Below are 127,801 nucleotides of genomic sequence, written 5' to 3'. Positions count from 1 at the left end.
AATTAACACAATGAAGACAATAGAAATAAACACAATGAAGACAATAGAAGTTAACACAATGAAGACAATAGAAATTAACACAATGAAGACAATAGAAATTAACACAATGAAGACAATAGAAATTAACACAATGAAGACAATAGAAATTAACAAAATGAAGACAATAGAAATTAACACAATGAAGACAATAGAAATTAACACAATGAAGACAATAGAAATTAACACAATGAAGACAATAGAAATTAACACAATGAAGACAATAGAAATTAACACAATGAAGACAATAGAAATTAACACAATGAAGACAATAGAAATTAACACAATGAAGACAATAGAAATTAACACAATGAAGACAATAGAAATTAACACAATGAAGACAATAGAAATTAACACAATGAAGACAATAGAAATTAACACAATGAAGACAATAGAAATTAACACAATGAAGACAATAGAAATTAACACAATGAAGACAATAGAAATTAACACATGAAGACAATAGATATTAACACAATGAAGACAATAGAAATTAACACAATGAAGACAATAGAAATTAACACAATGAAGACAATAGAAATTAACACAATGAAGACAATAGAAATTAACACAATGAAGACAATAGAAATTAACACAATGAAGACAATAGAAATTAACACAATGAAGACAATAGAAATTTAACACAATGAAGACAATAGAAATTAACACAATAAAAGACAATAGAAATTAACACAATGAAGACAATAGAAATTAACACAATGAAGACAATAGAAATTAACACAATGAAGACAATAGAAATTAACACAATGAAGACAATAGAAATTAACACAATGAAGACAATAGAAATTAACACAATGAAGACAATAGAAATTAACACAATGAAGACAATAGAAATTAACACAATGGAAACAATAGAAATTAACACAATGAAGACAATAGAAATTAACACAATGAAGACAATAGAAATTAACACAATGAAGACAATAGAAATTAACACAATGAAGACAATAGAAATTAACACAATGAAGACAATAGAAATTAACACAATGAAGACAATAGAAATTAACACAATGAAGACAATAGAAATTAACACAATGAAGACAATAGAAATTAACACAATGAAGACAATAGAAATTAACACAATGAAGACAATAGAAATTAACACAATGAAGACAATAGAAATTAACACAATGAAGACAATAGAAATTAACACAATGAAGACAATAGAAATTAACACAATGAAGACAATAGAAATTAACACAATGAAGACAATAGAAATTAACACAATGAAGACAATAGAAATTAACACAATGAAGACAATAGAAATTAACACAATGAAGACAATAGAAATTAACACAATGAAGACAATAGAAATTAACACAATGAAGACAATAGAAATTAACACAATGAAGACAATAGAAATTAACTCAATGAAGACAATAGAAATTAAAACTATGAAGACAATAGACATTCACACAATGAAGAGAATGGAAACTAACTCAATGAAGACAATAGACATTAACTGAAAAAAAGACAATAGAAATTAACACAATGAAGACATAGAAATTAACAAAATGAAGACAATAGAATTAACAAAATGAAAACAATAGAAATTAACACAATGAAGACAATGGAAACTAACTCAATGAAGACAATAGACATTAACTGAAAAGAAGACAATAGAAATTAACACAATGAAGACAATAGAAATTAACACAATGAAGACAATAGAAATTAACACAATGAAGACAATAGAAATTAACACAATGAAGACAATAGAAATTAACACAATGAAGACAATAGAAATTAACACAATGAAGACAATGAAAATTAACACAATGAAGACAATAGAAATTAACACAATGAAGACAATAGAAATTAACACAATGAAGACAATAGAAATTAACACAATGGAGACAATAGAAATTAACACAATGAAGACAATAGAAATTAACACAATGAAGACAATAGAAATTAACACAATGAAGACAATAGAAATTAACACAATGAAGACAATAGAAATTAACACAATGAAGACAATAGAAATTAACACAATGAAGACAATAGAAATTAACACAATAAAGACAATAGAAATTAACAAAATGAAGACAATAGAAATTAACACAATGAAGACAATAGAAATTAACACAATGAAGACAATAGAAATTAACACAATGAAGACAATAGAAATTAACACAATGAAGACAATAGAAATTAACACAATGAAGACAATAGAAATTAACACAATGAAGACAATAGAAATTAACACAATGAAGACAATAGAAATTAACACAATGAAGACAATAGAAATTAACACAATGAAGACAATAGAAATTAACACAATGAAGACAATAGAAATTAACACAATGAAGACAATAGAAATTAACACAATAAAGACAATAGAAATTAACACAATGAAGACAATAGAAATTAACAAAATGAAGACAATAGAAATTAACACAATGAAGACAATAGAAATTAACACAATGAAGACAATAGAAATTAACACAATGAAGACAATAGAAATTAACACAATGAAGACAATAGAAATTAACACAATGAAGACAATAGAAATTAACACAATGAAGACAATAGAAATTAACACAATGAAGACAATAGAAATTAACACAATGAAGACAATAGAAATTAACACAATGAAGACAATAGAAATTAACACAATGAAGACAATAGAAATTAACACAATGAAGACAATAGAAATTAACACAATGAAGACAATAGATATTAACACAATGAAGACAATAGAAATTAACAAATGAGACAATAGAAATTAACACAATAAGACAATAGAAATTAACACAATGAAGACAATAGAAATTAACACAATGAAGACAATAGAAATTAACACAATGAAGACAATAGAAATTAACACAAATGAAGACAATAGAAATTAACACAATGAGACAATAGAAATTAACACAATGAAGACAATAGAAATTAACACAATGAAAGACAATAGAAATTAACACAATGAAGACAATAGAAATTAACACAATGAAGACAATAGAAATTAACACAATGAAGACAATAGAAATTAACACAATGAAGACAATAGAAATTAACACAATGAAGACAATAGAAATTAACACAATGAAGACAATAGAAATTAACACAATGAAGACAATAGAAATTAACACAATGAAGACAATAGAAATTAACACAATGAAGACAATAGAAATTAACACAATGAAGACAATAGAAATTAACACAATGAAGACAATAGAAATAAACACAATGAAGACAATAGAAATTAACACAATGAAGACAATAGAAATTAACACAATGAAGACAATAGAAATTAACACAATGAAGACAATAGAAATTAACACAATGAAGACAATAGAAATTAACACAATGAAGACAATAGAAATTAACACAATGAAGACAATAGAAATTAACAAAATGAAGACAATAGAAATTAACACAATGAAGACAATAGAAATTAACACAATGAAGACAATAGAAATTAACACAATGAAGACAATAGAAATTAACACAATGAAGACAATAGAAATTAACAAAATGAAGACAATAGAAATTAACACAATGAAGACAATAGAAATTAACACAATGAAGACAATAGAAATTAACACAATGAAGACAATAGAAATTAACACAATGAAGACAATAGAAATTAACACAATGAAGACAATAGAAATTAACACAATGAAGACAATAGAAATTAACACAATGAAGACAATAGAAATTAACACAAATGAAGACAATAGAAATTAACACAATGAAGACAATAGAAATTAACACAATGAAGACAATAGAAATTAACACAATGAAGACAATAGAAATTAACACAATGAAGACAATAGAAATTAACAAAATGGAGACAATAGAAATTAACACAATGAAGACAATAGAAATTAACACAATGAAGACAATAGAAATTAACACAATAAAAGACAATAGAAATTAACAAAATGAAGACAATAGAAATTAACACAATGAAGACAATAGAAATTAACACAATGAAGACAATAGAAATTAACACAATGAAGACAATAGAAATTAACACAATGAAGACAATAGAAATTAACACAATGAAGACAATAGAAATTAACACAATGAAGACAATAGAAATAAACACAATGAAGACAATAGAAATTAACACAATGAAGACAATAGAAATTAACACAATGAAGACAATAGAAATTAACACAATGAAGACAATAGAAATTAACACAATGAAGACAATAGAAATTAACACAATGAAGACAATAGAAATTAACACAATGAAGACAATAGAAATTAACACAATGAAGACAATAAATTACACAATGAAGACAATAGAAATTAACACAATGAAGACAATAGAAATTAACACAATGAAGACAATAGAAATTAACACAATGAAGACAATAGAAATTAACACAATGAAGACAATAGAAATTAACACAATGAAGACAATAGAAATTAACACAATAAAGACAATAGAAATTAACACAATGAAGACAATAAAAATTAACACAATGAAGACAATAGAAATTAACACAATGAAGACAATAGAAATTAACAAAATGAAGACAATAGAAATTAACACAATGAAGACAATAGAAATTAACACAATGAAGACAATAGAAATTAACACAATGAAGACAATAGAAATTAACACAATGAAGACAATAGAAATTAACACAATGAAGACAATAGAAATTAACACAATAAAAGACAATAGAAATTAACACAATGAAGACAATAGAAATTAACACAATGAAGACAATAGAAATTAACACAATGAAGACAATAGAAATTAACACAATGAAGACAATAGAAATTAACACAATGAAGACAATAGAAATTAACACAATGAAGACAATAGAAATTAACACAATGAAGACAATAGAAATTAACACAATGAAGACAATAGAAATTAACACAATGAAGACAATAGAAATTAACAGAATGAAGACAATAGAAATTAACACAATGAAGACAATAGAAATTAACACAATGAAGACAATAGAAATTAACACAATAAAAGACAATAGAAATTAACACAATGAAGACAATAGAAATTAACACAATGAAGACAATAGAAATTAACAAAATGAAGACAATAGAAATTAACAAATGAAGACAATAGAAATTAACACAATGAAGACAATAGAAATTAACACAATAAGACAATAGAAATTAACACAAATGAAGACAATAGAAATTAACACAATGAAGACAATAGAAATTAACAAAATGAAGACAATAGAAATTAACACAATGAAGACAATAGAAATTAACACAATGAAGACAATAGAAATTAACACAATGAAGACAATAGAAATTAACACAATGAAGACAATAGAAATTAACACAATGAAGACAATAGAAATTAACACAATGAAGACAATAGAAATTAACACAATGAAGACAATAGAAATTAACACAATGAAGACAATAGAAATTAACACAATGAAGACAATAGAAATTAACACAATGAAGACAATAGAAATTAACACAATGAAGACAATAGAATTAACAATGAAGACAATAGAAATTAACAAAATGAAGACAATAGAAATTAACACAATGAAGACAATAGAAATTAACACAATGAAGACAATAGAATTAACACAATGAAGACAATAGAAATTAACAAATGAAGACAATAGAAATTAACACAATGAAGACAATAGAAATTAACACACATGAAGACAATAGAAATTAACACAATGAAGACAATAGAAATTAACACAATGAAGACAATAGAAATTAACACAATGAAGACAATAGAAATTAACACAATGAAGACAATAGAAATTAACACAATGAAGACAATAGAAATTAACACAATGAAGACAATAGAAATTAACACAATGAAGATAATAGAAATTAACACAATGAAGACAATAGAAATTAACTGAATGAAGACAATAGACATTAACACAATGAAGAAAATAGAAATTAACACTATGAAGACAATAGAAATTAACACAATAAAAGACAATAGAAATTAACAAAATGAAGACAATAGAAATTAACTCAATGAAGACAATAGAAATTAACAAAATGAAGACAATAGAAATTAACACAATAAAGACAATAGAAATTAACAAAATGAAGACAATAGAAATTAACACAATGAAGACAATAGAAATTAACACAATGAAGACAATAGAAATTAACACAATGAAGACAATTAGAAATTAACACAATGAAGACAATAGAATAAACAAATGAAGACAATAGAAATTAACACAATGAAGACAATAGAATTAACATGAAGAAATAAAAATGAAGACAATGAAGACAATAGAATTAACACAATGAAGACAATAGAAATTAACACAATGAAGACAATAGAAATTAACACAATGAAGACAATAGAAATTAACACAATGAAGACAATAGAAATTAACACAATGAAGACAATAGAAATTAACACAATGAAGACAATAGAAATTAACACAATGAAGACAATAGACATTAACTGAATGAAGACAATAGAAATTAACACAATGAAGACAATAGAAATTAACACAATGAGACAATAGAAATTAACACAATGAAGACAATAGAAATTAAACACAATGAAGACAATAGAAATTAACACAATGAAGACAATAGAAATTAACACAATGAAGACAATAGAAATTAACACAATGAAGACAATAGAAATTAACACAATGAAGACAATAGAAATTAACACAATGAAGACAATAGAAATTAACACAATGAAGACAATAGAAATTAACACAATGAAGACAATAGAAATTAACACAATGAAGACAATAGAAATTAACACAATGAAGACAATAGAAATTAACACAATGAAGACAATAGAAATTTACACAATGAAGACAATAGAAATTAACAAATGAAGACAATAGAAATTAACACAATGAAGACAATAGAAATTAACACAATGAAGACAATAGAAATTAACACAATGAAGACAATAGAAATTAACACAATGAAGACAATAGAAATTAACACAATGAAGACAATAGAAATTAACACAATGAAGACAATAGAAATTAACACAATGAAGACAATAGAAATTAACACAATGAAGACAATAGAAATTAACACAATGAAGACAATAGAAATTAACACAATGAAGACAATAGAAATTAACACAATGAAGACAATAGAAATTAACACAATAAGACAATAGAAATTAACACAATGAAGACAATAGAAATTAACACAATGAAGACAATAGAAATTAACACAATGAAGACAATAGAAATTAACACAATGAAGACAATAGAAATTAACACAATGAAGACAATAGAAATTAACACAATGAAGACAATAGAAATTAACACAATGAAGACAATAGAAATTAACACAATGAAGACAATAGAAATTAACACAATGAAGACAATAGAAATTAACACAATGAAGACAATAGAAATTAACACAATGAAGACAATAGAAATTAACACAATGAAGACAATAGAAATTAACACAATGAAGACAATAGAAATTAACACACAATGAAGACAATAGAAATTAACACAATGAAGACAATAGAAATTAACACAATGAAGACAATAGAAATTAACACAATGAAGACAATAGAAATTAACACAATGAAGACAATAGAAATTAACACAATGAAGACAATAGAAATTAACACAATGAAGACAATAGAAATTAACACAATGAAGACAATAGAAATTAACACAATGAAGACAATAGAAATTAACACAATGAAGACAATAGAAATTAACACAATGAAGACAATAGAAATTAACACAATGAAGACAATAGAAATTAACACAATGAAGACAATAGAAATTAACACAATGAAGACAATAGAAATTAACACAATGAAGACAATAGAAATTAACACAATGAAGACAATAGAAATTAACACAATGAAGACAATAGAAATTAACACAATGAAGACAATAGAAATTAACACAATGAAGACAATAGAAATTAACACAATGAAGACAATAGACATTAACACAATGAAGACAATAGAAATTAACACAATGAAGACAATAGAAATTAACACAATGAAGACAATAGAAATTAACACAATGAAGACAATAGAAATTAACACAATGAAGACAATAGAAATTAACACAATGAAGACAATAGAATTAACACAATGAAGACAATAGAAACTAACAAAATGAAGACAATAGAAATTAACTAAATGAAGACAATAGAAATTAACACAATGAAGACAATAGAAATTAACACAATGAAGACAATAGAAATTAACACAATGAAGACAATAGAAATTAACACAATGAAGACAATAGAAATTAACACAATGAAGACAATAGAAATTAACACAATGAAGACAATAGAAATTAACACAATGAAGACAATAGAAATTAACACAATGAAGACAATAGAAATTAACACAATGAAGACAATAGAAATTAACACAATGAAGACAATAGAAATTAACACAATGAAGACAATAGAAATTAACACAATGAAGACAATAGAAATTAACACAATGAAGACAATAGAAATTAACACAATGAAGACAATAGAAATTAACACAAATGAAGACAATAGAAATTAACACAATGAAGACAATAGAAATTAACACAATGAAGACAATAGAAATTAACACAATGAAGACAATAGAAATTAACACAATGAAGACAATAGAAATTAACACAATGAAGACAATAGAAATTAAACAAATGAAGACAATAGAAATTAACACAAAGAAAAATAGAAATTAACACAATGAAGACAATAGAAATTAACACAATGAAGACAATAGAAATTAACACAATGAAGACAATAGAAATTAACACAATGAAGACAATAGAAATTAACACAATGAAGACAATAGAAATTAACACAATGAAGACAATAGAAATTAACAAAATGAAGACAATAGAAATTAACACAATGAAGACAATAGAAATTAACACAATGAAGACAATAGAAATTAACACAATGAAGACAATAGAAATTAACACAATGAAGACAATAGAATTAACAAAATGAAGACAATAGAAATTAACACAATGAAGACAATAGAATTAACACAATGAAGACACAATAGAAATTAACACAATGAAGGCAATAGAAATTAACAAATGAGACAATAGAAATTAACACAATGAAGACAATAGAAATTAACACAATGAAGACAATAGAAATTAACACAATGAAGACAATAGAAATTAACACAATGAAGACAATAGAAATTAACACAATGAAGACAATAGAAATTAAAACAATGAAGACAATAGAAATTAAATGAATGAAGACAATAGACATTAACTGAATGAAGACAATAGAAATTAACTCAATGAAGACAATAGAAATTAACACAATGAAGACAATAGAAATTAACACAATGAAGAAAATAGAAATTAACACAATGAAGACAATAGACATTAACTGAATGAAGACAATAGAAATTAACACAATGAAGACAATAGAAATTAACACAATGAAGACAATAGAAATTAACACAATGAAGACAATAGAAATTAACACAATGAAGACAATAGAAATTAACACAATGAAGACAATAGAAATTAACACAATGAAGACAATAGAAATTAAACACAATGAAGACAATAGAAATTAACACAATGAAGACAATAGAAATTAACACAATGAAGACAATAGAAATTAACACAATGAAGACAATAGAAAACAAAATGAAGACAATAGAAATTAACACTGAATGAAGACAATAGAAATTAACACAATGAAGACAATAGAAATTAACACAATGAAGACAATAGAAATTAACACAATGAAGACAATAGAAATTAACACAATGAAGACAATAGAAATTAACACAATGAAGACAATAGAAATTAACACAATGAAGACAATAGAAATTAACACAATGAAGACAATAGAAATTAACACAATGAAGACAATAGAAATTAACACAATGAAGACAATAGAAATTAACACTAATGAAGACAATAGAAATTAACACAATGAAGACAATAGAAATTAAAACACAATGAAGACAATAGAAATTAACACAATGAAGACAATAGAAATTAACACAATGAAGACAATAGAAATTAACACAATGAAGACAATAGAAATTAACACAATGGAGACAATAGAAATTAACACAATGAAGACAATAGAAATTAACACAATGGAGACAATAGAAATTAACACAATGAAGACAATAGAAATTAACACAATGAAGACAATAGAAATTAACACAATGAAGACAATAGAAATTAACTCAATGAAGACAATAGAAATTAACACAATGAAGACAATAGAAATTAACACAATGAAGACAATAGAAATTAACACAATGAAGACAATAGAAATTAACACAATGAAGACAATAGAAATTAAACAATGAAGACAATAGAATTAACACACAATGAAGACAATAGAAATTAACACAATGAAGACAATAGAAATTAACACAATGAAGACAATAGAAATTAACACAATGAAGACAATAGACATTAACACAATGAAGACAATAGAAATTAACACAATGAAGACAATAGAAATTAACACAATGAAGACAATAGAAATTAACACAATGAAGACAATAGAAATTAACACAATGAAGACAATAGAAATTAACACAATGAAGACAATAGAAATTAACACAATGAAGACAATAGAAATTAACACAATGAAAGACAATAGAAATTAACACAATGAAGACAATAGAAATTAACAAAATGAAGACAATAGAAATTAACACAATGAAGACAATAGAAATTAACTTAATGAAGACAATAGAAATTAACACAATGAAGACAATAGAAATTAACACAAATGAAGACAATAGAAAATAACACAATGAAGACAATAGAAATTAACACAATGAAGACAATAGAAGATTAACACAATGAAGACAATAGAAATTAACGAAATGGAGACAATAGAAATTAACACAATGAAGACAATAGAAATTAACACAATGAAGACAATAGAAATTAACACAATGAAGACAATAGAAATTAACACAATGAAGACAATAGAAATTAACACTGAATGAAGACAATAGAAATTAACACAATGAAGACAATAGAAATTAACACAATGAAGACAATAGAAATTAACACAAATGAAGACAATAGACATTAACACAATGAAGACAATAGAAATTAACAAAATGAAGACAATAGAAATTAACACAATGAAGACAATAGAAATTAACACAATGAAGACAATAGAAATTAACACAATGAAGACAATAGAAATTAACACAATGAAGACAATAGAATTAACACAATGAAGACAATAGAAATAAACACAATGAAGACAATGGAAATTAACTCAATGAAGACAATAGAAATTAACACAAATGAAGACAATAGAAATTAACACAATGAAGACAATAGAAATTAACAAAATGAAGACAATAGAAATTAACACAATGAAGACAATAGAAATTAACAAAATGAAGACAATAGAAATTAACACAATGAAGACAATAGAAATTAACACAATGAAGACAATAGAAATTAACACAATGAAGACAATAGAAATTAACACAATGAAGACAATAGAAATTAACACAATGAAGACAATAGAAATTAACACAATGAAGACAATAGAAATTAACACAATGAAGACAATAGAAATTAACACAATGAAGACAATAGAAATTAACACAAATTAAGAAATGGAAGACAATAGAAATTAACACAATGAAGACAATAGAAATTAACACAATGAAGACAATAGAAATTAACACAATGAAGACAATAGAAATTAACACAATGAAGACAATAGACATTAACACAATGAAGACAATAGAAATTAACACAATGAAGACAATAGAAATTAACACAATGAAGACAATAGAAATTAACACAATGAAGACAATAGAAATTAACACAATGAAGACAATAGAAATTAACAAAATGAAGACAATAGAAATTAAACACAATGAAGACAATAGAAATTAACACAATGAAGACAATAGAAATTAACACAATGAAGACAATAGAAATTAACACAATGAAGACAATAGAAATTAACACAATGAAGACAATAGAAATTAACACAATGAAGACAATAGTAATTAACTCAATGAAGACAATAGAAATTAACACAATGAAGACAATAGAAATTAACACATGAAGACAATAGATATTAACACAAAAGAGACAATAGAAATTAACACAACGAAGACAATAGATATTAACACAATGAAGACAATAGAAATTAACACAATGAAGACAATGGAAATTTACTCAATGAAGACAATAGAAATTAACACAATGAAGACAATAGAAATTATTAACACAAATGAAGACAATAGAAATTAACACAATGAAGACAATAGACATAAACTGAATGAAGATAATAGACATTAACACAATGAAGACAATAGACATAAACTGAATGAAGACAATAGACATTAACTGAATGAAGACAATAGAAATTAACACAAGGAAGACAATAGAAATTAACAATATCAAGACAATAGAAATTAACACAATGAAGACAATAGAAATTAACAAAATGAAGACAATAGAAATTAACACAATGAAGAGACAATAGAAATTAACACAATGAAGACAATAGAAATTAACACAATGAAGACAATAGAAATTAACACAATGAAGACAATAGAAATTAACACAATGAAGACAATAGAAATTAACACAATGAAGACAATAGAAATTAACACAATGAAGACAATAGAAATTTAACACAATGAAGACAATAGAAATTAACACAATGAAAGACAATAGAAATTAACACAATGAAGACAATAGAAATTAACACAATGAAGACAATAGAAATTAACACAATGAAGACATATTAGAAATTAACACAATGAAGACAATAGAAATTAACACAATGAAGACAATAGAAATTAACACAATGAAGACAATAGAAATTAACACAATGAAGACAATAGAAATTAACACAATGAAGACAATAGAAATTAACACAATGAAGACAATAGAAATTAACACAATGAAGACAATAGAAATTAACACAATGAAGACAATAGAATTAACACAATGAAGACAATAGAAATTAACACAATGAAGACAATAGAAATTAACACAATGAAGACAATAGAAATTAACACAATGAAGACAATAGAATTAACACAATGAAGACAATAGAAATTAACACAATGAAGACAATAGAAATTAACACAATGAAGACAATAGAAATTAACACAATGAAGACAATAGAAATTAACACAATGAAGACAATAGACATTAACACAATGAAGACAATAGAAATTAACACAATGAAGACAATAGAAATTTAACTGCAATGAAGACAATAGAAATTAACACAATATGAAGACAATAGAAATTAACACAATGAAGAACAATAGAAATTAACACAATGAAGACAATAGAAATTAACACAATGAAGACAATAGAAATTAACACAATGAAGACAATAGAAATTAACACAATGAAGACAATAGAAATTAACACAATGAAGACAATAGAAATTAACACAATGAAGACATAGAAATTAACACAATGAAGACAATAGAAATTAACACAATGAAGACAATAGAAATTAACACAATGAAGACAATAGAAATTAACAAAAATGAGATAACAATAGAAATTAACACAATGAAGACAATAGAATTAACACAATGAAGACAATAGAAATTAACACAATGAAGACAATAGAAATTAAACACAATGAAGACAATAGAAATTAACACAATGAAGACAATAGAAATTAACACAATGAAGACAATAGAAATTAACACAATGAAGACAATAGAAATTAACACAATGAAGACAATAGATATTAACACAATGAAGACAATAGAAATTAACACAATGAAGACAATGAAAAGACAATAGAAATTAACACAATGAAGACAATAGAAATTAACACAATGAAGACAATAGAAATTAACACAATGAAGACAATAGAAATTAACACAATGAAGACAATAGAAATTAACACAATGAAGACAATAGAAATTAACACAATGAAGACAATAGAAATTAACACAATGAAGACAATAGAAAAAAAGAACAATGAAGACAATAGAAATTAACACAATGAAGACAATAGAAATTAACACAATGAAGACAATAGAAAATTAACACAATGAATGAAGACAATAGAAATTAAACACAATGAAGACAATAGAAATTAACACAATGAAGACAATAGAAATTAACACAATGAAGACAATAGAAATTAACACAATGAAGACAATAGAAATTAACACAATGAAGACAATAGAAATTAACACAATGAAGACAATAGAAATTAACAAAATGAAGACAATAGAAATTAACACAATGAAGACAATAGAAATTAACACAATGAAGACAATAGAAATTAACACAATGAAGACAATAGAAATTAACACAATGAAGACAATAGAAGAACACAATGAAGACAATAGAAATTAACACAATGAAGACAATAGAAATTAACACAATGAAGACAATAGAAATTAACAAAATGGAGACAATAGAAATTAACACAATGGAGACAATAGAAATTAACACAATGAAGACAATAGAAATTAACACAATGAAGACAATAGAAATTAACACAATGAAGACAATAGAAATTAACACAATGAAGACAATAGAAATTAACACAATGAAGACAATAGAAATTAACACAATGAAGACAATATAAATTAACACATGAAGACAATAGAAATTAACACAATGAAGACAATAGAATTAACACAATGAAGACAATAGAAATTAACACAATGAAGACAATAGAAATTAACACAATGAAGACAATAGAAATTAACACAATGAAGACAATAGAAATTAACACAATGAAGACAATAGAAATTAACACAATGAAGACAATAGAAATTAACACAATGAAGACAATAGAAATTAACACAATGAAAGACAATAGAAATTAACACAATGAAGACAATAGAAATTAACACAATGAAAGACAATAGAAACTAACACAATGAAGACAATAGAAATTAACACAATGAAGACAATAGACATTAACACAATGAAGACAATAGAAATTAACACAATGAAAGACAATAGAAATTAACACAATGAAGACAATAGAAATTAACACAATGAAGACAATAGAAATTAACACAATGAAGACAATAGAAATTAACACAATGAAGACAATAGAAATTAACACAATGAAGACAATAGAAATTAACACAATGAAGACAATAGACATTAAACACAATGAAGACAAAAGAAATTAACACAATGAAGACAATAGACATTAACACAATGGAGACAATAGACATTAACTCAATGAAGACAATAGAAATTAACACAATGAAGACAATAGAATTAACACTGAATGAAGACAATAGACAATTAACACACAATGAAGACAATAGAAATTAACACAATGCCAGACAATAGAAATTAACACATGAAGACAATAGAAATTAACACAATGAAGACAATAGAATTAACACAAATGAAGACAATAGAAATAAACAAAATGAGACAATAGAAATTAACACAATGCAGACAATAGAAATTAACACAATGAAGACAATAGAAATTAACACAATGGAAAGACAATAGAAATTAACAAAATGAGACAATAGAAATTAACACAATGAAGACAATAGAAATTAACACAATGAAGACAATAGAAATTAACACAATGAAGACAATAGAAATTAACACAATGGAGACAATAGAAATTAACACAATGAAGACAATAGAAATTAACACAATGAAGACAATAGAAATTAACACAATGAAGACAATAGAAATTAACACAATGAAGACAATAGAAATTAACACAATGAAGACAATAGAAATTAACACAATGAAGACAATAGAAATTAACACAATGAAGACAATAGACATTAACACAATGAAGACAATAGAAATTAACACAATGAAGACAATAGAAATTAACACAATGAAGACAATAGAAATTAACACAATGAAGACAATAGAAATTAACACAATGAAGACAATAGAAATTAACACAATGAAGACAATAGAAATTAACACAATGAAGACAATAGAAATTAACACAATGAAGACAATAGAAATTAACACAATGAAGACAATAGAAATTAACACAATGAAGACAATAGAAATTAACACAATGAAGACAATAGACATTAACTGAATGAAGAAAATAGAAATTAACACTATGAAGAAAATAGAAATTAACACAATAAAAGACAATAGAAATTAACAAAATGGAGACAATAGAAATTAACACAATGAAGACAATAGAAATTAACACAATGAAGACAATAGAAATTAACACAATGAAGACAATAGAAATTAACACAATGAAGACAATAGAAATTAACACAATGAAGACAATAGAAATTAACACAATGAAGACAATAGAAATTAACACAATGAAGACAATATAAATTAACACAATGAAGACAATAGAAATTAACACAATGAAGACAATAGAAATTAACACAATGAAGACAATAGAAATTAACACTATGAAGACAATAGAATTTAACACAATGAAGACAATAGAAATTAACAAAATGAAGACAATAGAAATTAACACAATGAAGACAATAGAAATTAACACAATGAAGACAATAGAAATTAACACAATGAAGACAATAGAAATTAACACAATGAAGACAATAGAAATTAACAAAATGGAGACAATAGAAATTAACACAAATGAAGACAATAGAAATTAACACAATGAAGACAATAGAAATTAACACAATGAAGACAATAGAAATTAACACAATGAAGACAATAGAAATTAACACAATGAAGACAATAGAAATTAACAACAATGAAGACAATAGAAATTAACACAATGAAGACAATAGAAATTAACACAATGAAGACAATAGAAATTAACACAATGAAGACAATAGAAATTAACACAATGAAGACAATAAAATTAACACAATGAAGACAATAGAAATAAACACAATGAAGACAATAGAAATTAACACAATGAAGACAATAGAAATTAACACACAATGAAGACAATAGAAATTCTTATAGGTCCAAAAATAGTTTTTGCCCATTTAGGTTAATTGTAAATTCTTTGGCTTTAGGGTAATAATGTTTTTGCCCTTAAAATTTAAGGTTGGCCCCTTTTGGTTAAATAAATCTTTTGTCCTTTAGGTCAATAATTCTTTTGGCCGACTTAAGGTCAATAATTACTTTTTTAGCCCTTAGGTAAATAAATCTTTTGCCATTATAGGTAAATATATTCTTTGGGGGGCACCATTATAGGTAAATCTTTCTTTTGGATCCCTTTAAGGTCAGAAAAACTTTTCTGAAACCTTAAGGTAAATATATCATTTGACCCTTAAGGTCATATTAAAATAACATTTTTTGCCCTTATGGTAAATAATTACGTTTTGACCTTAAGAGTCAATAAATATTTTGACCTTAAGTAAATTATTTCTTTTTGCCCCTTAAGTGTAATTAATTCCCTTGATGCCTTAAGAGTACAATAAAATCATTTTTGCCCTTAACGGTAATAAATATTTTGCCCTTTAAGGCAAATATATCATTTTTAACTTAATAGGGTCTCAAAACTTATTTTTTTTTCATGCAATGACCTACAAGGAAATTATATTTCTTTTGCCCTTTAGGTCTCTAAATACAAATTTGGTTGCCCGTGGATTTTGGTAAATAAATATTTTGCCCTTAAAGTCAAAAAAACACGGTATTGGTACATATTTTATACTTTTGAAGATAAATACAAATTTTACCCAATTCCCCTACAAAAATAATGATAAATATCTACAAGATTCTGAATTATTGAAATAATTGAAACTTATTATCCATCGCTGATACTGTTTATTAAAATGAAACTACCTGATCTCCAATATGACTCCCCTTCCCCTTAATGAAATGAATACTATTTCTGAACAACAAACACATTGGCATGATTCCATTCCTCAGTAAGTGGTTATATCAATACATTAAGGACATACACAATAATGGACAAAAAAAAACTATTTTTTGCCCATTAAGGTCCATCTAAAGATTTGAACGTTAAGGTCAAAATGATTTATGCCATTATGTAATGATTTGTTTACAACAAACTTAAGGTTTAAAAAAATATGGACATAATGTCAAATAAACGCTTTTACCATTATGCTTTGACCTAGATCTCGATTTTTTAAACCTTAAGGGCAAATCTTTTGTTACCTCTTAAGGGCTAAATAGGTTTTTGCCCTTTATGTACAGTTTCAACGTTTTAAGCCCTTAAGGTCAAATAAGATTTAACCTTAAGGTAAAATGATTTGACCTTAACGGCAAATCTTTTTACCTTTAAGGTCAAAGATTTGACCTTAAGTTTTATATGTATTTTATGACAAAACGGCGTTCCATATGGCCTACATTGTAGTTCCTCTCGACGAAATCCTTCCCATGCTACCGTTGGGGTGTCTTCACCGACGTTCGAGCATTTCGGCAAAAAAAAAATAGCGGGACCTACGGATTGAGCTTGATCACGGATTGATGCATCATTCAATCAATCAAAAGAGCTTAATATATCAATAAACAACAAACAACTACAAAGATTAAGATTTACCAGGTATATTAATGAACAACAAAAAACTTTGTGATTTGTGATCAATTGTGTTTTTATCATTTTTTTTCACTTTTTCTTTCATGTTTAAACCACAGCTACATGTACATGACATTTACAAAAGTTTTTCTATTAGGAAATACTAAATCACAACATCATCAAATATTTGCTTAAGATAGGTGATTAAAATAATGCATTATTTGAATTTCAAAAATCATTGAAACAATAGCGACATTTATACACAATATTTTGATTCAGAGACAGTCATATAAATTCCATTTACTGAAATAAATTAAGCCATTAAATTTGTTGGCTACAGATACAGGTATACAGATGTACATTGTTCCTAGTGTAGGAAGCTAAAGTTTGTTGTTAAGTTTTATTTTTTCAGCAAGTATATTATATGTTGACATCTGCATTTATGTATACACACTTATAGCTGCTAATAAATTATCCAGATTTAACATGCATTACAAATGAAATTCTCTTCCTCCTCATTATACTCTACACACACAGTGTGGAACCACACATCACAATCATCACACATGATCTGGATCTAGTACAGTACAGTTCTTACGAAGACTTGCTAAAGTCCGACGCATTACATGAAGCTTTTCTGATGTTACCGACTAGCGTTCTTGTGTATTTAGAATAAATCTGAGTTTTATACGTAACGAAATAATGTACATTTTATTTGGCAAAAGTATCTGGCCATGATTTATTAGTCAAAAGTCGTCACGGCAACCCATGTTATTTTCTAAAAAGGAAACCAAAATATATCCGGAAATCGTAATATTTCTAATGTTATATTTTTCGGATAAATAGTCTTAAATGTTAAGTGGATGAGAAGATACGGCTCTGTTAACTTATGATTTTTTTGTCTTTGAAGAGATGATGAAAATTCAACACTGCACACTTAAGGTTCATGTAAAGGCTTAAAACAGTGAAATTTTGCAAGCCTTAAACTCATTACTGTGCTGCAATTGAACAGAACTATATTCATTAATTGTTGGTATATACCCTGGCTAATTGTAAGTCTTACTGTTGATATGTAATTTGTGAAGCTGCTTGTAAAATTCAGTAAAATATGAGAAAAATGTATATTTCTGGAGAAGACATAGAACTCGTGTGAATTGCATTGATGGAACCAAATAATCATGCCATCGTGTTCAGTTGTGAATATGCCAGGTACTCTAACAGTTTGTTTGGCAAAATCGGACCAGCAAATAGCGCAGGAGCCTATTGTAGTAAATGCAAATGGCTGCTATAAATGGCGGATCACAAATATCGCATATAAGAAGCCATCTCAATTGATAAAAATGTTCTTATAGACACCATAAGGTACTCTGAACATGACAAGAAGACTCTTCACGAAAAAAATAGTTCAACCGATCTGTTTAGGGCGAAAAATGCAAATTTCCGGAAAGAGCCTCAAAGTCCACATTTTAACTATTTTTTTCGTAAATAGTCTTCTTGTCATGTTCAGAGTACCTTGTAGTGTATATAAGAACACTTGTATCAGTTAAAATGTCTTCTTATATGCTATATTTGTGATCCGCCATTTAAAGCAGCCATTTGCATTTACAACAATAGGCTCCTGCGCTATTCGCTGGTCCGATTTTGCCAAACAAACTGTTGGAGTACCTGGCATAGTCACTACTAAACACGATAGCATGCTTATTTGGTGCCATCAATGCAATTTACACGAGTTCTATGTCTTCTCCAGAAATATACATTTTACTCTTATTTTACTGAAATTTACAAGCAGCTTCACAAATTACATATCAACAATAAGACTGACAGTTAGCCAGGGTACATACCAACAATTAATGAAGCAAGTTTTGTTCAATTGCAGCACAGTAATGAGTTATATGCTTGCAAAATATCACTGGTTAAAGCCTTTACATGAACCTTAATTAGTATACTAAATTCAATATTTAAATGAAAAACCAATTTCTTTATTCCTTTGTTTGAGTCCTTCATTCACAGCATCTATGAGTGGCCTTGGCACTTTGATTTCAAATTTGTTGTTGCTAGTCTATATATTGCTATTGGTATATATTTACTCAAACATCTTTAATTCCTTCCTGTTCTGGAACATCTTATCACTGGAATACAGTGTATGTATAAATATAAAAGTAGGCTCGGCACTACACTAAGTCGGCGATCAGCTGTCCCAGAGAATTGTTTGTTTTAACTGGCATTTATCATTTATAATTGGATAAAGGCATATATATGATAGTTTAATTCCATTAAATGAGAATGCAGGTGTTGATAATAATACAATTATCTAAAAAAGACTCATTATATATAATAAGTAATAATGATGGTATGACACATAATGATGGTAAAGAAAAGAGTGATTATGTGGGGTCATTTGTGTTTGACAATAAAGACGATGATGCCACATGAAAGAATGCACGCATGAGACAATGCGTGTAAGTTATGTATGGAAGTGTATGTAGCGTTCTCTATATAACTGTTTCATAAGAATATAAGCAATATATATTTCCTATATTTCCAAAAATTCCAGGTCCGTTTAAGTTAGCTGGAGAAATAAGTAACTATAGCATTACCTCTTACTACAGGAAGAGGAAAGCAATAGGTTAGGTGAGGCACACACGTCAGCCAATACTGTAACGGATTAGTAGAGCGTTTCAATGGGACTTTGAAACAAATGTTGCGCCGAATGTGGGCTGAGCGTCCGCGTGACTGGGATCGCTACATCAACTCGTTGCTCTTTGCATACAGGGAGGTGCCGCAGGAGAGCTTGGGGTTCTCTCCGTTCGAGCTTCTTTATGGGCGCACCGTTCGGGGCCCCATGATGATATTGCGTGAGTTGTGGACGAAAGAAGTGCCAGACCCGGAAACTAAAACAACGTATCAATATGTTTTGGATCTTAAAGAGAAGCTCGAGGAGACTTGTGAACTTGCTCATAAGCAGTTGAAGTCGGCACAGATAAGGCAGAAGAAATACTTCAATCGGAAAGCTAAGGACAGAAACTTATTGATCGGAGAGAAGGTGTTGGTATTATTACCCACAAAGAGCAACAAGCTCCAGATGCAATGGCGGGGACCAAATCCGATAGTCGAGAGAGTTGGGGCGATGGACTACAAAGTAAGCATCGATGGTAAGCCAAAGACGCTGCACGCAAATCTTCTCAGGCAGTATGTGGAGAGAAAAGCAGGCAAAGAACAGAATACTGCATGTGCCATGGGAGTGTTGTCAGTGATTGGTTGTACACGAGGACGATGTGGACGATGATGATGGTGTTGTGACTGACCATTTGTTTACCACTCCACAGGCAGTTAAATCGGAGTTCATTGGAGATGTGTTAGTGTCGGAGAAACTCAGCTCAACGATGAAGAAGGAGGTAACTCATCTTTTACAAGATTACACTGATGTATTTACAGATGTGCCTGGACGAACACACTTGGTGGAGCATAGCATTAAGACAACATCCACAGATCCAGTGAGAGTAAAGTCACGTTCCATCCCGTTCAACATGAAGGCAACAATCAAAGAAGAGGTGGATAAGATGATGTCCATGGGAGTGATTGAGCCATCAGATTCACCTTATTCCGACCCTGTAGTTATTGTACGCAAAAAAGATGGAACTAATAGGTTCTGTATTGACTACAGACAACTGAACCGGATTACTATCTTCGACGCTGAGCCAATGCCTGATGCTGAAGACATTTTTTCGAGGTTGGCCGGACATAAATTCTTTTCAAGATTAGATATGAGTAAAGGTTACTGGCAAGTGCCGATGTCAGATGACTCCAAACAGAAGACCGCATTCTCAACGCCTGTTGGGTTATATCAATTTGTTGTTATGCCGTTCGGGTTAGTAAACTCTCCAGCAACGTTTTGTCGGATGGTCAGGAAACTCTTAAATGGGATGAGTAACATCGAGAGCTTTGTGGATGATTTACTTATCTACACTAAGAAATGGACAGAACACCTGGAGGTCGTCAACGAGCTTTTTGCAAGATTGTGGAAGGCTGGGCTCACGGCAAGGCCAACGAAATATGCGTTAGGATACGATAGTTTAGAATGTCTGGGCCATATCGTGGGACAACAGCGGCTGCTGCCGAATCCTGATAAAGTTGGAAGCGGATAGACCCGTAACCAAAAAGCAAGTTAGATCCTTCTTGGGATTAGCGGGGTTTTACAGGAAGTTTATCCCAAACTTTGCCGTCACAGCTGTTCCACTGACAGATTTAACCAAGAAGGGAATGCCCAATCACATTATCTGGGAAGATCCACAGGAGCGTGCATTTGAGACACTGAAGAAGATGTTAGCTACTAGCCCGATTTTGAAACTGCCAGATTTAGAAGAAGAGTTCATTCTTCAGACAGATGCTTCGGACTATGGAATAGGTGCCATTCTGCTACAGAAGGAAGAAGATCATCTGCTTCCTGTCGCGTATGCGAGTAGGAAATTGAAAGATAGTGAGAGGGCGTACGCGGTAGTGGAGAAGGAATGTTTGGCAGTCGTGTGGGCAGTCCAAAAGTTCCAGAAGTATCTGTATGGACGAGAATTTGTCTTAGAGACAGACCACCAACCTCTTGTGTATTTGAATAAGATGAAGGGTGTCAATTCAAGATTGATGCGTTGGGCTCTCCAACTTCAGCCCTATCGGATTAAGATCCGTGCTATACGAGGGCGGGACAACGTCGGAGCTGATTTTCTAAGCAGGATGTAAACACCTATGGCAATATACATGTCTGTGACTGTTTGTGTTGTGAATAAACTTGGTTTCCAGAGTTTATTCTTCTGGAAGGGGCGTGTTGTCACGTGCCATTGTATAATTATATGTATCTTAGTTTGTAATTTGGATTTCGCGCCATTTAAGTTTGTCTAAAGAGTCACAAGGTAAGTCACGCATGCGCACAGGTGTGAGTTGAAAGCAGAGGACACAGGTAACGGTAGCGAACGATAGCAGGGTTGGAACTCAGAGCGCGAAATACAGCTTGCGGTAAGTAAATACATTCATATGTCCTTGTCATAGTATTAATTATAATGAGGTTTCATAAGTATAGGTATTTGCTATAGTTTATAAGTTATGGTTATGTAAGTTATGGTTTAATTCACCCGGCGTGTGTGCTTGCGTACGCGGCAATGTGTGTGCACGGGTCATGTGTATATGCGTTGGGATGAGGCCGGGTGTGTTTTGTAAAGCATTGTTAGGTTGTTAAGTCAGCATACGTGATATTATTTACCGTAAAGGCTTAGAAATGAGATGATTATCTTAGTATTTGTAATATAGCTAAATAGTATGCCTTTTGAGATAGTGAATATTTAGATAAATAGCACAGATTTGTATAGAGCAAACATATAAATTGTTTATTGGTGTTATATCGTACCATACGTATATTATAGCTTTCCACCCATGGAGAACTACAGAACTATCCAGAAACTGATGGATACACATGCCATTAAGCCATATCGTCGCTAGCCAGTGTGACCTCTACATTTACCAGAAGGTCTGTGTGGCCTCTACGATTACTGGCGGGTCTGTGTGACCTCCACATTTACCAGAAGGTCTGTGTGGTCTCTACGACTACTAGCGGGTCTATGTGACCTCTACATGCACCAGTGACGGGTCTGTGTAACCTTCACCTAGTCTACGTGACTTTTACATCGGTCTGTGTGACCTCTTCCTCGACTAGCAAGTCTATTTGTTGTGACCTTCATCTTGGTCTGTGTGACCTTTACCTTTACTGGAAGGTCTGGTCTGTGTGACCGTCATCGTGGCCTTTGTGACCTCCACCTCAGCCGGCGGGTCTGGGTGACCTTCACCTTGGTTTGTGCGACATTGACAGCGGCAAATTGGCAATACTGGGCAGTGGTAGTGAACATTATTTCGGAACTGTGTATTGGACCAATGGAAAGCAGCCATATAATAAACATTTTTTTATCGTTGTAAATAAGCATTTGTACATAATATATTATGATAAGGTTATGATAAGGTTAGATGGTGAGAGCCTGTTGTATGATTGTTTATACAGCTAGCAACTCACATTAAGTTTGTACTATGGGCAGCCAAATGAGACTTAAATACTATATAAATTTTACATACCAATCATAATATTCAAATTGATTTCGAATTGTCTTTCTGTTTATATATGATTATCTTTTTTTCTTGCCTTTTTGCTACTTTAATATCATTATTTTTTACGTGAGGTAACTCTTAATAAATTAATTATGGAAAAACACTTGCAATTATAGAAAAAATAATTGTAACTTCACAAATCAAATATATGTCTATTTTGTGAGATTAGTTGACTGTTTTATAATACACATATGGACTTTATAGCCTGTATCTGTTGTGGCGATAGGACCAATATCACTAAATAGACATACTATCAAGTATGTTTAGAATAATAATTTTCGGTTATTTTATTAAAAAAGAAAATTAAATGTTAATTTATAGAGTTACAATAAATACGATATAGAATTATGTCGTTCCTCATCAAGGATTTACCTCCCCTTTTCTTCGTGAACTTCACCATGTATATATATGTGTTATATACTTGATTGTTTGTACCACCAATATCAGGAGAAGACTAAGATAGACTTTTTTCTTTTAAATAACGTTTTGCTTACGAGAACTCTGGTTAATTATGATATATACTATCAATTGCTTACAGACAGATACACAAATAAACTTGATACATGTAAATGAAAGTTACCCCAAATCGTTCCAAACAGGATACAAATATAAAACAGTTTCTTTCATCACAAATCTGAATCGTAACAAAAATGTGTTTGTTTTTAATCATTGTTTTCACGAAATGTTTATTTTAGTGTTATAATGACACACGTTCCGTTCACAAAGTCACGTGTCCAAATTGATATACACTGTAACTAATACCAAATACCTTTGGTTCTGTTTACGTTTCGTTTGGATAATAAACTTGTATTATCTTTTTATGTTATAGATTTATTTAAGTTCTTTCTATATTTTGTTTTCCAGAATAACTTCAAATCATATACTTATTGAATTTACTTCTGCTGCCATAGTACTATATATTATTGCTAAAGTAAATTGAGAGAACTGCTGGAAGGCGTCGCCGGAGACCACGTGACAATGTCGATTACTCCACCGAAATGTACAACGTTGTCACAGCTGACGACCCTGACAAACTCGCACATCTCCTAGACGAGGGTGCCGACGTAGATCATGTGTTTTTTCATGGCATGATATTCATAAGCTCCAAACCTGTAATCACGGTATGCTGCGAGAAGGGAAGTGACGCATGCGCACGTGTCCTGACAGAGCAAGGCGCTGAGGTAAAGCGTCCCGATAAGTGGGGTCTTACTCCGCTCATGTACTGTATGACTCTTCAGTATCATAACATAGCCCAACTCCTCATACAGCGAGACCCTAGCGTCGTCATGTGTCGGGACCGCAAGGGCAGAACATCGCTACATTTTGCCACTGAAACCGGAAACGTGACACCTGTGAAACTTTTGATAGCTTCCGGTGCGGATGTTGATGCCCAGGAAGGATTTGGCAATCACTCCACTTATGATGGTATGTTCATCAGATTTCCAAAATGCAAGAGATCTGCTTGATTGTTTGTTAAAGGCGTCAGCAGATATCAACCGAACGTCTTTCCGTGGGAACAAGACAGCATTACAGGTACATGTAATGTAAACGAGTTGTAGGGTCGCACAGTATCACGTCATGAGATTTGTGTTGAGGTGTTGAGGACAAATAATGTACACGAGGGTGAAATATTCCATGTTTGATATTGTTACTAATCGAGCAAAATAGGGTAACCGACAAAAAGGCAGACATATTATCACTACTTCTCTGTAAGTACTGAAGGGATCAACCTTCACACGTAGCTTCCTGATGTTGTTTAATTGTCTCCATTGTATGCGGAATACACAATGCAGTATGCTCTGGGGGATACTAATGATTCAAAATATCAGACTTTGAATATTGATGGAAAATGAAGTTTTCGTTAGTTTGTAAATTTAGCATGCTGTTTCATAACAATACATACCAGAGACAATAAATAAAGTAACTTAATTATAGTTTGCAGCAGCGGGAAAGCGTCCAATCCACGTTGAATGTCTTCTAAACGCGGGTGCTGACCTTAACACCGTGGACGCATATGGGAGAACCCCACTTACTAACCTGATAAGGTACAACGCGAAAATAGGGGAACAGGCGGACTCAGAAACAATGTCTATCAATACAGATTCTGATGTTGGCCGGGGCAGAACAAAACCTTGACCTCACCGAAAGTACAAATCCAGTGTGTTCATGGCATCACAATGCGCATGTCCATTCCTAGTACAATACTTCCTAGAAAAAAGATGTTACTCCGGGCACACTAGGATAAGGTTTAACTAACGCAGGTATATTAAATTTAAGGATATATGCAACAAATGATATTTGTACTCGATCTGATTTAATTTTTATCCAATTAGTTGTCTTGTGGACACTTGAAAGGTCATGTCACTAACTGCTGCAACTATTTCCTATGTTCACAGACAATCTTCAAGACCGATTTTGTCTTAACGTATTTTTACTTCATTCCGCTAGGCTTCGCGTCAAAAATACAACCATTTATATATGGCGCAGCCTAGCGGGTAGAATTAGATATTATAAGACCAAGTAATCCAGTCTAACGATATATATATAAATTTGATTCTGTTTAGTAGTTTTGATGTCTCGTCAAAATACTTATGATATATCATATATTGCTACATACCGTCTCGCAAAGATTCGGTTACTTATGATTTACAGATTACTACATGTAATACAAATTAGCAGCATTATCCTAGCATTTGGGTAACCCCTTTATGACGGCACTCAGCCATCATAATTTTATGAGATGCCATGCCAACATAATTTTGAGTGCCGTCATAATTTTGACTGCCATCATAATTTTGAGTGCCGTCATAATTTTGACTGCCATCATAATTTTGAGTGCCGTCATAATTTTGAGTGCCATCATAATTTTGACTACCATCATAATTATAACGGTACTCCCCGGTGCCATCATAATTATAACGGCACTCCTAGGTTTAAAAAGCACGCGGCACTCCTAGGTTTAAAAAGCACTGCTGGGTATCAGATGACACGTCAGAATCAGGGACATTATTTCCTACAAAGAAAGGCGTGACTCTCAGTCCCCAACAATGGAAAAAACTACAGGTTTGGCACTGTAAAGACGTTGATGAAGCCATAGAGAAATACCTTAGGGGTGAAGACGTTGACTAAATGATACATCTGGGGCGTAATAATTATGTGTCATTGAAGACTGGATATGCTCGAGTTAACATCCGACGTTGGTTCATGCCCAGCTTTGACGACAATTCAAGAATTCAACCCACTAAATCGGGCGTGGCGTTAAATTTCGAACAATGGAGAAGATTGAAAGACTGTATGTTAATAATGCCTGAATACATCGGAGACACTCTTGACAATGTTGAGTTTTGTGTAACGAGAGATGACCATCAAAACCAAGAAGGAATGTTAAGGTGTTTTGAATGCAATCCAAATCAGGTTCTGAACTAGTGATTTTATGAAGAAAACTTTTATCACCGAGTGGGACTAACATTAATAATACCATAATAAAATACCGAGGTTTTTTCTTACTAATGGAGTTACTTGTCAAATTACTACACGTACAAAGACTGGCATTACATGTGTGTATATATTGTAGTCACTAGTAAATATTTTATAATGCCTATGTAGAAATACAGTTTGAATTTCATTGTTGTGATATTGACAAGGAACGAATTAAAGATACTGAACTTAATTGTGTCTTTGTTCTTTGTAACTTTTAATAGAGATACTTACAATAAACGGTATACGTGTTGAAAGGGGAGCAACCATTATTCATAGAACATTCCATATATTGCGTCTATTGTATTCTCTCAAGTTCTGATCTCAAAATAATAATCAATCGTTGTAATACGAAACAATCGTGAACTGTTAGCATGCAAATTAAATATTCAAAAACTATGAAGAATAATGGTTACCCCCCTACCAATACGTACATCGCTTATTGTAAGTATCCTTATCAACGAGGCAATTTACCTTTTTTTTCATTTGGTTCCTTTTGTCAAGAAGAATACATAAAACGTTTTCTTTTGTAAGAAATAAAAAGAACACATGATTCATATATCCATTCACGTCTCAAAAAAACACAGTGTCTAACAGTAATTCCGTGTGACTCGTGAAATTCTACAGAGAGTGCAACGGATCGTGTCAAGTCACGTGGTATAGGCGATACTACTCTGACCATAGAGTACTGATAGGACAAATCCATTTCTTTCGCCTCTCAATGGCCCAACATTTTGTGTAATTATAGTCATTTTTTTTGCTATAAAACCGGTCATTTTTTTCATATTTTTACACAGAAAGTATAGAAGACTAACTGAATTGTGATGAAATATTTCGCTTTGTAATTGAGGTCTACGGACGGCGAAATAAGGTAAAGTATTTTTTTCATTCATATAACAAAATAAAGGAACTTTTACGAAAGAAAAAAATCCAGACAGAATTGAATATCATTTTTTCATCTTTATTTATCTAATTACTATTGTTTTCCCCCATTGGATTAACACCTGGATAACCTGTATAAGTTTTCATTAAAAAAAACACACTATTTCACCAAATGAGTAATAAATACTTTTTCTTTATGAACAAAGCAGATATTACATAACTTATATTATTTTACCTTCATGTGTACTGTAGCACTGATTATCCATATGCACTAATCCAAAGGGAAAAAAACACTACGAAACACTACATATCCTCCAGTGAATAGACATCCATTAGTTCTTCAATAGTCAATTGGAGATCTCTTCTGTGATCTCCAATTTCCTGTTCATGGAAGTGGATCTTGTCCATTAGAAGTTGCTTATAATTCGTCCAGACAATGCTGAAAAAGACAAAAAAAAAAGCATTGATAAAAAAAGATATTACGACAAAAAGATGATGAAAGGAAAATCAGGAATTGAATGAAAAATAACATTCATAACTTACTTTTCCGTCCAATGGACTGTGGTATCACACTGCTGCTGCCTTCTGCACACCATTCCAGCTGGAAAGAACATGTCACTGAAAAAAATAAAAATAGCATGTGAAAAAAAAAAAATGTTACTAAAAGGAAAATATCATTATGATAATAAACAGATGATTTTAAAAGATATGAATAAGTTTATAAATACTTACACTGTAGCTTCATTTTGGCGCTCCTCCTCAGTGTCGTCGTCGTAATTTTTTCATCCTCGTCATCAGATATACTGCAATAAAGAGTACATTGAATGAAATACAAATTGATATTTTACAAAGTATGATCATAATCAGAAGATACCATGTGGAAACGGAACTCAATTACATAACGAAAATGACATTGAAATACCACATAGGGACAAATATACTTACTCGGAGTAATCCGTATCGTTTTATATATAAAAAAGCACTCGTTTCCTCATCATCAGATACCATTCTGAAGTAAATACAAATGGATGAATATAAGTAATACGGAAACAACAGCTGGACATTGCACAAATTATATAAAAAAAATCTTGTTCTCCATAGTATTTTACAAATTTTCTTTATAGTATGTAAATGTTTGCGTGACCTGTGACATGCTTATCATATGTATACATATACTCTGTTATTAATTTAAATGTATTGAGTGTATACATGTAGACTTAATGTATATTATCCTCCTCCGTAACACCGTTATTGGTCCTTTTTCTGAAGTGAAATTAAAGTAAGTATAATAAACTTCAAAAATATAACAGAATATAAAAATAAAGTCAGTAGGAATACCATACCACGTATACTTACACATAGTCTACATAAGCCTGTGCCATTTTGTGCGAGAATTGAAATATGATACGAGATATATTCGTCAGTGTAGAATTTTTGGGGGAACCTCGAGCTTTATACCTTCTAAACAAAAAGCAATGCAATTGAATTATTTCTAGCGTTGGGTAGGGGTGGGGGACGCTACTTAAAAAAAAGACAAACACAAAGCCCATACAATTATTACTAGCATGGGTAGGGAACCCCACTTAAAAATTTCCTACTACAATGTTAAAACCAGAATAAGACGATAGTTGAACCGTAAGGTTAATATTGATAAGTGAGGTAATGGATGAAAAATCTGTAACACACGAAACCTTTCAAAATCTTGACGTCGCTTTCTCATAGATTTGCATCTTTAGTCCGTTTACGTTACATGTTTCAAGTCCTCTAACGTTACAATAAAATTGACAACGTGAAACTATAATTGGTTAAAATACAATTTCGCAAATTGATAGCGGAAATCCTTCGTGTTTATAAAAAGTTGACTGATTTTCCTTCCATGCATTTGTCAACTTATCCTATCTCAATTTAAAGACGTATTTATGTCAAGTAATATAATACAACAATCTGTACTCATTTGACTGTACTGTCGTTGTAAATATCATGATTTTAGGCAGTACTGTCAAAACTCATTTTGAGCTTATGTGTGTGTGTGTGTAAAATCAAAACCTTCACTTTGTAAGTATTTAAAAATGAGTTGAATAACACATTAAAAGCTGCTCTTGATTTAAGAAAATTATTTTTTTGTGTCATGATTAGACTGTAAGAGATCATCTTTTCCCTTTATAAAAAAATCATCATTACATCAATACAATCAGTTTTCTGAGATTTTGACAATATATCATATATTTATCAGTAAGATCATGTTACAGAGCTGTCCAAACTCGCGGGTGCCTCTCCGTCGTTATATTACACACCAAGCGCAAATTAGCCTAATCGGTACACTGATCTTTATGTATACCTGAGAACGAATCCCACTTAAAAAGGCCCCACTGCAATAACGGCCCCAGTCAAAACGGGGCCGTTACAAAAAAAAAATGTTTTAAAAGGGAACATATGTTTATTTCAACTGTATATTCAGCGCTGATTTTGTTTATTTTATTTTTGAAGAATTTATGTATTATCTTGTACATTATAATGATAGAAAAATACGCTAAGTGAGAATGAATCAATTTTATTTTCCATAGCCTCGGTAAAAAAAAACAACTTTAATACAAATAGCTTTTGCTGGATATACTTTCGAATTAACTTCATACAAACATCTTATTATTGCATACATCTCGGTTATCTGCATAAGGTGTGAATATACATGTATATAGAAAGGAGAAGAAATCAGAGAATATTGCATTTTGCAATAACGATAGTGAGGGTGAATTTTATTTCCTTAAAAATACAAAGTGTATGAAGATTTCATATTAGAAAAACCATATTTTGTCCGATATCCGAACATGTTTAAGTTGGTTCAATTACTTAATGCACCAAAAAAAAAAGAATAAAATAATCTTTGTGACTATATTCCATTAGCCCTAGAAAAGAACATTACTGTTATTAAGATTAAGACCAAGTTTTGTGATCTCTTTCTCTACTACAGTACATTTCAATTTTATCAAGAATGTGTGTTTTTATCAAAGTTGTGTGAGTGTGTGTGTGAAAGCGTATATTGTCGCTGTAAACCCAAAGAAAATAGATAATCAAAACCCATAACAAGTTATGATTGACAGGTGTCACCACAAGATGAAATAGCCGTGGTCAGTGTATATAGGTAATTATATGGTAATTATATAGTGCATACTGTGTAGTAATTCCTATTACGCAACGGATAGACGAAAGGATTAAGAATATATACATACAAGTATATAGTTATTTATTAAGTTATCAAACACCATAAAAATAAAGATACAATCCATCAGAAGAAAACAATGATATAGATCACAATTATATTAGCGATGTTCAATCAATAGGTTTTTACGGGATTTATAAAAAGATGCATATCAAAAGTTATGGTACATATACATGTAGTTTACAGGCCTTTTGTTTCGATAGCAACAAAATGAAAGATTAAGAAAAGTTCAGAAAAGCTTAAAAAGTTGAGATGTTTGGCAGGAAATTTAATTTCTATGGAATCATGAATCACTCTCCATCTCTTTTGTAATATAAATTGTATATTTTACATATGTTGTACATAATTTGCATTTACGGACCGTATACATACAGTCATGTGTGTGCGAAAAATGACCATTAGATACGCTAAATTGTAAAGGCCTTGATATCCCACAAAATTACGGTAAACTGTACGGGAAAGAACATGCAAATTAAATCATGAATATCAGTAAAACAATACATGTCTATATATATATATATATATATAGGATACAATTCAATTCTGCCTCATACATTCTGGTAGGCTCATCTAAATAACATGCCGTTCTCTTCGAAATTTCATTGCATGTCATCATAATTCACATAATTAAAACTTATTTTAACGTCTTTCATAACTAAGAACAATACATTTGCTCAAATTCACTAAATTTTTGACACATCTACATATGATTTCTAATAGTTTAACAAATGTTTCACATACTAACATTTGGACGTTTTCTATCTAATTGATGAGAAAGATAATTTATTTCTTGTAATTTCTTAGATACTGAAATGTGAGCTACATGTTCGTTTTGTACGTAAGATAATGTTACAAGCAAAACTTACCACATACTTTACAGTGAACATTTAGAAGACCACTGTATATAATCAACACACTGAACATGTTGAAAAATATTGCAGTAATTAAAGATTTGAATATATTTATTACTTTAACTGCATTCTCAATATTTTTTCGTTTGTCAAAATATCAAAAACTCCTACTAAACAAGTACAAGTAATTTCCGAGTTAAATGCTAGAACTTCCCTTTCCAACAATATCTTCGTCTCAAGTATACATGAATCGATGAGAAATCAATACTAAAAGTATTTTGAGGACATTTCAAATTGATTTCTTACTTGAATATTAGATCTATCAAACGCTGCTTGAGATCGTGAAAGTAAAAAAATCATCATTTGCAACATTACTTACTTGTATATGTAGGTATAAATTATTAACCTAACCAACCATCTTTAATAAGATAGTGAACAAACACGTTCATTCATTTAAATTTACTTTTAATTAATCTCAATGTGTTCCGTCAGAAGTTTTGTCTTATATCTGCCTATATAAAAGTGAGACCGTTTCGACTGGGGGCCGTTATTGCAGTGGGGCCGTTCTGACTGGGGCCGTTTTTACAGTGAGGAGTACGGTTAAATATAATTACGTATACACTGACCACGGCTATTTCATCTTGTGGTGACACCTGTCAATCATAACTTGTTATGGGTTCAGATTCTCTATTTTCTTTGGGTTTACAGCGACAATATACGCTTTCACACACACGCACACAACTTTGATAAAATCACACATTCTTGATAAAATTGAAATGTACTGTAGTAGAGAAAGAGATCACAAAACTTGGTCTTAATCTTAATAACAGTAATGTTCTTTTCTAGGGCTAATGGAGTGTAGTTACAAAGATTATTTTATTCTTTTTTTGGTGAATTAAGTAATTGAACCAACTTAAACATGTTGGGATATCGGACAAAATATGGTTTTTCTAATATGAAATCTTCATACACTTTGCATTTTTAAGGAAATAAAATTCACCCTCACTATCGTTATTGCAAAATGCAATATTCTCTGATTTCTTCTCCTTTCTATATACATGTATATTCACACCTTATGCAGATAACCGAGATGTATGCAATAATAAGATGTTTGTATGAAGTTAATTCGAAAGTATATACAGCAAAAGCTATCTGTATTAAAGTTGTTTTTTTTTACCGAGGCTATGGAAAATAAAATTAAAGCTTTCGAATGAAATATGATTGTGTTCGAACATTTTTTTGTCTATGACCCACAGTCCGTTCTAAGTCTCCGTGATAAACACGTATATTTCATTGACTATGTTAAAAGACTAAATGAACAAATCGCTAGAACTGTGACCAATTTCACGGCTATTTTCGTCTAATTTGATCATAATAATAAAATATCAGAAACAAAAGTATCCATAATTTAACATTTATTCTGTCAAAGAAACGTTTTAAAGAGGTGTATAAATTACAATGTAGTGCTGTTAGAATAAACAGTTTCCAATTTGACAAAAATACGTTGTACAAAAGAAAGAACAAATCACAGCAAGAAAAACTATCAAATATATTAAACAATTTCAATGTAACAAGCTTGTAGAATATCTAGGCATCAATTCTACAGGTATATAATGAAATGATAAGTTACAAATTAGTGCCGTGTTTCGTATTTTTCTATCATTATAATGTACAAGATAATACATAAATTCTTCAAAAATAAAATAAACAAAATTAGCGCTGAATATACAGTTGAAATAAACATATGTTCCCTTTTAAAACATTTTTGTAACGGGGCCGTTTTGACTGGGCCGTTATTGCAGTGGGGCCGTTTTAAGTGGGATTCGTTCTCAGGTATACATAAAGATCAGTGTACCGATTAGGCTAATTTGCGCTTGGTGTGTAATATAACGACGGAGAGGCACCCGCGAGTTTGGACAGCTCTGTAACATGATCTTGCTGATAAATATATGATATATTGTCAAAATCTCAGAAAACTGATTGTATTGATGTAATGATGATTTTTTTTATAAAGGGAAAATATGATCTCTTACAGTCTAATCATGACACAAAAAAATAATTTTCTTAAATCAAGAGCAGCTTTTAATGTGTTATTCAACTCATTTTTAAATACTTACAAAGTGAAGGTTTTGATTTTACACACACACACACATAAGCTCAAAATGAGTTTTGACAGTACTGCCTAAAATCATGATATTTACAACGACAGTACAGTCAAATGAGTACAGATTGTTGTATTATAACTTTAAATACGTCTTTAAAATGAGATAGGATAAGTTGACAATGCATGGAAGGAAAATCAGTCAACTTAATAAACACGAAGGATTTCGCTATCAATTTGCAATTGTATTTTAACCTATAGTTTCACCGTTGTCAATTTTATTGTAACGTTAGAGGACAACATGTAACGTAAACGGACAAGATGAATCTTGAGAAAGCGAGTCTTTTGAGGTTTCGTGTTACAGATGTTTCATCCATTACCTCACTTATCAATATTAACCTTACGGTTCAACTATCGTCTTATTCTGGTTTTAACATTGTAGTAGGAAATTTTTAAGTGGGGTTCCCTACCCATGCTAGTAATAATTGTATGGGCTTTGTGTTGTCTTTTTTTTAAGTAGCGTCCCCCACCCCTACCCAACGCTAGAAATAATTGCATTGCTTTTGTTTAGAAGGTATAAAGCTCGAGGTTCCCCCAAAAATTCTACACTGACGAATATATCTCGTATCATATTCTTCAATTCTCGCACAAAATGGCACAGGCTTATGTAGACTATGTGTAAGTATACGTGGTATGGTATTCCTACTGACTTTATTTTTATATTCTGTTATATTTTTGAAGTTTATTATACTTACTTTAATTTCACTTCAGAAAAAGGACCAATAACGGTGTTACGGAGGAGGATAATATACATTAAGTCTACATGTATACACTCAATACATTTAAATTAATAACAGAGTATATGTATACATATGATAAGCATGTCACAGGTCACGCAACATTTACATACTATAAAGAAATTTGTAAATACTATGGAGAACAAGATTTTTTTTATATAATTTGTGCAATGTCCAGCTGTTGTTTCCGTATACTTATATTCATCCATTTGTATTTACTTCAGAATGGTATCTGATGATGAGGAAACGAGTGCTTTTTTATATATAAACGATACGGATTACTCCGAGTAAGTATATTTGTCCCTATGTGGTATTTCAATGTCATTTTCGTTATGTAATGAGTTCCGTTTCCACATGGTATCTTCTGATTATGATCATACTTTGTAAAATATCAATTGTATTTCTTCAATGTACTCTTTATTGCAGTATATCTGATGACGAGGATGAAAATTACGACGACGACACTGAGGAGGAGCGCCAAAATGAAGCTACAGTGTAAGTATTTATAAACTTATTCATATCTTTTAAAATCATCTGTTTATTATCATAATGATATTTTCCTTTTAGTAACATTTTTTTTTCACATGCTATTTTTATTTTTTTCAGTGACATGTTCTTTCCAGCTGGAATGGTGGCAGAAGGCCAGCAGTGTGATACCACAGTCCATTGGACGGAAAAGTAAGTTATGAATGTTATTTTTCATTCAATTCCTGATTTTCCTTTCATCATCTTTTTGTCGTAATATCTTTTTTTATCAATGCTTTTTTTTTGTCTTTTTCAGCATTGTCTGGACGAATTATAAGCAACTTCTAATGGACAAGATCCACTTCCATGAACAGGAAATTGGAGATCACAGAAGAGATCTCCAATTGACTATTGAAGAACTAATGGATGTCTATTCACTGGAGGATATGTAGTGTTTCGTAGTGTTTTTTCCCTTTGGATTAGTGCATATGGATAATCAGTGCTACAGTACACATGAAGGTAAAATAATATAAGTTATGTAATATCTGCTTTGTTCATAAAGAAAAGTATTTATTACTCATTTGGTGAAATAGTGTTTTTTTAATGAAAACTTATACAGGTTATCCAGGTGTTAATCCAATGGGGGAAAACAATAGTAATTAGATAAATAAAGATGAAAAAATGATATTCAATTCTGTCTGGATTTTTTTTCTTTCGTAAAAGTTCCTTTATTTTGTTATATGAATGAAAAAAATACTTTACCTTATTTCGCCGTCCGTAGACCTCAATTACAAAGCGAAATATTTCATCACAATTCAGTTAGTCTTCTATACTTTCTGTGTAAAAATATGAAAAAAATGACCGGTTTTATAGCAAAAAAAATGACTATAATTACACAAAATGTTGGGCCATTGAGAGGCGAAAGAAATGGATTTGTCCTATCAGTACTCTATGGTCAGAGTAGTATCGCCTATACCACGTGACTTGACACGATCCGTTGCACTCTCTGTAGAATTTCACGAGTCACACGGAATTACTGTTAGACACTGTGTTTTTTTGAGACGTGAATGGATATATGAATCATGTGTTCTTTTTATTTCTTACAAAAGAAAACGTTTTATGTATTCTTCTTGACAAAAGGAACCAAATGAAAAAAAGGTAAATTGCCTCGTTGATAAGGATACTTACAATAAGCGATGTACGTATTGGTAGGGGGGTAACCATTATTCTTCATAGTTTTTGAATATTTAATTTGCATGCTAACAGTTCACGATTGTTTCGTATTACAACGATTGATTATTATTTTGAGATCAGAACTTGAGAGAATACAATAGACGCAATATATGGAATGTTCTATGAATAATGGTTGCTCCCCTTTCAACACGTATACCGTTTATTGTAAGTATCTCTATTAAAAGTTACAAAGAACAAAGACACAATTAAGTTCAGTATCTTTAATTCGTTCCTTGTCAATATCACAACAATGAAATTCAAACTGTATTTCTACATAGGCATTATAAAATATTTACTAGTGACTACAATATATACACACATGTAATGCCAGTCTTTGTACGTGTAGTAATTTGACAAGTAACTCCATTAGTAAGAAAAAACCTCGGTATTTTATTATGGTATTATTAATGTTAGTCCCACTCGGTGATAAAAGTTTTCTTCATAAAATCACTAGTTCAGAACCTGATTTGGATTGCATTCAAAACACCTTAACATTCCTTCTTGGTTTTGATGGTCATCTCTCGTTACACAAAACTCAACATTGTCAAGAGTGTCTCCGATGTATTCAGGCATTATTAACATACAGTCTTTCAATCTTCTCCATTGTTCGAAATTTAACGCCACGCCCGATTTAGTGGGTTGAATTCTTGAATTGTCGTCAAAGCTGGGCATGAACCAACGTCGGATGTTAACTCGAGCATATCCAGTCTTCAATGACACATAATTATTACGCCCCAGATGTATCATTTAGTCAACGTCTTCACCCCTAAGGTATTTCTCTATGGCTTCATCAACGTCTTTACAGTGCCAAACCTGTAGTTTTTTCCATTGTTGGGGACTGAGAGTCACGCCTTTCTTTGTAGGAAATAATGTCCCTGATTCTGACGTGTCATCTGATACCCAGCAGTGCTTTTTAAACCTAGGAGTGCCGTTATAATTATGATGGCACCGGGGAGTACCGTTATAATTATGATGGTAGTCAAAATTATGATGGCACTCAAAATTATGACGGCACTCAAAATTATGATGGCAGTCAAAATTATGACGGCACTCAAAATTATGATGGCAGTCAAAATTATGACGGCACTCAAAATTATGATGGCACTCAAAATTATGATGGCAGTGCCGTCATAAAGGGGTACATGCTGCTAATTTGTATTACATGTTGTAATCAGTAAATCATAAGTAACGAATCTTTGCGAGACGGTATGTAGCAATATATGATATATCATAAGTATTTTGACGAGCATCAAAACTACTAAACAGAATCAAATATATATATATCGTTAGACTGGATTACTTGTCTTAATATCAATTCTACCCGCTAGGCTGCGCCAATAAATGGTTGTATTTTTGAAGCGAAGCCTAGCGGAATGAAGAAAAACTACGTTAGACAATTCGGTCTTGAAGATTGTCTGTGAACAAAGGAAATAGTTGCCAGCCAGTGACATGACCTTCAAGTGGTCCAACAACTAATAGAAAATTAAATCAGATCGAGTACAAATATCATTTGTTGCATAAAACATTAACTTTAATTTACCTGCGTTAGTAAAACTTACCTAGTTTTCCCGAGTAACATCTTTTTTCTAGGAAGTATTGTACTAGGAATGGACATGCGCATTGTGATGCCATGAACACTGGATTTGTACTTTCGGTGAGGTCAAGGTTTAGTTCTGCCCCGGCCAACATCAGAATCTGTATGATAGACATTGTTTCTGAGTCCGCCTGTTCCCCTATTTTCGCGTTGTACCTTATCAGGTTAGTAAGTGGGGTTCTCCCATATGCGTCCACGGTGTTAAGGTCAGCACCCGCGTTTAGAAGACATTCAACGTGGATTGGACGCTTTCCCGCTGCTGCAAACTATAATTAAGTTACTTTTATTGTCTCTGGTATGTATTGTTATGAACAGCATGCTAAATTTACAAACTAACGAAAACTTCATTTTCCATCAATATTCAAAGTCTGATATTTTGAATCATTAGTATCCCCCAGAGCATACTGCATTGTGTATTCCGCATACAATGGAGACAATTAAACAACATCAGGAAGCTACGTGTGAAGGTTGATCCCTTCAGTACTTACAGAGAAGTAGTGATAATATGTCTGCCTTTTTGTCGGTTACCCTATTTTGCTCGATTAGTAACAATATCAAACATGGAATATTTCACCCTCGTGTACATTATTTGTCCTCAACACCTCAACACAAATCTCATGACGTGATACTGTGCGACCCTACAACTCGTTTACATTACATGTACCTGTAATGCTGTCTTGTTCCCACGGAAAGACGTTCGGTTGATATCTGCTGACGCCTTTAACAAACAATCAAGCAGATCTCTTGCATTTTGGAAATCTGATGAACATACCATCATAAGTGGAGTGATGCCAAATCCTTCCTGGGCATCAACATCCGCACCGGAAGCTATCAAAAGTTTCACAGGTGTCACGTTTCCGGTTTCAGTGGCAAAATGTAGCGATGTTCTGCCCTTGCGGTCCCGACACATGACGACGCTAGGGTCTCGCTGTATGAGGAGTTGGGCTATGTTATGATACTGAAGAGTCATACAGTACATGAGCGGAGTAAGACCCCACTTATCGGGACGCTTTACCTCAGCGCCTTGCTCTGTCAGGACACGTGCGCATGCGTCACTTCCCTTCTCGCAGCATACCGTGATTACAGGTTTGGAGCTTATGAATATCATGCCATGAAAAAACACATGATCTACGTCGGCACCCTCGTCTAGGAGATGTGCGAGTTTGTCAGGGTCGTCAGCTGTGACAACGTTGTACATTTCGGTGGAGTAATCGACATTGTCACGTGGTCTCCGGCGACGCCTTCCAGCAGTTCTCTCAATTTACTTTAGCAATAATATATAGTACTATGGCAGCAGAAGTAAATTCAATAAGTATATGATTTGAAGTTATTCTGGAAAACAAAATATAGAAAGAACTTAAATAAATCTATAACATAAAAAGATAATACAAGTTTATTATCCAAACGAAACGTAAACAGAACCAAAGGTATTTGGTATTAGTTACAGTGTATATCAATTTGGACACGTGACTTTGTGAACGGAACGTGTGTCATTATAACACTAAAATAAACATTTCGTGAAAACAATGATTAAAAACAAACACATTTTTGTTACGATTCAGATTTGTGATGAAAGAAACTGTTTTATATTTGTATCCTGTTTGGAACGATTTGGGGTAACTTTCATTTACATGTATCAAGTTTATTTGTGTATCTGTCTGTAAGCAATTGATAGTATATATCATAATTAACCAGAGTTCTCGTAAGCAAAACGTTATTTAAAAGAAAAAAGTCTATCTTAGTCTTCTCCTGATATTGGTGGTACAAACAATCAAGTATATAACACATATATATACATGGTGAAGTTCACGAAGAAAAGGGGAGGTAAATCCTTGATGAGGAACGACATAATTCTATATCGTATTTATTGTAACTCTATAAATTAACATTTAATTTTCTTTTTTAATAAAATAACCGAAAATTATTATTCTAAACATACTTGATAGTATGTCTATTTAGTGATATTGGTCCTATCGCCACAACAGATACAGGCTATAAAGTCCATATGTGTATTATAAAACAGTCAACTAATCTCACAAAATAGACATATATTTGATTTGTGAAGTTACAATTATTTTTTCTATAATTGCAAGTGTTTTTCCATAATTAATTTATTAAGAGTTACCTCACGTAAAAAATAATGATATTAAAGTAGCAAAAAGGCAAGAAAAAAAGATAATCATATATAAACAGAAAGACAATTCGAAATCAATTTGAATATTATGATTGGTATGTAAAATTTATATAGTATTTAAGTCTCATTTGGCTGCCCATAGTACAAACTTAATGTGAGTTGCTAGCTGTATAAACAATCATACAACAGGCTCTCACCATCTAACCTTATCATAACCTTATCATAATATATTATGTACAAATGCTTATTTACAACGATAAAAAAATGTTTATTATATGGCTGCTTTCCATTGGTCCAATACACAGTTCCGAAATAATGTTCACTACCACTGCCCAGTATTGCCAATTTGCCGCTGTCAATGTCGCACAAACCAAGGTGAAGGTCACCCAGACCCGCCGGCTGAGGTGGAGGTCACAAAGGCCACGATGACGGTCACACAGACCAGACCTTCCAGTAAAGGTAAAGGTCACACAGACCAAGATGAAGGTCACAACAAATAGACTTGCTAGTCGAGGAAGAGGTCACACAGACCGATGTAAAAGTCACGTAGACTAGGTGAAGGTTACACAGACCCGTCACTGGTGCATGTAGAGGTCACATAGACCCGCTAGTAGTCGTAGAGACCACACAGACCTTCTGGTAAATGTGGAGGTCACACAGACCCGCCAGTAATCGTAAAGGCCACACAGACCTTCTGGTAAATGTAGAGGTCACACTGGCTAGCGACGATATGGCTTAATGGCATGTGTATCCATCAGTTTCTGGATAGTTCTGTAGTTCTCCATGGGTGGAAAGCTATAATATACGTATGGTACGATATAACACCAATAAACAATTTATATGTTTGCTCTATACAAATCTGTGCTATTTATCTAAATATTCACTATCTCAAAAGGCATACTATTTAGCTATATTACAAATACTAAGATAATCATCTCATTTCTAAGCCTTTACGGTAAATAATATCACGTATGCTGACTTAACAACCTAACAATGCTTTACAAAACACACCCGGCCTCATACCCACGCATATACACATGGCCCGTGCACACACATTGCCGTACGCAAGCACACACGCCGGGTGAATTAGTGAATTACACCTAACCATAACTTATAAACTATAGCAAATACCTATACTTATGAACCCTCATTATAATTAACACTATGACAAGGACATATGAATGTATTTACTTACCGCAAGCTGTATTTCGCGCTCTGAGTTCCAACCCTGCTATCGTTCGCTACCGTTACCTGTGTCCTCTGCTTTCAACTCACACCTGTGCGCATGCGTGACTTACCTTGTGACTCTTTAGACAAACTTAAATGGCGCGAAATCCAAATTACAAACTAAGATACATATAATTATACAATGGCACGTGACAACACGCCCCTTCCAGAAGAATAAACTCTGGAAACCAAGTTTATTCACAACACAAACAGTCACAGACATGTATATTGCCATAGGTGTTTACATCCTGCTTAGAAAATCAGCTCCGACGTTGTCCCGCCCTCGTATAGCACGGATCTTAATCCGATAGGGCTGAAGTTGGAGAGCCCAACGCATCAATCTTGAATTGACACCCTTCATCTTATTCAAATACACAAGAGGTTGGTGGTCTGTCTCTAAGACAAATTCTCGTCCATACAGATACTTCTGGAACTTTTGGACTGCCCACACGACTGCCAAACATTCCTTCTCCACTACCGCGTACGCCCTCTCACTATCTTTCAATTTCCTACTCGCATACGCGACAGGAAGCAGATAATCTTCTTCCTTCTGTAGCAGAATGGCACCTATTCCATAGTCCGAAGCATCTGTCTGAAGAATGAACTCTTCTTCTAAATCTGGCAGTTTCAAAATCGGGCTAGTAGCTAACATCTTCTTCAGTGTCTCAAATGCACGCTCCTGTGGATCTTCCCAGATAATGTGATTGGGCATTCCCTTCTTGGTTAAATCTGTCAGTGGAACAGCTGTGACGGCAAAGTTTGGGATAAACTTCCTGTAAAACCCCGCTAATCCCAAGAAGGATCTAACTTGCTTTTTGGTTACGGGTCTATCCGCTTCCAACTTTATCAGGATTCGGCAGCAGCCGCTGTTGTCCCACGATATGGCCCAGACATTCTAAACTATCGTATCCTAACGCATATTTCGTTGGCCTTGCCGTGAGCCCAGCCTTCCACAATCTTGCAAAAAGCTCGTTGACGACCTCCAGGTGTTCTGTCCATTTCTTAGTGTAGATAAGTAAATCATCCACAAAGCTCTCGATGTTACTCATCCCATTTAAGAGTTTCCTGACCATCCGACAAAACGTTGCTGGAGAGTTTACTAACCCGAACGGCATAACAACAAATTGATATAACCCAACAGGCGTTGAGAATGCGGTCTTCTGTTTGGAGTCATCTGACATCGGCACTTGCCAGTAACCTTTACTCATATCTAATCTTGAAAAGAATTTATGTCCGGCCAACCTCGAAAAAATGTCTTCAGCATCAGGCATTGGCTCAGCGTCGAAGATAGTAATCCGGTTCAGTTGTCTGTAGTCAATACAGAACCTATTAGTTCCATCTTTTTTGCGTACAATAACTACAGGGTCGGAATAAGGTGAATCTGATGGCTCAATCACTCCCATGGACATCATCTTATCCACCTCTTCTTTGATTGTTGCCTTCATGTTGAACGGGATGGAACGTGACTTTACTCTCACTGGATCCGTGGATGTTGTCTTAATGCTATGCTCCACCAAGTGTGTTCGTCCAGGCACATCTGTAAATACATCAGTGTAATCTTGTAAAAGATGAGTTACCTCCTTCTTCATCGTTGAGCTGAGTTTCTCCGACACTAACACATCTCCAATGAACTCCGATTTAACTGCCTGTGGAGTGGTAAACAAATGGTCAGTCACAACACCATCATCATCGTCCACATCGTCCTCGTGTACAACCAATCACTGACAACACTCCCATGGCACATGCAGTATTCTGTTCTTTGCCTGCTTTTCTCTCCACATACTGCCTGAGAAGATTTGCGTGCAGCGTCTTTGGCTTACCATCGATGCTTACTTTGTAGTCCATCGCCCCAACTCTCTCGACTATCGGATTTGGTCCCCGCCATTGCATCTGGAGCTTGTTGCTCTTTGTGGGTAATAATACCAACACCTTCTCTCCGATCAATAAGTTTCTGTCCTTAGCTTTCCGATTGAAGTATTTCTTCTGCCTTATCTGTGCCGACTTCAACTGCTTATGAGCAAGTTCACAAGTCTCCTCGAGCTTCTCTTTAAGATCCAAAACATATTGATACGTTGTTTTAGTTTCCGGGTCTGGCACTTCTTTCGTCCACAACTCACGCAATATCATCATGGGGCCCCGAACGGTGCGCCCATAAAGAAGCTCGAACGGAGAGAACCCCAAGCTCTCCTGCGGCACCTCCCTGTATGCAAAGAGCAACGAGTTGATGTAGCGATCCCAGTCACGCGGACGCTCAGCCCACATTCGGCGCAACATTTGTTTCAAAGTCCCATTGAAACGCTCTACTAATCCGTTACAGTATTGGCTGACGTGTGTGCCTCACCTAACCTATTGCTTTCCTCTTCCTGTAGTAAGAGGTAATGCTATAGTTACTTATTTCTCCAGCTAACTTAAACGGACCTGGAATTTTTGGAAATATAGGAAATATATATTGCTTATATTCTTATGAAACAGTTATATAGAGAACGCTACATACACTTCCATACATAACTTACACGCATTGTCTCATGCGTGCATTCTTTCATGTGGCATCATCGTCTTTATTGTCAAACACAAATGACCCCACATAATCACTCTTTTCTTTACCATCATTATGTGTCATACCATCATTATTACTTATTATATATAATGAGTCTTTTTTAGATAATTGTATTATTATCAACACCTGCATTCTCATTTAATGGAATTAAACTATCATATATATGCCTTTATCCAATTATAAATGATAAATGCCAGTTAAAACAAACAATTCTCTGGGACAGCTGATCGCCGACTTAGTGTAGTGCCGAGCCTACTTTTATATTTATACATACACTGTATTCCAGTGATAAGATGTTCCAGAACAGGAAGGAATTAAAGATGTTTGAGTAAATATATACCAATAGCAATATATAGACTAGCAACAACAAATTTGAAATCAAAGTGCCAAGGCCACTCATAGATGCTGTGAATGAAGGACTCAAACAAAGGAATAAAGAAATTGGTTTTTCATTTAAATATTGAATTTAGTATACTAATTAAGGTTCATGTAAAGGCTTTAACCAGTGATATTTTGCAAGCATATAACTCATTACTGTGCTGCAATTGAACAAAACTTGCTTCATTAATTGTTGGTATGTACCCTGGCTAACTGTCAGTCTTATTGTTGATATGTAATTTGTGAAGCTGCTTGTAAATTTCAGTAAAATAAGAGTAAAATGTATATTTCTGGAGAAGACATAGAACTCGTGTAAATTGCATTGATGGCACCAAATAAGCATGCTATCGTGTTTAGTAGTGACTATGCCAGGTACTCCAACAGTTTGTTTGGCAAAATCGGACCAGCGAATAGCGCAGGAGCCTATTGTTGTAAATGCAAATGGCTGCTTTAAATGGCGGATCACAAATATAGCATATAAGAAGACATTTTAACTGATACAAGTGTTCTTATATACACTACAAGGTACTCTGAACATGACAAGAAGACTATTTACGAAAAAAATAGTTAAAATGTGGACTTTGAGGCTCTTTCCGGAAATTTGCATTTTTCGCCCCAAACAGATCGGTTGAACTATTTTTTTCGAGAAGAGTCTTCTTGTCATGTTCAGAGTACCTTATGGTGTCTATAAGAACATTTTTATCAATTGAGATGGCTTCTTATATGCGATATTTGTGATCCGCCATTTATAGCAGCCATTTGCATTTACTACAATAGGCTCCTGCGCTATTTGCTGGTCCGATTTTGCCAAACAAACTGTTGGAGTACCTGGCATATTCACAACTGAACACGATGGCATGATTATTTGGTTCCATCAATGCAATTCACACGAGTTCTATGTCTTCTCCAGAAATATACATTTTTCTCATATTTTACTGAATTTTACAAGCAGCTTCACAAATTACATATCAACAGTAAGACTGACAGTTAGCCAGGGTATATACCAACAATTAATGAATATAGTTCTGTTCAATTGCAGCACAGTAATGAGTTTAAGGCTTGCAAAATTTCACTGTTTTAAGCCTTTACATGAACCTTAAGTGTGCAGTGTTGAATTTTCATCATCTCTTCAAAGACAAAAAAATCATAAGTTAACAGAGCCGTATCTTCTCATCCACTTAACATTTAAGACTATTTATCCGAAAAATATAACATTAGAAATATTACGATTTCCGGATATATTTTGGTTTCCTTTTTAGAAAATAACATGGGTTGCCGTGACGACTTTTGACTAATAAATCATGGCCAGATACTTTTGCCAAATAAAATGTACATTATTTCGTTACGTATAAAACTCAGATTTATTCTAAATACACAAGAACGCTAGTCGGTAACATCAGAAAAGCTTCATGTAATGCGTCGGACTTTAGCAAGTCTTCGTAAGAACTGTACTGTACTAGATCCAGATCATGTGTGATGATTGTGATGTGTGGTTCCACACTGTGTGTGTAGAGTATAATGAGGAGGAAGAGAATTTCATTTGTAATGCATGTTAAATCTGGATAATTTATTAGCAGCTATAAGTGTGTATACATAAATGCAGATGTCAACATATAATATACTTGCTGAAAAAATAAAACTTAACAACAAACTTTAGCTTCCTACACTAGGAACAATGTACATCTGTAAACCTGTATCTGTAGCCAACAAATTTAATGGCATAATTCATTTCAGTAAATGAATTTATATGACTGTCTCTGAATCAAATATTGTGTATAAATGTCGCTATTGTTTCAATGATTTTGAATTCAAATAATGCATTATTTTAATCACCTATCTTAGCAAATATTTGATGATGTGTGATTTAGTATTTCCTAATAGAAAAACTTTTGTAAATGTCATGTACATGTAGCTGTGGTTTAAACATGAAGAAAAGTGAAAAAATGATAATAACACATTGATCACAAATCACAAAGTTTTTTGTTGTTCATTAATATACCTGGTAAATCTTAATCTTTGTTTGTTTGTTGTTTATTGATATATTAAGCTCTTTTGATTGATTGAATGATGCATCAATCCGTGATCAAGCTCAATCCGTGGTCCGCTTTTTTGCCGAAATGCTCGAACGTCGGTGAAGACACCCCAAAGGAGCATGGGATGGATTTCGTCGAGAGGAACTACAATGTAGGCCTTATGGAACGCCGTTTTGTCATAAAATACATATAATACTTAAGGTCAAATCTTTTGCCCTTAAGGTAAAAAGATTTGCCGTTAAGGTCAAATCATTTTACCTTAAGGTTAAATCTTTTGACCTTAAGGGCTAAAACGTTGAAACTGTACATAATGGCAAAAACCTTTGCCCTTAAGGTCAAAAGATTTGCCCTTAAGGTTAAAAAATCGGATAGGTAACATAATGGCAAAAGCGTTTATTTGACATTATGTCCATATTTTTTAACCTTAAGTTGTTGTAAACAAATCTTTACATAATGGCAAATCTTTTGACCTTAACGTCAAATCTTTTGACCTTAAGGGCAAAAAATATTTTTTGTCATTATGTGTGATGTCCTTAATGTTGATATACCACTTACTAGGAATGGAATCATCCAATTGTTTGTTGTTCAGAAATAGTATTCATTTCATTAAGGGGAAGGGGAGTCATTTTGAGATCAGGTGTTTCTTTAATAAACAGTATCAGCGATGGATAATAAGGTTTCAATGTTTCAATAATTCAAGAATCTTGTAGTATTTATCATTTTTTGAAGGGGAATGGTAAAATTTTTATTATCTTCTAAAGTATAAAATAGTCCAAACAGTTTTTTGACCTTAAGGGCAAAAGATTTATTTACCTTAAGGGCAAAAAATGTTTTTGACCTTAAGGGCAAAAGATTTATTTACCTTAAGGTTAAAAAAGTTTTTTGACCTTAAGGGCAAAAGATATATTTGCCTTAAGGGCAAAAGATTTATTTACCTTAAGGGCAAAAGATTTATTGACCTTAAGGGCAAAAGATTTATTTACCTTAAGGGCAAAAGATTTATTTACCTTAAGGGCAAAAGATTTATTGACCTTAAGGGCAAAAGATTTATTTACCTTAAGGGCAAAAAATGTTTTTTTAGACCTTAAGGGCAAAAGATTTATTTACCTTAAGGTTCAGAAAGTTTTTTGACCTTAAGGGCAAAAGATTTATTTACCTTAAGGGCAAAAGATTTATTTACCTTAAGGGCAAAAGATTTATTTACCTTAAGGGCAAAAAAGTTTTTTGACCTTAAGGGCAAAAGATTTATTGACCTTAAGGACAAAAGATTTATTTACCTTAAGGGCAAAAGATTTATTTACCTTAAGGGCAAAAAATTTATTTACCTTAAGGCCAAAGATTTATTTACCTTAAGGGCAAAAAAGTTTTTTGACCTTAAGGGCAAAAGATTTATTTACTTTAAGAGCAAAAAATGTTTTTGACCTTAAGGGAATAAGATTTATTGACCTTAAGGGCAAAAGATTTATTGACCTTAAGATTAAAAAAGTTTTTTGAACTTAAGGGCAAAAGATTTTTTTGACCTTAAGGGCAAAAGATTTATTTACCTTAAGGGCAAAAGATTTATTTACCTTAAGCAAGGGCTAAAGATTTCTTGAATATACATGTGAAGTTACAACTTGTTTATTATAATTGTAGCAATATAAATGAATTATAACTAGATAAACTTCTAGTGTCAATAAATGAACAATTTTGAAAACAATTTTGTTAAATTATTTTATGGGATTTTTAATTTTCATCAGTTGTTTTGTGTTTTCATTGTTTTTTTTTTTCAACTTTTAAAGGTTCAGTATGTGGACAAGTCCATTATGTGATTAGGGGTATGAATGGCATAGTGACTTCTACAGATTAATTATTTGCCATTATGTACATTTAACCTTAAGGGCAAAAGATTTGACCTTAAGGGCAAAAGATTTGACCTTAAGGGCAAAAATGTTTTTGACCTTAAGGTCAAATCTTTTGCCCTTAAGGTGAAATGTACATAATGGCAAAAAACATTTTTTGCCCTTAAGGTCAAAAGATTTGACCTTAAGTATTATGTTTATTTTATGACAAAACGGCGTGCCATAAGGCCTAGCCTAATATGTTACCATGGGATATCAAAGTTATCTGTTGTGAGAAGTTATACAACACTATCTGTTTTTAGATTATATATTTTGATCGAGCTTACTTCGTATGCATTGTAAAATTCTACTAAATTGAAAAATCACGATAACTGGTACAGTCGATGTCGGGAACAGGCAACAGGGGCTGTCAGCTATGTACATCCCTGACTGTACCCGTCCACGTACGTACTGGAAGGCTGTAATCGTACAGGATGTATATATAGCCTGTTATATTATCTATAGTTGGTTCGGTCCGTTCGAACGTCAGCATAACAACGCACATAATGTATTTGATTTATTATCCGTCTCTAATACGCCTGCACCGTCGATCCTGTTTTAAAATAGAGCTTCTAGAAAGGGGCTAGCTATTGTAGAATGTGATAAAACGCCTAACACTTAATTTTTCATCTACTTTCACGCGAATTTGACATAAATGTACTACATGTACGATGAAAAAAAATGATTAGATTCTACTTCTTGGTAGGTATAGATATTCATCATTGTCGGTATCAGTCGGAGGAAAACTACATACAATGTACATATACAGTAACAATGTTATAACATATACAAAAAACAATCCTGGCTGTATCAGCACTTAAAACATAATAATACAACTGATATCCCTGACTGTACCCGTCACATGTATAGTACATGTGTATGTATAACTTACATCCCTGACTGTACCCGTGCTGTACAACGTATAAAACTTACATCCCTGACTGTACCCGTCACATGCAACGTACGTACATGTATATAACTTTAGCTTCCATCCCTGACTGTACCCGTGCTATACAACATGTATAACTTACATCCCTGACTGTACCCGTGCTATACAACCTATATAACTTACATCCATGACTGTACCCGTACTATACAATGTATATAACATACATCCCTGACTGTACCAGTGCTATACAACGTATATAACTTACATCCCTGACTGTACCCGTGCTATATAACGTATATAACTTACATCCCTGACTGTACCCGTACTATTCAACAAATATAACTTACATCCCTGACTGTACCCGTGCTATTCTATATAACGTATATAACATACATCCCTGACTGTGAGTTATATATGTTATATGTGATGGGTACAGTCAGGGATGTAAGTTATATACGTTCTTATTAGAGCATTTCAAATTAATATAAATGATCTATCTTCAAAACAGAAACACTTGTGGGGGGAGGAAGCCTCTATGGTGAGCTTCAACAGGATTTAATAGCGATTTGCTACAATGAAATCGACACGGACGTGAACAAAGGGATGATTGTTTTTGTATCCTGTCGAATGGTCCAGTTGAGATGGGTACGACCTAGCTTCTCTGGGAAAAGACGCACTCCATGCACATGTAGGTATGCCGTCCAAAACACACACGTTCAAACACTGAACTATGTTCAGATGACATCAATGGAATGTGGCGAAGATATTCTGAAAAATGACTATAGTGCAAGAACTATTTTAATACAGGGTTGAGTTGGAGAGGGGCGGGGTATTGAGACCGAAGACCCTACTTACAAACAACAGTACAAGGAAAAGATACAATTACCCTATCCACCCGACCGATTACGTATTTAAAGTTATGTGTCGTAATTGGGCGGAAATTGACATGTTTTGTGTTCCTCAGTGATATATTGAAAACCATCAGATTTGATTAATTAAGCCGCTAAAATCATTCAAATAAACAAACAAACATGTATGTTACCTTATATGCACTGTAAAATTCTTGTTTGTACGCCTCTTGTCTTTACCTAGAAACATACATGCAGAAATCAATTTATCATTACTAATAACAATATTGTTAAAAATGTGAAATGTATTTGTAGACCTGGCTTCATGGTCTGACCGTATGCACATATTTTACTGTATTGTGGATAAAAATAAAATGACTTTTAGCAGCACTGCCAGAAATCATTTTCAGCTCTTAGCTCTACTTGTAAAATTAAAATATACGTTGTACGTATTGTAATTCTCAAAATGTTGGTTATGTGTGATGGCGAATAAAATATTGAATGTTCTTATTGCTTCGTGAGTATGAAAATTACGGCACACATGACTTTAACCCCGCTTCCCCCACACGTGTTCATGTACCCATAATAAATACTTAAATGTTTTATAGCATGGGTACAGTCAGAAATCTTTTTTTATATGACTGCGAGTTTTCCCGTTTTCTGATTGATCTAGACGATCGGTCAGGTCTTTAAAAATGCAATGTCAACCTGCAACCGATAAAAACCTGTTCAGAGATTGCCATTGCAAATCCGGTAACCTGTGATCAAAAGACACTGGAAATTCCATGTCTATTACATTTTTGACCAATCAAAATAGAGCATCAACAATCATAGAGAAATAGACGCCGTCATGGAAAAATATTATACACATTTTATGTAGCTGTACGTTATATTGTTAAAAAGCATAGCAAAATTACTAAAAGTTTATTAATATTATTTTTTATTAGTCATTGTGCTGTCCTTGTTTCAAAGTTTTATTTCAAACAGCAAAGCTTGTATTATAGGCATCATTTCATATAACAAAACAATTATTGACTTTGTGTAGGTTAATACAAGAATTTTTTAAACCTGCGATAGCTGATAAACATACAAAAAGTCAATATTTATATATCTTATATACAGTCAGAGATGTAAGTTAAAAATATATGTTTGATAGCATTGGTACAGTCAGGGATGTAATCATAAGTTATATATGTTTGATAACACGGGTACAGTCAGGGATGTAATTATATATAATATGTTTGATAGCACGGGTACAGTCAGGGATGTAAATTATATACATGTATTTTGTAAAGCACAGGTACAGTCAGGGATGTAAGTTATTTATGTTGTATAGTACATCTTTAGACAAAGACTTAATTTAAATGTGTTGTATAGCATTAGTACAGTAAGGGATGTAAGTTATACGATTTCTTTTCTTTATTATTTTTACATTATCTACAAAGTGCCGTTCGAATGCACCGAAACAGTCTAGTAACTGATATCCAGTACGACCGCAGACGTCCGGTACCAGCAGTGATACGGCTACAGTCACGGATGCGCCTGACAGCCCCTACTCGGAACAGGACCGATTTAATGCCGACATTGTCAAATATAAAAAATTAATGCTATTTCCGAAACTTCTATGACTACAGATAGTTTATGCGAATTTTAAGTCTTCAAAGGTCGCTACTTTTTTAATAAATCCAAAAACACAACGAAGAAATCACCATTACTGGTCGCGACACAGTACAGGTTGGCGAGCCGACATATTATCGTGAAGAACATATTATCGTGATTTTTGCTTTGCTGACTATTGAATAATAATAAATCATGGCCAGATATTTTTGCCAAATAAAAGGGACGTTATTTGGTTACTTACAACACTCAAATTTTATTTGAATTTATAAGAACGATATAACGTCAAGAAAACTTCATGCAATGCATCGGACTTAGCAAGTCTTCGTAAGGCTACCGCACATTACACGCCAATATAAGTTCATTTGTCACTCTTAGTAGCTTATATATATATATATATATATATAGATCTATATTATCATTATATTTTGTAAGTTTATGTTGATAAACTTTGTACTTTTCCCCTTTCAATATATAACACAGTTGTCGATAAACAAAAGGCACAACTAGCTCCCAGTGACAGAACAAGGGAGGAACCTCATAACTACATGTATTAACTATTACTGCGCAATAATATCATCAAATATAGTTCTTCAATGCAATCGAAACAAAAACATCTATAACCGTTATATGAACTTTCTCTTGCAATTATCTTCCTAACATTTCATTACATTAATCGTTCAGTAGCATGAATTATGTAAAATTAAAAAAAAAAACATACACAACCCAAAATCCACCGAAAGTCTGCCGCGGAGGAAGACATCGAAGAATGCGTTGTTCGTGATTTTTGGGACCATACATGACGCGTAGGTATACATGAATCATAGAGTCCCTACTGAACACATAAAACATACCGTCTATTGTTCATATGTATGTACGAATTCAATGTTTGTGTTTTTGAATACTGATGTTCGATTTATTCATGCTATCAATTAATAAGTAAAATGAACTAAACAACATTAAATTTTCATCGCGGAGTGGTTTTATTGCTTAGATGTTCACAGGCAATCCGAGCGTACCTAAGAATGCTGTTTCACAGCCTCATAAAAAACAAACAAACAAAAACAAACAAAAACAAAAAATTGGTGCAAACTTATGGGTAAGGTTTGATGACAGTGACAGGCAGCATGGGGACAATTTGTATTAATTATACCTTTACTTTACTTTATATTACAATTATTATGCATTTATCTTTTTATGCCTAAATTTGCCAATATTTTATGATTTCAAGTACACTAAGTCTCATACATGACTACCAAAACATGCATATATGCATATAAGTAAGTATCAACTTGTAATCTGAAACCACTTTATACAACATTCTCCAATTTTCAGCAGAGATTAATTTTGACCAATTTGATTCACTTGTTCTACCAGATTCAAACTATAATTGAATTGGACGTACCGGTACATGTATGCATGTATTCCTAGCTGGTTGTCAGTTTCCCTAGATAAACACTTAAATAATGGTGGATTGTAATTGTTATTGTATACATTTATTTTAAAATGTAGTACTTTATTAATATATAGTTAAAACGAAGTGATATTTATATATATATTGGTATAATATATAATTATAATTATAGCTACATGTACTTGTATTTAATATGTAGTCATTGAATTCATAGTTTATATTGATATCTGCTGTTTCAAGGAACATAATTCTACAGGTAAAGAATTAATAGTTTTAAAATCAAATCACAGTGTTTTTGCCTCACATTTTATAAGAATGGTACTATTAATGTTCCTATTACAACTATCATTCAAACTAATGCATGACACTATTAACAGACATTTCAACTCCAAATGAAGTTGGAGACACCTCGGCCCTGTTCCGTTCTCGGCCGAAGACACCTCGGCCCTGTTCCGTTCTCGGCCTAAGACATCTCGGCCCATATATGTTCTATATAGTTTTAAAGCATTTATATCTCGTTATCCAAGTGTTTAAGTTCATCAACTGGTACGATATTATTATGTCCCCCAAACGAAGTGGGGGGACATATTATTTTTGCTCCGTTTCTTCTTATTATTATTATTACAAGCTAACCGATACTTACATTATATATACCATAGGCTTCTTGGGTAAAATACGTGTTTTCGTTTAAATATCACATAGTGTCAATCTAATTGAAATTAGAACTTCTATGTCGCTCTCCGTACCGTCCGCTTCTACGAGCGGACGGTACGGAGAGCGACATAGAAGTTCTAATTTTGATTAGATTGCACATACAGTGTACATAACAATAATGACAATCAAAAAGCTAATCTAATTTTATAACATATATGTATAATTCATTTTTCACAAAAAAATAATACGGGCAGCCACTTGAAACGTCATGATATACACGTGCATATCAAAAGGTCTCCAATACTTTTAATGACATACGTATCAAATTGCTAGTAAACGTTTCTGTCATAATTTGCGTGCCCCTGTGTTTTAGCTGAGGTGACCAAGATTGCATTTTACAGTCTCGGAATAGCAGTTGAGACTGCTTGTTTTACACATGTTCATAGAAATTTAACTATCGAAAACAGATATATCTAGATTTAATATCCCATGAAAAGTTACATAATATAAGACCACGATCGAGAGCATCGTGGGTAGCGATAGGCCAAGGACATCTCCTTGCGGGCGCTGTATGGGATTTACAAATTGTTTAGTCTAGATGAAATAAATGATTATTCTTATTACTGGTTTATGTAAATAATGAATGTACAATATTTTCAACGTTGGACATTTTTGTTTTGCTATAATTAATAGCGATACTGCTATCGTTTGTGCGATGAGATGAGGAGGTTTTGCCGAGTCATCTCGGTTTTCCCTGTCGACACCAAAATAAAACTTGTATTGTAAGATATTGACCGTGTATTCTGTTTATCCTGCAACTTTTTCATTATACATACAGAAGATGGCATTCAAAACGAAAGCAAATTGCCTGTTATTTACACGATTTCGCTCAAAGCGAAACGCTTCGTTGATGATCAAGAAAAGATGCATTTACTTAACCAAATGAGTGTGTACTCCTTTTTACTACCGTGGGAAATATGTAAACGACGTCATTCCGGCAATTGTGACGTCACTGTTTGGCGGGACTGACTGTCATTTCATTCACTCCTACCAAAAGTGACGTCACTGGAATGTTCGGGATCAAATCATCAAATTTAGAAATTGAATCAAACGAAAGAAAATAAACATTTATTTACAGGCATAGTAATATTTTCTTATTGCAACTATTACAGGAAATTCTTTTTATCCGGTATCGAGTTCTGTGCCCGACTTATGTCGATATAAGTGCTGAAAATGCATTGTGTCTTGATATTGTTCCGCTTCTTTTGTTTATTTTAAATTTGTAAAATGAACTTAACTCGTGAAGGGCGTCAGAACGCTTGTTTTCAACGTGAATAAACACCGTAGTGATAAAGACCTTCCAAGTGAAAATTTGCATCAGGGAAATAGGGACACAAAAAGACGATTTTCTCCAAAAGTGAGTAAGTTACATTACATAAATTTTGCTGGAACACTTAAATAATCGTTCTGATTTCCAAAAAATTGGAATTATAAAGATATCTCTTACAGAATTTTTATTATTATTAGTATATATTAGTGGTGTAACGATAGGTCGACTTATCGATGTATTGCAATAGTTTTGCCCGCGATAGCAATAGGTAGATAGTATAATTTAAAGTCGATAACTATCGCGATATTAAATTTAACTACATGTATCGATTGTGTACGATAGTTATTTCTCTGAGCAAAAATTACACTCAAAACAAAAATTTCCACCGAATCTGCCGAAATGTCTGCGTAGTGTTTATACATAAAAGCGTCTTAGAGATCTTGATCGTGGAAAGCACTAAATACAGGAACAACACAATTCAATCACAATGAAAAAATATCTTAAGCAAATATTGTTGCATTTTCACAAGCGTACAGATTAAATGAATAAATCTTTAAGTAATTATTGTTTCAAATGTAAAATAATATCTTGGTAAACTCATACATTGTACAGTTGAAGGAGTTTCCGTCTTCTTTCGTTCCGGGTCCGTATTTTAGACACGGTCTCCAATTGCTCTTAGTGGGGTGTCAGAATTGACCCAATTCGATCAATACCTTGCCATAGTGATTACAACAACAACATGGCGGAGGTTAGCGGTGATTTTGAAATTGTTGCAAATAAGAAGGCAAAAGCAGCCGTATGACAGCATTTCGGGTTTCTAAAAACAAAGGACGAAGTGTTTCAAAGCAAGATTGTTTGCAGACACTGCAAAATTGTTTTGAAATACAGCGGAAACACTTCAAATTTGAATGACCATATGACAAGGAAGCACCCGTCTGTGACAAATGCGCCGTCTTATTCTAAGGCCGCTACATCAAGTCCCATAGATTTTAAACAGACAAATCAACCCACAGATATCAAGACCTTTTTCAATAAAGTACCAGCAAAGTCCCAAAGAGCGAAGGAAATTACAGATTCCATTCTACAGTTCATTGTAAAAGACTTTCGACCGTTCAGTGTTGTACAGAATGAAGGGTTCAAAAACATGATTAAAGTACTAGAGCCACGATACACTATTCCTTCGAGGCAATCCTTTTCGGACACGGCTTTGCCAAAGCTGTATGATGAAGTAAAATTAAGAATTCAGAATGAACTACAGAAAGCTGCGTCAGTTGCCATTACGACAGACGGATGGACCAGCTGTGCAACTGAGTCGTATGTGACCATAACTAGCTCCCATATCGACGACGATTGGAAGTTGCGATCCTATGTTTTGCAGGTACAGTTTAATATATTCAATAAAAATTGAAACGTGTAAGGTTCTATAAAAAGTTATCCACATAATTTGAAAAATGATTAAACAGCATAAAAAATTAAAAAGAAACTATATAAAGTTACGAAACTATGATTAGGAATGAAATAGATATATATTGCATGAAGTTATAATAATTAGTCATTAGTAATATTGAAAAAAAAATTATATGGCTTTTGAAATATCAGAGCGCAACATATTGGATAGTATGAAAATGTAAATAAAATTCATTCTAGATAATGTGTTACTCTAAATTTAAAAAATCATAATTATTTTGTTTTGATCAATGATAAATTATATATCTCTAATATTAAGGATGAAATTTATATGTTGTTTAGTATTTAGTACATAATCCTTTATGTTGAGATAAAAAAAAGATAAAAAAAGAAAATAGACCAAATGAATTCAGTGCGTAGTGGAAGAACGCCAAAAGTGTACAACTGAATATCTGTAGATATTGATAAATATGAGATGTACATGTAGTATGCAAAACGTAACTTCAATATATACAGATCATATGGTATTTACCTGTAGGAAACATTAACTTCATGGAGTAGTAGTAGTTATATTTAATTTTCCTTTCTTCAGACAAGAGCCATGCCAGATAGCCATACGGGTGTCAATATAGCAAACGTTCTGACTGAGGCTGTACAGGAGTGGGGCTTACCATCTGATCCTCCTTTAGTAACAGACAATGCCTCCAACATGATTGTAGCAGCAAAGGAAGCAGGGTGTTCATTCCACCTCGAATGCTTTGCATACACACTAAACCTTGCATGTGGAAGAGCTTTAAAAGTTGACAGAGTGTCAAAACTTCTCGCTCGTGTTAGGAAAATAGTAGCGTATTTTCATCGCAGTGCAATAGCAACATCTGTTCTCAAAGAAAAACAGACAAGGTTAGGTGTTCCAAACCACAAACTTGTGATGGATGTTCAAACTAGATGGAATTCTGCAGTTGAAATGATCGGTAGATTTCTAGAGCAGCAGCCTGCTGTGTATGCTGCACTGACCTCGAAAGAAGTTCGTGGGAGAGAAATTGACATTGCCAGTTTATCAGACACTGACTTTTCAGATGCTGAAGATTTACTTGCTGTACTTACACCTTTGAAGACAGCCACAGTTGCCTTGTGCGAAGAAACAGTGCCTACTCTCAGTATAATATTACCAATCCAGTATCATTTGCTAAATGTTGTCATGAAGGTAATTGAGACCGATAGCAAACTTATCCAACAAGTAAAGCAAGCGGTCTTTGATAACTTGAAGATGAGATACGCTTCTCAGAAACAGAGAGAAATTCTTTGCATGGCATCCCTATTGGACCCAAGGTTTAAACAAGTGGTTTTTTTATCTGAAGACAAACTGGAAACATACCACAACTTAACAGTGAAAGCAATATCTGAACATCAAAAGCCAGTTATCAAGAAAGAACCAGAAGACCAAGCTTCAAAGGAACCCGATTTACCCGACCTTCCCTTAGTCTCAGAGCTTCCAGCTACAGCAAGTTCCAGTGCTACTGCTATTCCATCTTAAATGGATATTGATGATTCTGCTAGCGCTACAACGTCTACTGTTGACATTGACGATTCTGTTACACCCCCACCAATCAAAAAGTCGGCTATGCCTTGTCTCTTTGGGGATGTTTATGTTGTTAAAGTTGAAAAGGCAAAATCACTCCAGGATAGAGTGTCTGATGAAATCACTAACTACAAACTTGAAGACCCAATTCCAACCAATGAAAACCCTTTGGAATGGTGGAAAAATAAAACAAACACATTTCCTCTTCTCTCTTTATTGGCAAAACAACTTCTCTGCATTCCAGCAACATTTGTACCCTCAGAGAGGGTCTTTTCAACAGCTGGGGACATTGTCACAGCTCAACGTTCGGCCTTGAAATCACAGAATGTTGATAAACTAATATTTTTGAAAAAGAACTGGAATGTTTAAATTGTAATATTCCAAAATTTGAACTGGAAATTGTGTAGAAAATTTCAGACATTCAAAAACTTGTTTTATTTACAGCACTTGAAAAATAACCTGTTTGAAATGCTTACTGTCTTAATAAAGTATCATTTAAAGTTTGAAAATTAAGATTTTTTAAAGGCAAAATAACTATCGTGATAGTATCGCAATGGTCTCTAGACTATCGTGATACTATCGCAATAGTAATGTTACTATCGCAATACTATCGCGATTGCCTTTTTGGCCACAATAGTCACCTCTAGTATATATAATGTAAGTTAACAAGCTAACCAATACTTACATTATATATATCATTGGCTTCTTAGGTAAAATATGTGTTTTCGTTTAAATATCACATACAGTGTAAAAAACAATAATGACAATAAAAAAGCTAACCTAATTTTATAACAGATACGTATAATTCATTTTTCACAAAAAAATAATGCGGGCAGCCACTTGAAATATCATGATACACACGTGCATATCAAAAGGTCTCCAATACTTTTAAATGACATACGTATCAAATTACTACTAAACGTTTCTGTCATAATTTGCGTGCCCCTGTGTTTTGGCTGAGGTGACCAAGATTGCATTTTACGGATTCGGAATAGCAGTTGAAACTGCTTGTTTTACACATGTTCATAGAAATTTAACTGTCAAAAAAAGATATATCTAGATTTAATATCCCATGAAAAGTTACATCATATAAGACCACGATCGAGAGCATCGTGGGTAGCGTTCGGCCAAGGACGTCTCCTTGTAGGCGGTGTATGGGATCTGCAAATTATTTAGTCTAGATGAAATAAATGGTTATTCTAGGTACTGGTGTATGTAGATAATGAATGTACTTGCAATATTTTCAACGTTGGAATTTACATTTTGCTATTATTAATATCGATGCCGCCACCGTTTGTGCGATGAGATGAGGAGCTGTTGCCGAGTCATCTTGGTTTACACTGTCGACACCAAAATAAAACTTGTATTGTAAGATAGTGGACGTGTATTATGTTTATCCTGCAATTTTTTCATTATATATACAAAGATGGTATTCAAAACGAAAGCAAATTGCCTGTAATTTACACGACTTCGCTCAAAGCGAAGTGCTTCTTTGACGACCAAGAAAAGATGCACTCACTAAACGGAATGAGTGTGTACTCCTTTTTACTACCTTGGGAAATATGTAAGCGACGTCATTCCGATGATTGTGACGTCATTGTTTGGCGGGACTGACCGCCGTTTCAGTCACTCCTACCAAAAGTGACGTCACTGGAATGTTCGGGATCAAGTCATAAAATTTAGAAATTGAATCAAACGAAAGAAATTAAACATTTATTTACTGATATCATAATATTTTCCTATTACAACTATTATAGGAATTTTTTATTATCCGGTATCGAGTTCTGTGCCCGACTTATGTCGATATTAGTGCTGAAAGTGCATCGTTTCTTGTTATTGTTCCGCTTGTTTTGTTGACTTTAAATTCGTAAAATGAACTTAACCCGCGAAGGGCGTCAGAACGCTTGTTTTCAACGTGAATAAACACCGTAGTGATAAAGATCTTTCAAGTATGGCAACAGTCAATAATTTCATCAGGGAAATAAGGACACAAAAAGTCGATTTTCTCCAAAAGTAAGTAAGTTACACTACATTAATTTTGCTGGAACACTTAAAAAGTCGTTCTGATTTTAGAACAATTGGAATTATGAAGATATCTCTTACAGTATTTTTATTATTATTATCATTATATATAATGTAAGTTAATTATAATTACCAGCTAACCGATACTTTCATTATATATATCATTGACTTCTTAGGTAAAATATGTGTTCTCGTTTAAATATCACATACAGTGTATATAACAATAATGACAATAAAAAAGCTAACCTAATTTTATAACAGATACGTATAATTCATTTTTCACAAAAAAATAATGCGGGCAGCCACTTGAAATATCATGATACACACGTGCATATCAAAAGGTCTCCAATACTTTTAAATGCCTACGTATCAAATTACTACTTAACGTTTCTGTCATAATTTGCGTGCCCCTGTGTTTTGGCTGAGGTGACCAAGATTGCATTTTACGGATTCGGAATAGCAGTTGAAACTGCTTGTTTTACACATGTTCATAGAAATTTAACTGTCAAAAACAGATATATCTAGATTTAATATCCCATGAAAAGTTACATCATATAAGACCACGATCGAGAGCATCGTGGGTAGCGTTCGGCCAAGGACGTCTCCTTGTAGGCGGTGTATGGGATTTGCAAATTATTTAGTCTAGATGAAATAAATGGTTATTCTAGGTACTGGTGTATGTAAATAATGAATGTACTTGCAATATTTTCAACGTTGGAATTTACATTTTGCTATTATTAATATCGATGCCGCCACCGTTTGTGCGATGAGATGAGGAGCTGTTGCCGAGTCATCTTGGTTTTCACTGTCGACACCAAAATAAAACTTGTATTGTAAGATAGTGAACGTGTATTATGTTTATCCTGCAAATTTTTCATTATATATACAAAAGATGGTATTCAAAACGAAAGCAAATTGCCTGTAATTTACACGACTTCGCTCAAAGCGAAGTGCTTCTTTGACGACCAAGAAAAGATGCACTCACTAAACGGAATGAGTGTGTACTCCTTTTTACTACCTTGGGAAATATGTAAGCGACGTCATTCCGATGATTGTGACGTCATTGTTTGGCGGGACTGACCGCCGTTTCAGTCACTCCTACTAAAAGTGACGTCACTGGAATGTTCGGGATCAAGTCATAAAATTTAGAAATTGAATCAAACGAAAGAAATTAAACGTTTATTTACTGATATCGTAATATTTTCTTATTACAACTATTACAGGAATTTCTTATTATCCGGTATCGAGTTCTGTGCCCGACTTATGTCGATATTAGTGCTGAAAGTGCATCGTTTCTTGTTATTGTTCCGCTTGTTTTGTTGACTTTAAATTCGTAAAATGAACTTAACCCGCGAAGGGCGTCAGAACGCTTGTTTTCAACGTGAATAAACACCTAAGTGATAAAGATCTTTCAAGTATGGCAACAGTCAATAATTTCATCAGGGAAATAGGGACACAAAAAGTCGATTTTCTCCAAAAGTAAGTTAGTTACACTACATTAATTTTGCTGGAACACTTAAAAAGTCGTTCTGATTTTAGAACAATTGGAATTATGAAGATATCTCTTACAGTATTTTTATTATTATTATTATTATATATAATGTAAGTTAATTATAATTACCAGCTAACCGATACTTTCATTATATATATCATTGACTTCTTAGGTAAAATATGTGTTCTCGTTTATTATCACATACAGTGTATATAACAATAATGACAATAAAAAAGCTAACCTAATTTTATAACAGATACGTATAATTCATTTCTCACAAAAAATAATGCGGGCAGCCACTTGAAATATCATGATACACACGTGCATATCAAAAGGTCTCCAATACTTTTAAATGACATACGTATCAAATTACTAGTAAACGTTTCTGTCATAATTTGCGTGCCCCTGTGTTTTGGCTGAGGTGACCAAGATTGCATTTTACGGATTCGGAATAGCAGTTGAAACTGCTTGTTTTACACATGTTCAGAGAAATTTAACTGTCAAAAACAGATATATCTAGATTTAATATCCCATGAAAAGTTACATAATATAAGACCACGATCGAGAGCATCGTGGGTAGCGTTAGGCCAAGGACGTCTCCTTGTAGGCGGTGTATGGGATTTGCAAATTATTTAGTCTAGATGAAATAAATGGTTATTCTAGGTACTGGTGTATGTAAATAATGAATGTACTTGCAATATTTCCAACGTTGGAATTTTTATTTTGCTATAATTAATATCGATGCCGCCACCGTTTGTGCGATGAGATGAGGAGTTGTTGCCGAGTCATCTTGGTTTTCACTGTCGACACCAAAATAAAACTTGTATTGTAAGATATTGAACGTGTATTATGTTTATCCTGCAAATTTTTCATTATATATACAAAAGATGGTATTCAAAACGAAAGCAAATTACCTGTTAGTTACACGACTTCGCTCAAAGCGAAGTGCTTCTTTGATGATCAAGAAAAGATGCATTCACTAAACCGAATGAGTGTGTACTCGTTTTTTACTACCGTAGGAAATATGTAAGCGACGTCATTCCGGTGATTGTGACGTCACTGTTTGGCGGGGCTGACTGCCGTTTCATTCACTCCTACTAAAAGTGACGTCACTGGAATGTTCGGGATCAAGTCATCAAATTTAGAAATCGAATCAAACGAAAGAAATTAAACATTTATTTACTGATATCGTAATATTTTCCTATTGCAACTATTATAGCCAATTCTTATTATCCGATATCGAGTTCTGTGCCCGACGAATGTCTATGTTAGAGCTGAAAGTACATAGTTTCTTGATATTGTCCCGCTTCCTTTATTGACTTTAAATTCGTAAAATGAACTCAACATGCGAAGGGCGTCAGAACGCTTGTTTTAATGGGAATAAACACTGTTGTGATAAAGACCTTCCAAGTGAATATTTGCATCAGGGAAATAGGGACACAAAAAGTCGATTTTCTCCAAAAGTAAGTAAGATACACTACATTAATTTGGCTGGAACACTTAAAAAATCGTTCTGATTTCAGAACGATTGGAATTATGAAGATATCTCTTACAGTATTTTTATTATTATTATTATATATAATGTAAGTTAACAAGCTAACCGATACTTACATAATATATATAATTGGCTTCTGACATGTAGGTAAAATATGTTTTTTCGTTTGAATATCACATACAGTGTATATAGCAATAATGACAAGATAAAAGCCAACCGAATTTCAAAACATATATGTATAATTAGTTTTTCATAAAAAATAATACGGGCAGCCACTTGAAACGTCATAATATACACGTGCATATCAAAAGGTCTCCAATACTTTTAAACAACATACGTATCAATTCACTAGTAAACGTTTCTGTCATAATTTGCGTGCCTCTGTGTTTTGGCTAAGGTGACCAAGATTGCATTTTACGGTCTCTGAAAAGCAGTTGAGACTGCTTGTTTTACACATGTTCATATTAATTCAATTGTCGAAAACAGATATATCTAGATTTAATATCCCATGAAAAGTTACATAATATAGGACCACGATCGAGAGCATCGTGGGTAGCAATTTCGCTAGCCTATAGGGTATTAAGTTCTAATCTCGTTGTAGAAAGAGAATCGGAATAATACCCTTGGTTAGCGAAGTTGCGCGGATAGCGATAGGCCAAGGACGTCTCCTTGCAGACGGTGTATGGGATTTTCAAATTGTTTAGTCTAGATGAAATAAATTAGTATTCTAAGGACTGGTTTATGTAAATAATGAATGTACTTGAAATATTTCCAACGTTGGACATTTTTTATTTTGCTATAATTAATATCGATGCTGCTATTGTTTGTACGATGAGATGAGATGAGGAAGATTTGCCGAGTCATCTCGGTTTTCCCTGTCGACACCAAAATAAAACTTGTATTGTAAGATAGTGACCGTGTATTCTGTTTATCCTGTAACTTTTTCATTATACACACAGAAGATGGTATTCAAAACGAAAGCAAATTGCCTGTTATATACAGTGCATGGGATTTGTTAATTTTTTAGTCTAGATGAAATAAATGGTTAATAAATGTACTTGCAATATTTCCAACGTTGGATATTTTTATTTTGCTATAATTAATATCGATGCTGCTATCGTTTGTGCGATGAGATGAGATGAGGAGGTTTTGCCGAGTCATCTCGGTTTTCCCTGTCGACACCAAAAATAAAACTTGCATTGTAAGATAGTGACCGTGTATTCTGTTTATCCTGTAACTTTTTCATTATACATACAGAAGATGGTATTTAAAACGAACGCAAAATGCCTGTTATTTACACGATTTCGCTAAAAGCAAAACGCTTTTTTGATGATAAAGAAAAGATGCATTCATTAAACCGAAGGAGTGTGAACTCCTTTTTACTACCGTGGGAAATATGTAAGCGACGTCATTCCAGTGATTGTGACGTCACTGTTTGGCGGGACTGACTGCCGTTTCATTCACTCCTACTAAAATTGACGTCACTGGAATGTTCGGGATCAAGTCATGAAATTTAGAAGTTGAATCAAACGAAAGAAATTAAACATTTATTTACTGACATCGTACAATTTTCCTATTGAAACTATTACAGGAAATTCTTATTATCCGGTATCGAACTCTGTTCCGACTAATGTAGATATTAGTTCTGAAAATGCATTGTGTCTTGATATTGTTCCGCTTCTTTTGTTTACTTTAAATTCGTAAAATGAACTTAACCCGCGAAGTGCGTCAGAACGCTTGTTTTCAACGGAAATAAACACCGTAGTGATAAAGACCTTTCCAAGTATGGCAAAAGTGAATATCTGCATCAGGGAAATAAGGACACAAAAAGTCGATTTTCTCCCAAAGTACATGTAAGTATAATGATAATAATAAGTTACACTACATTAATTTTGCTGAAACACTTAAAAAATCGTTCTGATTTCAGAACAATTGCAATTATGCAGAAACCTCTTACAGTATTATTATTATTATTATATATAATGTAAGTTAACAAGCTAACCGATACTTACATTATTATATATGTCATTGGCTTCTTAGGTAAAATATGTGTTCTCGTTTAAATATCAACGTGAATAAACACCGTAGTGATAAAGGTCGGTCTTACTGTAGCAGTGTACAGTAAGACCGAATGGCCATGGGTGAGATTTTTATTAAGCAGAAAGCCCCTGTTTTATAATATGCATAAAAAATAGAAAATGTATATGTCCTAAAATTGGTGAATTCAATCTAGAGAATTATATGCAGGCTTCACATTGGCATAAAGAAATTCCCCATAATGGGTTCGAGATTAATGGTTTAGAGGGTATCCGAATGTGCGTCTAAGATGGAAAAACTCAATATTGTAGCAGCAGAAATTGATAGCCGGGGTACGAGGTAAGATTGCTCAAAAGTTTAATGATATACCTATGTCGAAATAGGCTCAGTTCCGCTATCACGGCAGTGATGCTTGGTTTTAAACTGTGTCCAAGAAAAAAAATTCTCCTAGAGGGGGTGTAATTTTGGGTTGAAAATCCCAATTTTTTGCATTTTTTCAAAAAAAAACAAATTTGGTTACCATGATTTTTACAGGCTCACAAAACCACAAAAAGCAGACCTGTCCAAAAATGAACTCTGCATAACAATTGCAAATGTTGTGTAGATTAAAAATATATATACTTTTATATAGATGTCATTTAAGGCTAAAAAGCTGTGTGTACATAACTAAAGCCTGCACTTTATTTTGCTGAATTTTTCAAATCTACTGTACACTGCCAACTTATAAGTGACTGAAATTCTCATTTTTTGGAAAATGACCTTGATTATAATTGATTTTGCTAAATTTTCATTCATTTATCTTAGAAATCACAATCAAACAGTTTGAAAATGTGTAAATTCATATATTTTTCATTTGTTACAACTAAAGGGAGGTAATTGGCTCATTTTGCCATTCTGTAATTTGCTACCTAGGTATGGTATGATATGCTTGACTGTTAATTGATTAATTATTTTACACTTGAACAGCAAGCTGAAAACAGCTAACCGTGTGTCTCTCAGTCCATTTAATATGAATTCCAATCAATTTTGCTCTGCTAATTACCCGGTATCTATGGAGATTTACAGCAAAAGTGCTAATTTTGGGATTTTTTTCATTGATTTCTCAGTTTTCATATAATTAAGGCTATAATATGTATTTTTTGTACTAGAGTGAGTGTTCGGTTAAGCCGATATTGTCAGTTATTGGCATATTCTTAAGAAAAGAGGGAAAAGGTTTTTTTTTCAATAAAATGGGAATAACGTACAGTTTTATATTATTACATGTAATATTCTGTATTTCAAGGGTGGGAACTCAATATTTTGATGTAATATGCAGAAAATTATGACATTTTGAATGTCATGTTAAGATTTATCTATCAGAATAGGTGTATTTAGTGCTAAGGTAAATTAAAATAGGATTTGTATTGTCAGAAATAATAACACTAAGTATTTATGACGTCATTTGCGCATATAATTATGACGTCACCATTATTATGACGTCATGGTAACTATGACGTCACAGAACAGGGTCAGATTTCATAGCAACCCAGTATTTTTCACTTTTCTGCATAGAGAGAAACTCCAAATACCATATTCAATTTTCAGAATAATTTTATTTCAGAAAACAGCATTGTTATTTAACTTTCATTTTTTCAAATTACCTCCCCTTGTTACTAGTATTGGAGGAATATTGGTGAAAATATACCTTTTGGGGAAATTGGTATTACTCGGTGACTATTAGAGATACACAGTATCCGGATAGGTCATTTTGTTCGTCACAACTTTGTTTAGACATTATTTGGGTTTTCGGAAAACTTAAAAATACGAAACATCACTACGGTGTTTTTCAACGTGAATAAACACCGTAGTGATAAAGACCTTCCAAGTGAATATTTGCATCAGGGAAATAAGGACACAAAAAGACGATTTTCTCCAAAAGTAAGTAAGTTACACATTAATTTTGCTGGAAAAGTTCATGATTTCAGAACAATTGGAATTATGAAGATATCTCTTACAGTATTATTATTATTATTATTATTATATATAATGTAAGTAAATTATTACAAGCTAACCGATATTTACATAATATATAATTCATTTTTCGCAATTTTCAGTCATGTGGACATGACGTACATAGCAATTATTTTACATGATGAATAATTTGCGTGCCCCTGTGCTTGGGCTGAGGTGACCAATATTACATTTCACTATCCCGGAATAGCAGTTGAGATGGGTTGTTTTTATCTTTTACATACGTTCCTTCCACATATTCATAATTCTAAATATAACTGTCGAAGACAGATATATCTGGATCAAATTATCGATGAAAAGTTACATAATACATACGTATAAGACCACGATCGAGTGTATTGTGGGTAGCGATAGGCCTAGGACGTGTCCTTGCAGGCGGTATATGGATTTTTCAAATTATTATTTGCCTAGATGAAATAAATGATTTGTTTTAATTTCCAAGAGACAGGAGTCATCTCGTCTTTCCGTGTCAACACCAAAATAAAACTAATAGGCCTATTCAAGGACACGTCCTTGGCCTAGCTACTGTAAGATACTGACAGTGTATATATCCGATGTAAATACTCAGATATATAATTATTTATTCCGTAGTACATGTAGCCCTCGCCAGATATTGTGAATAGTTTGAATAGGCATGTTTGCATGATATATTTTAAAAAAACGAAAAAGAATTGCCGCCGGTTGTGAGAATCGAAAGTGATTTTTTTAAAAGAAGCAGATAACATTGTTATTTTAATCACCTATCTTTAATAGCAAATATTTGATGATGTGTGATTGAGTATTTCCTAATAGGGAAAATAAAAATTTGTAATTGTAATGTGCATGTAGCTGTTGTTTCTGCATGAAGAAAAGTGAAAAAATGATAATAACACATTGATCACAAATCACAAAGTTTTTTTGTTGTTCTTTAATATACCTGGTATACGATAATCTTTGTATGTTATTTTATTGATTTTTTTTCTGATATGCTCGAACGTCGGTGAAGACACCCCCTGAGAGGAATGAGTTAGATTTCGCCGAGACGAAGCACAGGCTCGTGTAACGGTGATACGGAGAAAACGACAGTTTTTAGTTTATACCATGGAATATCAAAGTTATATGCAATGAGAAATTGTACAATACAATCTTTTTTAAAATTATATCTTTCTACTAGCTGCGTATGCATCTTAAAATTCTACTTAGTTGCATGAAAATACAATGCACAGTCGATGTCGGGAACAGATCCGATTTGATGCATTCAACTCAAATATAAAAAAAATGAATGCTATTGCCGAATTTTTTTGGACTAAAGATAGTCTTAAAGGGCCACTACCTTTCCGAAACGGCTTTTGATTTTTAAAATGGGAATGCAAAACAAGATCGATAATTTTGTAGAGTCTTAAAATTATTAACTTACCGTTAATACTACATTTATCATCACCTTCTGAACTATTTGATCAAAATAAATAAAATGTTTGTTTTCATAACGCGGGTCGTATTATGTTTCCCGCCGTCGTCCTAAATACCGCGCGGTAGTTGACTATCACTGCGCCAGACGACAAAACAGCGAATTGACTCTCCACTGTTTTCATATATTACGCAGGAAATCTACTCCCATAACATGAGAGTCGACTGGTAAGCCGTTTTTTTATCGGACGTTATTTTGCTGACTGTCGACTCTCATTTCCGAAGGGTCATTTCTTTGATGCAGCTTCCGACGTCAGATGAAGGCGGAATGAAAAGTGCAATAATATCAATATTTATAGCTCTAACAGTGATAACATTGATGTGTACTTACAGCTTAGGTATTAATTATCCCATTTATCTAAGAAACCTCTAACTTGAGGCCTCAAAAAATAGTATTTTAGCGGATTAGATATGATGAATTCTTTCAGTAAAATTTTGACCTAGTTTTAAATATGGCGGCTGGTTACTACAAAAAACGGAACGTGAATTCAAGCGGGCAGAATGCAAGTAGAAGTAAGGGCAGATCAAGCGTTTTTGGGACTTTGCAATTCGTGTTTTATATTTACCGGGCGGATCGCTTTCATCATAAAGTTTTGTCTGGGTCATGAAAGATTACGTTAGGAGACATAAATATTCGTTTTAAATGGATTTTACGGCTGATTTTGTCAAAAAACTTGTTGATTTATGAAAAAGAGGTAGGTAATCAACATTGATGACGATTTAAATATGATTTAGACGTTTTATATTGTCACAATCCAAACTTTGAAAATGTTACCCTCAGCATCGGGTAAATGGCCTATCGGAAGTTAGAGGTTAGACACGACGTAATGTTCCAAAAATGTCTCGTCGTGCTATACCTCTAACATTGTTGGATCCGGAGTAACAGGAAATCTTGCATATGTTTGGTGTCGTAACCTTATTTAATGTCATCGGTATGCATTTTCTGACGTTATTAATGTTCTTTAAGAAACCTTTATAATTTGCTCCAGAAAGGTAATGGGCCTTTAAATTATATAAGTCTTCAAAGATCGCTTCTTTTTTAATGAATAAGAAAAAAAACACGAAAAAATCTCGATAGTTGCTTCCAACCCAGTGGTACCGCGGTTTCATCAGTTTTCGACGGCGAAAGACCAAAATAGATTTTTTACACACAATGTCAAACAAATTCAATTCAAATCATTAATTATATGTTTCAGAAGCATGTTAATGGTGTTTTTGTGCAATATTTCATGAATTTCATCTACTAAACGAAGCACTGTATCCACAAACGCTGTAAGATTTACATTGTAGCCTACAATGTACGTAGGCCTACTGTTTCTTTTTCTTTTTGTCAAAGTGACGTTTAAATAATGAAATGTTTCAAGATAAAGTAACACTATTATTTTAAACTATGTTAAGCTGTATATGAGTGCAAATTGCCACCATAATACCACAAATGAATGCTTATTCAATCCTTCAAAACGTCAGCTTGCAAGGTCGAATCACCCGGGCTCATAGAGGACTAAAAAGTGACGTCATTGGAATGTTCGGGATCAAATCGTCAAATTTAGAAATGGTAATCAGAATGAAGAAATTAATCATTTATTTACTCACATCGCAATATTTTCATATCGCAACTGTTACAGGAAATTCTTATTACCTGGTATCGAGTTCTATGCCTGATTAATCTCGATATTAGTGCTGAAAATATTTGGTTTATTGATATTGTTCCGCTACTTTTGTTGAGTTTGAATTCGCAAATTCGAAGGGCGCCAGAACGCTTGTTTTCAACTGGAATCAACACCGTAGTGATAAAGACCTTCCAAGTAAATTTTTGCATCGGGAGAACAAGAACATAAAAAGTTTATTTTCTCAAAAAGTAAGAAAAATAAAATACATTAATTTTGCTGGAACACTAAGAAAGTCATTCTGATTTCGGAACAGTTGGAATCATGAAAATACCTCTAACAGTATTTTTATTATTATTAGTATATATTATATATATCATTGTCTTCTTAGGTAAAATATGTGTTCCCGTTTAAATATCACATACAGTGTATCTAACATTAATGACAATAAAAAAGCTCATCGAATTTTATAACGTATATGTATAATTCATTTTTCATAAAACATAGTACGGGCAGCCACTTGAAACGTCATGATATACACGTGCATATCAAAAGGTATCCAATACTTTTAAATAGCATACGTTTAAAATTACTAAACATTTCTGTCATAATTTGCGTGCCCCCGTGTTTTGGCTGAGGTGACCAAGATTTGCATTTTACGGTCTCGGAATAGCAGCTGAGACTGCTTGTTTTACACATGTTCATAGAAATTTAACTGTCGAAAACAGATGTATCTAGATTTAATATCCAATGAAAAGTTACATAATATAACACCATGATCGGGAGCATCGTGGGTAGCGATTGGCCAAAGACGTCTTCTTGCAGGCGGTGTATGGGATTTGCAAATTATTGAGTCTAGATGAAATAAATGATTTTATTCTAATTTCTGATTTATGTAAATAATGAATGTACTTGCAATATTTCAAACGTTGGATATTTTTATTTTTGCTATAATTAATATCGATGCTGCTATCGTTTGTGCGATGAGATGAGGAGGTTTTGCCGAGTCATCTCGGTTTTCCCTGTCGACACCAAGAAAACTTGTATTGTAAGACAGTGACCGGGTATTCTGTTTATCCTGCAACTGTTTCATTATACATACAGAAGATGGTATTCAAAACGAAAGCAAATTGCCTGTTATTTACACGATTTCGCTCAAAGCGAAACGCTTCTGTGACGATCAAGAAAAGATGCATTCACTAAACCGAATGAGTGTGTACTCCTTTTTACTACCGTGGGAAATATGTAAGCGACGTCATTTCGGTGATTGTGACGTCACTGTTTGGCGGGACTGACTGCCATTTCATTCAATCCTACCAAAAGTGACGACACTGAAATGATCGGGATCAAATTTAGAAATTGAATCAAACGAAAGAAATTAAACATTTATTTACTGACATCGTAAATATTGTCCTATTGCAACAATTACAGGAAATTCTTATTATCCGGTATCGAGTTCTGTGCCCGACCTATTGTCGATATTAGAGCTGAAAATGCATTGTTTCTGGATATTGTTCCGCTTCTTTTGTTGACTTTAAATTCGTAAAGTGAGCTTAACCCGCGAAGGGCGTCAAAACGTTTGTTTTCAACGGGAATAAACAGCGTAGTGATAAAGACCTTACAAGTATGGCAAAAGTGAATATCTGCATCAGGGAAATAGGGACACAAAAAAGTCGAATTTATCCAAAAGTAAGTAAGTAACACTACATTATTTTTGCTGGAAAACTTAAAACATCGTTCTGATTTCAGAACAATTGGAATTATGAAGATACCTCTTACAGTATTTTATTATTATTAATTTAAATAATGTAAGTTAACAAGCTAATCGATATCTACATAATATATATTTATTTTTTCGCAATTTTCAGTCATGTAGACATGACGTAGATAGCAAAAATTTTACATGATGAATAATTTGCGTGCCCCTGTGCTTGGACTGAGGTGACCAATATTACATTTCACGGTCCCGGAATAGCAGTTGAGATGGATTGTTTTTATCTTGTACACACGTTCCTTCCACATATTCATATTTCTAAATATAACTGTCGAAGACAGATATATCTGGATCAAATTATCGTTGAAAGGTACATAATACATATGTATGCGGATGTACGCACCAAAATAAAACTAACAGGCCTATTCAACGATACATGTACGTCCTTGGCCTACTGTAAGATACTGACCGTGTATCCGATGTAAATCCTCAGACATATAATTATTTATTTTGTATGAATAGCTACATGTACATGTAGCCCTCACAAGATTTTGTGAATAGTTTGAATATGCATGTTTGCATGATATCTTAAAAAAAACGAAAAAAAATTGCCGTCGGTGGTGAGAATCGAAAGTTCAGAAGATCTGCACGTTAACGCTAAGCCTTATTATGTTTTTTATATAAAGTGATTTTTTATAAGAAGCAGACAACATTGTTATTTTAATCACCTATCTTTAATAGCAAATATTTGATGATGTATGATTTAGTATTTCCTAATAGGAAAAACAATTTTGTAAATGTAATGTGCATGTAGCTGTTGTTTCAACATGAAGAAAAGTGAAAAAATGATAATAACACATTGATCACAAATCACAAAGTTTAATATACTTGGATAATCTTTCTTTGATATTTTATTGATTTTTTTTTTTGCCGAAATGGTCGAACGTCGGTGAAGACACCCCTGAGAGGAATGAGTTAGTTTCGCCGAGACGAAGTAAAGGCTCGTGTTACGTTGATTCGGAGAATTTTATAACGTTACCATGGAATATCAAAGTTATATGCAGTGAGAAATTGTACAATACTATCTTTTTTGGATTGTATCTTTCGATCGAGCCTACTGCGTATGCATCGTTAAATTTTACTAAGTTGCATGAAAAATCACGATAACTGCAGGTAGGCCTATACGGTCGATGTCGGGAACAGATCCGATTTGATGCATTCAACTCAAATATAAAAAATGAATGCTATTGCCGAAACTTTTTGGACTAAAGATAGTTCATGTGAATGTTTAAGTCTTCAAGGATCGCTTCTTTTTTAATGAATAAGAAACAAAACACGAAAAAATCACGATAGCTGCTCGCAACTCAGTACCGCGGTTTCATCGGTTTTCGACGGCGAAAGACCAAAATAGATTTTTTAAACACAATGTCAAACATATTCAATTCAAATATCATTAATTAGATGTTTCAGAAGCATGTTAATGATGTTTTTGTGCAATATTTCATGAATTTCATCTACTAAACGAAGGATTGTATCCATAAACGCTGTAAGATTTACATTGTAGCCTACGTAGGCCTACTGTTTCTTTTGTCAAAGTTAAAATAATGAAATGTTTCAAGATAAAGTAACACTATTATTTTAAACTATGTTAAGCTGTATATGAGTGCAAAATGAATTTATACAAGTTATGTTCCCCTTCCCCCAAGGATGTTTGTGGCCAAATTTGGTTACAATCCATGTAGAACTCTATGACTAGTAGCGATTTAAAGAATTTACCTCTATTTCCCCTATGGGGCCCCGCCCCTGCTGTCCCCGGGGTGTCAGAGCCAAAGTTTATAAAAGTTCTGTTCCACTTCCCCCAAGGATGTTTCTGGCCAAATTTGGTTACAATCCATGTAGAACTCTAGGACAAGTAGCGATTTAAAGGATTTACCTCTATTTCCCCTATTGGGCCCGGACAGACGGACGACGGACGACGGACGCCGCGCCATTCGGGCCAGGTGAGCTTAAAAAACAACCCATCTCAACTGCTATTCCGGGACCGTAAAATGTAATATTGGTCACTTCAGCCCAAGCACAGGGGCACGCAAATTATTCATCATGTAAAATAATTGCTATGTACGTCATGTCCAATTGACTGAAAATTGCGAAAAATGAATTATATATTATGTAAATATCGGTTAGCTTGTTAACTTACATAATATATACTAATAATGATAAAATATTGTTAAAGGTATATTCATAATTTCCAACTGTTCTGAAATCAGAATGATTTTTAGTGTTCCAGCAAAATTAATGCTTTTTATATTTTCTTACTTTTTGAGAAAATCAACTTTTAATGTGAGTGCAAGTTGCCACCATAATACCATAAATGAATGCTTATCTAATCCTTCAAAACGTCAGCTTGCAAGGTCGAATCACCCGGGCTAATAGAGGACTAAAAAGTGACGTCATTGGAATGTTCGGGATCAAACCGTCAAATTCAGAAATGGTAATCAGAATAAAGAAATTAAACATTTATTTACTCACATCGCAATATTTTCCTATCGCAACTGTTACAGGAAATTCTTATTACCTGGTATCGAGTTCTATGCCTAATTAATCTCGATATTAGTGCTGAAAATATCTGGTTTATTGATATTGTTCCGCTACTTTTGTTGAGTTTGAATTCGCAAATTCGAAGCTTCGTTAGAACGCTTGTTTTCAACCGGAATCAACACCGTAGTGGTAAAGACCTTCCAAGTGAATTTTTGCATCGGGGGAACAGGGACATAAAAAATTTATTTTCTCAAAAAGTAAGAAAAATAAAATATATTAATTTTGCTAGAACACTAAAAAATCATTCTGATTTCGGGCTTATGAAGATACCTCTAACAGTATTTTTATTATTAGTAGTATATATTATGTAAGCAATTATTATTATTCTTTTTATTATTATTATTTCTATTCTTATTTCTTCCACTTTCTTCCGTCGCGCAGGTTTCCGCAGCTTTTCTCAGAAACTACTGTGCCGATTATCATGAAACTTGGTAGACAGACTCTATAGGGTGTGGGGTGGTGCATAAAGGCTTTTTTCCGGAACCGGAAGTCCAAGATGGCCGCCAGGGCCTATTTCCTGTTTTAAGGTTTCAGTCTCCGATCTCAATGAAAATTAGTCTATAGTGGTTTTAAGGGATAGCGAACGTCATGAAAACATTTTCGTTAAGATTTTTGGTATTCCAGGATGGTGCTGGCCCACTTCCTGTTTCCAGGTTTCGGTCTTCTTCCTCAATGAAAATTGGTCTATAGGGGGTTTTAAGGGATGGCGAACAACATGCAAACATTTTTGTAAAGATTTTGGTATTCCAAGTTGGATAATAACAGAATTGTATTATGGACTAATAAGAATGTTAAGGCGATTTTAAATTTTGAATCTCGACTGTCTAAAAACAATAGAACGTATCTCGCATTAAGTGCTTACCTTCTACGTCGTTGTTCGTACGAACAGACTGCCGATGAACACCAGTTCGCTGTCGACCACACGCTGCTGCGGAACCAATATCTGTGAAAGAAATTACTATAATTGAATATATATATTAACACGATAATTTTAAAAATCATTATGAAAAATGAAATTATGTAATTGTTTCTAAGTTAAATTCATATTATTAACAATGAATGATAGGAGTGTAATCATAGTAAAATGATAAATTTGCAGTTCAATCTTTGGTTATTTACTTTGATTTAATTTGGCACATGTTTATATTTCTGTCAAGATATTCAACCAGCTGCTTCAACTCTGGAATGTTGGCCAACCGCTGGAGCTTCACAAAGGCGTCGTGTATATGTGGTGATGGTAGGAAAGGTAGCGCCATCAGCTTCCTGATGTACTTTGCAACGCCTGGAAGATATGGAAAATCAATTAAACCAAAATATGTAATGAATTGTGTCATAATGCACATTAAGAATGTAGTCTCATGGTAAGGGAGACAGATCATGATTTTTTCATACAGACGCTTGAGTTATGACAGTGTCCCAAGCTCTTCAAGCATTTGAATGATCATGATTTGATTAATACCCCCTTTTCTGAAGTTTGAATTTATGAATAAATTATTTTATTAGTTTAAAAAATAACAACACAAATAATCCTATCAATCTTAAATTGCTATTTTATGGTTAATATATATTGATAAAACATTGTTAATCATTTTAAAACTAAAACTATTGACATCTAGGCTATATTGTAACAGAAAATTCAGCAGTGAATGTATAAAAAGTATAGATAATAGGGGAGATAACTCTATTGTGAATCCCGTCTTTTTCAAGGAAAAATGAAGGTTTTTTGGTGCTAAAAATGCTCTATCTTGACAAATTGTGGTTCAATTTTCTTGAAAATTGACTGATTAAAAGCAACTTTGTCACTTTTTAGTCTGTTATTTTTCTATAAAAATTGAACTTCACAATTTTAATTTATTTTCATTTTGGTGAGAATGTTTTAGGTAATTTACTTGCGTCTTTTTTACCTAATTTCCTCCAAAAATGATCACTAGAAATTAATTATGACGAGAAGTAAAGCATTTTTAAAAAAAAAGGATTGATATATATCACGTCAATTAAACAATATATATATATCGTAGAACATTTTGTTAATTATTTTCATTTACGGGACGGATTTAGTACAGACTAAGGCTGATTTTTCATGTGCAAATCTACTCAAAAATGGCAAATTTGAATATTTATTCAGAAAAAATAGATGGTTCAATTTCTTCGAAACTTTGACAGAAGATGCATAACAACATATTTACTTCATAAATCAAATATGAAAAATATTGAACTACAGGAAAATTTTGGGGGATGTGAGACTACCACCTTAATTCATAATTAATTCATAATTGTCCAGAACCTATCAAATTGTATTTGAAAAATAATCTTATTCCAATGTGATTACAATAATAACAATAATTTTCAAAAGCATTCTGTTATAACAATCAAACAAACTCATGCCATTACTCACCTTGTCTCTTCCGGAAGGTGGCCCGAAGCCCCTTGCGGAGAATAGCCTGAGAACAGTGGAAGCTGCAGCCCTTCAGGTCGATATATGGGAAAACAGCGCGGACGGCTCGCCATTATCCTAAAACAATAATAAAATTAAATGAGCATGCAAATTAAGTAAGCAAGTAGATATATGATGTTATTATATACATATAGTATACATGTGTAAAAAACAATGTTTAAATCAAATTGAGACAATGAAATCATTTATTTCAATTTTAAATTCGTACATGAATTCCATGCAATATAAACAGTTTTCAAAGCAAACAAGTCTTCATTTTTATTTATTGTATTCAAATGATACAATTTAATTTCACTTCTTTACATACCTCAAAGTCTAAGTCAACAGGCTCTGCAGGGCGGTTATGCTGACGACATTTGTTGGCGAATCGGATGAGGTTGGCGGGCTTTGGAAGGTCAAAGTCGTCGTCGTCCAAGTTGGCCTGCAGCTTCTCCTCGACGATCGTCTGACCAAGTGACGTAGAGATCACTATAATTAATATACTAATTGTGCCATTCATTGATTGGCTAATGTATGAGTTACTCTAATTGAGGTACTCTGTTAAAACAACATGTTCCATCATAGCGCCCCCTCTGCCCAATTTGGGGTTTTGGTTTTGTAATTAAGTAATAGATAATAATAAATAAATAATCATAAATTAGTTTATTAAAGTGTCACGTATTAATACACAAAATACAATTACAATATAAAATATACACAATACAATGTTCACGCCCATCCAGTATGTTTGGCTTATGGATAGATAAAACAGTAAAAATATCATTGATGTTATAATTATTAAAAGTTTATCCCATAAAAGTCAATTTCACCAAAGTGATTGATATACGTTTTAATTAAAAAAGAAGTCAATTTCATATTAATTTATTATTTAATAAGTTAGGCTAAATAGAAATAATTGAATAGGAACCCGATCGATATCTGTACAGATTAAAATGTGTGAAACTGTCTATTCTACTAAGTAACTTTAAATACATAAATTTTCTGATGATAACAATATTTGAATTAAACGACATACAAATTATTATAACAAATAACAAACACGTGACTTAAATCAACACATATATATTTAATAAGGCCGACTCTACACGAGGCCGACTTCTACCATGGCCGAGGTTGTCAAGACACCTCGGCCCGGCCGACATGTAGTAGGGCCCAGGTGTCCAATTTCCAATGAAGTAATTATATAAGTCAACCCTCGTTAATAATTAAATAATTTTATGTTCTTGGAGATCTCATTAATGAATTCTCAATATCAGGACAGTTGTGTTAAACACTTACAGGGACACAGTTACTCTCAGGTGATATCAATCATATATTAAAGTGATAATCATATTTATTTGATTAGCAAGTTAAGTATTTCCATTATAAATAATAATTTTAAAAAAATAAAATGAATAAATGCTATGCGTGTGCATTGATCTCAATATGTGACGTCATACTTTGACTAGATCATTCGTGTACCAGGTCTTGTGTTTTATATAATACAATTGTTTGTTTGTTTAGTTTTACGTCCTATTAACAGCCAGGGTCATGTAAGGACGTGCCAGGTTTGGTGGTGGAGGAAAGCCGGAGTACCCGGAGAAAAACCACCGGTCAGCGGTCAGTACCTGGCAACTGCCCCACATGGGATTCGAACCCGCATCCCAGAGGTGGAGGGCTTGTGGTAATATGTCGGGACATCTTAACCACTCGGCCACCGCGGCCCATATATAATACAATCACAATAAGTAGAGGTATAACAGACGTGTACATACAGGAACAAATTTAAATCTGACAGCAAAGAATTTACCAACAAGCACGAGATAGTAAATCATATAATCACCTCAATCATTTTGTGTTCTACTTATTTGGACAAATTCAAATTTTTAACTATAACAGTTACATCATGCGACCTTATATATTAACCTTGATTCACAATTTAGGAAATAACAGCTATAAGTCTATTATGTAAAAGCTATAGTTACATGTATAGCTAGAAATTTGTTTGTATGCAAAGGCCCACACTTTCTCTTTCCTACAATGAATAAATGAAATAAATATACATATGGGATTTAAGGTACAGAACTGCATTGTAATTTCTCAGTTGGACAACTAATTATTAAAGGTCAATTAAAATTACACGGTAAAGTAATATTCTGTGTGATTCAATTTGCTGTCATTTTACTTTCATTTTATGAGTCACTCATTCATGCATGTAGGTGCAACAAAGAAGTAGCGCTGATCATGATTTCATTTATGATGCTGGTTTCGATACTCATTACTTTCATTAGTCACAGTGTTAGAGTAAAGGCATGTAAAATTAGCATGTTATTTCAACTTAAATGGTCACTGGTATGTCATGGTGTTCATTTTGTAAGTTAATTGGGAATGGCTTAATGTAATTTAATTGTTGGTATTGAGTTGTCAAAACTGTAGAAAAGTTTCGAATTTGTGGTATATACATATATATCCATAATAAAACCATTTTAAAGATGTGTCGATTCATGATCATTTAGATAGCAGAACTTGAAACATAAACATTGCATTTTGCTTTGCTGATGTTTCAGCCCCTTCAGGCAACTGTGCTAATATTTTAATATTTGGATGCAAGAGATGGCACACATATATTTGTACCTATAATATTGTAGCTAATAACTAGCATCACTAACTAATTTGCCCTTAGCAAGTGACAGGCCCCTGAATTTTTAAGAAATCACTGCCCAATTAAAAAAAATTAAAAAATGCTTTCGGAATAACAGATGTGCTGAGATACTAACTTCAGACAATACAAACTAAAAGGTTTGGGGGTTGGGGTGAGGCTAACATAGTAAGTTGCATTGGGATTCCTAGAAAAAGGGTAGGGTGTCCGTGAAATAGGAGGCCTTGAGTGCATTGGGAGAGTCGGTATAGACCGTCTCTTGTGGCAGGATCCTAGGGATTCGGACTCGCATGCAATCAGATCTGACTTCAATCTAGTTCTAGGTTAGGTCTCATCCATGATTTACCATGTGGGGGACAGGATTTTAATCCACTACCGAGGAAAACCGGGTGGGATATGGCAGGCTCTGTTAGGTCTCATCCATGTTTACCATGGGGAGATAAGAATTTTAGTTTAAAACTAAAATTAGTTCACTCCTGAGGCACCAGGTGGGACGACCTAGTAACTTCACTGGTGCTAATTACCACTGGGGAGTTCTTGTTCACCATGGAAAAATCATATGTTATATGATTTACCCAGGGGACAGCAACAAATTTATAGATGGAATATCTATATAATGTGATACATGTATATAGATACAAGGCTGATATGCACAGTGCTGATATGCACAAAATGGCAGTGCATCAACTGGATTGTCGTACGATTGCTCTCACTCAAAATTACTTTGGGGAGATATGAGACCAACCCGTGCTTTACCTGAGGGGTGCTGATGTGCCATTATAAGTGTATGTTATACACAGGCGGTCAGTTCCGTGTTCTTAGGATCCTTCATCACATTGCTATGGCCTAAATAAGTGCAAATATGGTAAGGGGGAAGATTAGATACACATGTACCTTAAATCAAATTGTGGTTTTTCATGGGAGAAGGTATGTTATGCAAGCACTAGTTCGTAGTTGTAGGATACCGATAATGAATAAAGCTTGGTGTAAGTATATTTATGGCGTTCATTGTTTTGGTTTTAAATGCATTTATCCAATTATAAATGATAAATGCCAGTTAAAACAAACAATTCTCTAGGACAGCTTATCGCCGATTAGCTGTCCCAGATTAGCAGGGGTGCGTCCTTAATATCCACAGAGCAAGTCCCTTTAAGATTTTATATAGTTAAGCATCTCAATGACTCTGATTGTTACAGCGTTTATTAATAGGATTACAGTTATCTTAAGCGTCTCTTTGACTTGGATGCTTGTTTCACTTTTTGAGCCCATCTGTATAGTCTATGGCAGTGCAAATTTCCCCCTCCCTCCCACCCCCTTTTTCTGATATGAGGGTCTTGTCTTTAAGGTAATTGCTTGTTCTTTATCCTTGCTTTAACCAGTACTTTTTTTCTGCTTTGAGTTTTTTAATTGCAGGCCATGCTACAGAGAGGAACCACCGCAACAAGACACCTTTGACGTTCCGTGCTTGATTCGTTCCGTGCTGGATTCGTACTGTGCTGGATTTCCTGGGACAAGTGCTTTGTTGTCAATTTTTAAATGACTCTCATGGTTCGACGAACTTTGAATTTAAGAATTTAAAGACAAACTTATTAATATTACACCTGTAATCAACGCTTGCAGTGGCTGAAGAGAATGTTTGAAGCGTGGTTGATTGAGGATGACTTCCAAGTGCATTTTCACAAACTGACAGTTTTTTTGTTTTTTGGGTTTTTTTTTAAGTAGTGAAATAGATATATCGTGATCTGAATTACATTAGCTTTTTAAGCTACACAGTCTTGACCATGTAGCTTATCCTTTATTATTTTGTTTATATTTTAAAGTTATATTTGATAACTCAGCAATGCCGAATGGATGCTATTAAGTGTATAATCTGCGACTAGTGTCTGTAACAATACTAAAATTATCGGGGACAATAGATAAACAAGTATATTGTGCAATGAAATTTATTATGCTGCTGGGTATGACGATCAGAAATCTTAATTGTACCGACACAATTTAAGAAAAAAGGAAATACAGGTACATATTATAGAAAACAAGAGGCCCATGGGCCTTAACGGTCACCTGAGTTCAGATACAGAATGAAACAAAGACATGCATATAAACACTATATGTTTGCCGATCAGGCCCTTGAAGTCAGTCAGTGATTTTTTAATTTTGACCTTTTAATCTATGAAGATTACTTGGTTCCATCAAATCTGTGAATTCAGAAGAAAGATTGTTGAAATGTTATCCATTTTGACCCCTTTTGGCCTCACCCCTCTGGCCCCTGGGGGTCGGTCAGGACCAATATGGATATGATGTTAAAATGCTATCTCAGGCTAATAATTCTAACCCAGATTGACTAATGTCCTATGTAAACTAAGCAAATAATGTTCCTAAATGTGTTTTTCATATATAAACTATAGTAAACTTGACCCCCTCCCCAGGGGGAAACGTGAGAACCCAGGGTCATGTAATTCACAATTTTTGTAAAGGACCTCAGGTTTTCATAAAACACCTTAAGACCTGTCCATCTATGAAGAGTATTTGATTCTACCATTTCCAGTATTTAAGAAGAAGATTTTTAAAGTTTTAGCCTTTTTGCCCCTTTTGGCCCCGCCCCTCTGCCCCGAGGGGGGTGACCAGGACCAATATAGATATGATATTAAAATGTTATCTCAGGCTAATAATTCTAAACAAGTTTGACTCATTTCCTACGAAAATTGAACTATAGTAAACATAACCCCCTCCCCAGGGGGAAACCTGAGACCCCGGGGTCATATAATTCACAATTATTGTAAAGGACCTTAGGACCTTTCTATCTATGGAGAGTATTTAATTCCATCACATCTGTGAGTGGAGAAGAAGAAGATTTTTGAAATTTTAGTCAATTTTATCCCTTTTGGCCCCTCCCATAGCTCCCTGGGGGGGGACCATATAATTCACAATTTTGATTGGCCTTATGCCTTAGAAGGTTTGTGCAAAATTTCATTGAAATTGCTTCAGCAGTTTTGGAGAAGAAGTCGAAAATGTAAGTTGTTTACGGACATACGACGCACGACGCACGACGACGGACAAAAGGCGATTAGAATAGAAGTCTCAAGTGACCTTGAAAAACAACGAAAAGAAAAAAGAAAACAAACAAAAAAAATCATGCTTTGTGCTTTGTGCCATTACAGGAATGGAGGTAAGAAATAGATTATAAGAAAGAGAGAAACAAGGAAAACAAACATTGTTGAATGATGGAAGCAAGTTGTCGTCGCAGGATTTGATCCAAATGTAATGTTTTGCAGGCACTAGTTCGTAGTTGTAGGATACCGATAATGAATACAGCTTGGTGTAAGTATATTTATGGCGTTCATTGTTTTGGTTTTAAACAAATACATGCACACAACATCCTCACAAACATACTAGTAAGGAGATGGAGAGAGTGAGCGAAAGAAAGAGAGAAAGGCGTTAGAGGGCAGGGGTATGGGAGAAAGGCGCGAGAGGGTAGGGGTATGGGAGAAAGGCGTGAGAGTGTAGGGGTATGGGAGAAAGGCGTGAGAGGGTAGGGGTATGGGAGAAAGGCGTGAGAGGGTAGTGGTATGGGAGAAAGGCGTGAGAGGGTAGGGGTATGGAAGAAAGGCGTGAGAGGGTAGGGGTATGGGAGAAAGGCGTGAGAGTGTAGGGGTATGGGAGAAAGGAACTTGGGATAATGCATTTGTATAGATCACGGGGGTAATCGTGGAACATCGGTTTTTTTAATTCCGTCTGAGTGGTACAACGATATTTCAATTCCGTCAGAGTAAAATGGTGGCTACAAATTCCGTCAGAGCAAAATGTGAGACACATGTAACTTTAATTACATGTAGAAATATTACTATTGTGTATTAGTACATCACGTGATATAATACTGGATTCTGATTGACTACACACATGGGTACTATTTGCAATAGTGCCCGGGCAAGCGGGCACTATTGAAGTGGCGCGAAATTGAACGTGAATGTATTGTAACGTCACCATTACATGACGTCATTATAAAGTTGTGCTTCGAAAAAGACGTCAAGATGGCGTACAGGCTGTGGTGTGCGGGGATGGAAGCAAATGTTGCTTTTCTACAGAAGACAGTTCACTAATGTTCTATATTGATCTACTTTTAATTTTCATGAAGCTGAATCCTGTTTTTATAGAATCCCATATTTCTGCGACAATTCACATGTTGTACTTTTGATGTAACAACGTGGTGTGGAAAGATAGCGTTGCGAGGTATCGCTTGACGTACTTCTATGACGATGACATGAAAAACGGTTTCATGTCAGGGTGATGTACTAAACCCATTATGGCCTGGTAGAAAGGGCACTATTGCCTCATAGTATTGTCTCATGATGGGATAGTGCCCTCGCCTTCGGCTCGGGCACTATTCCATCCCTCGACAATACTATGAGGCAATAGTGCCCTCTCAACCAGGCCATAATAGATAAATATGCTTCGATTATTGAGGTATGTCACAACATTACTATTTCGAACACTTTATTATTTTATTTTTGGTGAGTGTGAATGTATAACTCCAGTTAAATGCATATTTGTATAGGAAATATGTCAAATAGTTAAAATTACGTTTTGGATACATAAAAGAGTTCTCAAAATTATTTTGTTAAACAAACAATATAAGGATATAATCATTTGATCATAATGACAGATCAAAGCCGGCAAAACAGAAATTTTATGGCAGTTTGCTTTGATCGAAATAAAGTATTTGGAACAATGATCCATTTTCCGTTCACTACTGGTGCAATTTCCGTTACCTACTGATTGAGACATGATACAATTTCCGCTCATCGTCAATTGAGAAATAAAAAGTTCTATTACCGTTTTAATCGGGAAAATGTACATAAAGTACGTATGCGAAGCACAATAAACATCCTCACTAGATGAATTATCATTGATATTCATCAAGAAACAAGGAATATTCTATTGATTACAAAAATGTACATTTTTTCTCGCTCTCATCTGCAAAAAAAAAAAAAAAAAAAAAAAAAAAAACATCACTTCAAGTTTCGCCAAAGGCTATTCCATACGGAAGCCCTGGAGGGACTTTTAACTTATTAATTATGACTTATTTCTTAATACTTATTTCTTATCACTTATTTGTTATCACTTATTTGTTATCACTTATTTGTTATCACTTAAATTATTTGTTACTTGACGGCTGTGTCAAGGCGCGACGTTTTCACTGGAAAAACAAAATGGCCAAGGCAATGGACAGTACTAGTTCAAACGAGGGACAATGGACAGTCCAAACGAAGAAGAGGTAAGAATGATTGGAGTTTGTCATATTTTACCAGGGACATCCTTTATTTTACAAACACGCCTATTCCCCTCACAACTCTTATTCACATATCAATCAGTACTGTTCAGTTAATATTACACGTATGGAATGAATAAAAATCTTGATATAAAGAGTAATAATTGAATGAATTGGCAACGTAACGTTAACTTGAGTTTAAACCAATACTAAAGTACTGTATACAGTATACAATTCGGATATTTTAATAAGTTGTTAGAACTTGTCTTCTACCCAACCCTTTAAATATCAAAATATGTTTAATATCAAATGTTAAGCCTAATTGTTGACAAATGTGTCATGGTGATGTGTTTCATGATAATACAGCATATTGTAGTTGTATATTTCCATGTAATGTTGGAAATAATTGTAAAATACATGCACAATTACACGAGTAGTTACGACCATGTATTGGCGTTATGGACTTACAGTATCCCCCAAATGCCTCGGACACTAGTCCATATATTTTACTTGTCACAGGTTGTCAATGGAATCAAGCGCTGTCATATTTAGTCACACTTCATGGAATATTTCATTAAAATGAGATGTTATAACTTTATGATGGTTTAAGGGTTACTTTATGTGATGTGAAACTTTGTCAGTCACACTTTGTCACACCTGGTCTTAACTAACAGTAACAGACATAAAGTTGAATGTAGTTCGATATAGTCTGTGTTGTAATTATGACATAACTAATTCGCAATTAGGCATGCGACATAGTCTATTTTGTTACAACATAACTAAGTCGCAATTATAACACAACGATATGGAAAATCCTACAAAGTTGATTTGTTGCCTGGCTTGAGATGACGTCGAGCAATTTCAAATACACTTTTGGCTTCAGTAGGAGGTGAAATATTTTAAACTCATTTATTACTGTATTCCCAATTTACATATGAGAGGAAAATCTTTTTAAATGCATATCATTCAATATATTTCAACTAGCCTGGCACCGCACGTGGTCCATCTGTCCTTAAGAAATTCTGTTTATCAGTTTTCTCAGAAAGTACAGAAAGCAGAATAAATATTAGCAAAACGTTTAGTTTTGGGTATTACTTTATTTATTATAAGAAAGCAAATATATCACAAACGGTTGTCTACCGGTTATGAATGACTTTGACAAAAGAACAAGTTAATATTAATAAATAAGTAAGGAATATTAAAAAGTGATTATTAATAATAATAAATTAGTAATAGATAATAACAAGTAAGTAGTAATAAATAAGTAATAAATAATAACAAGTAAGTAGTAATAAATAAGTAATAAATAATAACAAGTAAGTAGTAATAAATAAGTAATAAATAATAACAAGTAAGTAGTAATAAATAAGTAATAAATAATAACAAGTAAGTCGTAATAAATAAGTAATAAATAATAACAAGTAAGTCGTAATAAATAAGTAATAAATAATAACAAGTAAGTAGTAACAAATAAGTAATAAATAATAACAAGTAAGTAGTAATAAATAAGTGATAAATAATATTAAGTAAGTAGTAACAAATAAGTAACAAATAATAACAAGTAAGTCGTAATAAATAAGTAATAAATAATAACAAGTAAGTAGTAATAAATAAGTAATAAATAATAACAAGTAAGTCGTAATAAATAAAAAAAAAATATAAACAAAAATAATTAAATCACGAGTAAAAACAAATAAGCAACAACAAAGTATATTAAAGATGCTCCACCGCCGACAAACGGTATTTTTTTCACTATCAAAACCAAGAACAGACGATTTAGTATTTTTCTTCAGTTACAAAAGTTACTTACTTTACACAATTACCACCATGGAAAAGCTTGAGCTTCTAATTTTTCTTCAAGGTAAAAATATGAAAAATAATTAATTGCATCCCGAAAAAAATCCTTGGCACTATATCCTATATGGAATGAAGTACTGATTGCGCATGTACCAAAGGCAAAATAAATTATTTTGTATTATTTTTGTGTTAATTAGACAAATACATACACGATTAAATATCAATTTTTATTCAAATAATGAAGATCATTTATGCTCTGTCAGCGGTGGAGCATCTTTAAAGTATTTATTGAATGAGAAATAATTAATCCAATTACTTCATCTTTCAGAAAGAAGATCAAAGCCTGTGGTGCAAGGGGCAACAGAGTGTTTACATGTTATATAAAGGGTGGCAACACTATTCCAGTGAGAAATATAGAGTGGTAACCATAAAAAAGGAGATGTGACAAGATTGATAGAATATTAGGCAGATGAAGTCCAGACGGTGGAAAGTATCATAAGAAAAGGCGCAAAGTACTTCTTTCCGAAGTCAGTTTGGCGACTTGGAAGATATGGATTTATCATTGGCTAGTTTATCTGGCGAGTGCATAGAGACATTCACAGACTTAGAAGGTTGTGAAAATACATTACAGACATATCTCAAATCAATGTTTTCTTCTCTATAACATTTGTAACTGAGATTAAAAAGAAAAGAAGAAGCAAATAAATTACCAAAACATGAAACGCCCTATTCGCTAAAACGTTCAAAGGTACCAACCGATGTTAGTGGGAATGAAAATGACGAGTATATCTATATATGAAAGAATCCTCTTGCCTTCCAGGAAATATGAAATTGTTTTCAGAATGACAAAACATTCCACATATTCTAGTGATGAAAGTTCAATTTAGAGTGCATCAATGAAAACTTAATTGATCAGTGCATTAGGTTATCTAGGATAAAGGTGTTTCAATGTGAATATTAAGATTTGTTGAGTCACGAGATAAAAAAAATTGTGTTTCATTCTGGTCATATGGATCTTTGAAATAAACAATAAAGATATGAATTCTTTTTTTGTTATTGTTTTCAGATAGCATGTTCCAAAATAAGATTTTTTAGCATATATAAAAATGTATTTTGACGTAAAAAATTGACGTGAATTTCATATACGTTGAATTATATTTGTGTATATGTTAAAATGCATTTTTACATATGTATAAATCGTTGTCATTTTTACATATGCAAAAATCAATTTATAGCTCATCTCTCGAATAGTGGGGGCTTATATGATCATTTCGGCGTCGGTGTTGGTTAAAATTTTGGTTATTCAGTGTTATTCTGAACAACTGGCAATGATCGATTTCTACATTGATATAGGATCATGATTGTTGTGATAGATATCATCAAACACTTTAAGGAAGAAGAAAAGGCTGCATTTTGAGAATTTGAAGATGCCTAAATGGGCCGAAATTACATTTCTAAGAACAGGCATTGTTCCTACATTTATAAAGGAATGATTCCGCCCTCCATAAACATATGTTATCATACTACTTCTTCTCCATAACCGAAAGACCCAGGATACTAGCTGAAAGATTTTTGTCTACTGTACTGTATATTCTACTGTGTTGTGTTGTACATACCAATAGTAAGACGACCGTTAAGGCCCTAAGGCCTCTTGTTCTGATTTGCTACAATGTCTTCTAATATAAGGATTAAACCATTCCAAACTGTAAAAACAAGGGGATAAATAGAAAGTTTTGATAGTAGATGGAGACACGCAAAAAGGGGACTGCTATACATGAACCATTTTAAAACGGTTATAATAAAACTGATAACTAGAATTGCTGTACATGAACCCTTATATGAACGTTTATAACTAGAACTGTCGCCAGAGTGCCCGACTAATACCCCCGCTGAACACATTTAGTAATAACTCCGTTAATAGGGGACATTGCAGAACCCTATATAATTTACTTAATCCCTCTTTATGTCAGGGTTCTGTAAACCAAATATTTTATCAAAATCTGTCAATTAGTTTAGGAGGAGGTCGCCAGACAAAGATGTGTCTAAACAGACGGACAACCCAATTCCAGTATACCCCTCCTTAACTTCGTTGAGGGGGTATAACAACAGGTGTTCTGAAGAAAAATTGAGCATATTCTGTTCCGCATGCGGAACCTACATGTACGACGAATTGTGTTTTTCCTGTTTTGGAATTTCAAAAACCTACCAGCCATGTCATTTTTGTTCTTGCAAGTGGTACATGAAGAATAGACAATGTTACATACATGGTCTCCTAATACTTGATATGGATCACAAAATTGTTTTCAGGCTACATGTATCTGTTATTAAATTAATCTAGTAAATGCTGTTGTCCGATATAATATAACCTTAATAAAGGAACATTTAATACAAAAGCGTGTTTATACATTATATTGTAAAACAAACAATTTTTAAACATTGACTTATATCCATGTTGGTCCTGCCTTGCCATGGTAATACTATCAGTGACATGACTGTACTTGTACTGCCACAATAAACTGGCCACCAGACCCTAAGTTGTTGATAAGACTTTCTCAGCAGAGATCTTTACTAGATTATCTCCCCCTAGTTTAAAATAAGGTCTGGTCAAATCTGGAAATCACTCCTCGGAATAATGGTGAGTACAGAAAGGTCAAACCCTTATTACCCCTAGGGCCTGGGAGTTCTCAAATGTGTCAGGTATGTAGAAGAGACAAAAATAATCAAGCCAAATTTTAGTGATTTTTTTAATATTCTAGAGACTGGTGGTCAGTCTACTGCCACAACTATATAATCGATTTACAATCTGCTAAAAGAAAATTTTAACAGAATTTGAAATACATGCGTCTAATCAATAAAATTGATATGGGTTTATTATATTTGAAAAAAAAAAAAATATTAAAAGGTTTTCAGTAGAATGTTAATAATTTAACCTTAAATAACCATGGTCTTTTCTGCAATCAATGGATTGGCTTCAAACTTGGTGGAATATAATATTGTCAAAGGCATTACTTTTGAAACACTCTTCACTTTTATAATCTTGTTGAAGTTAGAACTCGACGAACGCATCAAACATATCACATCCCTCTTTATATTTTATTCCTAAGTTTACCTAAAAAAGCGATTCATTTTTCCAGGAAACAAATAGTGTTTTTTTACATTGCATGTACATATATTTCGGGCACTGGCCAAAAAGATCTTCTTGGAATGCATATGGATATATTGCCGTTTCATTGTTCTGAGTCACTGAAACACATCCTGTATTTGACAACTTCTCAGCCATCCTCATCCCCTCATATTTTGTTTTTAGATAAAAACACAACTAGGGATTATCTCACAAAAACACGTAAAATCAAACCCTTATCAGATCGATAAATAACACTGCTGAAATATCGACATACTAGTGATCTGCCTTTATTTTGAAAACAAACTAGACGCTTACATCTACACGTTATTCTTAAATCAGTCCATAATACTATAATATTAAAGTACTTGAGTTTCATCAAAACTATTTGTAGCATTCTGAAACAACCAACAGTCATTTTAATATCCTATCAGAGGTTATTTTAGATATTCTTTCAAAACAATGTTTCGTTCAACAAACAGTCGTAAATCTTCGTCAGGATGATTGGGGAGGATCCACCGTTAAGAAGTTCTTAAAATGTTTTACTGTATATGTTGGTTTCTTTTCATCGTATAGTTAAATGTAGTCGTTCAAATCTTCAGTATCCATATCGGTTTTAAAATTGTGTCCTTCGCTCAATCCTCGCGCAAAAAACAAAACATACATCTGTTTTTCCAGAGGGCAGTTCAGCATAGTATTTTTTTCTGTTGACGCATATCGTGCGAATTCCAGGGTGATCGATATCAGATAATCTACAATACTTGGTATCTTTAAAAAGATTGATTCACTAATGCACGACCAGTTTCCGAAAGGTCCCCCAAAATGCTTGAGTCTTGTGTCCTTCGATGAAATGTTCTTAAATCATCTCTGCTAAGGGTGTTTCCAGACACTGGTATACTTGTTTTTGTGAAGGAACAACAGTCAACACGACCGTTATGTTACACTACACAAAAACAAACTTAAAAACATACATATAGAATACTTCGTGATACATCCATCTTCTTCATCTGGTCATTCAAAATGACCGCAGAACACCTTGAAGCACGTCGTTTCATTTTTATAACTAATAAGAAATAAGTAATAAGTATTAACGAATAAGTATTAAGTATTAGGAATTAAGTCATAACTAACAACTAAAAAGTCCCTCCAGGGCTTCCGTAATTCCATCATTGAATTTTAAAAGTTATTTATTTTCGATTATTAACTATGAACTAATAATGTAGCAATCAAAGTGACATTTTCACTGCCAATGCTGCATTCATATTGGTAAAAAGCGAGTGAAAACATAACAATTGATATTTTCACTGGAGTGAAGTATGTCGTTTTTATGTTCACCTTATATTTTACTGCAAATAATGCACTTAAATGGTATATTACCTTTTAAATTAAAAGTCAATGAAAAGTATTAATATATGCTGACCAATGGACATAATAGACATTGCTGTGCAGGAAGGAGGAGTACCAGGTATGTCAGGATGCATTTAATACAGTGTTCTAACACAGATCATCAGAGAGACCAAGGAAAGGAAAGAGGATCTGGCTGTTATGTGGTTAAACCTGGAAAACGCGAATGGTTCACGCTGTAGAGTTACCATATGCCGGAGAAGTTAAGCCATCTGCTTAAGGATTACTTTGACAGACTTCAAATGAAGTTTACAGTGCTGGATTACACAACCACCTGGCAGTGTCTAGTAGCTGGAATAGTTACCGAATGCACTGTGTCAGTGATTTTATTCTCTACGCCTATGGACCTTATGGTTAAATCTGTGGAAAAGATGGGTAGAGGGCCATGGATGAAAGCAGGTATTCGACAACCACAGTAAGAGCTTTCATGAACGACATGCCGGTAAGCACAAAGACGGCAGTCGAAGCTAGGTGGAGCATGGTATCGAAGAAAGGGAAGTTTACCAACATACATTTGAGATAGAAGAAGACACTATTCCAACCGTGTCCACGAAGTCAGTGAAATGCCTTGGTAAATAAATACTACAGCGGCTCATTGAGTGACACCAAGAACGTGAGTGAAACGAAAGAGCTGAAGAAGTGGAATAACCTTTGGCGAAACTTGAAGTGATGTTTTTTTTTTGCAGATGAGAGCGAGAAAAAATGTACATTTTTGTAATAAATAGAATATTCCTTGTTTCTTGATGAATATCAATAATAATTCATCTAGTGAGGATGTTTATTGTGCTTCGCATACGTACTTTATGTACATTTTCCCGATTAAAACGGTAATAGAACTTTTTATTTCTTAGTTGACGATGAACGGAAATTGTATCATGTCTCAATCAGTAGGTAACGGAAATTGCATCAGTAGTGAACGGAAAATGGATCATTGTTCCAAATACTTTATTTCGATCAAAGCAAACTGCCATAAAATTTCTTTTTTGCCGGCTTTGATCTGTCATTATGATCAAATGATCATATCCTTATATTGTTTGGTTAACAAAAACCTTTTGAGAACTCTTTTATGTATCCAAAACGTAATTTCAACTAATTGACATATTTCCTATACAAATATGCATTTAACTGGAGTTATATATTCACACTCGCCAAAACTAAAATAATTAAGTGTTCGAAATAGTAATGTTGTGACATACCGTAATAATCGAAGCATAGTAATATTTCTACATGCAATTAAAGTCACATCTGTCTCACATTTTGCTCTGACGGAATTGAAATATCGTTGTACCACTTGACGGAATTAAAAAAACCGATGTACCACGATTACCCCCGTGATAATGTACATAGGACATGTACAGTGTAAGTAGTTGAGACGAGTATGTCGTGATAGGCATTGTTCTATTGTACGTACATGTACATGCAGATCTCGTGCACAAATTAACAGGTGTTCTGGATCCGCTTTGAAATAGACTTATAGAACAATTTGTAACAGATTGATACACGGTTTGGTCGGTAAATTCAAATCGACTTCTTTGTGAGTGACGACCGGTGCATTATAAATATGTGTATATACATTGTGCATTACATATACCTTATAATGCTCTCTTAATTTGTTTGCATTAAAATGTTGACTATAGTATCAGAATCAGATCCTATAATCCGATGATGACATATAAACTGTTGTCAAGATAAATTAGATACTATTTATATTGTAATATTATTGGAAAATTGAAAGTTATAGGAATTGAAAAAATGTAGTTATATAGATTATTTACTAGTAGTCTTGTGATTCATATGTAAATTATAGATTATATACTAAACTCCATGGACATAAACAAAACATCAAGTTATACTGATTACAAGTCAGATTTTTCATTTACACTATATTTCAAAACCAAATGAAAACTGAAGGGGTGTCGAAGGAAGATATAATATCATGGATGACTCTGCTACATAGTTTCTAAAAAGGAAAACAGATTACAAATCAATTTTATGATAACAGCCTGTAATGTAATATATAAAGAATTTGGTTTATATTTATTAATTTCATTTACAACAATCATTCTCACAATTGATCGACAGCATCCATATGAAAACGGTTTATAGTAAATAAAACGATATAATGTTTAATGTGTACATGTATAAATGGTTACAAAGGAACTGACCATAGGGCAGCGGCTATTTTCTAAAACACGGTTTTCTCTAGAATCTAGATAAATACAACACTTGACTGATATTAATTCGTAAATATAGTGACTTAAATTGAATTTGTGTCAAAATCAACATACATGTAAAGAAAATCAGAACTTGACTTAGTTGTTTATCATATGTACATCATGCCAAAAAAGAATGTTTTCCCTATTAATCTATAACACAGAAATTTTGTTTTTTCCATTTGCTCCATGTTTCTATTATCTTGAGCTTCGGCTCATCGGTTTGAAATAGACATATAAATAGTTAGTTCAATTGAATTGGTAGAGCATCAATATAGTGTTTGGAGTGTCTCGGAATCTAAAAGGGCGAATATAAAAACCCCGGTTTGTGTGTTGAGGCTTTGAAACCTATGAGTGAAAAAGGAAGGGGATAATACTAATGTAACGGTTCTGGATCGGATCGATAGCCGACCGCCAAGCAGCTCAATTGGTAGAGCATCCGGCGAGAGTTCGGGTGGTCCTGGGTTTGAAACCGTTCTGGTCGTACATTATCTCGCTCTTACCACAATAATAACAAACCTGTCGATCACAAAGATGTCAACTAAGGATATATATACTGGTTATCAGAATGTCGGTACTTTTTAATCATTGTTTAGTATTACCTTCTCACAAACAAACAAGAGATCCCAGAGAGATATTGGCGCCCAGCAAAGAATGATCTACATCTGACATATGACAGAGGGATTTTTTCGATGCTTTTCAAACTGTTACTATCAAAATCCAAGAAGGCGGCCGGTCGGCCATCTTGTTGACCGTTCGGTCCCAAAATGTAATATGCACAGCTAGGGCCCAAGGGGTACCTACATATGAAATTTGAAAAAAAAAATCCTTTCGTACCTTCTGAGCAATAGCGATAACAAGAAATGTTAACTGACGGAACGACGGGCGGACCACGGACGAAAGGCGATTTAAATAGCCCACCATCTGATGATGGTTGGCTAAAAACCAGTAAATACCGTCATTCCGTGATCCACTCTAGTAGCATGTTTGAGTTAAACCTACATACTATTCAGCAATGCTATGACAATGCTGATTTGAGATATATGTTGAAATGTATACTCATGCATATATACATAGCAATTGATCATTAGCATAGATCTCAAACATTCCCACGGGATTAAAATGTTCTTAAAACAAAACTAATTTACTATTTCTGCTTCTCAATTAACACCAAAAGTAATCTCCCATTTTAATATATATATCGATTTGTAAAATTAAACATTGTCATCTCAGTAATATGCATGGAAACAATGTCTTACGACGAAGATGTTTTATTATCTTTTATGTTCCAAGTTCAAGACAAATTGGGAGTAATTGATATGCAAACGTTTCCTCCAAAATAATGAGTAGTGTGTCAGAATATGAATTACCTCCCTTGTTTCTTGCCTATGTACATATATAATAATATTAATATAATATATATATGTATTTTAGTTTTTATACAACTTTGATGTTTTAATTACCGTAGGTAACTCATATTTTTATCAACTCTATGTTTTACTATGTTATGTGTAATTCTTAACTTAATCAATGCATGATTTTGCTACCAATATTGTCATTTTAGCTGCTATATTCTTTGAAGATTACACAGATAATCTCTTTGCCAAAATTTTGTTGATCGTAATTAATGGGCTATCTCATAGGATTATCTTCAGCATTATCTGTATCTGTAGTTTACATTGAAGCTTCAAATTTACAGTTTGTGTTGTTGTTCCGCCCGTTAAATGATCCAGAAAAGCAAAATTGTGAAGTTTTCTTCAATTAAAAGGTGATTTTGGTGATCTTTGACCTTTGACCTTTACTACCATAAAGGTCAAAGGTCAAAACTATATTTAGAAAAATGAAATTCATGTGATATACTATTCAATGATGTATAACACTTTATTGTTCTATGCAGCCAATATGTGGAAATTAAGATATACAAAAAATTGCTAATTTCACTTATTTTGCACATCAAAAACACCCGAACAGGAAGGTGATAATTAAGAGCGAAATCTCTGCTGATATTACTGTGAATAACATGTCATATTTGGTAAACATTTCCAGAGATAAGCATACATACCAACTTCTGGAGTTGATAAATGGATAGGGTAGTAGTATTCTATAATTGTTAACATTGATAGTAATGGTTTTTTTGAAGGTTTTGTGATTTCATTATTGTAATTTGTGACTTTGTTATATATTATGGAATTGTATGATTTTGAGGAACCATAAGGCCATGCTGAGATATTTTCCAGCGCGTGTATAAAGCTACGGTCAGGATGATAGGGATAAATATAAAGCTGGCAGGTTAAGAATGTGTATTGTTGATATATTGTAAGTTTTATTATGGTCATTTACTCTATAACTTTAAAAACACATGGTCATATGACGCAACATGTTGATACTGTTATGATAAACAGTTAGTTGAGTATTGCCAGAACAAACGAAATGGATGCCATTTAATAATAAAAATGTACTACCTTTGCTATTATGTCTTAAAAATTTTGAGCTTGATAAAACGTCTCTCTGGTTTAACTAGATATCTTGGTTGACTATATATTTTGTGTATCTTAAATCTCTTCCATCCTTGCTATTTTATATGTGTGATCCATCTTGAGCTCAATGGAAAGTGTAAGCGTGAGTGTTTGATATATAGAATTGCATTGTATGAAAATGATTTTGTACTACAACAAAAAGTAAACATAAATTCTCTTGTAATTAAGTTCAATATTCCTTCATATAACTTCATTTTCTATTGTAAATTGTAATCTATTTCACCCATGGTAAAATTGTGTAAACCCAATTTTATTTTGTGGGCGGGGAGGTTGTGTATATGATTTTATGGGTGTAGCTAGATTACACACTGTACGGTCTAAGGGAGATAATCATAACCCCTTACTGTATATGGGCTATTCCCCTTTGCTGAATCTCTACGTTTTGGGAGAATAAAGATAGATTTGGAACAAGAAAGACGTACTATCGTTTATCTGACAAAGATGTAGCAAGTTTCCCCAATACAGTACTTACCAACCTCTCAATCACAACAAATTATAGCGATTGACCGAAGGGGTCATCCACACAATAATCTGTATATACATGTATATATATGTTTGTTTATGTTTTTTGTGAACATTCGCAGATCGCCTCGAAAATTCGTCAATATTTAGATTTAATTTTTTGTCCTATACAGAATATTATGAGTATATAGGCTTAAAAACTATCGTTAGATCACAGGCGTCTGCTTCTGGTTTGATAAAAATATAATAACCTACCCCTACTATATGAACAAGGTGAGACACTCCGATACTCCAACTGTGGAACGGAATTGGAACTCTTCAAGCGAGCAGTTGCAAGAAGCAATCGATCTGATTTGTCAATTAATTTGATTAACCAATCGGATTGCAACTTGCAAAACTGCTTGCTTGAAAGATCAACTTCCGTTCCATAGTTGATGCATCGTCCGCTACGTGGATACTTCTTGTCCTGTTTCATATTAAATAACCGTAACTTCGCGACAAAAACCTGGCATACATTGTAAAAAGAGGATTCTTAATTAAGGTACGTTGATTGAACGCGCGGACACTCAATATTTTCGTCAAATTTGGTCAAATTTCAAAGTGAATTGGAGCGTACCCTCAACTTCCGGTTTATGGAGTGTCTTACCTTGTTCATATAGTAGGGGTAGGACATTATATTTTCCTAAAACCAGATGCAGACGCCTGTGGTTAGATTAACGTTATATATATACCTCGAACCAAGGTAGCCATACAATCAAACATACTTACGAAATGTGCCTGAGTTAGGCTGTGTAGCTGCATACCGCCAGTGTGCTGTGGACTAACTCAATACACGTGTTCATACGCGTGCATGTAACTTTCTATATATAGAACTACACGCGTGTTCATCCAATACACAATGTAAATTGCGAGCAGTATAGATGGCAAAGCGTTCGTAATAATATAATTGAGACCCCACAACTATTGCTTCTAACATTCTATAGAAATATTTCATTTGACATGTGATGCGTCTGCTAATACCATCGGAGTGCCTCGGATCTCTCATAGGAACTCCTCGGAAATTACAGTTTTTTATTCTGGAATGCGAAGAAGAATCAACTGATGAAGTACGTAAAGCCACGTTTACATACGGTTTATTATTATTGTTAAAGTGCAAATTGTCCAGGTGATGTATGCACATCTTAGCTAACTTTTGTAACGTTGTGTTTAAATGTTTTGTAAGCGCTTGTGTGTACATGCATTTCGGTCACAAATATGCGAGATAAATATGTCGGTATGTAGTGGCCTTGACCGCACTCAGTCCCTGTCGTGTTTACATCTGTTGGTTTGGTTCTGTTACTTAAACGTTATATTAATACCCATGATCATTTAATAACGAGCCATGTTTGATGGTGAATGAAAGCCGAAGTACCCGGAAAAAACCCACTGACCAGTGGTCAGTACATATTAACCACTCACCCACTGGGGTCTTCCCCGAACACCAATTCTGGGTAGGGTGGGGTGTTTTCATGGCTGTATTTCCATTTGCCCACTTTTTATAATCTGATAATTAGCAGAATGTTGTGACAAAGATTATAGTCTATTTCAGAGAAGTTAACCTGGATTTACCTGTGTTTTACCTGTGATTTTCACCTGTGATACGTACTGTACTTATTCCATAAGGGTATCGTTTATGTATAACTTGATGTACATTTATGGAAATAAAATTACATGGAAAAATCTTTTGATTTATTACTCTCTTTGTGATGTCAGTTATGTTATTGATTTTTCATATTAATAATATACATATAATAATATATAATGCATATAAACACATAAATAATAACTATAGTTGCTAATTGTAGTTCAATCAAAATATACCTTCTTGGATATCGAGCTACATGTATAGAGGTACATACACGTTTAAACTTTAGTGGCATTTATAACATAATCCACATTCAACATATTTACAAAAATAGTTTATGGTAATAATTATGTAATCATGCAGTTTATGTTTACGCCTCTTTTCATTAGATATCACCTTTGTGACAATTCTACTGAAATATTTATACTGCAATATATCGTCATTTTTAGGAATCCCATTGAGCCAATTTGCCGACAAAAATCTTACTCTAACCTTCATAATTTGACATGTTCGAACCATCGGAAATATGATCTATTATAAAAAAAAAAATCAGGGTTCGAACTGTCACTAGCTAAACAATTATCTCAATAACATTCACATTGCAATTTGCAATCTGCAGAAGTCTATATTCTGTAGAAATGCTTAGACTTTTATAGTGTGATAGGAGGGAGGCGCATTATACATGACAAAATTACTTGTCAAATCATGCAAATTCAAATGCAAATGTAAGTTTTGCGGGTTACACTTTCGCTTTTACAGTGTAACATTTAAAACAAAAGATATCTCAATAAATATTACATATTGACTAAAAAGTATATTAAATTTATTATATCAGCTGTGATATTTAGTGACCGTCTGGATTTTTCCAAAAAATATCATCCTTGATGAAAAATATTTTAGTTTTCTCAATGTTTAACATACAAATATATATACAGTATGTTTGACTTTCTTGTCAATGTAGAATTGGAATTTTGAGACATCTAGATCTGTACAGTTTGATATATAGGGTATACAACTGTATATGATATAATTAATATATTAGATACAAGTACAAACGTACATGTATATGCATTTGTATATATATCTACATGTACATGTATATTGTTACATGTATCATCCGATAGAATTAAATAATATCTTGTTACGTACGCTGTATTCTTTATATCGATCTGTAGCTATATAGCTACATTGTAGACATACAATTTCAACTAATTCTTGAAATTGCAACAGTTTGTAAAAAAATCTGACATTTAATTCTCCTAAAACGTGGATGAATTTTTGCTCTTTTATTTAATCCACCATTCCAATGGTGAAATTTATAAAGATGTAACGTAAAATATCATTTATATTTGTCTGTCAAAACGCACAAAATATTATATAGTACTGTATTGTATACAGATATATCGATATCTCTCTATCTATTTCCCCACTTTTGATAAACTAGATGTAGCTCAGGTAAACGAACACAGGTAAGCACAGGTAAAAATTATTATGGAACTTACTATAATTGGTTTTCCATTGTTCTCCTATACCAACACTTTTCTTTGTTCTCTAAAAAGTGGGCAAATGGAGAACACACCGTTTTCATAGGGGTTAAGGTGTGTTGATAGGGAGTTATATTCTGTCTCAGAATTGTTCTCAGTGCAAGATCACAGGTAAATATCAGGTAAATCAACTCACCTGGTAGGTGATCAGCAAATCAGTAACTGTTATTGTCAAGATGCTGCAGAATGGTGTATAAAACAGAGGCATACTTCAGAAAAAAATCATACTTGCCATGATATTTGAATAGAACATTAAATTATCAACTTGACTTGTATTTGTACTCTTTTAAGCTTTATAAATGTAAATATTTAATAGAAATACTATTCTAGATCATTCAATTTCATCATTTTCTTATACTTTCTTACTTATTTTAGTTTTCAGATTTAGATTAATATACACTTTGTAAAACATCTGTACTAGAATTGTCGAATTTACAGTTTATTATTGATCTATACTTGACTATGTTATTTTTTTCAGTTTTCAAGGATGAGAATCTTCCTCTTTAATTCTGAGGATTTCTTCTGATTGGGCAAAATTTAGGAGAAACAAATAATGTCCGATATGATCTAAAATATCATAAATTGACTCTTTTAAACACTTAGTGTAGGGATTTCTCTTATAAGTGAAGATGTTTCCTCTCTTTGGTTATAGGATCGATCACTATTTTCATCTATTTTCTGTGATATAAGCTTTTGATCGAGTGAGGCATTAAAACTTAATGTATAAGTTGAAAAAATATGGAATTAAAGGTAAACTGTATGATTGGTTTGAAGTCTACTTACCTGACAGAAAACAACTCGTATTCATAAACGAATATCAATTAATCCAATGAAAAACCGATAAATGCTGAAGTACCGAAAGGTTCAGTACTTGGTCATTCTTTTCCTATTGTTTATAAATTATTTAACAGATGTAATATTTTATATAAAAATATTTGCTGATGACACATCTCTGTATTGATAATGATGATGACCTTTTACTGACAGTAATACATGCAGAATTCTTGGATGATGGTCTATCGTCAATTTCTTCATGGGCTGATCAATAAAAAAGATCATGGTCGGATCACATCTTTAATATTTGTGAAAAAGTTTCATCAAGACAGAACTTATTACGAACATTGAAACATAAACTAGATGGAAACTCACCAAGAACTTTGTATCTCTCCTATATCTACGGTGGCTGATTTGTGCCATTTCGTCTTTTCGTCTTTTCGCCCCGAAAAGACGAGAATTAAGAAACCTTAATTTTCGTCTTTTCGCCCCGAAAAGACGAAATTGGGCGAAAAGACGAAATTTAACAAATTTAAATCTCGTCTTTTCGCGGCGAAAAGACGAAAAGACGAAAGTGATACACGCGACTTTGATTCTAGTCTTTTCGCCTTCAAAATTCTCGTCTTTTCGTCTTAACAAACCTTAATTTTCGTCTTTTCGCCCCGAAAAGACGAAATTTAACAAACCTTAATTTTCGTCTTTTCGTCTTTTCGAACCGAAAAGAAGAAAATTAACAAACCTAAATTTTGGTCTTTTCGTCTTTTCGCCCCGAAAAGACGAAAATTAACAAACCTTAAATTTCGTCTTTTCGCCCCGAAAAGACGAAATTTAACAAACCTTAATTTTCGTCTTTTCGTCTTTTCGCCCCGTTCGTCTTTTCGTCTTTTCGCCGCGAAAAGAAGAAATTTAAATTTGTTAATTTTCGTGTTTTCGGGGCGAAAAGACGAAAAGACGAGAATTAAGATATATCAGACCAATTTTAGAATATACAGACATTATTTGGGATACCAGAACGGAACCATTGACTTGATGACATAAGCCGACTCATGATCAGCATCACAGCTGCTGCACCTTGCTTAAATTGGCAGGAACTATTTTGCATATCAATTCAATTATAAATATTTTACTTAATATAAATTATACAAAATGGGACTGGGTAACAGGCATTGCCTATATCAACCCTTTCCCTCTTCCACTAGTGTACAACAATTTATACAAATTAAACTTTAACAAAACTGTAGTATATCTTATGATGTATCTTATCATACCGTGTACACTTACGTACACAGAACTCGTATAATAGTTACAAACGCAATTCGTTATATAAACCTTACTGGAACGATATCTTACAGGAGAATTGGGATGCATTATGTTCATTTTATTTTTAACTGTAAAGCGTATTGTGATTTAAGGAAAACTTACATAATTGATAGAGTAACTGTTTTATGTGAACATTTTGAAAGTATGTCTTCTGATAATCAACTTATCTTTTTAATGAATTGTGATGTTTTACAAGTAAGTCTTGCTAAATATATCTTTTTATGATGAGGAGAAGGCGATCTCTATAATAGTAATTTTGACTTATTATAACTTTAACTGATAATGTTGTTTTATTCACATATATTGTTCATAATTTTAGTACATTCGTGTCTCGTAAGCCAATTAATGGCTGGGCATTTTTACTAATGAAGAATATTTTTTTAATTGTAAATGTTGTGTAAAAATGTGTGACATTATCATGCATTATTATTATTATTATTATGTATCTTAATCATAGGTATGAGAATAAAAATTACCTGGTTGAAAAGTTACCTGAGTTGGTGTTAGATTTTGAAACAGGCTATAACTAAACTTCAAAGGGTTCCCTACATAAACACATCCCTTTGTCTTTACCAGAGTTGGTGTTCGGGGAATTCGCCCACCCACTATGGCCCCATGTGTGTTTATGACATCAGAACTTTTGTAATATCGGTAGGGCTTTATTCTGGAAGAAGGTGTCCAGAGAATGACGGACCCATCATTGGGATCGGGGACACGGTCATCAAGGTTTTGTGAAGGGCACAATTTTCTATACATTTCAGTAGATTTCCAATTATTTGATGCATATACATGCATTTATATATTATTTTTGTCCAAAAGAATTATAACGAGCATTCTTAAAGTTGTATGGTCTATGACTTGTTGTATTTTTGACATAGAAAAAGTATTTAGAGTGTTCTACATATTTTTTTTCCGCCTCTCTAAGTTTAAAACTTTCGATTTAACGACTTTTGTAAAGTTCGTATTCGCAAAGTTATTAAGCAATTAAATTGAAAAATTGATTTTAACGTGTACACATTTAAAATAGCTCGGAAGTATCCTAACTGTTCCGATCTATTCAGATCTGTACGGGTTTTGCCGATATTGACCACGTGATACGGCTCGGGAGGTTCCAATCTATACGGGTATCGCTTATGTCGGTCACGTGATGCAACTTGGTTTTCCGATGTTACCTGAAAGTTTGAAACATGGTGTTGACACGGTTCTTTCAAAACATGTGATATTTCCTGCGACATTTACCGCTATGTCAATTGTATGTTTGTGCTTTCATGTATCTGAACCATCATATATAAGCATCCATGTTCACACATTGTATGTTTTATGAGAGTTTGTGATGGTGAAAATTACAAGAAATGCAACTTAGATATCTACCGTACCGCTCACAAGACGAAATATTCTTAATTTGTAGTCTTGTCGTATAAATTGCCTTTAGAAAGTCCTTCTTATGTAAATATGAAGAAATAATATCTTGGTGTGAATTTGATATTTTATACGGTTCCGCTTTATTGCCTGGTACGTAAGCTATATAAACCAAGTACAAAAAGGCATACACATGTTTCAATAATGGTCTACATGATAATAACCTTGCTCCATCATTAGTTATAGCCACCAATTGTAGCCCTAAAGAAGACACCATTTTCTGTCTAAAAGTCTTGAGCTACAACATTGCAGCTATCTCACTCCTATCAGACATCCTGTAAGAACTAATAGAAAAATCAAGAAGGAAAATGTATAAGGATTTCAAAACTGGATAAATATGATAAAATACCAGTCATTTGTGATTAAACATAACAAAGATGGTATTGTTTAGGAGGATGAACAGATGTAACGGGACATAACTGAATATGATGATTAATTAGAGAAGTAATAAAATTGTATTTTGGATAGCCCTCTATCACAAAAATGTATCCCGTGATGATCATTACCTCCCGAGTGCAATGACAACGCGGTTAGTCATAGAAACACATTCCACTAGAATAAAAATCAATAACGACTATTCCATGGAAAAGTTTGATTGATTTTTAAAATTAAGTTAAAAATAATCTCGAAATGATAATCTGTAGTGGTAATATATAGTTATACGGTAACGTGACTGATTTCAATCATGTCGACACACTGACGAACCCGCCAAGCAAAGAGTGACAGTGTGCTATGCGAAGAGTGACAGTGTGCTATGCGAAGAGTGACAGTGTGCTATGCGAAGAGTGACAGTGTGCTCTGCAAAGAGTGACAGTGTGCTATGCGAAGAGTGACAGTGTGCTATGCGAAGAGTGACAGTGTGCTATGCGAAGAGTGACAGTGTGCTATGCGAAGAGTGACAGTGTGCTATGCGAAGAGTGACAGTGTGCTATGCGAAGAGTGACAGTGTGCTATGCGAAGAGTGACAGTGTGCTATGCGAAGAGTGACAGTGTGCTATGCGAAGAGTGGCAGTGTGCTATGCGAAGAGTGACAGTGTGCTATGCGAAGAGTGGCAGTGTGCTATGCGAAGAGTGAGCTATGCGAAGAGTGACAGTGTGCTATGCGAAGAGTGACAGTGTGCTATGCGAAGAGTGACAGTGTGCTATGCGAAGAGTGACAGTGTGCTATGCAAAGATCAACAAAGCACCAAGCGAATTTGAAGAGCGCCATGTGACAAACACACTGTTTCAATTCGCTTTGCGGAGTCGCCATTGCGACATTGCTGAGAAATCGGCTACCATAAATACGTAGCTTTTAGGAAATAGAGTCCATGAAATCTGACTTGCTAGACATGATGGCAACGAACAGGTGAAATAAAATTAACTGAGTATAGAATAAAACCACCAAGGATACGCCGTATGTATGGTCAGATGACTGCTCACTCCGAAGAAGCGCCTACTTTTGTATTTCTATTACAACTCAATTTTATTATCTCATCTTAATTTAGTTGTTCATTGTTTTAACTATGGTTTTGTTTATTTTCATTTCGTTCCAGGTATGACATGATATAAGAATTACAAAGATGTCGGTGTACGATGAGGACGAGTCGCGTATGGCGCTTAGGTTGTACCATGCAGTCGAGGAAAACAATATGAAGACATTGAGACTACTTCTGGTCAAAGGAGCAGACGTCCATTACAAATATTTCGATGACAAATCTCTTCTTCACATTTGCTGTGAGAAAGATCGCCTGGAATGTGCCAAACTTTTGATGGAGTTTGGAGCCAATGTGCAGGCGTCAGATGAATGGAACATGACACCGCTTATGTATTGTATGGTCAGACATTTTGTAGACATTGCTAAAGAATTGTTGTCACGTGATTCCCATGCTGTCCACTCACAAGATAGATTCGGAAAGTCTGTTATTCACTGTGCCACAGAGTCTGGGTCGGTAGAGCTTTTGAAACTCGTGTTGTCGCATGGCGCGGATGTCAATCAGACAGACTGGTATGGTATCACACCGCTGATGACCCTTTGCGCAGGTGCCGGGATACGCCATTCAGTGGAACTTTGTCACGTGCTATTGGACGCAGGCGCAGACGTGGAGATGAAAGATGTCCGCAGCAAGAGAACTGCATTACAGGTTAACTTTAGATAAACATTCCAATAGTTTCATAATTCAACGTTTAGCAGCACAATTTAATCTTGAAATGAAACACATTTTCCTTATAAAGACATAGTCAGTTATTTACATTGATTTCGTTTGCTATTCCGGGCATTATGTCGGTATATTATTTGTTAAGACGTTGAAATCTCTTCTTAATGAACATTAGGTACGAGGGGTGTTCCAAAATTATTGTTACTTTGGTGATTTCTCTTTGATAGAAGTAAATCTGATCATTTTACTTTGCCCTGTCCCTCGAAGTACGCCCCCTCTGAATTTATGCATCGTTTCAACCGATCGATCCACTTTTGGAAACAGTTTTCGTACTCTTGGATTGGTATACTCATAAGATACTGGTAAATGGCAGATCCAAGGGCATTTCTTGATTTATATTTTGTTCCAGACAGGTGAAATTTTAGTTTGGGGAACAAGAAAAAGTCACAGGGGGCCAAGTCTGGTGAATATGCAGGGTGGGGGAGGACAATGACCTTTTCTGCCTTCAAAAACTCCGTTACAATGCGCGCCTTGTGTGCTTGCGCATTATCATGTAAGAGCCTGAGGTACTTCAAACCTGTCTGTGGGCGGCGGCGTTTGTAGACTTTCTTAAGTTTTCGAAGTGCAACGTCTCTATAATACTTCGCTGTGACAGTTTTGCCTTTTGGAACAGGAATTTGAATGATTGGACCCTTGTTATCAAAGAATATGACATACAAAACCTTCCTCACGGTGCGTATTCTTTTAGCAATGCTAGGGCGCCTAGCGTTTTTGCTTGCCCAGATTCGATTAGAGCATTTTCTTTGGGGTTCGAAAATATACACCTATGTTTCATCACCTGTGACCAAATTATCAAAAGTCTTTTTGCTGTATTTTGGGTATTTCTTCAATAGGGATTTGGCCTTGTCAACCCGGGACCTCTTTTGGTTGTCAGTTAGTAAATGGGGTATCCACCTGGCATTGATCTTGCTCAGCTTATGATGTTTCTTTAAAATGCAATGAATACGTGCTAAAGACAAGCCTGTCATTTTAGCTAACTGCCGGACAGTGTACCTTGCATCTTTTTCAAGGATTTGCCGAATTAGTTCAATGTTATGCTTTGTTGTTGTTGTTGCAGGGCGACCTGTGTGGGCAGCATCTTTAAGCTGCTAGTGTCCCGACCTAAATCGAGCAACCCACCTTCAAATAGTCATATATGACATTTGACCCTTCCCATTAATATCACACACCTAACGATGAATATCCACCGGCTTTAAGCCAAGTAGAGACCTACCTTTGATATAGGCCCTAATTTCAATTACGTTTTCAACTCTCTTGCCAACCATATTTGTATAGAGTGTAACGAGTGCGCTACAAAACAATGTACACAGCACCAAGGTCAGTGTAATTGTGAGCGAGATATATATATATTTACCTATATCACGCTTCAGATATCACGCTATCGCTACTAGGTAGTTTTAAGCCCATTTAGCACGATTTCCACGAGATATTGCACAAGTAACATTAATTTCGGAACATCCAGGTGTTACAATTTTTTTTCAACTCTCTTGGCAACCATATTTGTATAGAGTGTAACGAGTGTGCTACAAAACAATGTACACAGCACCAAGGTCAGTGTAATTGTGAGCGAGATATTTACCTACATGTATATCACGCTTCAGATATCACGCTACGAGGTAGTTTTAAGCCCATTTAGCACGATTTCCACGATATATTGCGCAAGTAACATTAATTTCGGAACATCCCTCGTACATTCCAACATCTGATGTTCTCTTAGACATAGATTATATATTGAATTACCTGAATTTATATTTTCTTCGACCTTGAAATAAGCATTAAATGAATTTCACCTGTCCGTCATTTTTCGTTCTTTTTAAAAATCATTGCTTTATTTTGCAGTTTGCCGCGGTCCAGAAGAATACGGAGCTTGTCCAGTGTTTGGTGTGTGCCGGTGCTGACCCCAACACTACGGACACCACGAGTATGACGCCACTGACCAATGTCATATTTCAGTTCTACCGTCTAAAGAACGCTAGTTGTGATGTGTGTGAGGATCTGATGGCCACCGTGGTCATTCTGACCCAGGCCGGAGCTAACCTGAACTTAAACACCCGGGAGAACTCCAACCCTTTGTATATGGCGGTCAACTTTAAAGTGGAACCCCTCCTCAGGTTCTTCTTGGACTGCGGAGCGGATCCAAATGTTGTCTGTACGTATATCTTTATCACTTATGACCAATGCAGAAAAAAATGTTTCAGAATTGGTAAAACATACAGGTTTGCATAAATGCTAGATTTTTAAAGCATAAAAAATGAACCGTGAATTAAATGCCATGCTTCCGATTAACCCTACGTATTCTGTGTATATTAATCTGTTACAGTTCCCATGGGCGTGACGCCATTGCTGTCAGCTGTTAAGAAAAAAGATTCTGCATGTGTCCGTGCCCTCCTTCAGTGGAGAGCACGTCCCGACATCCGGGGACGTGTATTCAAAACAGCTCACGTGCACGACCAGTATTGGGTGGACGCTATGGAGCTAGCCATAGACCTGGGGTGTTGGGACATCGCTCTTCTTTTGTACTCCGCCGGATATAACATAAGCAGACTGCCTTACTTCCGGGAAGGGATTCTCGAGCCAGAAATCCCCGAGTCCTTATCACGTGACAAAGACATGTTCACTTACCTTGAGTTTTTAGCCCGGAATCCCCGAACACTGTTTCATACGGCAACTCTGTGTATGTGGGATCATTTAAAGAATGATATAGGCCTAAAGGAAAGAATCTACCAGCTTCCACTTCCAACGAGGATTAAACAACTGACGTCACCAGAGTTTGTGCTCTGATAAACACGCCAAACTGATGTGTGGAGGCACCTCGTAGCTGACAACGCAAGTTTAAAATGGTGTATATAAATAAAAACAAATATATTTATCCTTTGAAATGGGTTTAATCTGATCTTTGTCTAAGGAAGTGACAACCACTTTATCTAAATGCATTCTTAGATACGAGTTTTGGAATCAAGGGTAATAAAAAGCGTTACTTGTAAAACTGGTTTTAATTTCAAATGTGTTCGCTTGAAGTATACAAGCACATGTACTTAAAACAGGAACTACTGTAAAATTAATTAAAACAAAAAGCCATTCAAACATAATTGTATACACTATTGTACTTACGTGTAATCGCCGCGCTGCAAGTTTTCCATACGTGTACATAATGTAGCAGATACGAGGCAACATAAAATGATGACGTCATACACTCTAAATTCCGAAGATTCCCCGTGTATACGTAAACATATACGTATATGCAATGTTGTACAAATATACAAATGGTATCTAACTGAACACTATAGTCACGTGACAGCACGTCATCAATCTAATTAAAATCCAGATCCTTACTCATTCCATAAAGGGTATGACAATAGCTCATTGAAATTTTTATCTTTTATATCAATATTGTCTTCGCACATGATCTGTGCAAAAGATTAAGTAGTGAATCCATTTTTGCTATGTTTTGGAGGTGTTAAAAGGGTTGAATTGAGTTTTTCTGACATACTTACAATACAACTTAAAAAGTCCATGGAGTAAAAAGAAGAGAAAACACGTATTTTTTTTATAATTTTAAATTACAATTCAATTTCAGAACCATATGTATTTCTATTAATATTTCGCTTACCATAGCAAAATACAGATATAGATATTACTACTTTCAAGAAATTTGTGTCGATGTCTAGTTAAGTTAAAACACGCACGTTAAGTTCAAATTAAGAAAATACATGAGTTGTATTTATAAGATTTAGATGGGAGTCTTAAACTACGTCATTTGCTTTTGTTTATTGATGCAAAGATGGAAATGCAAACCATCTTTCATCTTTTTGTGAACATAGGTTGCAGGGTGACCAAAACCTGAACAGGTACCAAATGCATTCCTGATGGGATAGACATTGGACCTGAGGGTGAACCGAGGGGAAAAGTTGGTATTCCCAATTTCCCAGGCATAGTACAGACTACGTTACGTAATGATGCGGTGGTATGGTCTGCCAAATCCTGGCAGATCACATCCTCGATACTCCAGGGGATCCGATCACTTACGATCTCTACAACCCTGGACTATCTCATTGTGAAATTGAAGGCAGTTCAGCGGTAAATATTTGACCAATCACAGGCCAACAAAGATTTCCTTTGAAGAAAGCCACACAATCAACCACGGTGTACCATTACACGGCTCTTTTGATGTACATCAAATGATTAAATTACCTTACCGGTTCTGTTGCCTTTTTTATTCTGGTGCCTCCAGTTTTACTATGAGATAGTCCAGGGGTGTAGAGATCGTACGTGATTGGAACCCCTGGAGTATCGAGGGCGGGCAGATCATTGCCATCTAAATGACTGCTCATTGGGAGGAGCGATTTGACCTGGCCAATAAGGTGGAGGGGGCACAAATATGCAGACCTCATGGAAAGGTGCAATGAGCAATGGTGGCGCACTTGGCTAATGTCGGTGGATGTTGACTGCAGAGGATTTCCATCACGCCCAGTATTAACAATACTACAGGCGCTTGTAGTTATTTTGATAGCACAGAAGACAGCAGCACGTAGACTAGCAGAGGCTGCGGATCGTGCATCCTGCTGGCTATGGAACAGACGCGGGAGAAGGGCTGGAAGCCATCCATTGACAAGTAGTGAATTGTTGCCACTTTTGACCCATTATGACGAGGATTTTCCGGGACAAGGGTTGGAACGTCTACTGACTGATTGACTCGGCTGAAGATGTCAATGTATTCCGATTGTATTTGTGTTAAAAAGTGATAACTTTTTAATGTTAGATCGGAACCATTTCTGGCGAACTTAGGGGTTCCAATCTAGCATTAAAACGCACCAAAAAGGTACAAAAATGTTACACTCAATACATGTCAGGTTCCAATCAGTTATTTATTTACAGTGAAAAAAGGCACATTTTTCAAAGGCAGAAAATAGGCAAAAAATAACACTTGCCCAGTCTTAATCCAATTACTGAATCAGTGGAAAAACCCACAAAAAGTTGCACCTATTTGCAGGGTAGAAACAATGTGGATGCAATGTTATTCCTGCCGAATCCCCTTCAAAGAAACTTGTCCCGTAACAGTGCAACAATCCCAAGGAATTCGAAGCGTGTATCCAATGAGAAGTCACCTGGCTATAGCATGTTAGGGACCTCCGATCCACCCACCAACGAAGGGAACAGACAGACGTAGATATGAGTGTAGTGTCTACAATTACGTCAGGACTAACAAACAGGAAGGCCAATCCAATCAGGGTTTAGGGGAGCTTTGGTTACACATGTGTACATTATGCACATGTGTTTGAAAGAAAAAGGAGGAAACATCCCACCAGAATCGATCTTTCTAAATATTAATGTTTTGATACATATTTCTTCCATACTGCACGGGGATATCCCGTGGTTGCGAGGGAAAAAATATCTCTATCTTACACAGTGGGGTGTAAGACAGCTCACACGCGCTAGACAATAACATGACGTCATCAATACATGCGGCGTAACTGCGGCGCGCATTGTAGATGACGTCATCAATTTTGACGCATAACGACGTTCCTGCGATCATGGCGCGATGAAAAAGCTGGAAACCAAGTGGAATTTCATCATTTTTTCTACTAACTATGGGAGAAAAAGAATCTTACATGGAAGCCTCGGGTTGACCGGCCAAAATCTTTCACTCGGGTTGAGATATCCCTGTCCACTTCACAGACCCATGTAAGATTCTATTAATCTTTGTATCTCTGCCCAAAATTTACGTTTAACTATTCAACAAAACACCTTCTAGTAAGTTTATGACATTCATAAATTACCTGATTTATATCGTCACTTACAAAGTGGAGTTGGGATATTTTTCATTTTATACTAGTGGAGCAACACCTTAAGGGGTGTTGCGAATGAAATGAGAGACGCTAAGTACCATGAATTGAAAACTCATGACAATTCTCCGAAAGAAGTGCAAGTATGCGCATTGGATCTATTTTGTCGATTAAACTACCATAGTGGGCGACACCTGTACGGAGGATTGTCGCGAAAAGAGCGGTTCAGCTTAGGAAACAATACCGCGCGATTAAAGTCATTTTACGATTTTAGTCTATTTGACCCTTGCGACTGTGACCTTGAATAAAGGTCAAGGTCATTCATTTGATCAAACTTATAATTTATAAGTAGCCCTTCATCCCAGCATGCTACAAACATAATAGATAATGGCTACAGGCCAGTCAATTATTGATAGAGGAGTCATTTGAAGATTATAACCCATTTGACACTGTGGCCTTAAATTAAGGTCAAGTCCATTTATTTGAACAAACTCTGTAGCCTTCCATTTCAGCATGTTACAGACCCAACACCAGGAATACAAAAATCAGGTCTGCATGACTATTGGCTGTGGAATAAAACTAACACTCCCAATTCAAAACTGGTAGCTAATTCTTTCAAGACTTATCCTAAACGTCGGAAGGTAGTTCAATTCTTTTACAACTTATCTTAATCTTCGAAAGGTAGTCCTATTCTTTTACCTGTTGGAGGTGAAATAAAATTAGCGCTCCCAATTCAAACATGATAGTTTGATTCTTTGACGACTCATCTTAATCTTCGAAAGGTAGCCTATTCTTTTACAACTTATATTAATCTTCGGAAGATAGTCCTATTCTTTTACATCTCAACCAAATCTTCGGAAGTATATTTTGATTACCAAACAAAATGTCCCTGAATGTACACATTGACACACCTTTATGGTGAACAAAATAGGTTAAAAGATTTTAAATAGAAAATGTATAGTAATAAGCTTCTCCAATGATATGAATCAAAAAATCCCAATGTCATGATTACATAATATTTCAATTTGACCCGGACATGTGATTGACTTCATATTCTCTCAAAAATGACAATTCTGAATATGCAATATGTATTAAAAGTTGTTTTTATTTATATTGGAATAAACCGGTTCTTATATATGAAAGTTAGGTAGTAATTGGTGTCACTGTGACATGTTTACAGATATATATGGACTGTGTATTGATCAGTGTTTGTAATACAAAGAATAGCTTGCTCTCCAGAATTTTAATTGGTAGGCCGAACCTGAACCCAACCACATCAGTGGAGAAATGTCCAGAACTACTCAAATCACTATAACAATAGCGTTTATTATACAGAAAATCTGCTATTCTATTTATTAATAATATTACTTAAATCCATGATGAGTACCAGTGGGGGTGGGGGTGTGTTAAGAATTTCCGTGTTAAAGTATATACGCTTCATCCATCATTGTTGTACAATCATAAGGGGAGATAGCTCTGTGAAAGATGAGCGGTTACCATGGGGACATGCGTCTCAGTGAAATATGATGTTTCATCGCCGCCTTAATGTTTTAGCCATATGATATATTTAAACTAATCACAGGCCCACATAAGTGACATCACAAGTTTTGTATTCTTACATGTGCCCTGAATATATGCATGTTTATGAATAATCATGTAAAAGACTCCGCTACCACCATTTTATTGAAAAGAAATTGTTTTTCTTCATATAAGTAAGAAATTGGTAATAAGGCAAAAAAAATTGCTGTTTATGGTTACATTGGCAAAAAAAAAATAGGGTCGGTCGGTTGGGAGGATTTTTTTTAAGTGTCTTTCACTCTAAAATAATGGCCAGAACTGGAGTCTTAAGATCGAAATCCCAACTTTTATATTTTTTTCATAGAAAAATGGGAAAAAATTAGGGTCGGGGGTAAAAAATCAGGGTCGGTAGGGTAACCCTAAAGAGACATATTATTTATTTGGCGTAAGAGACACTATCGTCCTTGTCGAACACTCAATACCTTAAAAATACATACATTTTAGAGAACAAGAAAGTTAAACCGTGTTTTACATAGAAAATAACAAAATATTACTATAAAGCTACAAGTTTCCATGGATACCGCGCAATTAATTATGTTAAAATAACAAGAATTAATGTAATATGGATTGTATGACACCCAACAAGTTATTATGAGGCGAAAGTGAACAAATAAGCTCATTACTTCCCTTTCCCATCCCAGTTAAAATCCTGTAGCCAAACACAATGTTTGCATAATATTTTCCCTGCAAAATGACTTCATAATCACTTTAATTTCAAGTTTATGATTAATTTGGTTTTCTGTCCTTTCACCAGTATTGATCATTTATTAGGACGCATTGGTTATTTAGAAGGTGAAAAAGATGTAGAGCAGCTTGTTTGGGGCTGTGGTTGCCGAGTGGTTAAGATGCCTCAACATATTTACCACAAGCCCTCTACCTTTTGGTTACGAATTTGAATCCCATGTGGCGTAGATTCCAGGTACTGACTGCTAGTCAGTGTTTTTTCTCCGTGTACTCAGACTTGCCTCTAGAGTCTAGACATCTCCTATAAATGACCCTGTTAAAAACACCAATTCTGATATTTAATTTAAATAATGGCATGACATCAACGATTTTGAAATGCCTTGGAATAATTATCATGTAAAAGTCAGGGCCGCAGTGGTCAAGCAGTTAAGATGTCCCGACATATTACCACAAGCCTAGCTCCACCTCTGGGTCAAGAGTTTGAACCCCATTTCGGGCAGTAACCAGGTATTGACCGCTAGTTGTTGGTTTTTCTCCGACAATACACGCAAATCCCAAACATTATTTGGATATCATTGCAAGATTAATAAAACTTTTTATAAAGTCAAGTAATTATATAATGAAATCAACAGGTTTTTTCATAAATACGACCAATTTGTGAATGGTCCACTCATCCTTTACCCGGACATATTGGTATTCTCTGCCTATAAGTGTTACCGCCATGACGGAAAAATGTGCACTAAATTTTTCGCGGTCACATGACTAAACCAACGTTTTCTACCTCCCACCCAGAAGAGTTCCTTGTATCCCGGAATCGGCGTATTAAACAGAAACTAGCGATGAAAATGTCGGTTTTTGCCTGTTTGACTCAAAATATCTTACTTAAATGAATTTTTGTACAGTCAACATCTATCTCAGTCGATAGATAACGCCAGAATTTACTTAACTGTAAAATACCGTTTAAAAGTATCTGTCAGTTTCCTTATTACTCAACTTGCGGTTATAAGCGTGTTGATAGGTAAAAGTTGTCGTGTTAACATTCGTTCCGAAGGAACGATAACTCTGTTATCGCACCTTACGTCTCTAATTTCATATTATTATTTTGTGAAGCAATGCCGGTAACTCTGATTTCTTTCTACTAGTGGGGTGACACATGAAGGAGTGTCACAGATTTAATGAAGAGACTCGCGAAAGGGAGATAACTCTTGGAGCTATTTCATTATGTAAGGACACATATCAAAATGAAGTAAATTGAAAGAGATCTGATTTAAAAAAGAAAGACCGATATACCTTGCATAGTGCATAATTATAACACATAATGTAAGAGAACCAATAAGAATTTCTATGTATGACCCATGTAATATAAGGTGTCTAGGCCTTTAGGTTCTCGATAAAAAGTTGCTTAAAGATTTTAACCTATTTGAAACATGTGGCCTTGTTTTAAGGTCAAGGTCATTCATTTGAACAAAGTGACCCGTCAAACTTAGTAGCCCTTCATCCAAGCATATCACATGCATGTAGTTATCAGACAAGATCATCACTATACATGTATATACAATCATATGGACAGTATCTATGATGTCATAAATACTCAATGACATCACCAATATCAGCACAAATCCTTATACTTACATATTGTTATTCTGTAATATATATAAACTTTTTCTGATTTATAAAAATTAAATGGCATCAAAGAAGTGGAAATATTATGCATATAACATCACAAGTTTTGAATTCTTACTTTGGAAATATGCATTTTCATAAAAAAATATTTAAAAGTCTCCACTACCCACATTTCATTAAAAATTCTTTTTAAAATTTCCAATCAGTGAATTAATGGATATATACATGTACATGTATACATCGGTTTGTATTTTCTATAAAATTTGTCAGTAGGGGAGATAACTTCATAATTGCAGGAGATTTTGAGCACCAGCCAGCACTTAAACTTGCAAAAAGTAATACCGGTACATGTATTTGTTTCCAGAATATAGCTAAATGAGACATTCTTGGTCAAAATTTATGTGCAAATACAATGTACACTGTATGTTTGTATAGCAATGATCTACATGTAGTTTCAAATATTAATGTAAGAAAAACATTGTATTATATGTTTCAACATTCAGTATTATGCCATGGTTTACTTTGTGAGTTTTGTGCAATAATTTTATGAAAGGGCTTAGACAATTCCGGTTTCTAGAATAATAACTATATGTTAAATATTGATGAAGATTTTTTTTTTCAAAATACCAAGTGTACATGTTTCTAAATAAAAAAAATAAAATATTTATGGAAGAAATTCTAAGAAAATCAAATTTGTTCAGTAGCTGTGTTAATAGATAATGGAATCGGTGTTGTTTTTATATATATTCATATACATGCACATACATAATTATAAAGGGTCCGGTACATAATCTTTATATACATGTACTTCACTTTAAGTTTTAAAATTTTCGATTAACTTCTGTAACTGTATATGCCATGTATAAACGAAACATCTTGTGTGTACATTGTACATATAGATACTGGTATATATCTCTACATGTAACGTTACAAAGATAAGAGACTAAATTTCTACATGTAGAACTTAAGTCTCTAAACTTACAACTTTTATTCGTTCAGTTACTGCTCATCTTCCATTTCACACATTTGGACGTGCTAGGTTTAGATGCTCAAGGAAAGCCAGGGTACCCGGAGAAAAACATGGATCAGCAGTACCTAACAACTTACTGCCCCACATGGGATTGGAAATCGTGATTGGACTCAGAGGTGGAGGGATAGTGGTATCACATTCTGAACTTTTTAACCATTCAACAACTATATACAATTACGGTCTATATATGTGGAGGGGTAAATCTTGAATTGCCTCCCTTCAAAGAGTTATTTAAATTTTCTTGAGGGCAAAGCAATGCTATTTGGTTCCTGACACATAATGACATAATGAATATAAATTAATTAAGCAATAAACCTAGTATATATTGTGTAAAATAAAACTAATAAATATTTTAACAAGAATTTCCTTAACACTCAGTATTGATGCCATCATGGTGTAATATACATTTTTGTATTATATATACATGTATATAGGTAATATGCGATACAATTTGAACAAATTTTATGTGTTATCTGTATCAGACATGATGTGTGGTGTCTGCACATGGTGTATATGTACATGTATGCACACTATTGGTATGTTGTCAATCACACATTAATATGCAGTACTTGATTCCATAACTGTTACACATTCCTAAATTATAATTGTTAACCGATTGAAGTAATTGGACGATATCAGTAATTAATCGGTTTGATTGTCGAATTGAAATAATGTGAATAACTTGAAGCCAGACCTGTTAACGTTCTGTTTACATATTTCAGTGGCGTAGGAAGATGAAACATAATGGGGGGCAAATGTCTCCCCCGGAAAAAAATTACGATTTAGAATGGCTTAGAAGAGTTTTTATTTACGATGCATTTTGATGAATTTGTGAGCACCCAAAGGCGCGAGAATTTGGTGTTAGGGGGGTCCGGGGGTCTCCCCCGGGGAAAAAATTACGATTTAGAATGGCTGAGATGAGTTTTACGATGTATTTTAATGATTATAAAGCGTTCTTAACATGGTAATTTTTCGATTTAAAGCTACCTGCATTTAGAAATGATAATTTTGTAACATTATGCAACCCTACTCGATCTGAATATACCGGCTTCACACCATCGGCACATTGTTGTGTAACATAAACAAATAAATTTATTGTCTCGCTAAGACATATAAATAAACTGATCTTTTAGAGACATTTTTTAAATAGTACATAGAATCCCTTGATGGACATTTTTAGTCTAGTTTGTGTGCATTGAATTTTTACTATTTAAAGATGCCCCACCGCTGACAAATGGTATTTTTTCATTATCAAAAACAGGAGTAGACGATTTAGTATTTTGTTCAGTAACAAAAGTTACTTACTTTACACATTTATCACTATTGAAAAGTTTGAGCTTCATATTTTACTTCAAGTTAAAAATATGAAAAATAATTAATTGCATCCCGAAAAAATTCCATGTCACTATATTCTATATGAAATGAAGTACTGATTGCGCATGCATCAATGGCGAAACAAATCATTTTATTTTTTGTGTGTGTTAATTAGGCATATATATACACGATTAAACACCAATTATTATTCAAATGATGAATATCATTTATACTCTGTCGGCAGTGGAACATCTTTAAGGTTTGGCATCATGTGCTTGAACGTTTTAGGAAATGCGCCGCGCAGCGGAAAATTTTCTGGAATGAAGTACGAAAAATGTGCAGGAGGACCCCTTTTTTCTTTCAAATAAACATTTTTTTAGAAAATTTCAGTCGGCGAAAATGGGGGGAGCAAAAAGACATGTTTGCCTCCCCGTCCTGGGGAACGGGGGGCAGTTGCCCCCCCCTGCCCCCCTCCCCCGCTTCCTACGCCCCTGTATTTAAAATTCTGGAAACCATGTCTGTTTTGTTTCACCCATTTACCCATACTAATTGTTTAAAATCAATATTTAGGACCTAACTAAAACCATGTCATCAAGACATAGTCAGGAAATCGAAATGTCCTGACACACTGTCAGTGAAATTCATTCAAAGTCTTCAAATTGTTAACTACAGCACTAATGTAATTAGGCCTAGGCCTAGTGCTAGAAAGGATCGCGGACTACACACAGGTGAAGCGCGGTGCTATTTTTAAACTGGCTGCAGTTGTAAACAGTTATAAAAAAACAATCTAAACAAGCGACAACTACATGTATGGTTTTATATGTAGCAATATAATTACACAATCAAGCAATATATTAGCAGTAACGTATATTCAAACAGCATCGACTTAGAGCCAGTACGACTGACAGTTTTCAAACTGATTTGAAACGCTTTGATTCTGTTGTCAGTCAGTCGCGTGTTAAACAGACACACTCTGCACTGTAGGCTTACAAAACAATCAAATCACACAACAACAAACTCTTATCATCAAATATTACACATGAAATAATACTTATATCCAACGATAGTGATGCCAGTGTCTACAAAACATAAAATGCATAACTACTTACCTTATATTGGATATTTAACTTGAACAGCGAAGGCGGCTTCAACATTCACGAACCGGCTCAATACACAATATTGGGATTTCCGGAAATGACGTCATATATAACGCTTCGAGAACCTTCTAGAACCTTCTAGAACATTCCATGGGGAAATTCCTGATCAACGTCAAAAATATACCTGATTTCGAGACCACCGTGTTGGGGTTTTGTGGCAAAGAAAGACTTAAAGGAACCGTTTTATTCAGAAAAACATCACCTTTTTACTACTGATAATTTCTGTTCATATTTAATGAAGAGACGTACATGTAAGGTATGAAATGAGAGACCTAAGGTGCGATAACAGAGTTATCGTTCCTTCGGAACGAATGTTAACCACGACGATTTTAACCTACCAACACGCTTATAACCGCAAGTTGGGTAATAAGGATATTGACAGAAAGTTTTTAATGATATTTTACAGTTAAGTAAATCCAGGCGTGATCTATCTTTTGAGATAGTTGTTGATTCTACAAAAATTCATTTGAGGGAGAAATTTTGGGTCAAACAGGCAAAAATCGACATTTTCATCGCTAGTTTCTGTTTAATTCGTCCTGTTGAATTTAATGATACAGTAAATGAAGAGAAATTATCAGTAGTAAAAAGGTGATGTTTTTTATGAATAAAATGGTTCCTTTAAGTCTTTGATAGGTGCCACAAAACTCCAACACGGTGGTCTCGAAATTAGGTATATTTTTTACGTTGATCAGGAATTTCCCCATAGAATTCTAGAAGGTTCTCGAAGCGTCTACATATGACGTCATTTCCGGAAATCCCAATATTGTGTATTGAGCCGGTTCATGAATGTTGAAGCCGCCTTGCTGTTCAAGTTAAGTATCCAATATAAGGTAAATAGTTATGCATTTTATGATTTGTAGACACTGGATCACTATCGTTGGATATTAGTATTATTTCATGTGTAATATTTGATGTTGTTAAGAGTTTGTTGTTGTCTGATTTGATTGTTTTTGTAAGCCTGCAGTTCAGAGTGTGATTGTTATAAATATAAACACGCGACTGACTGACAACAGAACCAAAGCGTTTCAAATCATAGCTTGATAACTGTCAGTTGTACTTGCTCTGAGACAGATGCTGTTTGAATATACGTTACTGCTAATATATTGCTTGACTGTGTAATTAAATTGCTACATAAGCCATAGTTGACGCTTGTTTAGATTGTTTTTATAACGGTTTACAACTGCAGCCAGTCTAAAAATAGCACAGAGCTTCACCTGTTTGTAGTCCGCGATCCTTGACGAGTCCAGCACTAGGCCTAATAATGCATTAGTGCTGTAGTTAACAATTTGAAGACTTTGAATGAATTTCACTGACAGTGTGTGTCAGGTCATTTCGATTTCCTGACCATGTCTTCATGACATGTTTTTTGTAGGGTTGTAAGTATTGATATTAAACAATTCCTTTGAGTAAAAAGGTAAAACAGAACAGGCATGGTTTCCAGAATTTTAAATATGTAAACAGAACAGGTCTGGCTTCAAGTTATTCACACTATTTTAATTCGACAGACAAACCGATTGATTACTGATAACGTCCAATTACTTCAATCGGTTAACAATTAAGGAATGAGTATGGAAACGAGTACTACTAGGCCTACTGGTTGGCGACATATTATCGTGAAGAACATATTATCGTGATTTTGATTGGCGTGGTACACTGAATGCGATTTTGAAACGGTTTTGTGTTTAGAAAGATGACACCTACCAAAATTACCAACAATATTTTCAAGTTAAGAAGAAAATTAAGAAGAAAATTTAATTTTTAACATAAAAATACCAGATTTCAGTAAATCTTACCTCACAAGTACAACATTAGCCAGGGGGAATGCATGATATCGGCTTTATTCTAAGATAATAGTCCCGATTTATATATCGTCTGCTTCCTCTGATGACAGACAACAGCGTTCAAAAAACAAGAGTTGTAAGGGAGGTAATTCAATCTTAGAAATGAACGCTGATCGGGGTCACTCAAGCGCTTTTGATCAGACGACAAAATACAAGGTAGTAAACAATTTGATTTGTTATTTTATTGTTTACGGAATTAATCACCACCAGAAATCATTCAAATATCTTTAATATTTATTCAGAATACTAATAATTTATACAGACATGTGAGAAATATTTGTCATTTTGCCAGATATAGATCGTTAAATGGCGACCTCTTCATTTCCCCTGTCAGCGTAATCTAACGATTTGATATGTCATAAACAATACACGTTTTCTCTGTTTTGCAACACAGTTTTTACATCAATTTTTTTTTTTAAATAGTTCAAATGTTTATCTTTATGTTGATACCAAATTTAATTTATTCCATCACAAGTAACTATTTTAAATATTTTTTTGAAAAAAAAATCACGATAATATGTTCAGTAAAATGACACGAAAACCTATTTGACCGACTTTTTTCAAAGGGCTGTGTTTATTGTAAAATATCATATAAATTGACTTAAAGCTTATTTATTTAAAGTGTTGTGGACTAAAGCTTATTTACAACTCTAAAAATCTTAATTTAAATACAACGTTTAGAAAAATATCGAGAAAAATCGCTATTTTTTCACGATAATATGTCGCCAGCCAGTACATGTGCATATTAATGAGTGTGATTGACAACATATACCAACAGTATGCATACGTACAATGTACATGTATACGCCATGTGCAGACACCACACATCATATCTGATACAGATAACACATAAAGTTTGTGCAATTTCATGAATTTGTTTCGCATATCATATATATATATACAATACATGTGTAGTGGACCATTGTATTGATAATATTACACCATCAATTCTGAGTGTTAAGGAAATTCTTGTTAAAATATTTATTACAGTTTTATTTTACACAATATATACTAGGTTTATTGCTTAATTAATTTGTATTCATTATGTCCTTATGTGTCAGGAACCATTTAGCATTGCTTTGCCCTCAAGAAAATCTAAATAACTCTTTCAAGGGAGGCAATTCAAGATTTATCCCTCCATATACATTTGTACATAGACCGTAATTGTATATGGTTGGTGAATGGTTAAGAAGTTCAGACATGATACCACTATCCCTCCACCTATGAATCCAATTTCGATTTGAATCCCATGTGGGGCAATAAGTTGTTTGCTATATATAGGTACTGCTGATCCATGATTTTTCTCCGGGTACTCTGGCTTTCCTTGAGCATCTAAACCTAGCACATCCAAATGTGTAAAATGGAAGATGAGCAGTAACTGAACAAATAAAAGTTGCAAACATTGAATAAAACCCCAACAAAGATAAGAGACTTAAGTTCTAGTACGTTACATGTAGAGATATATACCAGTATGTATATATATACAATGTATACACAAGATGTGTTGTTTATACATAGCATATACATGCAGTTACAGAAGTTGAACGAAAGTTTTAAAACTAAAAGTGAAGTATATGTATATAAAGATTATATACCGGACCCTATATAATCATGTATGTGTATAAAAAAAATCAAAAAAAAAATCACTGATTCCATTATCTATTAACACAGCTACTGAACAAATTTGATTTTCTTTACATTTCTTCCATAAATATTTTTTTTTATTATTTTTTTTTATTTAGAAACATGTACACTTGGTATTTTGAAGAAAAAAAATCTTGAATATTTAACATATAGTTATTATTCTAGAAACCTGAATAGTCTAGGCCCTTTCGTAAAATTATTGTACAAAACACACATGGCAAAAACCATGGCATAATGCTGAATGTTGAAACATATAATACAATGTTTTTCTTACATTAATATTTGAAGCTACATGTAGATCACTGCTATACAAACATACAATGTACATTGTATTTGCACATAAATTTTGACTAAGAATGTCTCATTTAGCTATATTCTGGAAACAAATATCATTTTTGGCAAGCTTAAGCTTAAGTGCTGGCTGGTGCTCAAAATCTCCTGCAATTATGGAGTTATCTCCCCTACTGACAAATTTTATAGAAAACACAAACAGATGTATACATGTACATGTATATCCATTGATTCACTGATTGGAAATTTTTAGCAGAATTTTTTGATGAAATGTGGGTAGTGGAGACATTTAAATAATTATTTATGAAAATGCATATTTCCAAAGTAAGAATTCAAAACTTGTGATGTCATATGCATGATATTTCCACTTCTTTGATGCCATTTTTATTTTTTTATAAATCAGAAAAAGTACAAATATATATTGCAGAATAACAATGTAAGTATAAGGATTTGTGCTGATATTGGTGATGTCATTGAGTATTTATGACATCATAGATACTGTCCATATGATTATATATATACATGTATACTGATGATGTTGTCTGATAACTACATGTATGTGATATGCTAGGATGAATGGCTACTAAGTTTGAGGGGTCACTTTGTTCAAATGAATGACCTTGACCTTAATTCAAGGCCACGTGATTCAAATGGATTACCTAGAGGCCTAGACACCTGATATTACATGGATCATCAAAAATACTCAAAAATCGGCCCCATTCCCCATGGCAAAACCTCTAAATTTTTCCCAATTCAAGTCTTAAATTTCCAAAAATCAAAATTTCTTGAAAACTATCCAAAAATATTGCATGAACTTAGAACTTTGGTCAAGACTTTAAATATATGTGAACTGGCTTCAGAAAAGTACATAAACTACATTGAAAATAAAAAAATCTTATTCGTTATGCTTTATTTAATAATTTTTCCCAAATCCTGGTTTGTCGCGCATTTTCCTAAATTCAAAGCCTCATGCCCTATTCCCAACGCAGTGAGAAAAAGCCCTGTATTTACTTTAACACGGAAATTCTTAACACGCCCCCCACCACCCCACTGGTCCTCATCGTGGATTTAAGTAAAAATATTATTAATATGCAAGTAGAATAGCAGTTTTTCTGTATATTAAACACTATATTTATAGTGATTTGAGTATTTGAGGACATTTCTACACTGATGTGGTTGGGTTCAGGTTCGGCCTACCAATTATAATTCTGGAGAGCAAACTGTTCGTTGTATTTCAAACACGGATCAATACACGGTACATATATCTGTAAGCAGGTCATAGTGATACCAATTACAACTTAATTTTCATACGAACCGGTTTATTCCAATATAAATTAACGCAACGTTTAATGCATATTGAATGCATTTTCAGAATTGTCCCTTTTGAGAGAATATGAAGCCATATGTCAGGATCAAATTGAAATATTATGTAATCATGACATTGGGATTTTTTCTTCATTTCATTGGAGAAGCTTATTACTATACATTTTTATTTAAAATCTTGTAACCTATTTTGTTCACCATAAAGGTGTGTTAATGTGTACATTCAGGGTCTTTTTGATTGGTAATTAAAATATACTTCCGAAGATTTGGTTGAGATGTAAAAGAATAGGACTATCTTCCGAAGATTAATATAAGTTGTAAAAGAATAGGACTACCTTTCGAAGATTAAGATGAGTCGTCAAAGAATCAAACTATCATGTTTGAATTGGGTGCGCTAATTTTATTTCACCTCCAATAGGTAAAAGAATAGGACTACCTTCCGAAGATTAAGATAAGTTGTAAAAGAATTGAACTACATGTACCTTCCGACGTTTAGGATAAGTCGTGAAAGAATTAGCTATATTGTACCAGTTTTTAAGGCCACAGTGTCAAATGGGTTATAATCTTCAAATGACTCCTCTATCAATAATTGACTGGCTTGTAGCCATGTGCATGGTACATCTATTATGTTTGTGGCATGCTGGGATGAAGGGCTACTAATTATAAGTTTGATCAAATGAATGACCTTGACCTTTATTCAAGGTCACAGTCACAAGGGTCAAATAGACTAAAATCGTAAAATGACTTTAATCGCGCGATATTGTTTCCTAAGCTGAACAGCTCTTTTCGCGGCAATCCTCCATACAGGTGTCGCCCACTATGGTACTTTAATCGACAAAATAGATCCAATGCGCATACTTGCACTTCTTTCGGAGAATTGTCATGAGTTTTCAATTCATGGTACTTAGCGTCTCTCATTTCATTCGCAACACCCCTTAAGGTGTTGCCCAACTAGTACGATAACTAGAGTTATCGTTCCTTCGGAACGAAATGTAAACACGACAACTTTTAGCTATCAACCCGCTTATAACCGCGATTTGAGTAATAAGGAAACTGACGCATCGAATGTGATGAAATTTTGGACTTACAAATCCAGGCGTGATCTATCTACTGAGATAGTTGTTGACTGTGCGAAAATTCATTTGAATGAGAAATTTTGGATTAAACTGGCAAAAAACAACATTTTCATCGATAGTTTCCGTTAATTTCGCAATGTTGATTTTAATGATACAGTAGATGAACAGAAATTATCAGTAGTAAAAAGGTGATGTTTTTCTGAATAAAATGGTTCCTTTAAGTCTTTAATAGGTGCCACAAAACCCCAACACGGTGGTCTCGAAATCAGGTATATTTTTGACGTTGATCAGGAATTTCCCCATGGAATGTTCTAGAAGGTTCTAGAAGGTTCTCGAAGCGTCTATATATGACGTCATTTCCGGAAATCCCAATATTGTGTATTGAGCCGGTTCGTGAATGTTGAAGCCGCCTTCGCTGTTCAAGTTAAGTATCCAATATAAGGTAAGTAGTTATGCATTTTATGTTTTGTAGACACTGGCATCACTATCGTTGGATATTAGTATTATTTCATGTGTAATATTTGATGTTAAGAGTTTGTTGTTGTGTGATTTGATTGTTTTGTAAGCCTACAGTGCAGAGTGTGTCTGTTTAACACGCGACTGACTGACAACAGAACCAAAGCGTTTCAAATCAGTTTGAAAACTGTCAGTCGTACTGGCTCTAAGTCAGATGCTGTTTGAATATACGTTACTGCTAATATATTGCTTGATTGTGTAATTAAATTGCTACATATAAAATCATACATGTAGTTGTCGCTTGTTTAGATTTTTTATAACTGTTTACAACTGCAGCCAGTCTAAAAATAGCACCGCGCTTCACCTGTGTGTAGTCCGCGATCCTTTCTAGCACTACAGTTGGTAGTAGACTAAAGGTTACACATTGTGCACACGGTGTGAACTACGAGAGGACATGGAGTGCACGAGGTTTAGACTACAGGTAGACACGGAGTGCACAAGATTTAGACTACAGGTAGACACGGAGTGCACTACGTGTGAACACGGTGTCCACTATAGGTGGACATCGTGTCAAGGTAAAATGTCCACTACATCCAGACCACAGACAGACTAGATGATGTGCCACAGAAATATGAGAAAATGTGTATGGATTCTGCAGTCTATATGGACTTTGACAGATATAAATAGTTAATATAATATTTATTGCAACATAAAAATTGCTGTTAATTACTGGAAATCATTCGTACTGTAATGTTTATTTGAATAGATACGTGTAAAGTAAAATGTATCAATATATATTATCATACAATTTAATTTATAAATAAGGACGTTAATTATAGAATTTAAAAATGCAAATTAACTGCGTTGCAAATTAACTGCGTACGGTAAACCACATACTGGTTATGTCTCATCAATGGATAGTTACCAGTAAACACTTTTTTACTTAGATAGTGATAAGTAGTTTAAAGATGAAATTCTTTTTCGTACGCATAAAGTGATGAACCTTGCGTGGAGTAAGATTTTTAGTATAAGCAAATCGTCACCAAAGAGATATTTTGATCGGCAAATTATTTTGATTAAAAAGAATATATTGATGGGCATAATAAAAGCAAGGACATATAAACATAAACAAATTAAATTCTTCATAAAATGTTTAACTATGTATGTATGGAATATAGTTTTCTAAACGGCAGGGTGCGCGAAATAGTTTGTATAATACGTATACATTTGCTACATGGAACCTGGCGCGTTGCAAAGCATTGGAAAAATGAGAAATCGTCCATAGACGTTAAAAATCGGCATTAGAAATTACACTTTATTACACTTAACCCATTGAGGAACCTGTAAGCACTGGCTTAAGAAAGCAAAAATTTATTATCGGGCATGTGGCTGCTCGTGAGCATCAACACTGTTCAAAGGACCGATCGCTAAAATGTAGGTCACATGTCTGATCAATAACAAATCAAACACTAAGAATCAAAATAAATCCAACTTCTACCCATTTAAACTGTAGATTCATAGTTGTTGATTAGATTCGGAATTTGTCATAATTATTTTAATTCTAGAAACCTTGATAATTTGACAATATCCTATTCTGACCTTCTTTTACAAACCGCGTGAGTTATATGATAACAATATATATATTAATGTATGATCCATACATGTAGTATATTGTTCACTTAAATCTGCCTGCTCGAAAGG

The 127,801-nt window shown here is 33.5% G+C and overlaps 1 protein-coding gene, 1 long non-coding RNA gene and 1 pseudogene across 5 annotated transcripts; 2 read left to right on the top strand and 1 right to left on the bottom strand.

The window, feature by feature from the left end:
- The first annotated feature begins 22,662 nt into the window (after window positions 1-22,662).
- Window positions 22,663-26,799, top strand: LOC138307156 (ankyrin repeat, PH and SEC7 domain containing protein secG-like; annotated as a pseudogene).
- Window positions 26,800-50,783: 23,984 nt separating this feature from the next.
- Window positions 50,784-98,333, bottom strand: LOC138307527 (uncharacterized). Of its 4 annotated transcripts, none has more exons than XR_011206000.1 (7): window positions 98,190-98,333; window positions 78,291-78,428; window positions 77,924-78,040; window positions 76,648-76,810; window positions 76,391-76,471; window positions 51,301-51,346; window positions 50,784-51,037 (listed from the first exon to the last, which is right to left on the bottom strand). It is a non-coding gene; the product is annotated as an uncharacterized lncRNA (long non-coding RNA). The 4 variants fall into 4 exon arrangements; XR_011205999.1 differs by having other exon boundaries at window positions 78,291-78,451; window positions 98,190-98,314; XR_011206002.1 differs by having other exon boundaries at window positions 50,784-51,026; window positions 78,291-78,451; window positions 98,190-98,314.
- On the top strand, window positions 98,222-109,179 carry LOC138307526 (ankyrin repeat and SOCS box protein 10-like). The gene is made up of 4 exons (XM_069248323.1): window positions 98,222-98,527; window positions 105,638-106,225; window positions 108,140-108,449; window positions 108,621-109,179. The coding sequence occupies exons 2-4, from the start codon at window positions 105,665-105,667 to the stop codon at window positions 109,079-109,081; spliced, it is 1,332 nt and encodes a 443-aa protein (XP_069104424.1). The 5' UTR covers window positions 98,222-98,527; window positions 105,638-105,664; the 3' UTR covers window positions 109,082-109,179.
- The last annotated feature ends 18,622 nt before the right edge of the window (window positions 109,180-127,801 follow it).

Source organism: Argopecten irradians, chromosome 14, assembly GCF_041381155.1.
Source record: "Argopecten irradians isolate NY chromosome 14, Ai_NY, whole genome shotgun sequence".
NCBI lineage: Eukaryota > Metazoa > Mollusca > Bivalvia > Pectinida > Pectinidae > Argopecten > Argopecten irradians.
Note: the sequence above shows the minus strand (reverse complement) of the source record. Positions and strands in the feature narration are given on the sequence as shown.

Coding starts and splice junctions, on each gene's coding strand:
- LOC138307526 (XM_069248323.1), top strand. CDS start 105,665: ATGTCGGTGTACGATGAGGACGAGTCGCGTATGGCGCTTAGGTTGTAC. Junction 106,226..108,139: donor GCAAGAGAACTGCATTACAG/GTTAACTTTAGA, acceptor TTTATTTTGCAG/TTTGCCGCGGTCCAGAAGAA. Junction 108,450..108,620: donor AGCGGATCCAAATGTTGTCT/GTACGTATATCT, acceptor AATCTGTTACAG/TTCCCATGGGCGTGACGCCA.